The following is a 116362-nucleotide window of genomic DNA, read 5'->3' on the forward strand; positions in this document are numbered from 1 at the left end:
AAACTGATCTAGCGCCATTAAATGGTACATTAACATTATATCATGTTACAAAATTGGATTGAAAACAAACCAACAATCGAACCAATCAACCACATACGAACACATAATTTAACGTAAATAACCCAAATTGAGAAAAACCATGGACAAAAATAACCAAATATTAGTAATACAAAAGTAATATTGACCCACACACTGTGTTTAATTTCATGTGACATGGACACCTATTTATAGACCTAGAATCATTTATGGATGTACATAGAAAATCATATTCTGATCAGAAGATGATTCATGGAGATATTCTTCTAGATAAGATAAATCTTATATAAAATGAAATTTCACAACATTATAATCATAGTCAAATTGAAAATCGTAATCATTGTCAAATTAGGAAACCCAATCATAGATAAATAAAGATTTTGAGTCATAATTATCACAAATCTCTACATTGACTCTAAATCCACAAATAGAATTATCCAGAACTTTTTCTTCCAACAAAATTACAGAGAATCAATCTCCTTAATGAATACCAACTAAATTCACACAATGCTCGAACTTTGCAATAGGTAAGGACTTGATCGACATATCTGTAGGATTATCATGAGTGTCGATTTTTCTCACAATAACTTCACCATGAGCAATAATATCTCGAATAAAATGATATCACACATCAATGCGCTTCGTTTTTTATGTGCTAATATTTCCTACATATTTTCTATATCATTCTTAATTTTATGCTTAATTCTCATGATTTTATATGTTTTTTATATTAATTTTAAGTAATTTATCATGTTAACAGGATTTGAAGGAAAAGTGAGAAAGAAGAGTAAAAATTATGAATTTTCGCTACTTAAGGGTCTGATTAAAAATAAAAACTAGACCAATTGGAATTTTAAAAAAATTTGAAAAAAATATATGTGAAACCTCTATATGCCTACTTTTCTACACTTCAAACAGTGCATAAATCCAAATTTTCTATAAATTTATAGTTGTTAGAATGACATAAGATCAAAATTGTCAAAAAACCAACATTACCTATGACTTTTTTATTCCATTTTCTTCAAGTTGGGTTGAGTTGTAGATGGATTAAGGGGTCTTTTAAGGGTTAGTTAAGCTGCCTATTTCAAGAAGAATTAGGACCAAATAGACCAAAGAAACCTAGTCTAAAGTCTAATCACATTAAGCCCAAATATTACAAAAATCCCTAAATTGTAATTCTTGGTATTTTGAGAGATTATTTTGTATTTTTCCTGAAGTGTGAGACTTAAAATTTTGAGTAGGCATGGGTGGCTTCCTCTCTATGTAAAACATGGAGGAGGAAAATAGGGAGGTATGGTATGGTTTGATCTTTGTTTTGAGAAGAAAATTAAGAAAAAGAAGAAATTGATGAGTATAAGAAGATAAGGAAGGCTGGAAAATTGAAAGGTTGGAGGTGAGAGAGCTTGAAGGATTGGAGCATTCTTGGTGGAGGATTTCTTGTATTTTTTTCAAGGATTTGTGACAACACTTTTGAAGAAAGAAATTCTGCACATCAAAAGAGTTTTTATTCTCTTCTTCTATTTCATTTAAATTTTATATTTATATTTATTTATTTATTTTTGGATTTCATCATTTGTAATATGAACTAAACTCTATAACTAGGGTGTTTTGATGTAACTTAAATATGATAATTTGATTTTCATGCATTGATTTTCTTTATTCATGTAAGTGTTTATTATTGTGCTTAATGCTATCAAATACTTGGTCAATATTTGATCGATATATTAATATAGATTTAGACTAGAAGAAAAAATCTATAACTTGATATAGGTAACAAACACCACAAGAATATAATTAGAACGAAAGTACAAATTTGACTTGTGTGGTTAATTATCTTTGCATGAGAAATTAAATTTGGATTGTCAATCATTTAAATTAAATTAGATTATTTAGGTGAAATTGAAATACCTAGTGCTCTCCAAAACTTGAATTTCTTCATATTTATTTTCTATATTAATATTTCATTTTATTTTTTTAAATTAATTAATTCATCATTTAATCAATTGTTTAAATAACGTTTGAGTTAATATAATTTTGGTAATTATCAACCGATTCTTGTGGGAACGATATACTTACTCACTACTTTATTACTTATGCGATCCATACACTTACGAAAAATTGCTATCAGTTCTCTTGTGAAATATCTGATTTTTAGTGAGAAAAATAACACTTTGACTATTATAATAAATTGTACTGTCATGAAGATCTTCACTGATTTCACCCATCAACCTTTTTAGCCAAATAGCTTTTTTAATGGCCTCAGTAATTGCCATATATTCTCCTTCTATAGTAGACAAGGCAACGATGAACTGTAAGATAGCCTTCCAACTAATAACACAACCACTAATGATGAAAACATACTCAGTAAGCGATCTTTTCTTATTATGATTACCTACAAAATCAGAATTAACAAAACCAATAGCTATATCTCTAGTATTTTCGAACTGTAAACAGATATCAGCAGTACCATGCAAATATTAGAGAATCCATTGGACTGTCTTCCAATGTTCTTTATCAATGTTAGTTATGTATCTACTAACCACGCTCACTGCATGAGCCAAATCAGGGCATGTACAAACCATAGCATGCATAAGACAACCCACTGCAATAGAGTATGAAATTTTTGACATCTTGTCAATTTCATCATTTGACTAAAGAGATAAGCTCGATGAAAACTTAAAATGTGCAGCTAACAGAGTACTCACAGGTTTAGCCTTCTGCATATTGCATTTAGTCAAAACTTTCTCTACATATCCCTTTTGACTTAGATGCAATTTACCTGTTTCCCTGCCTCTTGAAATTTGCATTCCAAGTATCTTCTTCGCTGCTCCCAAATCTTTCATCCCAAGTTCGTTGTTGAGCTAAGCTTTCAATCTCCTTATCTCGTCCTTATCTTTTGATGCTACTAGTATATCATCAACATATAGAAGTAGATATATAAATGACTTGTTCCTGTTCCTTTTAAAATAGACACAACTGTCATAACTAAATCTATCAAAATTGTGCTTAATCATAAAAGAATCAAACCTTTTATACCACTGCTAAGGAGACAGTTTCAGGCCATATAAAGACTTCTTTAACGAGCACAAATGGTCTTTTTTACCTAGTTTTTCAAAATTCTTTGGTTGTTGCATATACATATCTTTATCAAGCTCCCCATGTACGAATGTTGTCTTAACATCCAACTATTTTAGTTCAAGATTTTGAATAGCCACAATACTAAGTAGTGCCCGGATGGAATTGTGTTTCACAACTAGGGAAAATATGACTGTGAAGTCTACACCTAGAACCTAATTATATCCTTTTGCTAGGATTCTAGCTTTGTATCTCGCTTTTCTGAAGATTTGGAGAACTATCAACATCATGGCCTTGTTCGCTTACAAACCATTATGAAGTTTTTATCTCCTTGACTTTTCAATCGAGTTCCCACAAATGACATCAATTGTTGTCGCTCAAACACAATAATGAATTTATTTTCAAGGAAATAACTATCTCCAAGATTCAAGTACTCTGCAAGGAAGAAAATCATTAGAGGGCATAAGACAATTCTTATGCAAACACAGGGTTGGCCTTGAGATTTTGGGGGCCCTAAGCAAGCCCATAAACCAAAATTTTATTGGGGCCTTAGACTTTCAAGAGTTTAGATCAAATCTAATATTAACGGTTTACACGATTGACTTTTAAGTTTAAATATAATTGAAAACTTTCAAAGGTTCAATGACTAAAGTATTAATTTTTCTTACAAAATTGATTGGGATTGGTATTTATTGTTTAAAAAACATTAAAATGTAAAAAAAAATCAAACGTGCTAGTAGAGTGAGTTGAACCAATGACCTAAAAACTAATGATTTACAACCCACCACTCTACGAGCTAAGCATAAATAGAATTGGTGTAAATTATCTATTTTAGCATTTATTTATTATATATTTAAAGTATATATTCAAAACCCAAACTTAATTTTTGGGGGTCTTTTATGATTGGGGGGCCCTAGGATATTGCCTTGGTCGTCTACCTTCAGGGTTGTTCCTATACAAATACTCCGATACTTAAATCAGATTTTAGAATATCACATAAGAAATTATAGAGCTCTCAAATGAGTAGAAGTAACTTACCTTTGAAAAATGAGGGCTCGCCTATTTATAGTTGAGCAATGAGATTATTGATAGTCATCCGTCATATTTCAGATTGATTTGGATTTGGATAATCTTTATCCATTATATAATTTTTAAAGAAGACTTCAAAGGTAGGTTTGCATGTCTTTGTCATAAGATTACCCTTTGAAGGAGTCCTCTAGGAGGCCTTATGGACTTTCTTGAAGCTTTTCCTTGTGGGGAGCATGCCGAAGGGGTCACCCGAAAACATTTTTATCCAAAATAGTCTCTTGGCCCCTTTTGTAGGCTTTCCCCTTTGCTTTGGCCTTTATGCTTTATTCTTAGCATTTGGGTTTGACCTTCGCAGGCTTCATAAATGGGCCTAAGTCCATATTTCTTTAGCAATAATATAAGCAAACACTCTATTAAACTTAGGTGCACAATAGAAAAGGTTCCACAAACTTAGCACTATATTGCACAATTTTCATCTCAATATCATCTCATTCACTTATTTTTTAACATGTTGTCCATTCATAACTATGGTAGGTTTTCCAATCACATTCAAAATAGACTTCCATATCTCCAAATCATTAGCTTGAATGTATTCTCACCATTTCCTTCCAATGTGTGTAATTAGTACCATTGAAAAGAGGTAGTCTTTTTTCAATTGTTCCATTTCTTGTAATGAAATGGCTACATGCATGGAGAAATAATCAATATAAATGAATATGAACAAGTAGTAAATGTAACTCTAGTGCCACTTATGGCCTAAGAGGCAACCTAAGAACAGGGTGAATTGGATTTCTTTGTGCAAGGTGTTAACTTCTAAATCTTTTAACACGATGTGCAAGATATGCATTTGTGTGATTATTTAGCTATATATCAATGAAAATGCAAAAGTAAAGCAATTGTAATGTAAAGAAAAGAGAAAAAGGGATGCAAACTGATTTATAGATGTTTGACACAACCAAACCTACATTCTCTCTTCTCAAACCTCAATTAGCTTATCGGGTGGCAGAAAAATTCTATCTCCTTGCTTCACTAGGTTCCCTAGCATAAAAAAGTGCTAGGTGACCTCTATTTCCATTGTAAGTCCCTATAGCTTATGGGTGCTATAGAACCTTCCTCCCTATAGCTCCTAAGTGTTATAAAACCTTAGAATCTTCCAACTTTAATAGGTGCTAGTAAACCTTTCCTAAGTTCAATAAGTACTAGTGGACCTCTCTTACAAAATCAAGTTCCAAGCTTGAAGGCTAGCACAATCCTTCACACAAGATGCCATTACAAGTTACATCACACACCTCTATGGAGATATGATTACAAGAAGAGATGCAAAAGAATATGAAAATGAAGTACCACTTTGATCGTCTCATTCTTACTTTGTAGAATCAAAGATCAAAAGTTAGAAAGAGGTAGGTTGAGCTTAAGATGAATGCTTACAAAAATCGAGATATGTCAATGAAAATGAATTTTCAAAAGTAAAACAATCTTGCAAAAGTTCTCTTGAAAAATGGATATGCTAATATAGCTCAAAGAAAGTGGAAGATTTCTCAAAAAGAATGTAATAAAGGTTTGCCCTTAAAAAGAACTTGTATACAAGGTGAAGATCTTGATTCCCTTAATGGAGAATGATCCAATTTGTAGAATTCAAAAATATCGCTATTATAAAATTTGAAACTAAAAAGGCAAGATCTATCTAGTAGGACTCAATGGCCTGAGATAAAACTCTTTCGATGAGGTTTTTACTTTCTAAATTTGTAGTTGCTTTTTATCAATACTCAATCGATTGTGTTACCAAATCATTTGGTTGAATGACCTTTTGTCTTTTGTGTTTATATAGAGGATTTGGTAGATGCTTAAGAAAATTCAAAACATTTTGTCTTGACATAGGCACTTGAGTCACAAGATTCATTCGACTAAAAGCCTTTCTTTTTTTGAATACTCGAGGCATTACTTATAACTAAATCGACTATGCGTCTCACATATGACAATTTGTCTCATTTTTATAAAAGATTATTTTTAGGCTTGAAAAAAAAGAATTCCTTTCTAAAAGAAAAGTTCACAATTTTGTAGGTTTCAATTGGAAACACATTTAAAGTTTTCCTTAAATAAAAAACTAAGTCCATCTCAAGAAAAATATGTATTAACTTAAACTCATGAAATGATGGCCTTTCGAAAAAGATTTTGAGATGAGAAATCTAAAAAATACGTAAATTTTGAGCTCAATAATTCACATATTTAAAACATTATAGATCTTATTTCTCGACTTGTCATTAAAGCTTAGTCCATGTATGATTCTTCTTCCACTTAGTTTGTGTTAATAAATTTGAGATATCACATTGAACTGCTCATAGCACTAAAATAGAATTATTAGGTAGTTTGAGTCACTTTGCAATCATCAAAACCTTTGGTTGCACTTTCGAGCTACCTTGAATTTAAATTTTTTAGATTTAATTAATTAGGGTCATTTTTTTTTTAAAGACACAAAGTTAATATAAAATAAAACTTTAATTTTAATTTAAATCAAAACTAGGCTAGCCTTTGACTAACCTAGCCTAGAAGACAAGGGCAAGGCCCACATGAGCTTTCCTATTTAAAAGGGCCTTAGATCATAGTCTATTAAGGCTCATGACCTAGGCTATAAGAATGGAAGGGAAACCTAGAGCTCCTTATTCTCCCTATTTGGCCCCTATCACCACGACCTCCTACCCTATTCTCTCTTCATCTCCAAATCTCTCCCTCTGCATCCCCAATTCAAACAACCCTCTGTTTCTCCCCACTTCTAGTTATGGCTACTTCCAATAACCTTAATCACCTTTATCACTTCCTATTTGTATCATGATTTCCTTTGGCACAAAGTTTTTTTCCACACAAAAATTCAATTAGGCACATCCTAATTTCCATTTTAATGGAATTGAATTGTATTTCTAAACTTTACCAAGGCAGTTGAGGCCCAATTTTGCGTAAAATTGAGGAATGAAAATGTTTCTATTTGTTACTTCAGTTTTTTTTTGGCTAGCATAGTACAAAAACAACCCACAAAAGGGTTAAAACATAAAGGCACAAGGACTAATGCACAACAATCCAACCTCTGGCCACATAAAAATAATAGAAAGTGCATAATAACTATCTTAAGCTAACATTGGGCCAAAATAAGACCAAACAACAGCCCAATAATAGCAATGAAAGAAGGCCCAACAAAAGATAATACGCAAACCCTAAAAGAAGCTAATATAAACATTAGGGTTACTAACAAAAGAAGGCCCAACAAAAGATAATACGCAAACCCTAAAAGAAGCTAATATAAATATTAGGGTTGCTTCCTAAGATTGCCCCCATTGAAAGCTAAATTCTGAATACCTAAATCGCCTTCGACATCGCCTTGACATCCACACTCCATACCAGATCAGGAGACCTCACTGCCATTCTAGATGACTACACTACATTTGCCTCCATCTTTAGCAAAAATTGCCTTCGATGGCAAGTGAGAAAGTAGATTGAAGATAGGAAAGCTAGTTGTCGAATGGGAAACCATCAAGGATGTCCGATCAAAGCTAAATCTTGTATAAGATAAGGGAATATGCTAGAGAAAACAAGCCAACTGCAACCAAGAAAGCAGATAAGACTCCACGGTGAATGTCAATCAAAGGACCGCCAACGACATGATGATCGAAGAGAGGCAGTAACGAAGGTCAAACGATCGACAACGCACCCAACCCTCTTCTCTGGGAAGATCTGGAGGAGAGAGGCTCTTGATAAGTTTTTTACTTCTATTTAACAAAGGTATGTATGTTACCTTATTACTAGATATGCCAAGGGTAGTGATGACCATGGGTGGATTCTTGAGAACAAGGACGTGATAGATTTGAATCTAGAAGACAATTGGTGATGATAATGGTTTTTGAAATGGAGGATGAGTTCATAGAGCTTCATGAGATGCTCATTAAAATGTCAAAATTGTTGTCACAATCATTTGAGTGCAATGGATGTGAAAATCTTCTTGTATTTGAGCTTTTTGTTAATAATAAGTTCTCAAATACAAGAAGATTTGCACATGCACTGGACTCAATTGAATGTGACTAACAATTTTGACATTTTAATGATTGTCTCATGGACCTCTCCGAACTCATCCTCAATTTCAAGAAACATCATCGTCACCAATGTCCACTAGATTCAAAATCTGTCACGTCTTTGTACTCAAAAATCCACCCATGGCATATCTTGTAATAAGAAAACAAATAGAAACCTTCTCATTCTTGAATTGTATTCAAATATGTCTCAACCTCTTGGTGAAGTTTGGAAATGCAATTTAATTCCTCCATAGTGGAAATTATGATATGATTAATTGAATTTTTGTGTGAAAATTTTGTTTGTGCCCAAATGTAATCATGACATAAAAAGTGAAAGTGTTAAAGATAATTAGGGTTACTAGAAGTAGTAAGTCAATGGCCTAATTATGTAGTCGGGAGAGATCTATGTTGGATGATCACATCGCAATAGCTGAAAATTGACTTCATAAAGCATTAGTTTGGTCGAGTATAGGCAAATTGAGATGGCCACTCCTCTATTGGCTAATGCTAATGACCCTAACCCACCACAGACCTATTACCTCGCCAATAATCAAGACCAGTAAATAATTTTGCAATAGATTTTCCCATGGAAGGTCCCCTGCATATAATATGAACAAAATAAAAGGAAAATAAATTCAAAGGTCATTTAGGGGTAAATTTTATCACATAAGTTGTCATAAAAAACATCAAGTTCAACATATTTTACAATTTAACAACAGGTTTGAGGTTATGTTTGTTATTATTTCAATGGATTTAGTGACAAATATTTCTAGCTATCACAAAACTTCCCACTGGGACGAACACACCCTTTCTGAAACTCTCCCATGCATTTACTATGGGACTTCATCGTATAAATGAACCAAACAAGTGCAACTAATTAAACATCAGGTTTTCACATCTTCTACTACACCATCTCCAATTCAGGATGTTTCAGAGTTACTTTTAGTACTTCTATTGGGATCATTATACAAAAACATAATGGTAAATGATGATATGGGGGTATAATTTTGAGAAATCGTTAGTAAGAATGACTAACAAGATTTATTTCCACTTAAAGAGCTCAACAGCAAGCAGGCAGCCATGTATTCAGCATTATAGTCCAGCTTTTGGATCACCTGATCCTGCAGCAACAACTCCTATGCCAACATGTGATGCAGAGTCAGAATTTTCCAGCTTCGTTGATTTTGTAAGATTGGGTTTTCCGCCATCAAAATCCTCAACAAGGTCATCGATCTTGCGAAATTGGTATGGCCATCTTGCATTGTACAGAAATTGGCGAAGATCAAACCGGTTGTCCTCAGGCGAATAACTCTACACGAAACAAGAGGGGTATGAGCTTCGGTATTAAATGGAGAGCATGAAAGTTCAATCTCAGAAATTTCCAGTTGGACATATCATGATACCTCGGCATGGTAGGAGGGTGTCAACACGGTCATTTTGTGTCTATTTATGGTGTAGTATTTGAAGAAGCGTTTCACTTTGTCAGCCACCTCTGATGGACTCAATCTTCCACCCCACTTATAGCAGAGATTCTGAAAGAAAAGATGATAACAGATAAAAGAAAATGAGTGCACGATAACATTAGAATGGTAAAATATCCTTGGAGAGACGTCAATGTCATGCACGGTAGCTTATATAAATCTGCATGCTTTCTTTGTCATAGTGTTACTTAGCATTTCACAAATAAACCTCCTAAGTTTGTCAACATGAAGCAAATCAGTAAAGAATCTAATTAACACTATGACGAAATGCTGCTAAGTATACCACATTGTCAGAAACATATTCAGTGTTGGCATACTTCTCATTATATCACGAAAAGGTTTATAGCCATGTTTTCTTTCTAAAACTATAAGGCAGTTAGACGATGTTCAGATAAATGGATTGATGAAGCGACTGTCATGACTCACTAACGTATCTCATATTTTATCGTTTGACTTTTCATGTGGTCCCAATGTGGTCTTGCATTATGCTCTTTGCTGCAAGTTGTCTGCTGGATTTAATTTCCATGGAAACATTAAGTTTGATTGTGAGTTTAGATATTGGAATACTGATTAAATCTTGGACAGATCCATCCATGTTGGTCATTTTCTTTTGTGCAATTAATCTATCCAGATCAATAGGCTATGCTTCTATGACAAAGTAGAATGATCAGTCTCCACTGTTAATGGATGGGGCTTGCTCTAGTGATAATAGGATATTCAACACAAACCTTGAACATGGATACAGGCCCACAGCGGAAAATCTTTCGCATTCTTCCATAAACTGAAAGTTCTTCATCTGTCATTCCCATATCCACTTCATCCAGCTATTCACAAAGAATGTGGCATCAGAATTAGATGAACACAGCTCTGGCTAGAACTTTTTTGGTTTGAAGATAACTAACAATGCTATGAACTTGACAGAAATTCTGGATGCTTCAACATGAAAAAATCAATCCAGATGAAGCTATTATAAATCAAATGCAGCACTATAATAAACTTGAAAGGACATGATTAATCAATTGTAAGAACATGGCTCATCTTTGGGAGGCAAAAAGTGGAAATTGAAGAAACATTCACCCCCCCCCAAAAAAAAAAAACACTAGTCTCCTAACTGCACTAAGTACAATATATACGTTCACTGCATATAACTGATGATCACTGGAACCCGGACCTTAAAAAAAAATGAGAGGAAAAAAAAAATGAAGAGAAACCTTAGCTGTTCATACACAGAAAAATAAATACCACAGGGACCTTGAAAATCAAACGTCAAAGAGGAGGTCCAAAGAAGCTCATAAAATGAGATATCTTAAAACATGGGAAGTTTATTTGCCAAAAGTTTGGGAACTCAAAGAAATCAAGCAAAACTAAATATATTAACTCCACTCAGGGAAAGAATAAGCAAAGAGAAATAATATCTACAAGGCATTACTTCACTCGGGAGTAGGGTTGGCAATGGTTCGGTTTGGTTTGGTTTCGGTTTTTGTCAAAATCATAACCAAACCAAACTTAAACTCCTAAAACCAAAACCAAACCATTACTTATTTGGTTTTAAAAAGTTAAAACCATAACCAAACCATTCGGTTTCGGTTTAACCATAGTTTTTTTAGTTTAATCCATACCAACAAACAAAGACAAATAACATTCATAAATTTTTTTGATAATTTCACAACAAACAAAGATAAATACTAATAAAGTTACCTTATTCTTGCATAAAGTTACAAAAATTCTTGGATATAAAATCATATCTCCAAACCTACAATTATTAAGATTAATAAATTAATATTTGTATAATTAAATTGTAATTTAAGCTAAAAAAATTTAGCTACGAAAGTTAATACCTTCATCAACAACATTAATATCTTCTTCGTAAATTAATGCATATCCATCTGAAATGAATGAGCCAACTCCATCTAACAAAATTATAAATATAAAAAATAAATTAATATGAAAATGTTAAAGTCTTAACAATAAAAAATAACTAGTAAATGAAATAAATTCACATTTTTTCACTTCATTTGACAACCAACTTTGGGCACACATCAATGCTTCTATTGTCTTTGGATGAAGTCGATTACGATGAGGACTCACCAGTCTCCCACTATAACTGAATGCCAACTCCGAAGCAAGAGTAGATACATGAATGGCTAATATATCTCTTGCAATAGTTTGTAAGGTAGGATACTTCACCCTATTCACTTTCCACCAAAGTAACATATCAAACTGACCATTATCAACTATAACATCTTCATCCAAATAAAGGTCAATTTCAGTTCTGAAACTAGTAACTTTAGTAGTTTTTCTCTTTTTAAGAAAAGATTGATATTCATCATCAAAAGAAATGAAATTCTCTCTTGGAACGGTGCTCCCATCCAATGTACATTCTTGGTTATTCATATCATTCACTTTGTTCTTTTTAATGTGATATTCCTCCATCAAATCATAACAAAGGTACTTGATGCTGCTAATTTGTTCATCATAGTTATAAGGATAGACCTTAGGAGAGTAAAAGTTAAGAAAAGTCATTTTATACCTAGGATCTAACACTGCAGCAACACCTATCAACTTATGAATCACATTCCAATATGCATTAAACTTATCTGACATGCTTTTTGCCATTGTACTAATCACTTCATTGGGAGACTTGACCCACTCATTCAATGCCAACTTGATCTTACAAATTATTGGAAAGTACATATTAGCAGTTGGATATTTTATCTTAGAAAACAACTCAGTTACATTATAAAACAACTCTAATCTGTCACAAACATCTTTTGTAGTTTCCCAATCCCTGTCACTTGGCACATTCTTATACTGTGATTCAAATAATTTAAGTCGAGGAAACACAGACTTATAAACCAAAGCAGTTTTAAGCATCAAATAAGTAGAGTTTCATCTAGTAGGACAATCCAAACCCAACCTTTTAGCATAAGACACTTTCATTTGTCGACAAACGTCCTCAAACTTTTCTATTCTTTTTGGAGATGCTGTCCAAAAAACTACACTTTCCCTCACATTATCAATGGCATGCTCAATCACATATAAACCAATCTTAACAATAAGATTCAATATATGGGCAGAACAACGCATATGCAATAAAGATCCACCATTTAAAAGACATCTAACATTCAATTTTTCTTTAATCTTACCAATCATACTATCATTGGTAGAGCAATTATCCACTGTAATTGTGGATAATCTTGAGTCCACATTCCACCCAAGCATAGCATCAATTAACACATCGATCAACACATCACTTGTATGAGGGAAAGGGACATAGATAAACCTAAATGACATACAATTATAAATTATTAGTAAACTTAAAGTTTAAAACTACAATTATCAAATTTAACAACAATAAAACAATATACTAGTTAAAAAATACTTGTCATACCTCAAAATTTTGCTATGCAATGTCCAAGACTTATCAATGAAATGTGTTGTACCAGCCATAATGTAATGACCCTAAATTGGGCCTAGGTGTTTATCATATTTAATTTTAACTCAAGGGCATTCTAAATGTGGGTCGAAGTATTTTAACAATTCATTTTGATAGCATGAAATGATTTTAGATTAATATGAAATTTTCTTGGTGCATGTGATCATGAATTTAAGTGTATGGGTCTAATTTCTAAGAATTTGAGAAATTAATGTTTTGGACTCCATTTAAATAATTAAATGTGTTCATGGGTTTATCAAATGGGTTAAATAAATTGTTGGGTTGGGCTTGGGCCCAATGATAAAAGAGATTTAAATTTTATTATGTAAAAAAAAAAAAAATTCAAATCAAATAAAGCAAAAATAGAAAGCAGCAGGCTGCCTACTTGTTGTAGCAGGCGCCTGCAGCTCTCTCTCCCTCTCCCTCTCCCTTTTGATTCTCTATTCTCTCTGTATACTGATTTTGTACCGTTTGGATGATTTGGTGCTTGATTCTGTCTCCTATTCCTTTGGCCATCACTTTCGTTCCTCAACCGCTTCATAATCTCCTTTTTCTCCGTGTGTTTCTTCGACTTTTATCTCCCTCTTCTTCTCCATCCATTTTGCTGTTGCAACCTGAGCTTAGTGGAAGAGTCTAGCTGCTTCTTTTCTGTTGGGACAGCTCCTAAGGCAAGTTTCCTTAGCCCCCCTCGGTATTGAGTTTATATATACATATGTGTATTTGTCTACTCTGTTCTATCGCATAAGGAAGCTTTATATATATATATATATAAATCTATACATACACACAGTCTTATTGAAGGCACAGCTTCACCCCATCCTTTTCCTGTGAATGGCATTTTCTTCCTATTACAGTGAAGTTTTATTTAATTTCACGGCTCTCTGTTCATGAGTTAGTATATATATATATATATATATACATGTGCAGCTACACTCATTAACTCATTTATGTATGCACTATTTTCGGTTGCCTTGCCTTGACCAGGGAGCAAACGTGACCCATTTATAAGTATATTCATATATATATTCACTTCATTTGCATGCCCCTGTTCTTCTTGACCCACCTATATATATATATATAACAGTCTCATTGTTGTTCCAGCTGACCCACTTCCATATACACATATATATACGTATATAAATGCTTAGCAAAGGGGTTGTGGAAGCTTTCTCTCTTCTATATGCAAACAGTCCTTAAAAATGTGTCAAACCCACTTGTATAGATATATATGCATACCAGTAGAGAGAGAAAGTGAATGCATTAAAACTCAAGGGAAAAATATGGTCTCAGCTTATTTTATGTTCAAAAAAAGAATAATTTCCTCTCATTGTAAAGGAAAATTTTTGATACAAAAGTCTCTTCTTATTTTTCTTTAATAATATTTACTTATATATCTGTCTATATATATATATATATACATACGCACACACCCAGTTCGCATGCCCAGCCCAGTTCATAGTTGGAAACCCACACACACATGTATATATATACATATATATTCAAAGCCCACTTAATAAACATTCAAGGCCCAATTATATATATATTCAAAGCCCTTTAGATATATTCAAAGTTCATTTGATTGCCCCTGCGTTACACCTTATCCTTACCACATGTTCATATATATTTATATATATATATATATATTTATAATAGAAAGTATATTATATGATAGGTGATGTCCTAAATTTTAATAGCTTAAGGCACATGTATAAACATATACACATATATATATATATATGAGTACTTGTTCCACACTCAACGAATTGTAAATTTTAGTAATTAATATAATAAGTTCTTGAATAAATTATTGTAACATGTACATAATTGATGTGAGTGAAAACAGGATTGTGGGATGGGCAGGAAACATTTGTATAAGCATAAAAAAAAAAAAATTTATTATGCGATGAAATTCCATAATATCTATATATATGAAAAAAAAAAAATGCATGATATGTTCCGTACACGTTCAGCATGTGCATGTTATGATACTTTGTATTAATTATCTTTGCGCACCTAATATTTTGCGCGGAGGGAAAGGGTACCCTAGAGCACCTGGCGCGGGACGAGGTGGCCATAGCCCGACAGGTTGGCTCCATATTATTTGTGAATTTTTATTTACATGAATGCTGTCGGCATATGTGAATTGATGGCTCGCGAGCCTACGAGATTTGATTCTGACACTTAATTTCATATGCACCATGCATAGTAATATATAGTGACATGATGCATTTAAATTGAAATTTATAAAGTTATAAATGTTGAATCTTGTATAAAGCTGTTGAGTTCTTGATTATTCTTTTTGGTGTCACCATATTCTTGATTCCTGTTCGCTATTCATTGCTTTTTCGAACTTGCTGAGTCTTGTGGCTCACTTGATCTTCCTTGCCATTCCAGGTAAAGGAAAGACCGTTTTTGGGGGCGAGTCCAGTGGGACTAAGGCCCAGGGATAGGGGTGTACGGAGAAGCGTCCTAACTTGAAGATCCTATTTAGCATTTTGGTGAGGCTTGATGAAATGATTTTTATTTTGTTAGTTAATATTAGAGCCTCTTAATTATTTTGTATGGCCTTCGAGCCCCAAACTCATGAGATATTAGGAATGTAACTGAACCTTAATTTAGTCTCCGCTGCTAGTAAAATGAGATGTTTATTTATTTATGTTTTGTTCTATATCATCTCTGTGATGACCTCCTTTCGAATATCCTATGCTAGCTGGAATATTCGAGAGTGGGCCCTTACAATTTTGGTATCAGAGCATAAGTTAGGAAGTGAGAGGAGTCTCTGTACACCTAGGTATGGGTAGAGTTAGAATTGTGTCTAATGGTCTGGTAAGCCTAAGTTAAGATGGAGTACTAAAAGGTCGTTTGGCATGCAGGAAATGAGTGGACGACGAGGAAGACCGCCGACCCGTGCCCGAGGCAACCGGGCCATCCCTACTCCAGTTCCTAGACCCATTCCTGAGCCTGCACCTATTCCTACCCCTACACCTCCACCTGCACCGGCCACTCCAGCGGAGTCAGTGGCAGACTTGCGCCAGGAGGTTGGTGAGCTGAGGGGCACCATGGCTGCCTTGTTGAGGCACTTTGAGAATTTTATGGCACACCAGGGAAGGCAAGAGCAAGTACCACCTGGAGCAAGGAATGAACCAGGCCTGAATGAGAACGTTAATGGTCAGACTTCAAATCCAGTGCCACAGGAGGTGGAGCCCCATGGAGTGGATGGCAATACCGGGAGCCAATTGGTACGAAATTTCATGGCACTAAGACCTTCAGAGTTCCGTGGAGGGACCGACGCCTTGGCAGCAGAGGAGTGGATGATGGCAATGGAGAAACACCTCAGGACGATAGGGTGCAGTGACACCCAGAAGGTACAGTTGGCTACATATCTATTTCAAGGAGGAGCCGAGAGGTGGTGGGAGACAGTTCGACAGAGGTTTGTGGGCAGGGAGCCATCATGGGCGGAGTTCAGAGAGCTTTTCAATGCCAACTACTTCCCAGCTTGGGTCCGAGATCAGAAGACATATGAGTTTATTGAGCTGACACAGGGCAATAGGACGGTGGCGCAGTATGAAGAGGAGTTCATCTCTCTGGCACGATTCGCTCCTGAGTTGGTATGTACCGAAGAAAAGAAAGCATCCAAGTTCCAAAGAGGTCTGCGAGTGGACATCAGATTTCACCTAGCTGGTGCACAGATCACGGATTATGCTACACTAGTGCAGAGGGCACATATCATAGAGAAGGAGAGGAGTGAGCTAAGGGCTGTTCAGGCAGCCGCTAGGGGGTCAGGTTCAGCTCGGGGGCAAGGCAATGACAGGAAAAGGAAGGGAGCACCAGGGTTTTCTGGTAATGTAGCTGACATTCCTCCCTGCACCACTTGTGGGAAGCGACATCGAGGTGTATGTAAGGCGTGCTACGGTTGCGGGCAGTTGGGGCACATGAAGAACGATTGTCCACAAGGGAAAGGTATTACGGGCAGTAGGGAGGTGACTTGCTACCGGTGTGGAAGAAAGGGGCATACGTCTAACGTTTGCAGACAACAACCACAACAAGGAGGACAGAGATATGGGAACCAAGGCAACAAGATGGGACAAAGGCAATCAGTGCCGAGACTTCAGGGGATAGCACCACCATTGGCACCGCCACCAGGACAGGGCACCACAGACATTGGTCGACCCCACACCCAGGGACGAGCATTCGCTTTGACGTCAGCAGAGGCAGAGAAGGGAAAGGACACTGTGCAAGGTATTCTCTCCCTATATGACATTGATGTGCGTGTTTTGTTTGACACAGGGTCTACACATTCATTTGTTGCACCTAGGATCGTGTGCCACATTCCATTCTCTAGTACATTGTTGCCTAATTATTTGATCGTGTCTACACCGGGAGGAGTCGAATTAGTGGGGAGTGAAGTCTATAGAGACTGTAAGATTATGGTGCATGATAAGGAGTTACCCGGGGATTTGATAATCCTAGACATACATGATTTTGATCTTATTTTGGGCATGGATTGGTTATCCCGACATTATGCCAAGGTGGATTGTAGATGTAAGGTTATCCACTTTGAGTCACCCCAGCAGCCAGTCATATCGTATCGAGGCATTAAACCGATGAGTTCCACACCTATGATATCAACGATGAAGGCTGAAAAATTGATGCGGCATGGATGTGAAGCATATTTGGCTTTTGTGACCACGGGTAAGGAGAACAATACAGAACTATCAGACATTCCAGTAGTCTGTGAGTTTCCTGATGTATTCCCTGATGAGTTGCCAGGGTTGCCGCCACTGAGGGAGGTAGAGTTTTCCATAGAGTTGATGCCAGGAACCCAGCCAGTTTCCAAGGCACCTTATAGAATGGCCCCGAATGAATTGAAAGAATTGAAAGTGCAACTTGAGGAGTTGATTGAGAAAGGATTCGTTCGCCCTAGCGCTTCACCTTGGGGCGCTCCGGTCTTGTTTGTGAGGAAGAAGGATGGATCCATGAGGTTATGCATAGACTATCGCCAGTTGAACCAGGTAACGTTGAAGAACAAGTACCCTCTTCCCCGAGTTGATGATTTGTTGGACCAGCTACGTGGAGCCTCAGTCTTTTCTAAGATTGATTTAAAGTCGGGGTATCACCAAGTAAGGGTTAAGGAAGGAGACATTCAGAAGACTGCATTTCGTACTAGGTACGGCCACTACGAATTTGTGGTCATGCCATTTGGGCTGACGAATGCTCCGGCTGTCTTTATGGATTTGATGAATAGGGTTTTCAGGGAGTACTTGGATCGTTTTATCATTGTGTTCATCGATGATATTCTCATTTACTCGCCGAGCTTGGAAGAGCATGAGAACCATCTCAGGTTAGCCTTGCAGAGACTTAGGGAAAAGCAATTATATGCCAAGTTTAGTAAGTGTGACTTTTGGCAACGACAGGTGGGATTCTTAGGGCATGTGGTATCCGGTGAGGGTATTTCAGTGGACCCTGAGAAAGTGAAGGCAGTATATCTAATAAGCACTCACACACTTAAAGTTAAATAGATTTTAGCTATAATACACACTTAAAGTTAAATGGATCTTAGCTAAAATACACACCTAATAAAGCACTCATAAAGTTAAATGGATTTTAGCTATAATACACACCTAATAAAGCACTCATAAAACAAATAAAATAAATTTCTACAATTAGGTTTTTGATCTTCATTATAGGATTAAAAATAATTCTTGGGCCTTCTCCAAATGATGTCTTCCATGGGTTACTCAAGTTGGGTCTTAATTCTTCATGGGCTTTAATTCTTCATGAACTTTAATCCTTCATGAGCTTTAATTCTTTATAGGCTTTTGATTAGTGGTTAATTTTATAAAATTTTGTTATAATTATAACCCCCATTTTGATTTTAAATTGGTTTAATTGAATTTAACTATGTGTAATATATATATATAATATATTATAATAAACATATAAATATAATATATATATTATAACATAATACATATACTCAATGGAGTGCATGCATGGAGCATTTATATAATATACCATATAATATATCATACAAATATATACATAATATATAATTTAATAACACTTAATTGTTTGCTTTTAGGCATGAAGAATGTGGGCTTGGAGACTCAAATTGGATTAAAGCTCATGAAGAATTAAAGTCCATGAAGAATTAAAAGCCCATGAAGAATTAAGGCCCAACTTGAGCAACTCATGGAAGATATCATTTGGAGAAGGCCCAACCCTTATTTTTAATCCTAATGAAGATCATAAACCTAATTGTAGAAATTTATTTTTAAATATTTATTTTGTGAGTGTTTTATTAGGTGTATTTTTTAACTAAAATCTATTTAACTATTAGGTGTGCATTATAACTAAAATCCATTTAACTTTATGAGTGCTTTATTAGGTATATATTTTAGCTAAAATCCATTTAATATTAGGTGTGTATTATAACTAAAATTCATTTAACTTTAAGTGTGTGAGTGCCCATTAAATATAATTATGTCTAGTTGAATAATTGAAATTGTATGGTTTGTATTGCATCTTGTGGGCTATAAATAGCTCACTTGATTGCATTTGTAAGAGTGATTATTACTCTTGAATCAAAATTTAGTTGTTTCCTTAGAATTCTCTCTTTGAGAATTGCTTTTGTTCTCTCTTATTTTCTTTATTGTTTTCTCTTGTGATCTTATTTCATTTCTTTCTTCTTTTAAATTCTCATGTCATTTATTGTTACTTTATTATTCACCTCCTAAATGGCCTGTTAATTTATGCCTTTAAATTTCTGCAATTTTAATTCTTGTCTTTTAATCATCCACCGCTTAAATGGCCAGTTAGTTTCTGCTATTTTAATTTCTGTCATTTAAATTCTGTTATTTAAATTACGTTATTTAAATTCCTGTCAATTAACTTTCAAATGGAAATGAGTAATTAAATCTAATCTTGGGTTAAAGCAAGGACAGTGTCCAACGCCAATGATTCCCAAAGAAAATTGCGCTTAAAATGAGTGACATTAATTTAAATTTCAATATGGGTGTATAGTAATTATTGAGAAATCACTATGTTTGGATTGGAGCGTAAGCCTAACTTAGAGCTTTCATGTTATGTATGGAAGTTACTAGAACTGGAAACGCTATCATACCCAAACCCGGATGATTGATTTAGTTGTTTTGTGTATTAATTGTAATTAAATTTATGATAGTTGCTTAAATTAGAATCCCGCATATCATGTATGGGGATTGCTTAAACTAAAACAATCATTATCTCTAATTGCATTTAATAACAAACTCTCATATTTGAAATTAAATTAATATTACTAGTCTTGTCTGCTAAAATTTGGGAATCAACGGGTTGGCGCTGAAATTGTTTTAACCCAAGTACTATCCAATTTCATATTCTCACGTTCAGTATTTATTTCAATTTCTGCCTTACTTTATTTCTTAGTATATGTTGTCTAAAAAAAATAAAAAAAAAACCTTGTTGTCAATTTGTCTAAATGCATGGGCGTATGTGTGACATTCTTTTTCTTTTGCCATAAATAAATCTCTCAGTGGACGACCTGGACTCATCCAAAAAATATAAATTTAAATTTGAACTACAACTGCATTCGTACACTAATGAGTATAAACCTCTCACCAAAATAAAGAAAATACATATATATATAATTTTTATTGTGTTTTGTTTTGTGTTTTAATTGCAGGGTGAGAGTGCAGTCAGCTTTAATCCAATTTGAGTCTCCAAGCTCACTTTCTTCGTGCCTACAAACAAGCAATTGAGTGTTATTAATAAATTATATATTATGTATATATTTATATGATATATTATATGGTATATTATATACTTATATATTATATAGATACTCCATGCATGCACTCCATTGAGTATATGTATTATGTTATAATATATATTATATTTACATATTTATTATAATATATTATATTATATATATATATATTACACATAACTATTCAATTAAACCAATTTTAAAATCAAAACAGGGGTTATAATTATAACAAAATTTTATAAAATTAACCACTAATCATACCCCCAACTTAAACATTGCTAGTCCCTTAGCAATCAGACTATACACCTGCCAAACTTTATTCGCAATAACTATATGAATGTAAAATTTCAAATTCGAAACCGAAATGCATAAAATCGAATAAATAATTTAGCATTCTAAATCAGATTTTTGGTTAAAGGTCATACAATCTCAGGAATGACAATTAGGATAACCAACACACAGACTTACTCCCTCAAAGTTTTGACTTCAAACCTTACTATGGATTTTTTCTCCAATAAAAAGGATTCATCAAGTGTACACACAAGGGAGTGCACCGTTATAAGAGTAAATGCAGAACAAGTTCAAAACTCGGTGTCATCCCAAATACAAGGAACGTATTTTCAGAAAAGAATAAGAAAATTGACATAGCTTCATGATTGGAATAATGCCCTAAATGAATAGTTTCTGAATTTAAACATAATTCTCTACTCCAAACTCGAATTTTGAGATCACATGATTTATGGCATCAAGAAGAACCAGACCGGATTGTAATGGGGTCATGAGGTTAATACGGGTTGTCAAAGAAAATGTAGAGTGTGCAAAGGGTGTGTCGGGAATTTTTTTTTCCAGCATTTATTTTGAAACAATTGTGCTTAATAGCTAAGAGAATTATCTTTTTTTTTATTTTTTTAAATATAAAAATAACTAAACAGACTAATTCCCCAAAATCACACCAGGTTGAACAAAATTCATATGGTTATGGGTTAAATGAGGGTAACAAAAGAACTTGTACTACAATTGACTCAAATGAGCTAGCAATGGAGGTTAATGTAAAAAAAGAAAAAGGTTAATAGGCCTAAAATGAAATAAATTGATCCCCCTATCATGCTTCTACAAAACGATATTACTCAGTCATCTAATTTAGAATTTGAAACCAGTCAAATTCATCTGCTATCATACTAGACATTCAAAGCAAATTGATGTTTTGAAACCATTGAAAAGATAAGATAAATAATAAAGTATATTTAGAGTAAGTGTTATTTCACTCAGAATTAACGATTATTAGGCTCAAACACTCACTTGGGTAATAATCTCCACTTCTGTTGAGAGATCATACAGTATACTAATCAGCTAATTACTATTACCTTTGACTTTATGACTGATAACCAATTTTTAAATTTTGAATACCCGATGAATGCAAATTACTTGTTCAAATGCATATAAGTTTTCAAATAAGAAATCAATGCATTCATGTTTCGTATTGCAAACTTAACCAGCCAGTGTTCAAAAACGCGCTAGGCGCTAGTCGGGCGCCAGGCTGGGCCTAGGAAAAATGATTTTTTTTTTCTAAAAACCTTTTGATGTAATTTGATATTATTTTCAAGTAAATTAAAGTTAAAAAGACAAGTGAAATAATGGAATTAAGACTCAAAAAATAAACTATTATATTAGTTATAAGTTCAAGAAGGTAGAAGTAGCAATAATACAACATAAACCATATCCGAAGAATCTAAGTCTAACTATCTAATTGGTCTTCTTCCTCTCCATATTCTTCCAATACACGATCTTCATCGGACGATGCTCCCGTACTTCCAGCCCTATTCGAATCATTCATTTCAGTTCCTGTTTTTCCCTGAGTATTGAATAATTTCAATAATATACATTAAAATTTAATTAAAACTCATCTAATGAAATGAAATCAATAGCTGTTGCTTGAAGCAGCAAGCTTGCGTATTGCTTGCTTGCTGCTTCAACAAGCAGCAAGCAAGCAATACGCAAGCGAGCCACGAGCAGATTTGCGTTGCTGCTTGCTGCTGAGTTGCTGCAGAAAGGCAAGCTTGCGTTGGCGGAGGAAGATGGATGGTTGGATACATACCGCAGCAAGACGCGAACGGTGACGAGAGAGAACAACCAATAGGCAACAGGTGAGGTCGGCAGCAAGGTTGGCAGCAACGAGAGAGCAAGACCAAAATAAGAGATCAATGGCGATGGCGAACAACCAAGAGGAGATCGAAGGCGAGAGAGAGATAGAGGAGCCGCGATGAACACAACCAGAGAGAGAAAGGGAGGGGGAAAAAAGGTCGGCCCAAGACGCGCACAACCTAGGTGGCCCAGGTCGTGCGCGACCCAGGCGGTTAGGCGCCGCCTGGTCCACCTAGGCGGCGCCGCAACCCGATTAGTCGGCCATGGCGCATAGGGCTACCGAGTAGCCCTAAATCGCTGCGGCCGGTTGTCGCTCAGGGCCTAGGCCGAATTTTCGAACACTGTAACCAGCTATCAGTGCATAACTCCAAAGGTTTAGGAATAACGTTATTTAAAACACATATTTTTTTTTAATAAGAGCAGATAAAGATAATTAATTCACACAAGACTACAAGCTAGCAATAGCAAAGTCACAGTTAAACATAAACCAGATAATTCATAACTAGACCTTACACCCCCCAACTTGAATTGCAGTAATAAAATAGAGTTGTTAGGAATACCTGTAACTCCACAAGTTCATAGATTTACTGTGAACTACTAAAACTCAAACAACAAATGAGCATACCATATATATATATATTTATATTTTCATACTAAAATAAAAATTACATGCAAGTTATAAGATAAACAAAATGCGTCTCAAGAGTACAAAAAGTATTCCTTACTCAGCCATCTTATCAAAGACTTTGCCTAACAACATTCCACAGTTTTGTTTTGTTTTTTTGTTTTTTTTTTTTTTAAGAACATAACCAAGAAAAATTCTGCAAGTTGTACAATAACTAGATGCGTCTCAAGAGTACAAAAAGTACTCCTTACTCAGCCATCTTAACAAAAAACACTTCTCACGGTGATAAATTTAAATTAATTGGACCCATTTGGCGTTTGTTATTGATTGCCTTAGACCAATCTATCCGAGACTCATGAGGATCGTGTTGTGGAACATAAGCGTGTAATTTCTCTAGCAGCTCCTCAATGGTGGATGATGAAATGAGAATCTTTTTTGTTGAAAGAGAAATGAACTTTTGGTCCACAGCTTGATCAAGAAAAGAGAGCAACCCATCGAAAAAAAGGTTAACATTTAAAAGTTCAATGGGTTTGGTATAGAGATTACTCTTAGCCCAGGAGATTATACAAAAGATTTCTTCAAATGTTCCAAAACCTCCTGGTAAAGCAATCAAAACGTCTAACTGATAAATCTTACAAGCCATGCGCTCAGACATAGAAGTCGTTTCTATAAGTTGACCGCGTGTAATCCCGGAAATATGTGGTTTAGTCAAAGGGATTGGCATTACACCTACCACATATGATTTTTCAAGATGTGCAGATTGTGAAACATAACCATTCAATTCACGACTTCCCCCTCCATATACCAAATTAATTTTTTTCTCTCCCTATTTTTGGCTTAGTTCGCTTGCTGCAAGTGCGTAACAAATATCGCTCCCAAGTTGAAAGCCACAAAGTACACATATGATATTGATTCGACGAACTAACTGGTATTCCATGTTTATTCCTTTTATATGCCCTGAAAAGAGGTTTGGCGATCAAAAGTAGCTATATAAAAATTCAACAAAAAATAAATATAAACAAAAATCATGCGTATGTACAAGTAGTTGTGATTGTGGCTCACATCTTCCTCTGGTTTTACGTCCAAAAATGGTTTAAACACTTTCTATGAAGTGAAGATAGGCTTCCCATCCAATTTTCTTATAGATTGGCAAACATGGTCGTTTTTAGTCAGATTCCCAAGACTATAGCGTTGGTGGTCACTTATGAACTGGGTCCATAAAGAAATAAGTTTTTTTTGTACTATTCCACATGGATGCGTCTCAAGAGTCAATTGGATATCATCCAAAGACTCCTTACTCAGTCCATCCTTTATGAAACTAATTTTATCTTCTTGATTTACGGACGTGAACCCCACAGATTTGCATCGTGTGTTATAGGTCCAACGAGCACACTTGTGACAACCATTCACTCTTTTCGCACTTCGTTTCTTCGCAAAACTACTCTTCCCTAAACCTAGGAAGTGCTTCAAACTAGGTGAAGTTTCGCCAGCTAATCGAACTTTTGCTTCGATCAGCCAACGAATATCTTCAGGGATGTTATTACGCATCAACAGCCTAAGTCTTTCACACCTAGCAGCATAAATTTGTTTCAAATTATTCTGCGGGAGAGATGGATAATACTTGCGAATTTTTGAGAGATAAAGATCCATTTTTTTTAAGAAAACTATAATAAGAAGAAAGTAAATAACTATAAACTTTACAAAAGGGATGAGAGTACTTGATCGGAGAATAACACAAAGCAGAGAAGACTGAGCTCCAAGAAGTGTGGCTTGTTTTATACAGATATGGAGTCTTTTATAAAGCAATGGGCATCGCTATTCTACACTCGACCCGAGACATGCCATAATTGCACCATCAGGATTGGCGTCGTCTAGCGTCTCATTTTTCAACATTTGGCAGTGTGCCTCTTTTTTCAACGCTCGACGCCTCCTTTTTAACATTTGACAGTGTGTCTCTTTCTTTATAGGGCAGTGTGATTGCACTGCTCGAGAAAAATGGCTACCACCAACATCAATTTTGTCTCTCTCTTTTCTCTATCTTTCTTTTTTTTTTTTTGTATATATATATATATTTTTATTTAAAAAAACAAAATTTTATTTTATTATATATTTTTATTTTATTTTTTTAATTTTTTTTTTCTTTTCTTCCGGTTAAGGATCAAAGAGTGGTTACCCACCTAATCGTATAATATCTCCCATTCACTACACCACGTTTAAAGTTATTTTCAAAATTATGTAAATTGATTTTTCTCATGAATGCACATACATATTTTGAAAATATATCATCCGGAGGTGTTGATTTTATTACATCAGAGTATGATACATTAATTCGCACAAACACCTCATATATGTCTGGTTTAATTTGATCCCCAATAATATGGACTAGCCTAAAAGATAGAAATTTAGACTTAAATATGGATAGACCTATGACATCTTCACATTTTGGCTCTTGAATTTTATCCTCTTCTTCCTCCCAAGTTTCTTTTTTTCTCACATCATTTTGGTCCAATTTTTCTTCTATGATTGCTTGTACCATCCTAGGTTCATCAGGTCTCTTAATTGGCCCATCATTCCTAGGGATGGATGTAAATTAGACCAATTCTTAACCTATGGGTGCATTGAATGACGATTTCCCCCCTTCGGAATTTTGATTGGGTTGGTTTGGAAACTCGCCAGACTCACTCACACTCAAGGTCTGTCTAAGCTCAATCAATTGTTCTAAAATGTCACCTATGGCCCTAGTGGGTTTGTTCTTGAAATTCGGCCACTTGTGCATTAAAACTCATTTGACCTTGTATAAACTCCTAAAGGGCGCCCTCTAAAAAATTTTCATCCTGAGGTTGATAAGTATCAGATCTAACCCCATGTTCTAACTCGAATTGGTGAGATACTAGAGAGAAAGGTTCATGAGATTAGAACAAAGAGTCATCATTCCAAGGATAATTCCAATGGTCATAGAAACTGGGGTAATCAGTGTAAAGATCCGGATCGTAACCCGATAGATAAGAATTCTCCCTCTGACTATTAAAAGAAAACCTCCCCTCACTAGGATCAAGATGGCCAAATGCATTAGAAGACTCATAAATGCTAAAATACTAAGACATAAAGAATATGAAAATGATAATTCAACGACAGATAATGATGCTAATGAATCAATTAATGTTTCAATAATCATATCTGACCGTAGTCTCTTGCACTGTTTAGTAACTAATAGTTATCTAAATATATATTTTTTATTTTTATTTAATTTTTTAATTAATTTTTTGTAATTTATATTTTTTTCTTTTATAATTTTTTTTCCTTTTGTTTTTGCCTCAATCTCCTCGGCAATGGCGCCAAAATTTGACTGCGCTTAACCTTGTGCCATTAATTCAAACAAACACATAAAAACAAATAAAAATAAAAATAAAAGAAAACAAACATGCAGGCACAAGGCGTTTATACTCGTCAGTGTACGAGTGTACGTTGCAGCACAAATTTATTTACTAGATGAGAATCTAGGTTGATTCACTGGGAGATCTTTATTAAGACGGAAATCAAAGCAGCGAAAATTTTTATGTGCTGAACAAGTTTGTCAAACCAATTCAGCTGATTTTAGGCAAAAGAAAATTGAATGTGCAACTAAAAACAAAATGTCTCGGGTCAAGACAATTTCGGTGCCAATTCAAATATTTCCCAAGACTTATAACAAATGGTATCATCGGGTTAAATTAATTTTAAGATCTTTGCTATTGATTACATTTCGGGATGATGATGGTTCTAATTTTAGTAACCGACATACATGGCATGACGACTCTAACTTAAGCAACCACCATAAACCAAATTGTATATATTGCACACTTAGATCTGGGGATGAGAGTATTTCCAAGTTAAGCAACCCACATACATGGCATAAGGGTTCTGAGTTAGGCATATACCCCAATCTAAATCCAAATGATTTTGCAAAAATATCTCAAAATTAAATCAACACCTCAACTACAACAAAGTTCGGCTGTCTTGGGAAATTTTGGCTTTGAACACTATCCTCGCCTTGGCCCGATAATTTATTAGCTACACATATTTATTTAAAAATTAAATGACATAATTAAAAGGGCAGAATTTAAATACACTCAATTGAAATGATAAAGCATCAATGTGAAGGCAAAATTAAAGTTAACTGAAGATTAAATGTTCCTGAAGTTAAACAAAAACAGTAATCCAAGACAGAAAATAATAACGGAACAAGAAATAACTTCAATTAAACAAGCATCAAATGGACAGAAAATGGAATAGCCGAAACTAAATGAATGAGAATGGAAGAGGAAACTGTGTTGTGTGCTGCTGTCCGAGAAATTCCTTCTTCTTCCTTGCGCTGTGGCCGAGAGCTCCTCCCCCTTATTCTGGTACAGAAAATGGCAAATGGGGGCTTAGGGCTCTCTGTGCGTCCGTTTGTATATATATGGATATCATGCCCTCCACATTGCCCTTGAAATTGAGTGAGAATTACAGTAGAGGACCGCGTGTTGCTGTCGTGCCTGCTGATTCACGCTGCTGGGCTTTAATTCACATCAGTGGGCCTCAATTTGGACTTCAATTGGCTGGACTTTAAATCAGGCTTCCAATTAAACATGCTGCTGGGCTTGGGGCTTCCAATTGCAATTTAATTGCTGTGAGCCTCCAAGATTTGGACTTCACGCCTGCAGGTAAGTTTATTAATATATTATATATTATAGCATGGGGTAAATATGTATTAGCTTATATTTTATATATATATATATGACATGAACGCATGTATATGTATTATATAGATATGTATTATAATATATAATATATTATAAAGATATATTATGTATATTTATATATATTGTAAATTCTTTTCTTTTTAATTTCTTTTATCAAAAATTAAAGAAGGATATTCTTTTTTTTTCCCTAAAATTTCTAACTCCTCTTTAAATTTTATTTTCTTCTAAACCTGCATATAACTACTAATTGCACATAAATATTCAATTCAACTGGTTTTAAAATCAAAACAGAGGTATAATTAGAATAAATTTTTACAAAATTAACTACTAATCACCAACCACCAATTTCCTTATCAGAAGCATTTACCTCTTGAGAACTCTCCATCAGTATTGATTGATGAGTTCGTTCACCGAACGATGATCCGCTCACAAAACATTGTTGTGTGCTGCCACTTTGTGAACATGCCATATTCTATAAAAACTTGCTAAAAACTTGCAGCAACTTCGACTGAAACAAGTAAAAACAAGTATGAAAGAAAAACTACCTAAAATCAAGCATAAACAAGTAAAATAAATATGGCCAAAAAATAGAAAAATTACCTAAATTTAGCTGTCAATTGAGAGAATGAAAGAACTAAAAAAGATAAACCATACCAAGTAAAAATACTTAAAATAGAGTCAGCGAGCAAGGGCAAGCGAGGCCGACTGGCCAAGCCCTCGAGCAAGCATGGGGGAGAGGGCGAGAGCGGAGAGGTAAAGGACGAGAACCGATAGGCAGAGGGCTAATGAGGGCGAGAACCGAGAGGCAACAAGGGACGGCGAGAGCGAGAGGTCGAGCAAGAGGCTGGAAGGCAAGCGACGGCGAGCGAGAGCAAGAAAGATAGAGAGTGAGAGCAAGAGGGGCCGAGAGTAAGAAAGGCAGAGAGCTAGGGCAAGCGAGAGCAAGAGACAGGTAGAGAGCGATGGCAAGGGAGGGCAAGAGGGGCCGAGAGCAAAAGAGGGCTAGCGATAGCGAGCGAGAGAAATAGAGAGGCAGAGAGCGAGGGCGAGCGCTAGCAAACGAGAAAAAGAAATGAGGCAGAGAGCAAGGGCGAGCGCACGCAAACGAGCAAGAGAAAAGAGGCAGGGAGGGTGAGAGAGATCGAGGGCGAGCGAAAGCAAGAGGGGTCGAGCCAAGCCCTAGCGAGAGCAAGAGAGATCCAGCAAGGGCGAGCGAGAGCAAAAGAGATGCAGAGAGCGAGGGAGCACGAACGAGCAAGAGAAATGAGGCAGAAAGTAAGAGGCAACGAGGGTGAGAGAGAACGAGAGCCAGATCGAGAGAGGAAGGAGAAGAGAAAGGGAAAAGGGTTTGCAAGGCAAATGGGCTCGGGTGGGTTGGGCTTGGGTGGGCTGGGATGGGTTGGGTTGTATTTGTATTTAATATATATATTATATATATATATATTAGACCTATTTTATTATATATATATAATATATTTGGTTTGGTTATCCACTATTCGGTTCGGTTTAAGTTCGGGTTTTGATTTGGTTTTAATGAAAACCATAACCAAACCATACCCATTGAAACAGTGTTCGATTTTTTCTCAAACCAAACCATTACCCAGTCAAACAATTTTTAACCGCGTTGACCGATTTGGTTTTGGTTCGGTTCCCCACGATTTTAGTTACAATTGCCATCCCTGCTCAGTAGTGAAAAAACATAGTTGGAAAAATTAGGAATTAAAGGTTTGTGAATTTTGTTATCTTTCAACCAAGAAGTTTTGACAAAAAATATACAATACAGAAATGTGCTAAATGATATACCTGGTTGTACTTGGACCGTATTGGCTCTAATTTAGCAGTGGGGGGAGCTGCTTCAATTTTTGCTAAAGATGAGTAACCAAGATGTAAAATCTCAAATTTTCTATAATGCTCCAGAGTAATTTTAACTTGGGTTATATGTGAAATTATCAAAAGATTAGGGGCTTAAATATAATTTCTTACAGTTATCAGTACTGAATCGATTGCAGGGAATACCCCGGAATGTAAATGTCTATGGAAAATGATATAATCTCAATGAGCATTCCGAAATATGATTTATGGTATTAAAAGAAATCGAAATTGATACGGTTTTCGGTACAACAAAAATGCAGTTATAATTTTGACTGAAAAATCAAATTATCGTAAGGGACTTTCGGGAAATCATCGGAACCTTAAAGGAGCTCTGATTTTTCGTAACGATTAACCCTGAGATTGTTTTGGGATGAATCAATAGGTCGGTGAGGACTCTGAGGCAAAATCGATATTTATCGAGTAAATGCCAGTTATTAATTTTGATAAATCAAGATATGTTGTGGCTTGAAGGTAATTGTTTTAAGGCCTTGGAGGGTCCAAGAGATATTATCAAAGTTTATAGTGTAATTACCAAAATTCTTAAGTGCAATTAAGGAGAATTAGTGAGGATAAATGTGTAATTCATACACATATATAGGGAAATTTTATTCTCAGCCTTATTATTACTCTTCACAGCCATTTCCCGTCAAAATTTTTCATCATTTTTTAAAAATCCTATTTTACCCTTCAATCACCCATACCATATCATCTTCATTCCCTTTTTACTCCGCACAGTCACTCCATCTCTCTTTCTCACATTACACTCATTTCTTTCTCTCTCACACCTATCTCTCTGTCTCTCTCTCCCAATGCGTACGCACACAAATATATATATATATATATATATACAAACACACATACCGAGATAATTTATTATAATAAAATAAAATTAAAAAATACAAATAAATAAATTATTTTTAAATATTTGTATTTTAAATAATTATAAATTAACTAATTATAATTTTTTTTAACTAATTTTAAATTATCGTGAGTTAAATTTTTTATACTTAAAAAATTTTTAAATTAGTTAATTTATCTTATTAAATTACTTAAAGATACATATACTTAAAATTAGTTATTCAATTAACTAATTTAATAATATATATATCTTTAAAAATTAGTTGAATTTATTTAAATATATATGTATCTTTTTAAAAATAATTTATTAAAAAAATTCAACTAATTTATTTTTAAAAAGAATTAACTAATTTAATTTATTTAAAGATAGATGTATCTTTTTAAAAGAATTAACTAATTTATTTATTAAATAAATTCAACTAATAAGATATATGTATCTTTTTAAAAAGAATTTATTTATTTGTATTTTTTTATTTTTTATTTTATTTTTTATAATAAAAAAATTAATTAAAATTAAAAAAAAACTTCCCCGACCTCTGGGCCTTCAGGGAACCCAACGTTCAGGGAACCAAGTGTTCCTCGACCCCTAAAGGTTGGGGAATGCTGGGTTCCCCGACCACTGGGGGTCGGGAAAGTGTTCCATGGCCGCGACCATGCGTGTGTGTATATATATATAGGTGTGTGTGAGTGTGTGTGTATATATATATCGTGTATGTGTATATATACATCGTGTGTGTGTGTTTGTATATCTGGGGTTCGAGGGCGACCTTCATGGCCTCTGACCCCCCTAGGGGGTTCCCCGGCGGCATCGCAGCAGCCGTTAGCCGCAAAAAATGGCCGCAGCCATGGTCGGCTGCAACTGTGTGAGTGTATGTATATATATATACATAGATGTGTTTGTGTGTGTATATTCATAGAGATGGGTATGAGAGAGATGTGTTTGTGTATGTATATATGTGTGTGTATATTCAGGGAGATGGGTGTGAGAGAGTGAGAGAGAGAGAATTAGTGAATTTTGGCGAGGGGCGGCTGTGGAAAGCAATTTTATGGCTATGAATAGAATTTCGCACATATATATGTGTATACCCATTAGGATAATGCTTGACGGATGAACGGATTGACGCACGAGTTGATAAACCCGATTTAAATTACAAGTTTAACCCTTAGTGAAAATTACAATTTAACCCCCAATTACTTTTCAATCCTCAACCACTATGCGTCGGCCAATGGTTAGGGTTTAGCAACATCCTCATAGCATCTCTTACACTCTCTCTCTTACCGACTGAAACAAGAAATCTCCCCTTCTCGCCTCACTCGATTTTTCACACTCTCCCCCTCTTGCCTTACTCGCTCTCTCTTACTCTCTCTGTCATCACCGTCACCGTCTGGAACCCCATTGCTGTCGATGACGAGCTCTCTCTCTCTGTGTGTGTATTTTTTAACCGATCTCATCTCCTCTTGTCACTAGCGACGAGGTTTGATATCCGGCGGAAGCAAGAACCCTAGGTCTCTGTATTTTTTACATTGGTATATTTTTATGTTTCTTTTATATTTTTATGTTTCAGCCTCTAATGCCTATTTTTCGAGATATTTTTATGTTTTTATGTATTTTTATGATGCAAGTGATATTATCTTTCTTTTGTATGTGCATTACTTGGCTAGTCACAGACATTCTCATATCATCTACTGGAAAGCTAGATGTTGGATATGCAGATTTAGTTGAATATTCATAAGTAGCATGGTACCTGTTCTTGAGTCATATCTGTTGTCTCGACTATACACACTATTTCCTATAAAAAATATTCTCTAATATTTTGTAGGTTTTTTGTCTGGGTTAGTTCCAACATTCGTATTGTTTCTCATGTTAATTATTGAAACAAAACAATGCCATGTCTTTGTTGCAATAATTGTGAAAACCTCTCTGCATAGCTACCTATTATAATCATTTTTTTTTTGGAAAAGGCTATCATTTCTATTAATTTTTGTGCTTAGTATTATTATTACGCAGACATATATAACTTGGTAAATTGTTTCTGAGGTATGGTTGAGATAGATTGCTTGGGCTTGGTTTGCTGTTAATACAAGTTGTAATGGTATGCTTAAAAAGACTTAGGAGTGTTAAGGATTTTTTATATTTATGCAGTCATTAAAATTGTGCAGTGCATTTGCATATTTTAGAAGACAATCAATTTTATTTTAAAAGACGAAGGAAACCAACAATGAGTGAGATAGGTATGTTTGATTTTTTCATTATATTCTAATATGAAGGAAACCAACAATAATATATGTAACATTATATTCTGATATAATTTTTTTTTTTTTGAAGAAGGAAATCCTATTGTGCTTGCAGAATCATTCGAAGATAATGAGGAAACTTTCGTTAATAATGAGGAAATTACCAAAAATAATGAGTGTAATGCGTTAGAAAAAGAAAGTGATCTTGTCCCTAAGGTTAGAATGAAGTTCAATGAGGAGAAAGATGTTTTTGAATTTTACAAAAGATATGCTTAGGATATGGGTTTTCCTGTTAAAAGAAGGAGTTCGAGGAAGGGTGATGACAGTGTTCTAAGGTATGTGGGATATGCATGTAGCCGAGAAGGAAAAAGAAATATTAAAGCTAGCACCTCTCTAAATCCTCAACCAGCTGTTCAATTAGGGTGTAAAGTTAGGATAGCAGCATGTTCAGACATTTTAGGAACATGGCAAATAACCATTGTCCATCTTGAGCATAACCATAGCAAGTCCAACCAAATCTAGGTTATATTGATGCAACAGACAATTAAGTGAACATGTCAAGCGGCAGCTTGAAGTTAATGATATAACTGGAATTCCATTATATAAAAGTTATAACTCAACTGTTGTTGAAGCTGGTGGATATGAGAACCTGACGTTTATGGAAAATGATTCTAGAAATTATATTGATCAGGTAAGGAGGTTAAGACTTTGTGAAGGAGATGCTACTGTTATTCAAGTTTATTTTTCAAAGATGCAAGCCTTTTGCCTGGGTTTTTACTTTAGTGTGGATTTGGATGAAGATGGCAAATTGAAGAATGTCTTTTAGGCTAATAATAGGTGTAGACAAGCATTTAAGGAATTCGGTGATGTTGTCACATTTGACACCACATACTTGACCAATAGGTACGACATGTCGTTTGCTCCATTCGTTGGCGTAAATCACCACGAACAATCGACACTGTTTGGATGTGGTATTATTTCCAACGAGGACACTAGAACTTTTGTGTGGTTGTTTAGGACATGGCTTGAGTGTATGGAGGATCAGGCACCTATAGGAGTAATCACTGATCAAGATATGGCTATGCAAAATGCTATTGAGATAGTCTTTCCTAACACAAAGCATAGATGGTGTCTGTGGCATATACTAAAGAAGTTACCTGAAAAATTTGGTAACCATAACTGTAAGCCATATATTCTTTCAGGCGTACATGAGGTGGTGTATGAATCACAGAGTTTTGAAGAATTCGAGCAGGCTTGGAATATCTTTATTGAGAAATATGCACTGCATGACAATGATTGGTTGTCTGGACTTTACAAAGTAAAATGTCGATGGGTCCCATGTTTTGTGAAAACCAGTTTTTGGGTAGGGATGTCAACAACACAGCGGAGTAAGGGTATGAACGCATTCTTTGATGGATATGTACACTCGAAAACCTCATTGAAGCAATTCGTTGAACAATATGAGTGGGCAATGAGGTGTAAAGTTGAAAAAGAGTTTTAGGCCGACATAAGGTCTTTTTCTCAGATGGTCCCATGTGTATCGAGGTTGGCCATTGAGAAACAATTTCAAGAAGTGTACATAATCGCAAAATTCAAAGAGTTTCAAGAAGAGTTAACTGGGAAGATTTATTGCTCGATTGTGTCTACCGAAGAGGGATCGCTTGGTACGAGGTATGAGGTGCGAGAAGATATCATAATTGATGAAAGAGTGAAGGAAAAAAAATTGATTTTTTTTTTAGAAAGACAGCTGTGATATTGTTTGCAGCTGTCACATGTTCGAGTTTAAGGGAATAATTTGTAGACATGCTGGCACAATATTGATCCAAAATGGTGTCAGATCAATTCCTGAGAGATATATATTACAGCGATGGAGGCAAGATGTTAGTAGATCCTACATGAGGGTGAAGATCAATTACAATGGTTGGATTAGTATGCCTAGCCAATTAAGATACGATCAATTGTGCAATGTATTTGCCAAGGTAGCAGACGACAAAGAACAAACCCGGGCAACTATGGAGTGGATTCAATCTCAATTGAATGCATTGAGCATATCCAATGCAAATCCAAGCTATGGTGGTAATATATATACTCAACAGAGTGTGCAAGAACAAGTTCGTAGTTGTGGATAGATAGCCATTGCTTCAAGCAAGCAAATAATGGATCCGATATGCTCCCAGAGAAAGGGAGCCCTTAGGAAGCTTTGCAAGAAGAGGCCCTTGGAAACACATACAAAGAAAGCTAAGGTATGGGTTTTATATATTTTTTCTTGCTTTAAGGCAAGATGTTGTGATTTAATAACATTTTAATGACAATTATTTTCGTTTGATGTCTAGGTGGAATCCTCAAAATCAAACAAAGCCAATGCCTCGAGTCAAAACATTGTCGAAGATGCTTAAGCTTTCAATCAAACTTTTTCACAAGATGCACAGTATCAAGCAGTTCCCCCAATCTCCCACTCACAACAATTGGTGGTAAGTACTTAGATAAAATTTGGGTCAAAATGTTTCTGCATTATCTTTTAGGTTGATATGCATGTATCTTTTTATAGCTAGTCTCTTGGAATGCTGCTCACAGAGTGTCTATGGTGCCTACCTCTCGCACGGGTCATTCTTGTATGCCAATATACCCGCCCAATCTATAGCCCGATGACAACCCACCAGAATTTTGAGGTAGGTTACCCTGTTTTTGGTAGTTGCAAATAATGAACTTGTTAATTTTTAAGCTTTGATACTGGTAAGTTTCATATTAGTTTCATATTAGTTTTTGGTAAGCTTTGATATTGTTAATTTGTTGCAAAATCCTCGGTTACAAACAAGTTATCAACTTATTTGAATTGGTAAGTTTCATATTAGTTTTTGTTTGAAATGGTTGTTAAGCTTTGATATTGCTTCTTGGGTAAATTTGATACAACTGAATGCATAATAAAACAAGTATGAAAATAAATTTTGCAATGCCCACAAAGGATCAAAATCACAGAGACACAAAAGCTTAGTTGTTCATGAATGTGACCGCTGGGGAGAAATTTGAGGTCTAAGAGTTTAACCGTTCACAGAAGTAGATCTAAGAGCTCAACTCATCACAACCGAAACTAACACATATGTAGGAGTTTGGAGTTGGCTTAAGGACTGAGTTGATGTTTGAGGAACAGGCATGGCTAGATCATCCAGCAAGAATCCTTCACAAGTGAATTACAAATTGCTCCCTTTACCTTTTTTTTCCCCCTTTTTCCTTTTTTGAAGTCACCAAAATAAGACTCTCCTATGATCTCGCTGATTCTACTTCAAAACACAAATACCCAATGTTTATTTCACATTCAAATATGGCCTTGCATCATTTTTTTAGTCCTTTAGAGAATACCTGAATTTGGATTGCATTTTGGCAGAATGATCTTTGAAGACTTGCAAAGCTGGGTATGGCCTATAAGTAAATTGAAAAAATATGGAATGTCATATTGAAGAAATAAGTGAACTACTTAAACTGTGAAATTGTAACCTTTATAAAGGATAAGAGCTGCATCCCTGGTCCCTGTGTTGCTGATAATCTTTGGTTGTCAATTCTTAAGTTGCTTATGATCTTTGAGATCCATTTAAATTAATTTTTTAATTTTTATTCTGATTGAACCTTTCCACATACCAGTATTTTTACATGAAAACTTCCATCATTACCCATTTGATTTCTGGCTTCTTTCATTAACTTACTCCTGTAGTCTTCGTCTACAGGTTGTGCCTTTTCTGCTCTTGGAAGGAAAGAGAATGCTCTTCTAGTCTGGGAGCAAGGTTATGAGTATGCTCTTTGTTAGTATGCTCTTCAGAACAAGCTGCTTTAGCTTCAAAGGAACAGCTTTGAGAATCAGTTCTAGCCTCTTGGTTTACTTAAATATGCAGGTCTAGTCCTTTTGTCAAAGTACAAAACAGTCCAATAGGTGAGCCATTGGCCACCAATGGAAATTAGGTAACAGATTGATTATGTTTGGTTGTGATCGGTCTGCTATTCCAGGCCACGGGGCTCATCTCATCTCCCTACATTGTCTTTGTTCCCCCAAACCCCAGAACTACAAGTATTAGAGCAGGGAACCCAATCCTGATTGTCTTGAGAAGGTGAAGCCCTTGTTTGTATTCTTGTTATTGACTTCATCTAAAAAGGACTATGCCAGTTGTGTTTCATGGGAGACCAAGTGCCTGTTTGTGTTTGGTTATAGTTTTTGTATTTTGCTTTTGGTTTTTCATTTTTTAATTGAAAGATGCCCTTTTATATTTTATATTTTAATTAATTTTTGCGTAGATAAAAGTTATTCTTTTATAATTAAAAAAATTATAAATTAAAATTGTAAAATTAATCTCTTTATAAAGCACTAAACTAAACTATTCTTGTGTCGTGTTATATTTTATCTTGTTATATTGTAAATTGAGCATGACAATTGAATTTATTAATAATATAAAAGTAAATAATATATATTTGACACTAAGGGACAGATGTCACTTCGGCCACATAAGAAACAAGTAAAATGCCAATGTTGTCATTTATCCCGTTTCATCTCTTGCTAATCCACATAGCAAGTGTATATGTGTGACGGCCCGCCCCCTGGAGCCTCGGCTAGCATAGAGGATCCGTGAGGAGGTCATCAATAGAATGATACAAAAACAACTCAATTAAAAACGTTCAACCCAACCACCACAAGAGAGGGATAACATCAAAACATCCATAAACACTCCTTGTATTAACCCATATGCACATCCATTCATGACATAATTACACAAGTTCTAAGCTTTCATTAGATACAAAACCCCAAGCCATGACCTCAACAATATATACATAGGCCTTCAAAATATAAGAGAATGACAAGTTCTCTGTAACACAACAAAAGACTTCTAATAACCTTGTCTTTAAGTAATCTCTATACATAGCTAAGTCCCTGGAGATCCACCTTTGCTAGACTCGCCTTCAGCCTTACCTTTGCCTTTTCCTGGAATGGTGTAAGAAGCAAGAGAATGAGCCACAAGGCCCAGCAAGTATAACAAGAATGATAACGAAAATCAGATTACAACATGAGTAATTTGCTATAAAGAAAAAGGAACAAGCCTGATAAGTCATGTACCCCGCCCCCATAAACCATGTTAGAATGAGAGATGCTATGGCACACACCAAGAGGGGGGTGAATTGGTTATTTTAAAAAGAACTTGATAGAACTTTGAAATCCTTTTGATTGAAAATAAAAACTCAATGCAAGTGAGGATAATGAAATGCTAGCAGTGATAAACAAATTAAAAAACATAAGCAAGAGAGAATATAAAGATTTAGAGTGGTTCGGCTTAACCTAAGCCTAATCCACTACCTTAGCTCCTTACTAAGAATTTTTCAAACCATCCACTAAAACCCTCTACTTAAACCAAGTAGGTCCTTTAGTCCAAGACTAGGAAAATACAAAACCTCCCACTCAAATGGGCCCTCTAGCTACACAAGCTAGGAAGAATAAGAAATATAGAACATGAGAGAATCTAAGAGATGAATCTCTTAGTTACAATATCTCTCAAGATTAAACAAGGCTTAAATGAATGTATCAACAATAATAGAACAAAGCCTTAGAAAGAAAAGTATAACAATGAAAGCACAGAACACTGTAAGCTTCGAATAAAATGATTTGTAATATTTAGATCATCTCATTTCCATCAATTAGCCATCTCTTGATCTTGCTTGAGTTGTATATAAAGGCTTCCCAAACGATTGAAGAGAAATGTAGCCATTTGTGACCGTTGGGATTTGAAAAACTAGCTGTTGGAAGCTTTCTGCGAAAAGAGATAGTTGACAGAAGAAAATGCATAGTTGACGGATTTATAAATTAAACTAAGTATAGTCGATAGACAAAAAAGCATAGTCGACTATTGTTCAACAAAAAACTACTAATAGTCGACTATCATATTCACATAGTCGACAGATGCAAAAATATGAAGAAGATTTTGAAAATCATATATAAACATAGTTGACAGAAGAAAAACCATAGTCGACTATCTTTACATGATAGTTGACAGAATGAAAAATAGTCGATAGAAACCAAATGTAGTTGACAGATCATTCAAGCATAGTCGACTATCCTAGGGCATAGTAGATAGCACAGAATCACATAGTCAACTATCCATAAATATAGTCAACAGAACACAAACACATAGTCGACTATTCTTTTTATAAAAACTGAATCAATAAATGATAACATGAAAAAGAATATTTGAATCATAAAATTCTTTAACATTTAACTCTCTTAACTTTATTTCATCATCAAAATATAATTTTTTTTCATCATCAAAATTATATCAAAGGCAAAACATCAATCTGTCGACTATGTTTGTATATGATTTTCAAAATCTTCTTCATATTTTTACATCTGTCGACTATGTGAATATGATAGTCGACTATGAGTAGTTTTTTGTTGAACAATAGTCGACTATGCTTTTTATAAAAATTGAGTCAATAAATGATAACATGAAAAAGAATATTTGAATCATAAAATTCTTTAACATTAAACTCTCTTAACTTTATTTCATCATCAAAATACAATTATTTTTCATTATCAAAATTATATCAAAGGCAAAACATCAATCTCCCCCTTTTTGATGATGACAAAAAATTTTATGAAATACCCAAAAAACCAAAGAAAATATATATACACGCATATGACTCCCATTAGCTTGTACAATTAGCAATGGACGCTTGGGGACAGACAGCTCCACTCCCAGGGCTATGCTCGTGAGCACAAATAACCCTCGAGGACAGTCAGCTTCCACCCAAGGTCACAACCCCTTCAAATGCTAGTAGGTCGTTGGGTCCGGATAGCTCCACTCCAAGGGCGGTGCTCGCGACCACACGCGACCCTTGAGGCCAATCAACTCCACCCAATACCTAGGCTAATCCACACACTTATATATACCATAACATGATAATGCATGAAACACACCCCCAAATATGCATCCCAACCACCTCTCATAATATTCATTCATGAGACCCTAAAACTCAACCTAAGAAATGCCACGGATTGTGGATTGGCTCCCAATCCTAGTTGGTATGACTTTAAACCCTAGGGAGACCCTTCAAATATTGTCCAAATAATATCCATAATATATCCAATCGAATCCTATCGAGTCTAATTTATGAAACTTCAAACAGTTTGTCAATCGGATATCTACACAAAAAGTTATGACTAAAATAGTATAGGGTGCGCAGTGTAGTCTACCGTGGGAGTCGACTTTCGACACCAGGCAGTCGACTTTCGATGCACAGTTGACTCTAACATCGCCTCAGGCGACCTAACCAAGAGCAAACCTTGGGGAATTGACTCCCAGACCCCATTAGTCGACTCTTAAACCCCCAGAACCCAAAAATGACGAGCAACACACCCCTAAACTCCTCCAACTCTCCCAAAACTCAAATCTAAAGCCAAAATACACCATTCCCAAACAAATATAACGTGGAACAAACCCTATTGAAGTCTCAAAATAATTCCAACCATCACATTCAATAATTTAGGGAGATTTACAAAGATCTTTACATAGATCTCAACCAAAAGCATGAAACACAAATAACCCTCACAACATCAAGACTTAAAGATTTAGAAGAGGAGTAGAACTTGCCTTTATCAAGTTGTCTCTTTGATTAGATCTTGAAGGACCACCAAGAGAAAAGGGTTCACAACCTACCTTCAATAACAAGAACAAGCTAAGAGAGGAAGGAGAAGATGAAAATCAACTAAAATCTTGCACCTATCTCTCTTAACACTTTGATCATCCAAGAAGAAGAAGAAGAAGAAGAGTTGGAGCCCTAGCTTTCCCCTTTCTCAATCTCACGGCCCCCTCTCTCAATTTCCTTCTATTTCCTTCTCCCTCCCAATTCCCTTTTATACTTATAACATAATATCATATATATATATATATATGCACTAACAACCCTCTCCTTTATTTTAATAAATTATTTCCCTTACATATATTTATGCACACTTAAGCTAAAGTTCATTTTACAATATTTCTAATACCCCATATTCCATAAAATGCTTATTACATACCTTGCAAAGTCGTGGGCCTCATTTCTGTTAGAATCAATCCTTTGATATTTTCCACATTCTCTTTACTTTGGTCGCATTACCTACAAATAACACATATAATGCCTCAAAGTCATTACTCAATTAATTAAATATTATTTTTCCAAATTAATATAATCCGATCGAGTAATGGGTCATTACAATATGTTCACATATAGATAGTTTCAACCTCAATTGGCACTACCCTCCGCAAACATGAATTTTTTGAAATATTTTGCACAACATTCCCAACAGCATAACTTTTTAACTTGAGAAATTGAGACGTCCATTGTTTTTAGGTGAGGTATTTCAAATTTTCAATCATTTTATCATTTCAGGAACCAAAAAATAAATGTAATTGACGTATTATTTTTTCTCAATAGAATGGATATATTTTATGTAAACACATATGAAGGCACAAATATGTAATCACTAGCAAGCAAAATTTCATCATGATTTTAAGTCCTTGATACACAAACAACAACTTCTCCTTGATACACAAACAAACAACTTGCATGTAACAAGCACATTTTTACTAACATGGACTATCTTTTATATTAAAGCCAAATACCTAAATCTACTGCCATCGTTTTTCAACAGCCATACAATTAATATAAAATAACTCAATCCTAACACTATTAGAACCCTAACAAACTTCATTTCTTTATCATGAAGCTTTATTTTCAACTAAAAGTTCGCTTCTTGAAGCGTCAATATTTTTTTTTTTTCTCCTTAAAGCTTTTTCTTCTAAAGCCCTCACTTGTTCTTGAAGTAATCTCTCTTTTTCATCGTTATCCTTTTCGTTACGTTTTAACTCATCCAACAAAACTCCGCATAATTTTTTCTACGACTGGTTCGTTCATCATCGATCCATTGAAACCATTTGCAATCATCATTCTATCCACCAAACCATCCAACAATCAATTTTAAGAAAATCATTAACAATTATTTCATTTATAAGATAAAAATTACCTTCCAAAATCGACATCGCAAGAATCTCCTTCCAAGATTAGATTTAGTCCATGAAGTCAAACACCAAACAGGCACACCATGGGCACAGATGATTCCTTAATGCGAGGTTGAAGAGTTGATTGAAACTTCTCCCATTTCTAAATTGGACGTCATTTTAACTAAAATATTTAAATTTACATCTAATTGTTAGCTTGGACATTAGTTGCAAGTCTGTAACCCAGAAACAATCAAATAAAATAACAACACAACTATCCCAGACCAAACTGAGAAAATTAATTGCTAGAATGCCAGCTAAAATAGTTAGAATACTACAAATCAATCCTCTCTAGAAAGAACTACGTAAATAAATACCATCCAAGAATAGTAGGGCCTAATAACAACATAATAGATAAATTTATCCTTTTAAAAGACAGGTGTAGCAAACACACTCATGCATACAAACACGCACAGAGAGAAGGAAAAAAGCAAAGACAAGTTATAAATGTAAATTACAGGCATTCAACAATCATAGCATTCAAAGACAAAGAGCACAAGATTTATAGTAGCTCAATGCCACTCTCACCTGCAAGATTGATCTTGATCTTATGTTCCACTATCCAATATCGAGTTTTTTCTCACCCAATCACACTTAAAAAACTTGTCATCCCTAGATTCACAAGCTTTAAGCAACCACTCCAACACAATGGTGAGCAACCACTTGCCTTCAAGCCAATAAATTTTTTTTTTTTTTTTTTTTGCTGAAAAATCAATAAGTTTTTAAGAGTAATAGGATCATTCACACTTTAGACAAGATAAAGCACAAAAATGAACAAGAATGGTAAAACGTTGCCACCTAATAATGAAGGTTCAAGAGCTTTATCTTATTTTTCAAATATGGAATATCAACACAATAGCAAGCCTTGTTTTCTCTTAGCATGAATGTTCTTTCAACACTAGTAAACATAGAGCAGTATGGTTGAATGTGTTTGATACTGTGTGTTGTGTCTTCAAAAACATTTGGAATGAAGTTATATATCAAGTTGGGCCGACTCATGAATTAAAATGGTGCAGCATGAAAAATGAATACAAGAGAGATCGACTTTTCCTTTCAACAACCGACTTTTGGGTTGACTTGTCATGCCTTGGTCTTAATGAGTGCAAGGGACCTTTCCCTAAAGGTCAACTACTTAGTACAACAGTTAATTGATGGTCGATTATCTTTATTCGATGACCTAAGTACCTTTACTGTTGATATTAACAGTTGACAGATGGTCCTTAAGTTTACAAGGTATTTTTTGGAGCAGAAAAATAGGGAGCATAACTGATCATTTGTTTGTCCAGATTATTGGTTGCCTTTTGAAAACAGTGACCAAAATACCTCAACTATTTTGGTATCAAAGAGAAAGAGAGAGAGAAAGAAAGAAAGAGAGATTACCATCGGCAATGGGGGAACAGCCCGTGAAATCAGACAAAGAGATATTATCGTCGGCAATGTCTTTACAGCTCGTGATAGTGAGGACGAAGAGTGAGCGATAGCCCTAAATCAGAGAGAGAGAGAGCCCTAAATCAGAGAGAGAGAGAGAGAGATTAACGTCCCCCATGTCCTCACAGCTCGTGACGGTGAGGTCGGAGAGCGAGCGAGAGCCCTAAATTAGAGAGAGAGAGAGAGAGAGAGATTACCATCGGCAAAGGGGGAACAACTCCTGAAATCAGAGAGAAAGAGAGATTACCGTCGGCAATATCCTCACAGCTTGAGACAGTGAGGACGGAGAGCGAGCGAGAGAGAGAAAGAGAGTCGTCGGCAATGGGGGGTGAGGACGGAAAGAGTAAGAGAGAGAGAGAGAGCAGGCGACCTAAACCCTAACTTTTCAATTTGGGCGATAGTTTGGGCGAGGAACTCAAAATTGAACCCCAGGTTATCGCGAGATTTTGACACCAAAATCTCACGATAAATTGGGTTTGTCAACCCGTGCGTCAATCCATTCGTCCGTCAAGCATTATCCTACCCATCACTGTTTGCCTTAGCGTTTCTTCTAAAATCTGGATCTGGCCAACAACAATAGAGAGAGAGAATGGCCGAGAGAGCTTGAGGGCAAGGCCGAGAGTAAATCGAGAGAGAGAGTGAGAGATCAGAAAAAGGATAAAGAGGGAGATGAGGCTCGGCTGAAGGAGGCAGCAGTGGAGGCTGCCATGGCCGCAAGCTTCCAGTAAGCCGCAGCCATGGCAGCTTGAGCGGAACAGGAGCCAGCGAAGCAGCAGCACGGGAGCTACAGTCATGGTGGTGAGCAAAGCTAGAGGCCGTCTTAGCTGGCAGAGGTGGCCAGAGGCAGCCTAGAGCAAAGGCGAGAAGCGGTGCAGCCTCATGAAGGGGTGGCTGCTCGCGGCGATGGCGCAAGCCGATGGTGGAGAGGCCGTCGAGGTCGGCCGACGGTGGCAAGCTGAAGCACGGGGACAGCCGCAATGGCTAGCGACTAGTAGAGCAGTAACGGAGGTGGCTGGGCATAGGGGAGGAGTTATGCGCTCGCAGAGGCACGCGGTGAAGAAGAAGATGAATAGTAAGAAAAAAAAGAAAAAAGAAAGAAAAAAAAAAGGGGGAAGAAAATAGAAGAAAAATAGAGAAAAATCCTAAAAAAATTTTAGGAAATTCTCGAAATTAATTTGGGAGTTGAAGAGCATGTTCGGAGCCAGGAAATTGATTGGGCAAGCATTTCAAGTTCAAGACGCGCATACCGAGGAAGTCTGAGAGGCCAAGTCAAGGTGAGTAAAAATTTCCTAAAAAATTTCATAAATTTAAAAATATTATTTTGTGAATTGTTATAGATAAATATTTGAGAAAATATTCGCAGAATATTTAGTTTGGATTTATTGAGGAAAAATAAGAAGAAATAGAGAGAAAAATAAATAAAATGCAAGAAATTAGGGAAAAAAATAGGTTTTTATGCTTATTTAGATAAATGTGATGATTAGGGTGTTTTAAGGTTTAAATTGAAGTGACTTGTGGGAATTTTAAGATTGACATACAAATCCAGATGATGCACGTATCTCAAGGCAATGCGTGAATGTCGAGGTAGCCGATAAGCTTGAGAAGGTTTGGATTCTTAGGATTTCGCTCGATCTTTTCCCCAGGCTTGGACTTGTGTCATTCTTTCGCAGGCAAGTAGACATGATATGTTATGTTTACCTTATTTTGTGCACGTATATACTGTTCCATGCATAACTTGTACATGATTTTTATATACAGATCATAGAAAACAAAAAAATAAAAATACTTTTAAATGTTCCAAATTGCATGAAATATTTTCATCTTACTGGGAGAGACAAAAGTAGAAAGATACCCTAACTGATTTCTTGTCTTGAGAATGTGAAATATTGAATGATATGGTGTATTTTAGGCACCACATGAAATGATAAATGATTATGACTTATGCATAAAGTATGGTATCATTTGCATTATTATTAGAGGACTAACTAGTAGATTCCATGGTGACTTACAACAGGAAAAGATCATGGTACTGTGAGGCTTGGCATGCCAAGGCCATGAGTGACACAGATAGTATGTTTCAGCACTACTATCACGTGGGCTATTATGATGATATAGGGTGATGATGATGTATGTGCCAGTATATGTACTTGTGTGAATGTGTGTATAGGCGTTATACCAGTTTCTACTAATGGGTCCTCAGAATCAGTGCATACATCGCATCTAAAAGTATAGGAGACTTAGGTAATTAGGTGAGCAACTTATGAGGGTTGTCCCTAGGCACCTACTTTTTTTACACTATGTTTCTCTTTAAACCTCAAATTATGTAAACTTATGGTATATATACTCGTTGTTCATCTTAACAAATTATGTAAACTTATGGTACATATACTCGTTATTCATCTTACTATTATGTTATTGTACCCATGATGTTCATCTTAGCATTTTTATTGCGTACTCTCATAGTGGGCATAACATACCTTATACTCGCGAGTTCACAAGACTCACCCATTTTTCCTAAAAAAAAATATTTTCAGGAGATTCTTCTTTTGAATACTAGACTAACAGATCTTCTGGTATGATGTCAAACTTCTTTTGATTCCTGATTTGATATAGGATGCTTTATGGAGACGCACTCGTACTGTTGACTCTATTATTTTATACTTTATTTTTATGGTACTCATTTGTGCCAAAAGCCCGCAATATGGGACTATATATGTATTTATGACAGCAGAATAATTTTTTTGTAACTGTTGTACATGAGATATTGAGATTTTGTGGGAAGTTGATATATTAATTTAATTCTTGTCTCTATATTTTGTCAATATTATTAATGCTTATAGCAAATCAAACTGGAGAACAGGCTTACTAAACCACGGTGGGGCCGCTGGGCCTAAGGATTAGTGCTGGTCAGGACCTATTAGAAATCGGGTCGTGACACGAGATAATTAGCAGCCCAACGCAGAAATCTGAGAAGATCCTGCTTACTAATACTTCCAATTGGATTTATATTTGTTGCGCTGCAATCATACTGAAATGGGATATTCATTGGGAAAAATTCAGAACTAAGGAGGCGGCATTAATCTCATCAACAAACAAGGGCTAGGAAATAACTCAAAACTAAATTTCTTGTCCACACTTTTCATATGTTTATCAAACTAAACCATGGAAGGATTTCATAAAGAATCACTAAATTATGCATGCTTGTGAACCAACTAGCATGGTTGTTAAAATCAGGATCCTAAATAGAGTGGGTGAATGGGTCTTGACATGGGACTTTTGGATGAAATTGTAGGATCAGATCAAGAATTGTAAGATCCGACCGCAGCCATGGCCATCAAATGGATTAGATTTTAATCTAAATATGATCAGTTTCTAATCCATTTTATTGGATATTGATTGTGATTCAGATCCATTCACCTGATTATGATCCAAACCCAATAATCCATACTGCCAAAGAAAATATGACTACATTTTTATACTTTTTTTAGAGGACAATGTATTTGTATACTTGATATAATCATAAATTGAACAAATATACTCTTACATAGAGAACACTGCTCAATGTTTTCAGATTCAATCTTCTATTCGAACGATAAGGCAAGGTACTAATTTTGTTACTGAATATTACAATACTCTAATAGAGTTGCGGCAGGAGATGGACCTATTCTATGAAGTCACTTGGGAGATTTCTGAAGATGGAATAAAGTATGACAAGATGATAGAAAATGAGAGAGTGTTTGACTTCCTACACGGCCTCAATTATGATCTAGATGAAGTTAAAGGCAGATTACTTGGAACTAAGCCTTTCTCATCTATAAGGGAAGCTTTTGCAAAAGTTAGCCGAGAAGAGAGCAAAAAGAAGGTGATGTTAACTTCATCAAGGCCTTTCAAAAATGATGTATGCTCCCAAACATCAACCCCGGTTACTTCTAGGACGAAAACACCTAACAGTGGTGTGACCACTATAATAAACCATACCCTACAAGGGATACTTAATAGAAAATCCATGGAAAACTAGTAAATTGGAAGCGAAAAACCAAAGGAAGGTGAATCAATCCACCTATGTGGTAGAGGCAGAAGCTGGAAAACCAACTAATCTAACCTTATCACCAAATCAGTTGGAAGTATTACAATAGTTGTTAAACTAGACCAAGGTGATCAAATTTAAGGCCAAAGATAATCCTAATCCGATAGTATCTCTGGCCAAACAAGGTATATTTAGATTCTCCCTAATCTCTCATAAATTCTGTTTGGATAATAGATACAAGTATTTCGGATCACATGATCAGTTCACTTAAGGTGTTGTCAGCCTATGAACCCTATGACCAAGGTATAACCATCTCCATGGTTGATGGTACAACATCTATGGCTTAAGGAAAAGGGATAGCTTTTATGGTAGGATTAATTCTAAAATCAGTATTATATGTGCTTAATTTGAAATGTAACCGATTATCAGTAAGCAAGCTAATTAGAGACAGGAGGTATTTGGCAACATTTTTTCTGTCCTATTGTGAATTTTAGAATCTATTTTCTGGGAAGATGATTGGCAATGCTAAGGAAAAAGGGGGTCTCTATCATATCTCAGGACTTGGTCATTCTTTTGGATCTAGATCACATATTCAATCCTCCTTGTCTACTATTTTAGATTTTGAAGTCATGTTATGGCACCAACATTTAGGGCATCCTAGCTTTAATTATCTTAAATTTTTGTATCCTTCTCTTTTCATTAATAAAAGGAGCAATTCTTTTCATTGTGAACAATGTGTCCTTGCTAAACAAACCAAAAGTTCACATCCAACTCATATATATAAGGCTTCAAAGCCATTCTATTTGGTCTATAGTGACATTTGGGGACTAGCAAGGACTCCCAACTTAACTAATACTCGTTGGTTCATCACGTTCATAAATGACAATACAAGAGTTCATTGGGTGTTCTTAATAAAAGACAAATCTAAAGCCTCTATTATCTTCAAAAGGTTTCATCAAATGGTATGAAATATTTTTCAATCCTCCATCCATGTTTTACGTTCAAATAATGGTTGGAAATATTTTCCAATGAATTCAATCATTATCTAACTAAGCATGGTATATTCACCAAATCTCATGCCTTTACAACCTCAACAAAATGGGGTGGTAGAAAGAAAAAACTGCCTTTGCCTTGAGACTACTAGGGCTATCATGTTCACTAATTCAGTGCCTAATTCCTACTGGGGAAAAGCAATTCTCACAATCTCATATCTCATTAATCAACTTCCATCCAAGGTTTTTGCATCCATAACTCCCTTAAGTATTTTCTTGACTTCTATCCTCATCATACCCGAGTCCTGAATTCCCTTTCCTCGATGGTTTTTGGATGCACTATCTTTGTGCACAAATACCATCCTTCTCAATCCAAACTTGAACCTAAAGCTCTCAAATGCATATTTGTTAGTTATTCTCCTACTCAGCAAAGATATAAGTACTATAGCCCTTGTACCCGACGATTTATTATGTCTTGTGATGTCTCCTTTCTCAAGCATCAACCATTGTTTTCCTATATATTGGCACATACATCATCATCATACTATAATACCATCATAAGCCATGTGATAATAGTGTTGAAACATACTATCCGTGTCTCTCATGGCCTTGGCATGCCAAGCCTCACAATATCGTGATCTTTTTCTACTATGAGTCACCAGGGAATCTACTAGATAGTCCTCTAATAATAATGCAAATGATACCCTACTTAATGCACAGATCATAACCATTTATCATTTCATGTGGTGCCGAAAATGCACCATATCATTCAATATTTCACATACTCAAAAACAAAAATCAATTAGGGTATCTTTTTGTTTATGTCTCTCCCAGTAAGATGAAAATATTTCATGCATTTTAGAAACATTTAAACATGTTTTTCTATGATTCGCATATAAAATCATATACAAGTTATGCATGGAACAGTATATACATGCATAAAATAAGGTAAACATAACATATCTTGTCTACTCGCCTGAGAAATGATAACTCAAGTCTGAGTCTGGGAAGAAGATTGAGCAAAATCCAGGGAATCCAAGCCTACAATAAATAGAATGGGGTGGTCACATTTGGGTAATAAAAGTAACGACGTAATAAGAATTATCGAAAATCCTAACCATTGTCTAACACCATGAATCGGTTATTTTATACCTTGCCCCACACAATATTCGAATTTGGCGCCATGAAATTCGTCGAGCTTAGCCATCGACTACATCATCATGCCTTGCCTTGCATGCTACGTGTAAGTGTATAGTGAAACTACACACCTACTTATAGGCTGCAATAAAATAATATATATATATATATATTTCTATATTCACTCATAAACTAGTTTTCTTTTAATATAGATAATATATTTTTATTTAAATTTCTCTTTTTTCAAAAATACATATATATTTATATTTATAACTCAATTAGTAAATTTTTAAAAACATAATAAATAATTAATTAGTGATTTAATAAATAGCTTAAAAGAAATGATTTGCAGTGTACTAGCCTCAGAATAAAATGAATCCATTAGAAATCAAGATTCAGGATAAACCCAAGTCGTCATCATAGGTTAGCCTAAAATGCACTCGGGGTCAATCTTGCTAGGCCTCGAGTCATCTAAAAGGGTTTCGTCCTTAGAACTCCGATCAACAAAGTGACTCGCCAGTCACATCGCTAATTCCAAGAGACCTAAGGAGAACCCAAATTAGACTGACATCGATATCCTGAGTAGGACCAACCCAATCAAGTCATTCTAGGTCCACGGACAAGCGACAGAAAGGGAAAACAAGTCAAGTGGGTCAGCCCAAGGGCTGCCACAACTTGGTCAAACCATGCCCAAGACATAGGTCATTCTATAACCTAATCAGGCCCCACCATCTTAGGCCAAAACCTTACTCGACCTACCTAACCCCAAAAGCCCTCTTTTTTCTTTTTCTTTTTTTTTCTTTTATTACCTTTTCTTTTTTTTAGAATTAAATTATTAATAATATTATTTTTTTTTTCCAGATCTTTACAATAAACTCCCCAATCAATCTTGATCCCAGATAGATAGCATTGAACATCATGAACTATATTTTTCAAGAGAGATCCCCTTAAATTATGATAAGATGGTCATTTGAAACTAGGATCAACTATTGCTAAAGCATCCACCATTGGTTGGTAATAAACTGATCTAGCGCCATTAAATGGTACATTGACATTATATTATGTTACAAAATTGGATCAAAAACAAACCAACAATCAAACCAATCAACCACACATAAACACATAATTTAACGAAAAAAAACCCAAATTAGGAAAAATCACGGGTAGAAAGAACAAAATATCACTAACCAAATATTAGTAATACAAAAGTGATATTGGCCCACATACTGTGTTTAATTTCATGTGACATGGGCACCTATTTATTGACCAAAAATCATCTATGGATATACACAAGAAATTATATCCTGATCAGAAGATAAGACTGAGGATATTCCTTCAAATAAAATAAATATTATATAAAATCAAATTTGACAACATCATAACCATAGTCAAATTCAAAATCATATTAATGGTCAAATTAAGAAACCCAATCACAGATAAATAAGAATTTTGAGTCATAATTATCACAAATCTCCACTATGACTCTAAATCCACAAATAGAATTATCCATAATTTTTTCTTCCAACAAAATAAAAATAAAAAATCAATCTCCCTGACGAATACCAACCAAATTCACGCAATACTCGAACTTTGCAATAGGTAAAGACTTAGTCAACATATTTGCAGGATTATCATGAGTTTGATTTTTCTTACAGTAACTCCGCCATAAGTAATAATATCCCGAATAATATACTATCACACATCAATGTGCTTCGTTCTTGATATGCTAATATTTCCTACATATTTTCTATATCATTCTTACTCAATTTTATGCTTAATTCTCATGATTTTATATGTTTTTATATTAATTTTAGGTAATTTATCATGTTGACAGGATTTGAAAGATAAGTGAGAAAGAAGAGCAAAAATTATAGATTTTCGCTGCTTAAGGATTCAATTAAAAATAAAAACTGGACCAATTGGAATTTCAAAAAGTTCTAAAAAAAAAAAAAAATACGTGAAACCTCTATATGCCTACTTTCCTACACTTCAAACGGTGCATAAATCTGAATTTTCTAGAAAATTATGGTTGTTGGAATGACAGAAGGTCAAAACTGTCAAAAAATCAGCATTACTTATGAATTTTTTATTCCATTTTCTCCAAGTTGGGTTGAGTTGTAAATGGATTAAGGGGCCTTTTAAGGGTTAGCTGAGCTGCCTATTTCAAGAAAAATTAATCAAAGAAGCCTAGCCTAAAAATCTAATCAAATTAAGCCCATATATTACAAAAATCTCTAAATTGTAATTCTTAATATTTTGAGGGAATATTTTGTATTTTTCCTTGAGTGGGAATGGACGGCATGAAACATGGAGAGAAAAACATATAAAAGAGGAAATTAGGAAGTAAAACATGGAGGAGGAAATTAAAGAGGTAGGGTGTGGTTTGATCCATGTTTTAAGGAGGAAATTAAGAAAAAGAAAAAAAATGATGAGTATTAAAAGAGAATGAATGATGGAAAATGGGAGGGTTGGAGGTGAGAGAGCTTGAAAGATTGAAGAATTTGAGCATTCTTGGTGGAAGCTTTCTTGCATTTTCTTTAAGGATTGGTGACAACATATTTGGAGAAAGAAATATTGCACATCAAAAGAGTTTGTATTCTCTTCTTCCATTTCATTTAAATTTTATATTTATATTTATATTTATTTGTTTTTTTATGGATTTCATCATTTGTAATATGAACTAAACTCTATAACTATGGTGTTTTGATGTAACTTAAATATGATAATTTGATTTTCATGAATTGATTTTCTTTATTCATGCAAGTGTTTATTATTGTGCTTAATGTTATCAAATACTTGGCCAATATTTGATTGATATGTTAATATAGATTTAGACCGAGAGGAAAAATCTATAATTTAATCTAGGTAATAAACACCACAAGAATATAATTGAAACGGAAGTAAAAATTTGACTTGTGTGATTAATTATCTTTGCATGAGTAATTAAATTTGGATTATCAACCATTAAAATTAAATTAGATTATTGCTCTCCAAAACTTGAACTTCTTCATTTTTTTTTTGTGTTATTATTTTATTTTTTTTAAATTAATTAATTCATCATTTAATCAATTGTTTAAATAACATTTGAGTTAATATAATTTTGGTAATTATCAACCGATTCATGTCGGAACGATACTCTTACTCACTACTTTATTACTTGTGCGATCCGTAAATTTGCATAAAATTGCTATCAAGTTTTTGGCATCATTGTCGGAGATTGGAAAATGGTAATTATCAATCGATCCTTGTGAGAATGATACTCTTACTCACTACTCTATTACCTGTGCGATCCGTACACTTACGAAAAATCGCTATCAGTTTTCTCGCGAAATATCTAATCTTTAGTGAGGAAAATAACACTTTGACTGTCACAATAGATTATACTGTCATAAAGATCTTCACTAATTTCACTCATCAACCCTTTTAGCCAAATAGCTTCCTTAATGGCCTCAGTAATTGCCATATATTCTTCTTCTATAGTAGACAAGGAAACGGTAACACAACCACCAATGATGAAAACATACTCAGTAAGCGATCTTCTCTTGTTAGGATCACCTATAAAATCAGAATCAACAAAACCAATAACTCCATCTCTAGTATTTTCGAATTGTAAATAGACATTAACGATACTGCGTAAATATCGGAGAATTCATTGGACTGTCTTCCAATGTTCTTTATCAAGGTTAGCCATGTATCTACTACCCACGCTCACTGCATGAGCCAAATCAGAGCGTGTACAAACTATAGCATATATAAGACAACCCATTACACTAGAGTATAGAATTTTCGATATCTTGTCAATTTCACCATTTGATTGAAGAGATAAGCTCGATGAAAACCTAAAATGTGTAACCAACAGAATACTCACAGGTTTAGCCTTCTGCATGTTGAATTTAGTCAAGACTTTCTCAACGTATCCCTTTTGACTTAGATACAATTTACCTGTCTCCCTATCTCTTGAAATTTGCATTCCAAGTATCTTTTTCTCTAATCCCGAATCTTTCATCTCAAGTTCTTTATTGAGCTGATCTTTCAATCTCCTTATCTCGTCCTTATTTTTTGATACTATTAGCATATTATCAATATATAGAAGCAGATATATAAATGACTTATTCTTGTTTCTTTTAAAATAGACACAACTGTCATAACTGCATCTATCAAAATTATGCTTAATCATAAAAGAATCAAACCTTTTATACCACTATTGAGGAGACTGTTTCAGGCTATATAAAGACTTCTTCAACAAGCACAAATGGTCTTTTTTACCTGGTTCTTCAAAATCCTCTAGTTGCTGCATATAGATATCTTCATCAAGCTCCCCATGTAAGAACGTTGTCTTAACATCCAACTGTTCCAATTCAAGATTTTGAATAACCACAATACCAAATAGTGCCCGGATGGAACTGTGTTTCACAACTAGGGAAAATATGTCTGTGAAGTCTATAGTTGGAATCTGATTATATCCCTTTGCTACGATTCTAGCTTTGTATCTCACTTTTCTAAAGATTTGGAGGACTATCAACATCATGGCCTTGTTTGCTTGCAAACCATTATGAAGTTTTTATCTCCTTGACTTTTCAATCGAGTTCCCACAAATGACGCCAATTGTTGTCGCTCAAACACAATAATGAATTTATTTTTCAAGAAATAACTATCTCCAAGTTTCAAGTACTCTGCAAGGAAGAAAATCATCAGAAAGCATAAGACAATTCTTATGCAAACACAGGGTTGGCCTTGAGATTTTGGTGGTTCTAAGTAAGCCCATAAACCAAAATTTTATTGGGGCCTTAGACTTTCAAGACTTTAAATCGAATATAATATTAATGGTTTACACGATTAACTTTCAAGTTTAAATATAATTGAAAATTTTCAAAGGTCCAATGACTAAAGTATTAATTGTTTTTACAAAATTTCAATACAGGAATGATATTTATTGTTTAAAAAATATTAAAATGTAGAAAAATTAACTAAGGCTTTAATTTTTCTTACAAAATTTATGGAATTGGTATTTATTGTTTAAAAAACATTAAAATATAAAAATATTCAAATGTGCTGGTAGAGTGACTTGAACCAATGACCTAAAAACTAATGACTTACAACCCACCACTCTACCAACTAAGCTTAAATAGAATTTGTGTAAATTATGTATTTTAGCATGTACTTATTATATATTTAAAACCCGAACTTAATTTTTGGGGGTCTTCTATGATTGGGGGGGCCTAGGCAACTGCCTTGGTCGCCTACTCTAAGGGCTTTCTCTGTGCAAATACTCCGATACTTAAATTAGATTTCAAAAGATCACATAAGAAATTATAGAGCTCTTGAATAAGTAGAAGTAACTTACTTTTGAAAAATGGGGGCTCGCCTATTTATAGTTGAGTAGTGAGATTATTGATAATCATCCTTCATATTTCGAGATTGATTTGGATTTGGATAATCTTTATCCATTACATAATTTTTAAAGAAGACTTCAAAGGTAGGTTTGCATGGCTTTGTCATAAGATTACCTTGCGAAGGAGTCCTCCAAGAGACCTTATGGAATTTCTTGAAATTTCTTAACTTTTCCTTGTGGAGAGCATGTCGAGGGGTCACTCGAAAGCATTTTCATCCAAAATAGTCTCTTGGGCCCCTTTTGTGAGGCTTTCCCCTTTCCTTTGGCCCTTATGCTTTATTCTTAGCTTTTGGGCTTGACCTTGTTAGTCTTCATAAATGGGCCTAAGTCTTTGTGTACATCAAATAGTTTATAACTATAAACAAGTATATCATCAATTTTTTACTATTATACTTGATTCATGACTCTATGCGTGAAAAGGTTCCACAAACTTGGCACCGTATTGCACAATTTTTATATCAAGATCATCTCATTCACTTACTTTTTAACCTATTGTCCATTCATAACTTTGGTAGGTTTTTCAATCCCATTCGAAATAGACTTCCATATCTCCAAATCGTTAGCTTCGATGTATTCTCACCATTGCCTTCCAATGTGTGTAATTAGTACCATTGAAAAGAGGTAGTGTTTTTTCAATAGTTCCATTTCTTGCAAATAAATGGCTACATCCATGGAGAAATAATCAATATAAATGAATATGAACAAGCAATAAATGCAACTCTAGTGCCACTTATGGCCCAAGTGGCAACCTAAGAAAGGGGTGAATTGGATTTCTTTGTGCAAGGTGTTAACTTCGAAATCTTTTAACACGATGTGCAAGCTATGCATTTGTGTGATTATTTAGCTATATATCAATAAAAATGCAAAAGTAAAGCAATTGTAATGTAAAAAAAAAAAAGAGAAGAAGGGATGCAAATTGATTTATAGATGTTTAACACAACCAAACCTACATTTCCTCTTCTCAAACCTCAAATTGGGGGGGGGGGGGGGGATCACTTTAAAAAAGTGTTGGTTGACCTGTATTGCCATTGTAAGTCCCTATAGCTTATGGGTGTTATAGAACCTTTCTCCCTATAGCTCCTAAGTGTTATAGAACCTTAGAATCTTCCAACTTTAATAGGTGCTAGTAAACCTCTCCTAAGTTTAATAAGTACTAGTGGACCTCTCTTATGAAAAAAAGTTTCTAGCTTGAAGGCTAGCACAATCCTTCACGCAAGATGCCATTACAAGTTACTTCACACACCTCTATAGAGATATGATTAGAATGAGAGATGCAAAAGAATATGCCAATGAAGTACCACTTGGATTGTCTCATTCTTACTTTGTAGAATCAAATATCCAAAGTTAGAAAGAGGTAGGTTGATCTTAAGATGAATGCTTACAAAAATCGAGATATGTCAAAGAAAAGGAATTTTCAAAAGTAAAACAAACTTGCAAAAGTTCTCTTGAAAAATGGATATGCTAATATAGCTCAAAGAAAGTGAAAGATTTCTCAAAAAGAATGTAATAAAGGTTTACCCTTAAAAGAGAACTTGTATACAAGGTGAAGATCTTGATTCCCTAAATGGAGAATGATCCAATTTGTAGAATTCCAAAATATTGCCGTTATAAAATTTGAAACTGAAAAGGCAAGACCTATCTAGTAGGACTCAATGGCCTGAGATGAAACTCTATCGACTAGGTTTTTACTTTCTAAATTTGTAATTGATTTTTATCAATACTCAATCAATTGTGTTACAAAATCATTTGATTGAATGACCTTCTGCCTTCTGTGTTTATATAGAGGACTGGGTAAATGCTTAAGAAAATTCTAAACATTTTGTCTTGACATAGGCACTTGAGTCACAAGATTCATTCGACTAAAAGCCTTTCTTTTTTGAATACTCGAGGCATGACTCATAACTAAATCGACTATGCGTCTCACATATGACAATTTGTCTCATTTTTATAAACAGATTATTTTTAGGCTTGAAAAACAAGAATTCCTTTCTAAGAGAAAAGTTCACAATTTTGTAGGTTTCAATTCGAAACACATTTAAACTTTTCCTTAAATAAAAAACTAAGTCCATTTAAAGAAAAATATGTATTTAACTTAAGCTCATGAAATGATGGCTTTTCGAAAAAGATTTTGAGATGAGAAATCTAAAAAATATGTCAATTTTGAGCTCAATAATTCTCATATTTAAAACATTATAAATCTTATTTCTCGACGTGTCATTAAAGCCTAGTCCATGTATGATTCTTCTTCCACTTAGTTTGTGTTAATAAATTTGAGATATCACATTAAGCTGCTCATAGCACTAAAATAGAATCATTAGGTAGTTTGAGTCACTTTGCTATCATCAAAACCTTTGGTTGCACTTTCGGGCTAAGAAGCCTGAATTTAAATTTTTGGCATTTAATTAATTAGGGTCAATTTTGTTTTTAAAAAAAAAAGACACAAAGTTTGTACAAAATAAAACTTTAATTTTAATTTTAAGTCAAAACTAGGCTAGCCTTTGATTGACCTAGCCTAGAAGACAAGGGCAAGGCCCACATGAGCTTTCCTATTTAAAAGGGCCTTAGATCATAGTCTGTTAAGGCTCATGACCTAGGCTATAAGAATGGAAGGGAACCTAGGACTCCTTATTCTCCCTATTGGCCCCTATCACCACCATCTCCTACCCTTTTCTCTCTCCATCTCCAAATCTCTCCCTCTGCATCCCCAATTCAAGCAACCCTCTGTTTCTCCCCACTTCTAATTATGGCTACTTTCAATAACCTTAATCACCTTTATCACTTCCTATTTGTATCATGATTTCCTTTGGCACAAAGTTTTTTTCCACACAAAAGTTCAATTAGGCACATCTTAATTTCCATTTTAATGGAATTGAATTGTATTTCTAAACTTTATCGAGGCACTTGAGGCCCAATTTTGCGTAAAATTGAGAATGAAAATGTTTCTATTTGTTACTTTAGTTTTTTTTTTTTTTTTTGCTAGCACGGTACAAAAACAAGTAACAAAAGGGTTAAAACATAAAGGCACAAGGGCTAATGCACAACAATCCAACCTCTCGCCACATAAAAATAATAGAAAGGGCATAATAACTATCTTAAGCTAACATTGGGCCAAAATAAGAGCAAACAATAGCCCAATAATAGCGATAAAAGAAGGCCCAACAAAAGATAATACGCAAACCCTAAAAAAAGCTAATATAAATTAGGGTTGCTTCCTAAGATTGCCCCAATTGAAAGCTAAATTCCGAATGCCTAAATCGCCTTCGACATCGCCTTGACATCCACACTCCATACCAGATCAGGGGACCTCGCTCCCATTCTAGATGACTACACTACATCTGCCCCTATCTTTAGCAAAAATTACCTTCGATGGTAGGTGAGAGAGTAGATTGAGGATAGGAAAGCTAGTTGTCGAATGGGAAACCATCAAGGATAGGAAAGCTAGTTGTCGAATGGGAAACCATCAAGGATGTCCGATCAAAGCCAAATCTTGTATAAGAGAAGGGAATATGTTAGAGAAAACAAGCCAACTGCATCCAGGAAAACAAATAAGCCTCCGTGGTGAATGTCAATCAGAGGACCGCCAACAACATGATGATCGAAGAGAGGCAGTAATGAAGGTCAAACGATCGACAACACACCCAACCCTCTTCTCTAGGAAGATCTGAAGGAGAGAGGCTCTCGATAAGTTTTTTACTTCTATTTAACAAAGGTATGTATGTTACCTTATTACTAGATATGCCAAGGGTAGTGATGACCGTGGGTGGATTCTTGAGAACAAAGACGTGATAGATTTGAATCTAGAAGACAATTGGTGATGATGATGCTTTTTGAAATGGAGGATGAGTTCATAGAGCTTCATGAGATGCTCATTAAAATGTCAAAATGGTTGCTACAATCATTTGAGTGCAATGGATGTGAAAATCTTCTTGTATTTGAGCTTTTTCTTAACAATAAGTTCTCAAATACAAGAAGATTTGCACATGCACTGGACTCAATTGATCGTGACTAACAATTTTGACATTTTAATGAGTATCTCATGGACCTCTCCGAACTCATCCTCCATTTCAAGAAACATCATCGTCACCAATGTCCACTAGATTCAAAATCTGTCACATCTTTGTACTCAAAAATCCACCCATGGCATATCTAGTAATAAGAAAACAAACAGAAACCTTCTCATTCCTTTTTTTTTTTCAAATATGTCTCAAACTCTTGGTGAAGTTTGGAAATGCAATTTAATTCCTCCATAGTGGAAATTATGATATATGATTAATTGAATTTTTGTGCGAAAATTTTGTTTGTGCCCAAACGTAATCATGACATAAAGTGAAAGTGTTAAAGATAATTAAGGTTACTAGAAGTAGTAAGTCAATGGCCTAATTATGTAGTCAAGAGAGATCTATGTTGGATGATCACATCGCAATAGCTGAAAATTGACTTCATAAAGCATTAGTTTGGCCACTCCTGTATTGGCTAATGCTAATGACCCTAACCCACCACAGACCTACTACCTTGCCAATAATCAAGACCAGTAAATAATTTTGCAATAGATTTTCCCATGGAAGGTCCCCTGCATATGATATGAACAAAATAAAAGGAAAACAAATTCAAAGGTCATATTTAGGGGCAAATTTTATCACATAAGTTGTCATCAAAAACATCAAGTTCAACATATTTTACAATTTAACAACAGGTTTGAGGTTATGTTTGTTATTATTTCAATGGATTTAGTGACATATTTCTAGCTATCACAAAACTTCCCACTGGGACGAACACACCCTTCCTGAAACTCTCCCATGCATTCACTATGGGACTTCATCGTATAAATGAACCAAACAAGTGTAACTATTTAAACATCAGGTTTTCATCTCTTCTACTACACCATCTCCAATTCAGGATGTTTCAGAGTTACTTTTCGTACTTCTATTGGGATCATTATACAAAGCCATAATTGTAAATGACAAGATATGGGGGTATAATTTTGAGAAATCGTTAGTAAGAATGACTAACAAGATTTATTTCCACTTAAAGAGCTCAACATCAAGCAGGCAGCCATGTATTCAGCATTATAGTCCAGCTTTTGGATCACCTGAGCCTGCAGCAACAACTCCTATGCCAACATGTGCTGCAGAGTCAGAATTTTCCAGGTTCTTTGATTTTGTAAGATCGGGTTTTCCACCATCAAAATCACAAACAAGGTCATCGATCTTGCGAAATTGGTATGGCCATCTTGCATTGTACAGAAATTGGCGAAGATCAAACCGGTTGTCATCAGGCGAATAACTCTACATGAAACAAGAGGGGTATGAGCTTCGGTATTAAATGGACATATGAAAGTTCAATCCCAGAAATTTCCAGTTGGACATATCATGATACCTCGGCATGGTAGGAGGGTGTCAACACAGTCATTTTGTGTCTATTTATGGCATAGTATTTGAAGAAGTGTTTCACTTTGTCAGCCACCTCTGATGGACTCAATCTTCCACCCCACTTATAGCAGAGATTCTGAAAGAAAAGATGATAACAGATAAAAGAAAATGAGTGCACGATAACATTAGAATGGTAAAATATCCTTGGAGTGATGTCAATGTCATGCAAGGTAGCTTATATAAATCTGCATGCTTTCTTTGTCATAGTGTTACTTAGCATTTCACAAATAAACCTCCTAAGTTTGTCAACATGAAGCAAATCAGAAAAGAATCTAATTAACACTATGACGAAATGCTAAGTATACCACATTGTCAGAAACATATTCAGTGTTGGCATACTTCTCATTATATCACAAAAAGGTTTATAGCCATGTTTTCTTTCTAAAACTATAAGGCAGTTAGACGATGTTCAGATAAATGGATTGATGAAGCGACTGTCATGACTCACTAACGTATCTCATATTTTATTGTTTGACTTTTCATGCAGGTCCCAATGTGGTCTTGCATTATGCTCTTTGCTGCAAGTTGTCTGCTGGATTTAATATCCATGGAAACCTTAAGTTTGATTGTAAGTTTAGATACTGGAATACTGATTAAATCTTGGACAGATCCATCCATGTTGGTCATTTTCTTTTGTGCAATTAATCTATCCAGATCAATAGGCTATGCTTCTATGACAAAGTAGAATGATCAGTCTCCACTGTTAATGGATGGGGCTTGCTCTAGTGATAATAGGATATTCAACACAAACCTTGAACATGGATACAGGCCCGCAGCGGAAAATCTTTCGCATTCTTCCATAAACTGAAAGTTCTTCATATGTCATTCCCATATCCACTTCATCCAGCTATTCACAAAGAATGTGGCATCAGAATTAGATGAACACAGCTCTAGCTAGAACTTTTTTGGTTTGAAGATGATAACTAACAATGCTATGAACTTGAGAGAAATTCTGGATGCTTCAACATGAAAAAATCAATCCAGATGAAGCTATTATAAATCAAATGCAGCACTATAATAAACTTGAAAGGACATGATTAATCAATTGTAAGAACATGGCTCATCTTCAACTTTTGGGAGGCAAAAAGTGGAAATTGAATAAACATTCACCTCCCCCCCCCCCCCCCCCCCAAAAAAAAAAAAAAAACACTAGTCTCCTAACTGCACTAAGTACAATATATACGTTCACTGCATCTAACTGATGATCCTTGGAACCCCGACCTTAAAAAAAATGAGAGGAAAAAAAAAATGAAGAGAAACCTTGGCTGTTCATACACAGAAAAATAAATACCACAGGGACCTTGAAAATCAAACGTTAGAGAGGAGGTCCAAAGAAGCTCATAAAGTAATGAGATATCTTAAAACAAGGGAAGTTTATTTGCCAAAAGTTTGGGAACTGAAAGAAATCAAGCAAAACTAAATTTATTAACTCAACTCAGGGAAAGAATAAGCAAAGAGAAATAATATCTACAAGGCATTACTTCACTTGGGAGCGAAAAAACATAGTTGGAAAAATTAGGAATTAAAGGTTTGCGAATTTTGTTATCTTTCAACCAAGAAGTTTTGACAGAAAATATACAATACAGAAATGTGCTAGATGATATACCTGGCTGTAGTTGGACCGTATTGGCTCCAATTCAGCAGTGGGGGGAGCTGCTTCAATTTCTGCTAAAGATGTGTAACCAAGATGACTAGCAGCCCAACGCAGAAATCTGCGAAGATCCTGCTTACTAATACTTCCAATTGGATTTATATCTGCTGCGCTGCAATCATACTGAAATGGGATATTCATTAGGAAAAATTCAGAACCAAGGAGGCGGCATTAATCTCATCAACAAACAAGGGCTAGGAAATAACTCAAAACTAAGTTTCTTGTCCACACTTTTCATATGTTTATCAAACTAAACCATGGAAGGATTTCATAAATTATGCATGATTGTGAACCAACTAGCATGGTTGTTAAAATCAGGATCCTAAATAGAGTGGGTGAAGGGGTCTTGAGACTTCTGGATGAAATTGTAGGATCAGATCAAGAATTGTAAGATCCTACCGCAGCCATGGCCATCAAATGGATTAGATTTTAATCTGAATATGATCAGTTTCTAATCCATTTTATTGGATATTGATTGTGATTCAGATCCATTCACCTGATTATGATCCAAACCCAATAATCCATAACTGCCAAAGCAAATATGACTACATTTTTATACTTTTTTTAGAGGACAATGTATTTGTATACTTGATATAATCATAAATTGAACAAATATTAATTATCTATATAGAATATTAACATAATCATATTTATTTATAATAAACAAATATGTACATAATTAACAATAAAAATAGCAACTATCTGATTATCGAATATGGATTAAAAGAATAAGATCAGGCTTTAACTAGTCTATGAAAGGAAATTTTCAAAGAAAAACAACTTGAATATAGAATCTTTCTTTGATCGGAAGTTCAAGTTCTACAATGATTTAAATAGTAAAAAATAACAACTACTTCCTCCTAATCAGCAGAAAAATAGGAAGATAAAAAAGCAACCAATCTGATCCCTAATATATCTCTAACTATGTAACAACCATAGCTAGACTTATTCAACAAGAGATAAAAACAAACTTTCTTAACAACTAGCCTTAATAATCTAACAGTCTAAACACATACACTTTTCCTTCTCGGTGGTAAAATTAGGCACAACCTATGGAAAGGTAAAGCACCCTCCCTCCCTCTAATTAGATCTAGGATAATTTTTCTACATCACTATTCAAATTGTGTTATGAATGAGTGAGCCAAATTATTTATTTCTCGAGTACCTACCTAGAAAACCCTTTGTTTGCTTCTCAAAATAGTTTTTAATAGTTTCTTTATTACTATTTCAATATTATTCTTTTCAGGCTTTCGATATACTTCATCATTGGAAAGATGCTTGCACCAAATGGAGAAAAAGAGAAAGAGGCTGCAAATTAAGTGAATGATTCTCCATCGTCAACAGCTAAGAAGGGAAGATTGACATCAGAAGTATGTCAAATTTAAAGGACCAAAAGAATAAGTTGTAAACACTATAAAATATGTGAGACAGAGTCATGAAGAAATTAGCAACTTGCACAATCATATGAGTAGATGCCCAATGAAGTCTCTTAAATACTAAGTCCAACAAACGCTAATGTTAAAGGTCACCAAGAGTCTCATAGAGACTAGGGCATTGTTCAAACTTTTAAGTTTGATCAACACGGAAGTTAGGTTGATTTTGCTGGTATAGTTATTAAACATACTTATTGTTTACCTCAAAGGTACAATTAGTATTTTGATGATCACAAAAATAATTATGTTTCTTAAATTAATAAATGTTTAAGTGGTTTTTGGGAAAATCAAATATTCATTTCATTTTATCAAAGTATTTTCAAAAGTTAAATTTAAAGTATGCTTTTCTGATAAAAACAACCTTTTTAAAGGAGTCTGGCCAACCAAATTGGTGAAGTGGTCAACCAAAGCTAGGCAGTAAATACATCCTCACAAATGACAAGTTTGGTCAAACACATGTAGTCCTTTGATTGATCAAAGTTCAACAAAAAGCTTTGCTCATTTCTTTACAATGTGTTCGACCAAAGTGGTCCTTATGGTCAACCAAAGTGAGCTAGTGTGTTCACATCATTTTATCGCTTCAAGTTTAGTCGACCAAAGTATCACTTTGGTCGACCAATGTTTTCCTAGAATGAATTATGACTATCCTCAAAGCTAGTTTAGTCAAACAAACTTTGTCAGATCCTTATAAATAGTCTATGAAGTAGATATTTTCTACAATGTTTTTGGTCCCAAAAATCAGTCAAAGCTCACTTTTCACTATTTTATCTATATTTGTCTTTCATATACTCTGATCTTATTTCTCTTTGTTGGAGAATAAAAAAAAGAAAAAAAATGGTTCCAAGTTGTGAATGAATAGATAAGGAGATGAGGTTGTTATGAGAAAAGATTGGAGAAGTTCAAACTAAGAGGATAAAGGAAAGAAAGGATGAAGCAGTTTTCAAAATGGATGAGGGAATCCAAGTTCAAATTCATTCTAATATGTAATATATTGCTATTTAAATTTGTTGTAATTTGTTCCTGTATTTTAGTAGAGTTTTTAGGATATTTTGTGTATATACATGTTAACCTACGAATCAATGAAGGAAGAGGAAGAACATTCATTTTTCATGGTATCAGAGCCACGTTCTTGTGGCAGATGTTTCCTCCTTTCCTACGAATTGCAGAATCCTTTAGGTACACATAATGACTGGAACTAAATCAGCTAGTGAGATGTCTACCACCATCCCTCTTCCAACTAGAAATACACAAGTTCCATTTGTTTCAATGGCTCTTGACAATCATTCCCTCCAGATTACTCAACATAAACTGAATGGAACCAACTTTAGAGAATGGTCCCAATAAGTTTTACTGGTTGTTAGGGGAAAAGGAAAAGTTGGTTATTTGACAGGAGCAGTTCCAAAGCCTAACACAGAACCACCAACCTATGGCATTTGGGAGACAGAGAATTCTATTGTCATGGCCTGGTTAGTTAATTCCATGGAACCAAAGATTGGAAGAACTTACCCGTTCTACAAGATAACCAAGGAGATTTGGGAAGCTGTACAAAAAATATACTCTTACATAGAGAACACTGCTCAATGTTTTCATATTCAATCTACTATTCGAACGACAAGGCAAGGTACTAATTTTGTTACTGAATATTACAATACTCTAATAGAGTTGTGGCAGGAGATGGACCTAATCTATGAAATCACTTAGGAGTGTTCTGAAGATGAAAGAAAGTATAACAAGATGATAAAAAATGAGAGAGTGTTTGACTTCCTACACGGCCTCAATTATGATCTAGATGAAGTTAGAGGCAGATTATTTGGAACTAAGCCTTTCCCATCTATAAGGGAAGCTTTTGCATAAGTTAGCTGAGAAGAGAGTAGGAAGAAGGTGATGTTAACTTCATCAAGGTCTTCCAATAATGATGTATGCTCACAAGCATCAGCCCTGGTTACTTCTAGGATGAAAACACCTAACACATCTAGAGGAGAGTCCCAGAAAGATCAACAGTGGTGTGACCATTATAATAAACCATACCATACAAGGGGTACTTACTGGAAAATCAATGGAAAACTAGCAAATTGGAAGCCAAAAAACCAAAGGAAGGTGAATCAATCTGCTTATGTGGTAGAGGTTGAAGTTGGAAAACCAACTAATCTGACCTTCTTGGTAAATCAGTTGGAAGTATTACAGTAGTTGTTAAGCCAGACCAAGGTGATCAAATCTAAGGCCATAGATAATCCTAATCCGGTAGTATCTTTGGCCAAACGAAGGTATATCTAGATACTCCCTAATATCTCATAAATTCTGTTTGGATAATAGATATAGGTGTTTCGGATCACATGACCGGTTCACTTAAGGTGTTGTCAGCCTATGAACCCTATGATCAGGGTATAACCATCTCCATGGTTGATGGTACAACATCTATGTCTCAAGGAAAAGGGACAACTTTTATGGTAGGATTAATTCTAAAATCAGTATTATATGTGCCAAATTTGAAATGTAACCTGTTATCAGTAAGCAAGCTAACTAGAGACAGGAGGTGTTTGGTAACATTTTTTCCGTCTTATTGTGAATTTCAGGACTTATTTTCGAGGAAGATGATTAGTAGTGCTAAGGAAAAAGGGGGTCTCTATCATATCTCAAGGCTTAGGTCATTCTCTTGGATCTAGATCACACATTCAATCCTCCTTGTCTACTATTTTAGATTTTGAAGTCATGTTATGGCACCAACATTTAGGGCATCTTAGCTTTAATTATCTTAAATTTTTGTATCCTTATCTTTTCATTAATAAAAGGGAGCAATTCTTTTCATTGTGAACAATGTATCCTTGCTAAACAAACCAATAGTTCACATCCAACTCATATCTATAAGGCTTCAAAGCCATTCTATTTGGTCCATAGTGACATTTGGGGACTAGCAAGGACTCCTAACTTAACTAATACTCGTTGGTTCATCACATTCATAGATGACCATACAAGAGTTAGTTGGGTGTTCTAAATGTAAAACAAATCTAAAGCCTATATTATCTTCAAAAGGTTTCATCAAATGGTAAGAAATATTTTTCAATCCTCCATCCATGTTTTTCGTTCAAATAATGGCCGGGAATATTTTCCAATGAATTCAATCATTATCTAACTAAGCATGGCATCATTCACCAAAGCTCATGCCCTTACAATCCTCAAAAAAATGGGGTGGTAGAAAGAAAAAAAGGCCTTCTCCTTGAGATTGCTAGGGCTATCATGTTCACTAATTCAGTGCCTAATTCCTACTAGGGAGAAGCAATTCTCACAGCCTCATATCTCATTAATCAACTTCCCTCTAAGGTTTTTGCATCCAGAACTCCCTTAAGTGTTTTTCTTGACTTCTATCCTCATCATACTCGAGTCCTGAATTCCCTTTCCTCGAAGGTTTTTGGATGCACAGCCTTTATGCACAAATACCAACCTTCTCAATCCAAACTTGAACCTAAAGCTCTCAAATGCATATTTGTTGACTATTCTCCTACTCAGCAAGGATATAAGTGTTATGGCCCTTCTACCTGGCGATTTATTGTGTCTTGTGATGTCTCCTTTCTCAAGCATCAACCATTGTTTTTCCATATTCCCAGCTATTATTTGAGAAAAACAATTTTTCTTGACTTCTTCCTTGTTGCTTCCTACGTCCATTGTTGATGCTTGAGAAAGAAAAACAATGGTTGTGTCTTGTGAAAACATTTTTCAGCATGTTTTAATCTTACGTTGCTGCTATCCTTCTTCTTACACGGCTGCTTCTTATGTTGTTGCTATCCTCCTGCTCCTCCTTCTTCTTCTTCTGCTATCCTCCTCCTTCTTCTTCTTCTTCTTCTTCTTCTTCTTTTTCTTCTTCCGCTGCTGCTAAACTTCTTCTTCTTCTTCTTCTTCTTCTTCTTCTTCTTACGCTGCTGCTACTGCTAGCCTGCTTCTTCTTCTTCTTCTTCTTCTCTTCCTCTGCTTCTTCTTCTTCTTTCTTATGCTGTCATGAAGTATGTTTATGTTGTGATTTATTTAATATATGTTGAATTCTTGAATTTTTTGATAACATAAATGTTGATATGTGATTAGGATCTATTTTATGACTTATTATTCAATTAAGAAGTATATTTTTCTTTCTTCTTAGTCAGCATGAGCCTTGCACCTACCAGGCGCGCGCCTCACCTTGCGCCTCAAGCTCCAAGACCCTTTGCGCCTTAGTGCGCCTTGGGCCTTTAACAACATTGATGCTAGTGTTGTGCATAGGTTGGAATCTACAGAATTTGATGACGTAGATATCCCAATAGCACTAAGGAAATGGGTGAGATCATGTACCAAACACCCTATTTCTAATTATTTGGGGTATTCAAACCTATCACCTCAGTTCAAGGCTTTTACTGTTAGCATTGATGATATTGAGATTCCTAGAGATATATATCATGCGCTACAGGATGAAAAATGGAAGGCAGCAGTTATAGATGAGATGCAGGCCTTAGAAACCAATGGCACTTGGGAAATTGTGAGACTACTTAATGACAAAAAAATTGTAGGCAGCAAGAGTATTTATAGTAAAGTACAAGTCAAATGGGAGCATTGACAGGTATAAGGCTAGACTTTGTCACGAACCTAGGGTTCGTGATGGGTTAGAAGAGGAATTGGGGAAGAACAAAGAAGAATTGGAGGGGGAGATTGAAGAGAATTAGGGAAAAATTAAGAGGGATATTTGGACAGAAATGGGAGAAAGATGTAGAGAGAAATGAGGAAGAGAAGTAGATAGAAAATGAGAGAGAATTAGATATTCATTTAATCAATTTCAGCATATCAATCTTCTCTTACAATGGCCTTTTTATAGGCATAGGTAGCCCCTTAACTAATTTCTAACAGCACCCATGTGCTCCTAACAAACAACCAAATATCTCCTAACAAACTAATATGAGCCTATTACAATATTACCCCTTTTATTATATCTCTATCCAATATTATCCTTCCAATCCTCCTAGGGACATGACAATTTCCCCGCCTTGAAACATGTCTTGTCCCCAAGACATGCCAATCCTTCACAGCTTCCAATATGCTCCCTTTTTCCTTTTCTTCCACAGCTTTGCTGGAGAAATTTTGAAGATATCTTTCACTGCCAATGGAAGGATCTCAGGTGACTTTTGCTCTCCATGAATGGTATGAGTCTTCCCACTGCTAGTAACACCATAAGCAAACATTGTACCATTAATTCCTTGCATGGCACCACTTACAACCTGCTGGGCTGCAACATCAATTCCGGTCTTCAATCCTCCCTTCAACAAGGGTGACAAAAATTCTAATCGGCCAGCTGTAGTAACAACGAACATAATGGAATGAGACTTGTTCTTTCCAGCCAAACTCTCGACATTTTTCTCCTCCCAATCAGCAACATCTTTTCCCTTTTGTTGGCTGCAATTCCCCTCTATTTGGACTTCTTTTTCAGCAATATCAAATGATCCCTCTGCATTGGCTACCCTATCAATTTGTTCATTACAAGTTCCCTTCAAAGGATGTAATCCATCATCAATATCATCTCTGATGCTGCCAACATCCTTCTTGATATTGCTGCCTAATTCAAAGTAGCCAAGCGCATACTCGGAAGTCGATGATAAATCAGTTTCCCACCTTCTTGTCTTCTCCTTCGGCTTCTCCATTTTAAGGAACTCCTCCTTATTAAAACTTCCATGATAGTCATCAAAGTATTCGGCGGGAAAACTGTAATAATACTCCTTAGATAGTATCATTGCAAACTCTTGCAACTTCTCGCGAAACATTCGACCCAATTCCTTGCATTCTTCATCAAACCCACTGCTGGTTCCTTTGTCCCTTCGGCTAGCCTCATTCTCAAACTCCTTTCCCCATGTTTGATGCTGCTGGTCAACTGAAAATGCAGCCTTCTTTGGCTGCCATTGATGCTTCATTCCTACTGAAAAGGAAGAATTCTCCTACTGCAACTGAGACTCCAATGGTCTCAGATATGCACTGCTACCCATGGCCGATTTTTCAGCAACAACATACTTCAACAGCCAAGGAATGGGAGTTATATACATGCTTCTGTTTTGCATGTTGTAGCAGTTCCTAGTCTCACCTCAATTGCAACTCAAGAGTCGGGCACCCACTCCTCTTTGCCTTTCCACTTTGACCCAAAAATTTACAGCCAAAATCTACCTTAATGGAGTCGGATCGTAATTACCGCAAAGGAGAGCCGCAAGTCACAGCCCAGATTCTAGAGTCACCCATCCAAATTCGCCTTCAAAAATCCACTCCCAGCAACTCCGAACTTTGCTTAGCTTCTCCACTTGCAACTGATTCTTAATCAACAGCCTTCCTTGCTCACCGAAGGCACTGTCGGAAAAAATTAGCCTAGTCGCCCCTATAGAAATTAATGGCAGTTCTTCTCAACCCAATCACCCTCCAAGGCTCCCAGCCCAATTGCGATCGCCTCTTAGAGTCTCCTAAAGCATCTGACTCTCAGCAGAAAATCACAATAAGAATCACAGCAATTGAGGATCGCCAGATCTGTTGGGTAATCAACTGCCTCAAGGCCAATTAGCCAAGAATTCCTCCGTCGAAATCAAGGAGGTTTAATGCGCCTGCAAGTTCTGATCAACTGGAACTGCTCTAGGGTCTTCGAAAGCACCGTCGAACACCACCATCTCTGACTCTTTGCTGCCACTGCTCGCAATTGCTGCAGATTCAACAATCGCTTGGTCTCGAATCCGCTTCAGCTTATGGCCAGTGATGGATCCAGCTTACTTCCCTTGGTTATGTTCTGAGCTGGCTTTCCAGAATGGTTGGAATCTCCTTCCGATCAAGGAGGAAAGCACGGTTCACCAACACGATTCAGAAGGCAACCCCAAATCGAGCACACACAGTGCCTTCCGATCAAAGAGGCAACACCCGGAAAACTCCAGTCGGAATTCCAATTAAAACTGCAACACCCAGCCGCGCCTACAGGAAGCTTATCGGTCTGGTCGGACTAGACTTTCGGTTTGGTCGCAACTCTCTGGGCCGTCCGCTTCACCTGTGACGGACTCCGCTCGCTTTGGACAGTCGCAACCCTCACCGACCACAAGCTCCAATCGCGAATCCTCCTGGCTTGCTCGCCTTCAATTCTGGACAAGATTGGAGTCTTAGCCGCGAGCCGTCGCCTCTTGCAGTGATCGCTCTCCACACAAGATTACAGTGGATTCAAGATTACCCAAGCTCTGTGTGCGTTTGCTGAGATTCAACGACTACCCCCACTCGCTTCCACTTCACGCCTTCCTTTCTCGCTAGAATCAGCGCCTTTGTCTCACCCAACCGTCTTCGACGAACTTTCTCACCAACAGCGAGCGTTGTCTGTTCACGACGCCTAAAGTATGCTCGCTTATCAACCCACTCCAATCGCGAACGCTCCTCTGTTCTGATCGATGATGGGCTCTGCTATGAATCGACGACGGAAATTACAGCCGACCAAATCGACCAACTCTCTTACAAGAACGATTGAATTTACAACCGAAGAACGATTGGCTCTGGTGGGAATCACCTTCCGATCCAAATGAGCAGCACACTCCCGAGCCCCAATTGGATTCGCCTTCAAATCAGGGCTGCAACAGAATCACAGCCGAGGATGGTAAGGCTCTGCTCGTCTGGGCGTTTCAATCAACTGGAATCAAATTCACAGCCAAGGATTGACTGCTCTGATACCATTTGTCACGAACCTAGGGTTCGTGATGGGTTAGAAGAGGAATTGGGGAAGAACAAAGAAGAATTGGAGGGGGAGATTGAAGAGAATTAGGGAGAAAATTAAGAGGGATATTTGGACAGAAATGGGAGAAAGATGTAGAGAGAAATGAGGGAGAGAAGTAGAGAGAAAATGAGAGAGAATCAGATATTCATTTAATCAATTTCAGCATATCAATCTTCTCTTACAATGGCCTTTTTATAGGCATAGGTAGCCCCTTAACTAATTTCTAACAGCACCCATGTGCTCCTAACAAACAACCAAATATCTCCTAATAAACTAATATGAGCCTATTACAATATTACCCATTTTATTATATCTCTATCCAATATTATCCTTCTAATCCTCCTAGGGACATGACAGACTAGTAGCCCAAGAGTTCACACAAACTCAAGAACTTGACTATGAATAGACTTTTGCCCCGGTAGCCAAGCTAAATTCTATCCGAGTGTTAATTTCATTAACTGTCAATTTGGATTTGAAATTACACTAGCTGAATATCAAGAATGCTTTCTTGAATGGTGAACTAGAAGAAGAGATTTATATGAGGATACCACCTGGCTTTAAGACGAAGGATACAAAGGGAAAGGTATGTAAACTAAAGAAGTCAATTATATGGCCTTAAGCAGTCCCCTAGGGCATGGTTCAAACGGTTTAGTAATACTCTAAACAACCTTAGATACAAGCAAGGGCATGCAAACCATACCCTATTCACAAAACTTAAAGCAAATGGAAGAAGAACAATCCTCATTGTGTATGTGGATGATATTATTATCACAAGGGATAACAGCCAAGAAATTGTGAATCTCAAGAAGCAACTAAGGAGTGTATTTGAAGTAAAAGAGTTAGGTAAATTGAGATATTTTCTTGGAATGGGAGTGGCTAAAAGCAAAGAAGGAATTTTCATATCCCAAAGGAAGTACACGTTAGATTTGCTAAAGGAAACAGGTAAACATGGGTGTAAACCTACTAGAACTCCGCTAGAACCCAATTGAAAGAATAAAGAAGACAACAAAGTGAATACCAAGTGGATAAGGGAAGAAACCAACGCCTAGTGGGAAAACTAATCTACTTATCTTCACTCATCCTAACATTGCATATGCAAGTATAATTAGTTAATTCATGCAATTGCCTATAAAAAGACAGCTTGAGGCAGCACACCACATCTTTGGGTATCTCAAGGGAACACCCGGGAAAGGACTGTTATCAGTGTTCTAAAACATGGCCTAGGCGACCCCTGATCGCTGTGATTAAGTGCAAATCGACACCCCTAAGCGTCGGGCCCGATTAATCGGGCCCAATTGGCTCCTAAGCGACCTAGGCGGTGACTAGTCGCCTCGCCGGCTAGGTTGCGCACCGCCTAGGCCGCCTAGTCGCCTGGATCGGTATTCCCCCTTTCCATTTCCTTTTCTCTTTCCCTTTCAATATTTCCCCTTTACTTTTCTCTCTCTCATTGCTTTCCCGTTCTCTCTCTTGTCAAGTGTCGCCTGGGGCGTCTCTGGTGGACTTGTTATCGTCGCCGATCTCATCGTGTCTCTCTCTCTCTCTCTCGCCGCCACCGCCATTCATCTCTTCATTGTTCTCTCCCTGTCAGTTCTCGCTCTTCTTCCTCCAGTACGTATGGCCATCATCTAGGTTTGCATTTCTTCTTCTTCCGGTACAAAAAAATTTCTACTTGGCTGTTGCAGCAACAAAAAGCAACTGACAATGCTGGATTTCTTGTTTGATTCTATTGTTTGTAACGCCTATAAGCTGTGTTTCACAAAGTCTAAACCCTAAACTTAATAATTTATGTTAATGTTTCATAAAGTTGTTAGCTAGTTGTCTATTTTAATTCAATGTAAATTACTCAGGAAAAAAAAAAAGAAGAAGAAAAAAGAAAGTCAAATGATGTCGGATGGGACTAGGAGTACTAGAGCATCGTCCAAGGCCTCCTCATTTCTTAAAAGGAAGTCAAATGATGTTGGATGAGAGTATGGAATATTAATTGATCCAAAGAATATGGATAAAGTTAAATGCAAGTTGTATGGTAAAATTATGTCAGGAGGTTTTACAGAGTAAAAGAACACTTCAGCCACATTTCTAGAAATGTTTCTGCATGTCCAAAATCTTCTCCAGATGATCAAGCCAAATGCAAGAATGTTATTGCCGAGGCAAAGAGTAAGAAGAAGAACAAGGAGGAGGAAGATTTGATGAGATCCTCTGTTAATATCTCTGAAAAGGGGGAAAGGGATGATGAAGATGAATTCCAAGAGTTAGGGAGCAGAAAAACGCTCCATACTCTTTAGCCCTGGGTTAAGTTTGCAAGCTCCATCAACCCTGAAACTTGTTTAAGTCCAGGAATGATGCAAAAGAAGCAAAATATCAGCAAAGCACTCTTTAAAGAGAGAACACAGTCTGTTCATGAATATTGTGCTAGATGGGTGTACAAAGCCAGTATACCTTTCAATGCTATTGATTATAATAGCTTCAAATTGTTTGTTGAGGCAGTTGGTCAATTTGGGTCGGGCTTCAAACCTCCTAGTCAATACTAGTTGAGGGAACCATTATTAAAGGGAGAAGTTGATAGAAAAAAAGAGATATTGAAGAAGCATGAAGAAGAGTGGACACGAAATGGGTGCTCCATTATGACAGATGTTTGGACAGACAGAAAAAGGAGGAGCATCATGAACCTGTGTGTTAATTCTAACGTGAGTGCTGCTTTTCTTTGTTCCAAAGAGTCTTCAGATGAAGCATATACAAGTGAACTCATCTTTGAGTATGTGGACAAGTGCAGTGAGCAAATTGGGCCACCAAATGTCATCCAAGTAGTAACCGACAATCCTGCCAACAATATGGGAGTGGAAAAATTGTTGAAGGTGAAGAGGCCAAATATCTTTTGGACCTCATGTGCTACTCACACCATCAATTTGATGCTTGAAAGTATTGGAAAACTGGTGAGGTATAAGAAAGTCATTGATTAGGCCAAGAGTGTGATGATCTTCATTTATGCACACCATAAGACCTTGTCCTTAATGAAGTCATTTACGAAGAAGGGATATAGTGAGACCAAGTCACTAGATTCACTTATCTTTTTTTACTTTGCAGAGTTTGATGGAGAAAAAGCCCAAATAAGGACAATGTTTACCAGCTCTAAATGAGAGAAGTGCAAATGGCCGAAGAGTGTTAAAGGGAAAGCAACCTATGCTACTGTGATGAGCATTGCTTTTTGGAATGGTGTGACTGTATGCCTTAAAGTTTTTGCACCTTTGGTGAAGGTGTTTCGAATTGTTGATGCAAATAGAAAGCCATTTATGGGCTTTTATGTGGAGAGATTAAGCAAGCAAAGGAATATATTAAGGAGGCCCTAAATAATCTTGAGAAGAACTATTAGCCTGTTATGGAGATTATTGAAGTAAGGGTGAAAGATAGGCTAGATAGTCCACTACATTTTGCAGCTTACCTTTTGAATCCCTACTACTTTTTCAAGGATATGGATATACAACTTGATCATGAAGTGATGGATGAGTTTTTTAACTGTGTGGCGATGTTTTATGATGGTGAATTGCAAATCTATGTTATAAATGCTGAGTTGCCAAAGTATACTTGTAAAGAGGGAGCTTTTGGAAAATTGTGGGCAACTCAAGGATGTGCAAAAAATGATGACAATTATAATCCAGGTATAAAATTCCTTTAATCCTTTCTATTGTGTATCAGTGTATAAATTTGTTTACTTTATACTTGTTTGACCTATGTAGTTAAATGGTGGATAACTTACGGAAATCAAACTCCAAACTTGCAACGAATGGTGAGAAGGATTCTCTCGTTAACCACTAGTTCATCTGGTTGTGAAAGAAATTGAGCACTTTTGAAGGGATTAGTGTATATTTTAAAACGTTTTTAATATTTTAATTTCATTATCTCTATGAATTATATTTATTTAGTATCAATTAGTTATCCTTATCCACTTATCATTTATATTGATATTGTTTTTTTTTTATTTATGTAGATACATACAAAGAAAAGAAGTAGACTGGATGTGAATCGATTGAACAATCTAGTCTATATCCAATTTAATGCGAAATTGATGAACAAGCAAAAAAGGGAGAAGGAAATGAATGCTGATGTGCTACTTGCTAGTGATGCTAGTAATGCACAAGGATGGATCGTTGATGGAGGAGATGATGAAGAAGTTGAGCTTGGTACGAGGCTTACTTGGGAAGTGGTTGGTGAAGCATCTAGTGCAGACGAGATGCTTCAACCTCAAAAAAGTTCTAGGGTGAGAAAGCTTCGTGAAGATGATTTTCAATCAGAAGAAGAAGATGAGCAAGAAATCAATGAATTTGATTTTGAGTCCGATGAAGATCGTGTGTTGGAAGAATATGGAGATGAAGAAGTTCAATTAGATAGTTAGATTCTTCGAATATGGTTTATGTTGCATTATTGTTACTTCTGCCTTCTTGAACCTAGAACTAATTTAACAGTTTGTTTTCTCATACTTAATTTCATTATTTTATTTTCCTTTCCAACTTTGATTTATCTAAAAATACAAACAAAAAAAGCATTTTTCCTAGGCGTCGCCTAGGCGTTGGGCCCCAGTCTGGTGCCTGATTAGAGCCTAGCGCATTTTAGAACACAAACTGTTATTTAAAAAGAGCCAAGACAGGCGAATTGGTGGATATGTAGATGCAGATTGGGCTGGATCCATTGAGGATAGCAAATCTACATTAGGATATTGTATTAAACTATGGGGTAACTTGGTCACATGGAGAAGTAAGAAGCAACTTGTAGTGGCTCGTTGCAGCGCAAAAGCAGAATATAGAACCATTGCTCAAGGCATGTGTGAGGTTATTTGGTTGGAAAAAATGATGAAGGATCTAAACATACCTATATCCTCTCCAAAAATGCTCTATAGTGATAGCAAGTTGGCAATAAGTATTGTAAATAATGCGGTACAACATGACCAGATAACACATGTGAGAATTGACCAACATTTTGTCAAACAAGAGATCGAGAGTGGAGATATAAGTCTTTCTAATGTTACTGATGTTCCTACCGAGTTTCAAGAGACTGACATTCTTACTAAGGCAATGCAGAAAAAAGGATTTGAAATAATTAGAGGCAAGCTGGAAATGATGGATATCTATTCACTAACTTAAGGGGAAGTGCTGGAGAAGATAAAGAAGAAAAAAATGATTCCAAGCTAGAACGAGTAGATAAGGAGATGAGGTTGTTATGAGAAAAGATTGGAGAAGTTCAAACTAAGAGGATAAAGGAAAGAAAGGATGAAGTAGTTTTCAAAACGGATGAGGGAATCCAAGTTCAAATTCATTCTAATCTGTAACATATTGCTATTAAATTTGTTGTAATCTGTTAATGTATTTTAGGAGAGTTTTTAGGATATTTTGTGTATATATATGTCAACCTACAGATCAATGAAGGAAGACGAAGAACATTCATTTTTCACTCTTGATATTCTTGTATGATTTATTATAGTCAAAACAAAAGTTTCCTGATTTGGTTTGGCAGACAAACCTGAAAGTCCTTCTGATTCACTGGGTCTTTTCACTGAAATAAATTTTAGCAGACTGTACCACTGAATTGTCTTCAGGCCTGTTCATTTCCCTTTGTTGATTAGATTAATTAGTTTTGGTCTGTTTTTAACCCCTCTGTTGACCTAAAACACTAATCAGATTGTCTGAATATCTATGAGCTATGTTCCTGCAAAGTTGAAGATTTCTCTCAAGTTGAAAAAGGACCACTTCAGCAGAGTTTGAATTTTGAATTTCATGAGAAATGATCCCTCCAACAATTAGAAGGCCTGAGTGTCTTTAAAGGGGTCAAGTAGATCCAGCATTCAAAGCACTTACAGGCATTCAATTCTCACAAGTAAAGGAGTGATTGCCTCAACTGCTGGTGTGCTGAAGCATTGATTGAGCATAAGATCACTTTCTTTTTTGTACTTAAGATTGATCAAGCTCCATAAGTCGGTTGTATTGGTTGCATTTACTCACCATTAATGTGAGGGCTTATTGCCTAGTTTTGAATTAGTGTTCTTGCATTTGCAAGGGATTGTAAAGGTTCTAGCTCCTACCAAAAGCTAGGGTTCTCAAACACCTTAGTGAAACCTTCAAGCATGGTCTTGAAGAGAGAGGACATAGGCTTTTAAATCCAAACCTCTATAAATATTGTGTGTTTCTAATGCTTGTCTTGTGCTTAATTGCATTATCCTATCTAACTTGCAAGCAGATTGAAAGATAACATAAATCATTAAGTATTTTCTAGAAAAATTTAAAGAATTCAAAAATCCAATTCAACACCCCGCCCGCCCTTTTGGGTTATGTTCTGGGCAACACTTATCCATTTAACATGGTTGAAAGTGAACTTTTCAGGACATGTTTGAATATTCTTCGACTAGAGTTCAAACTTGTATCAAAAAATACAATAAGAGTTTATGCGTTAAAGCATTGAGTAGAGACAGAAAAGTTGCACATAGTTATCTTTATCAACTTACTTCTAAGTTGACTATTACAATTGACTGTGGACCTCAAAAATATTAAAATTTTGGTTATATTTACTTAAACGGACAATTTAATGATGATGATTAGCAATTACAGAAAGAATTCTTTCCTACAAGTACATGGAGTACCATATGATGGAGAAACTCTTCCAAGTTTATTAAAGAATTATTTTTGTAGTAGAATACTGATAACTTGTTTAGTCATTTTCATTGATAATACATCAAATAGTGATCCAATTGCTAGAAAGTTGAAAGAGTGAATTTTAAGCAATCATTGTAGCATTTGGGAGAGGATATATTTCATGTTTGTCATACAGAGCATATTCTTGACTTAATTGTGCAGGAGGGCCTAAAAACAACGGCAGACTCTATTTCAAAGATTCAATAGTGTCTAGTATTTGAAGAATCTCCTTATAATCATCACAAGCTTAATCCCATTAGGTGGGTTCAACTACATGAACTCTAGCTCTCCAATTATCTCTATCCATGGTTATATCTTCTACAAGGCCATTATATCCATGTCACGTCAAAAGGAGAGCTACAAAGAAGATTTGAACAATAAGAGGAGAACTACAAAATAGGCAAAAAGAACAAGAATGGAATAATAAGGATATGGCTTAGAAAAAGAGGATTAACTATAGAGAAGATTCAAATCAAAAGAAGACAAAAAGAAGAGGAGAACTAGAGAGTAGAGGAGAAAAAGAAGAGAAGAAAGAGATATATCTGGTGGAAAGAGAACCAGAACAAATTGCCTTAGAATCAAAATGGGAAAACTCCCATATTTCATCTGCAATTCTCTATCTAGGGTATGGGACCCTGAGCAAAAAGGCACAGACCCAACAAAATTAAATTAAAAGGTCTAAAAAGGCCAGATTCAGCCCCAAAATGTGTATTAAAGTAGGATTGGTTGGATTGTAATCCTACCATGATCCTGCAAGGGAACAATTTTTTGAATGATTAAGATCAATTCATCAAAATTGAACAACATTCAATCCAGATATCAATTTTAACAACCATGCTAACAATATTAAGTTTATTTTCAGTAAGTTATGTTACTATATTAACAGTATAGCCAAGGTCAGTAACATGCAAAGTAGTTTCCTCAAAAACCAAGAATCTGCTCCATCAAAACATTTTCAATATATAACTATGAAAAGATCTAAATGTCAAGATATACCTTTGTTAGATAGCCACGCAATCCTTCATCCACGTTGGAGCTACCTAAAACCAAATAAAAACCTGGTTTGCTGTGAACCCAAGGCATGAGTGATGCTAACATAAATGCTAGCACCATTCTAATTCGAGCTTGAATGTTTTGCAAGCCCAAGTTCTCAATGTTTGATCCACCATCTACCTGTGATTAAACAGGATCGAGTCAAAATGTTTCTCCAAAGGAAATCTCACTTATGCTGATTGTAATGACACAGGTCAATCCAGTTGGCCATTTGCAATCCATAGGTCCTCATTAACATGATGGCAGCGGAACCAAGATAAATAAATAAATGCATGAACAAGCTGTGCACTAGTCACATTAAAGAAAACATGACAATTATCATTGCGATTCTTGTGCTGATCATTCTGATACTGGCCAACTTGGTTGGTCAGTGAATTCCAATGCATTTGATCCTCATTCACACAATGGTGTGGGCATAAATGAAATGCATGAGCAAAATGACAACTAGTGAAATTAAGTAAACATGACAAAGAGGACAGCACATCCATGAAGCTCCCTCCACTGCCAGGTGAGGATGGTCAACTGTGTACAGCCTAATGAAAAAAGTCTTTACATTTGTTTGGAAAGATAAATACATGAGAAAGGTGAGATTTTAGTCACAAGATAAATTATTGCATAAGAAATTTTGGCTAATTTGAAAATACTAATATGGACTATTTTTACTTTTTTTTACCTTATAGCGGGGTCGCTTTCCTGTAAGGGTTTGAAACAAAGACAGCAAAGCAGAAACAACACCATCTATCTTAACATCAAGATGCCATGCACCAATTTCATCTGCAAGCACTTTTGCCCGCATGCTAGTGGCTTCAGAACTGGAATGACCAAACAGAATTACCAGTCAATGAAATATAAAAAGCTGTAGTATTAAATTAGCAAAGAGTACTTGATTATCAGATGGTACCCAAACTATCAATTCATCTCTCTCAAATCCATTTATTTGAGATATCCTTCTACAAGAACCAAATTTCATGACTTCCTTGAATCCCACAAGGAGGTTGTAAAGTCTGGTTTAGATGGGCAACTAAAATATTTTGATGATTTGGATTAATTATTAAAAGTGTTTAAAATTTCTAGAGTCCACACAAAATAAAGTCCATATTTGGAGCATCTAGATATTACCAAATTACAGCAAATACATACAGTACCTCATTCACCAGGGATACCCGGTAAACTTGAATGCCAGTTCAAGAAAATTTAGAATTAGACCAACCGCATAGAAAAGTTATATGAAGTAAAAACATATCATATTCTTACATAAACCCACCTATTTTCAGATCCCATGAATACTGTGTAAAATATTCGTTTAGCAAATTCCTTGCTATCGGTAGGGAACTGGCCTTCTGTATAATTGCCAATGCGTATAGCATCTGCTTTGACTTGCTCATCCCCATTTGCTATTTCTGCATACATGTAAGTATCAATCAATAGCACTCAAAAACTAGGATAAAAAATATATCCAAGTTTGGAAGACAATAAAGAACTGTTAAGCTAGTTTTTTCTGGCTGTGTATTGTGTAGCATAGTACTTCTATGATTTATGCAAGTTTGCAGAGAGCATGGCTTGTGAACCAACACCGACACATAGCTCTATGAGACCATGGATATCCAGGATAATTGTTTAAAAACTCATTATTATTTACTGGAAAAAAAAAAAACATATGTTTATCCCCACTACTTTGTGTAATCTACTCTGCCTCACTGGCTCCATCCAGGACCTTACCTTTGGTATTCATACTTTTATTTGTTTCCAAAACTTTCTTTTATTACAATCACTTTGATCCATAAATTACTGGACTTCATCAAAAAAATTTGGTTAAAACTTAATTTGAAGAAAGCAGAAGGTTAATCTGGCTCAACCCAACTCTGAGAAGTTTTAAGTTTAAACAAATAGGCAATAGAGGAATGTTCAGTATTATCAATTAGGAACAATGACATGGTGTAGCCCACTTCTATTCTATAGTGATCTTTTAGTTCAACTTCCTTATTTGAATTGCCACAATAATTTTAGTGACAATAAAAGACTATTTCCCTGAGATCTGTCGTCTAATATTACCAAATCTTTTTAGGTGTATTGGGTGGTATATTATATTATATTACCACAGTACAAATAAAGAAAATGTTCTGTTAGCTTTATAGTGTTGCACAAGCTTAGCCTTGTACATAATTATTAGCTTTCCTAAGTTGTACCTTGTAGAGTTGTATATATACCTAACACATGAATAAAATATTTAACACTTTTTGTCTCTTCTTCAAAACATGTTATGCACCATCCAGGTAATGTCCAAAGCATAAGAAGCACAGGACACTTTCCTAACAGGAGAATTCCTATTTGGACACAAATAGTTATCGACTAAAATAAAAACTTGGGATTTCCAGTTTGACAGTCTTACAAGTATTATGATAACCCTGACTAGGGATGTGAATGGGTTCAGTTCCCCCACCCCATTTACATACTTGTTTTAACAAATATTCAAATAAGCCTTGTGAATGTATCCCCAATTATGAATTTTCATACTTGCTTTAATTGGGGGGACTAGGGATGTAAATGGGCCCCCAATTAACCCCGTTTACATTGTTGTTTTAAAAAAATTTCAAGTAAACCTTGTTGTTTTAATCTTAAATCATGTTAATTGGCACCATTGGGAACCCAATTACATCCCTAGGGGGACTTAAATGGGGTTAATTGGGGACCCATTGAGGACCATTTACATCCCTCACCCTGACCAAAAGAATGTGCTCAAAGTTATTAATAGCTTAGGTTCAACTGCTACTAGATAATACCAGTTCAATCCAAATCAAATTGGCCCTTATGAATAGAACAGCATCCATTCCCTTCCAGAAATAGTTTAAACTAAGAGAGAAGTGGAGATGAGAAAGAACCTAAACTCATCCTGTAAAAACAGTTACTCACAAAGAGATATAATTATAGTACCTACATTAGTTTATAAGTTGATTAAAAAATGATAAGGTATGGTACTACTAAGATAGAATAGAACTGACCTTTCACTACAAGCTGGCACATGCAGCCAACTATAGCCGCAACAGACGAGCTATCAGCACCACCAGAGAGAGGAAGCAGGAAACCAGATGCTCCACTTCTTCTTAAATAATCCCACAGCCAGCAACCAGGTCCAAATGCTATTTCCTCTTCAGGCAAGTGATATCTAATCTACAAATGATGAATGATGTCTATAAATGCAATCTTAACTGAATTGAGCCACAATTCAATAGATGTACTTAACAATGTGAAACACCAAGGAAAATCACTAGTATTGTCAAATGAAAGCAAATTAAACAGATTTCTGGACAATCCATTGGTGAGATGGTGACCATTTTCCAGATCACATCACAATGCTAATGTTAAAAGGCATGGGCATTCATCAGAACTTATAAGCCCTTATAAATGATGTCCTGCTGTAGCTAAATATTCTTCCAAGTCACATATAACACATGAACTAAACAATCAACACAACTCTAGAGTACTAAGGCTATGTTTGCTATGCTGGAACATTATGTCCAGGAAGGGAAGGGAATGGAATAAAATGTCCTAATACCTTATTTTGTTGCCAAATATTCTTCCAAGTCACATATTCCCATGTTTGTTTGACAAATCAATTTCAAAATGGACAGATAAATTTTAGAGAGAGAAGCTCATTTTGAAGACTTAAAGAGAGAAACCTCTCTCTCTTAGATATCATAGGCAAATTAAATTACAGAAATGGGCTCCTCATTCTAAAATGTCTGCAAGTTTCGCAAAAGAAATGCATTTTTTCACTAGAGATACTATCAAACTCTCAACGCTTGTGAATGCTGCAGCAGAATGAATGCTGTTGTTCATAGAAATTTCATAGTTTGGAGAAATTTATCACTCACCAGATATAATCCATTTTTTATTTATTGTACACACAAACTTGGAACAGTTGAGAAATAACTTTCACTTAAATTCGGTTAGAAATAAAAGGATCAAAAGTCATTGAAACTCGCAATTTCTCGAAATAAGGATTTCCATGAAAGAAGCAACAAAAAGGAATGAGAAGAAACATGTCCAAATTACACAAAACCTACAAAATTTGAAACTGAAGACATCAAAACACGCTCCTTAGAAAGGTGAGGGCCAGCCCAACACGCAATCAATTGGAGAGGAAGCCCCGCACATTTTCGTGATGTAAACCTAATCCCCTTGAGGCAACATGATTGGGACAACAGAAACTAGCCAAACCTTGATAAAGCATATTTAGAAAAGCTATTAATCATTCCTATCTAATATCACATAATGAAGAAGCTCTGACTGATGTTGGCATATTTAGGTGAAAGATCACATTGAAGCCCATGCAAATTCTGATGTTTTAAACATGACAATTAGTGACAAGCACAAAAGAGTTTTTAAAATGGCATCTGCTATCTAGATCTACACTTTCTCGCATTTACTAGAAAGGAAAGGATGGAAGATATCTGGCTTTTCCATGGGGTAGTATGTCTTGATGTTTTAAATAAGTCAAAAGAAGCAAAATGTTCATACAATTAAATATAAAACATGGGTTAACCAGAAGCTAGGAAGTACAAACTGCCAACAATATTTTAATTTTGGGCGATACTTTCCAGACCAAGAACTGACCTTAAATGGACTTGAAAGAGACATTTGAAGGTTAAAACCCTGACAAAGCTTGTAAGGTGATGCCACTGACGGAGCTTTGGATTTGCAACTTGCCTGCTCTTGAAAACTACTTATAGATCCTCTAAGACTAGCAACCTGCCAGTGAATAATAGAAGCACTTAGAGCCAAGGTCTAATATTCAAATGATTGTAAAAAGCAGCCTAGGGTCTATAATAGTGTAAGTAATTGGATAATCATATGGTAAGATGCACTATTGAACAGAGTCCTGCCTCTTGCAGCATTATAAAAATGCCAACAACATTAAAAGGTTCAAGCATATGACAAAAAATTATAAAATATGAATATGCAACTGTATAAAAGGATCTTCCATGTTAAACAGATAATGCATTAAACAATTACTACTCTCTGGGCTAGAATCTAAGAGGAAGAAAATTTTATGTTTCTAGCTCAGTCTATTGCAAAAAAGGACTTGGTGAATAAAATGAAGTTAAGTTGGAGAAAATTATTTCAATGACTAATTACAGATCTGAATATCAAAGAATTAAAGCTGAAAACAGATGTAAGATGATTGGGGTCTTTGACTAGAATAAAGGAAAAAAATCGAATCCACCAACAGGATGGGCCAGGGTATGAGCAGATGATGTATCAGCAAAACAATTTAATGCTAAATTTTCTAAAAGTTTCTGCTATCACATGCACAGGAGAATGGAGACAAAATCTGAAAGACCCAACAGAAACAAAGAAATGTATATAGCAGGATTCAGAGGATAAAAAAAAGCCCATAAGGCAGTGCATAAGGGTAAAATTGTCACATCGTTATCACATGTTTTAATTTGAAAGTATACGGAAGGTTTTGCAGATGAATGTTCTTGGATATTTGTTTATCTCAGATCGACAAGTGGACTTTGAGCTTCCCTTTTGCATTGGTCTGCATCTAAATTCTGGGTATTTTATAGTTTATTCAATAATAGAAGCTCATCCTTGGTAATCTTATTGGTAGTTGGCGTCCCTTAATGGACACCCAGCAGCTTAGGCAGAGTCATATTTGCCTGTTAACAAAGAAAAAATAAACCAAAACATTTTTCAGATCGTGGTATAATGCCATGACAAGACATATGCATGGTCTATAAGATATATATGTATATATATTTATGCATGTATGATCAGACAGATTCATGGTCTACAAGAAATATATATACACACACATATGACATATCTATAAAGTATTTATAGTAGTTATATTCTCAAACTTGTAACATGCTTAAGACAGATTATAAATACATCTATAAAGTATTTATAGCAGTTATATAAGACAGATTCATGGTCTCTTCAAATGTCTCCCTCATGGGAAAAGCTATTTTGTGCCTAAGTTGCAGCACCCTGGATGTCATTGCACCTCTTAGAAATCTCCAACAATGAGAACAAAACCCTGAAGATCATAGTAAATGGTCGAGCAGAAGCTTGAAGAACACAGCAACATATATAGTAGCACAAATAAAGAAGACAAGTAACCCCCAGAATTTAAGGGACAACAGGAACAGGAACAGCTTAGAACATACTGCATCCAGGTCTATTTGAGCAACCACCACCTCAACATCCTTCAAAGAAAATTGTGAGCCTTGAGCAACCACATCACCATTCACAACAACACAGGAACATCCATCTGCCAATTATTAGCAGAAAACTCTTATGGATGTCAATTACGTGTAAACAGTAAATGCAAATTTAACAAATCAAATCACATGCTTAAAAATCCCTTTGTTTACCATAGTAAAGGCGTCCACCATCACATCCTTGATGATTACTGTACATGTAAACTCCTCCACGAGTATGTGTAGCACCTATGAAAGCACGAAGGCGAAGGTCAAGCTTTCGTAATTGGTGGTGACTTCCACTAGCATTCATAAACACTTCAACACCATTCAACGCAAGCTCGGCATGAGGAGGAATGGGAGTAAACAGTTCTTCACAAATTTCAGCTGCAACAGCTCTGACAGATAACAAGGCTCAAGAATTAGACTTCAGGCAACAGCTGGTTAAAAATATGGCAACAACAACAATCACAAGCCTTAATCCCACTAGGTTGGGGTCAGCCACATGAGTTTTAGGTCTCCAACCATCTCTATCTATAGTCAAATCTTTTGCAAGGCCATAATATCCTATGTCATGTCTAAGGGTTTTCCACCAAGTTTTATTTGGTCTTCGTCTACCCTTTCTGCTACGAACTTCTTCTATTCCATCTACTCGTCTCACAGGTGCACCTATCTGGCCAAAAACATGAAAGAATAAAAGGCAAAACCTGCTAGTCTGCTAGTGCAAGTGTTCTATGTCTTCTAGCCACATATGTCAGCATAAGGAGCTGATTCTAGTTAATCTTTTTTCTAGGCTCTTTATTAACTGTTTAACTTAGCCTGATGGCCCTGATGTGCTCTATTTCTAATACTCTTAAGCAAGTGAATAGATGTTCCGTGTAATATGTTACTCTAAATATGGGATAGGAGAAGCCATGTACTCAACTTTATTTCAAGATCAGTAAGTTCAGTTTAGTTTATGGGCAATAGAGATTCACAAAACCCACACACACACACGCATAGTAGAATAAAAGAGATAGCATTAAAGACATCTTAACATACGTGTCCAGAAACTGAATGTATCCATATCCAAAAGGCACCGTTTGCTGTGACAAAGCCTCAGATATGTCAGTTGGGAGTTGAAAGTCTACAAGCTCTTTTTGCTTCCATGCTGTAAACCATCGGAGCTCCCTATAGTTCCCATCATTTGCAAGCCACATCTTTGGGCGTATCATGATAATTTTTCTGTTAAGGCATAATACTTGACAGTTGTAACGCTCTGACCCTTTGATAATAGGCATACCAAAGCTACATAGGATGCCATCTGTCCAGTCACCAAGTAAAATATCTCTTAAGCATTCCCATCTGTAAGAAGAAATACTCCAAAGTCATGATAGCAAAATGAACCATAACCAATAGCAGGCACTTGATTCCTTAAAAAACAGTATTCAAATGCATCAATCTAGTAATTTGGCAAGGACTAACATCAGTACATATTGTATTAGTGTCAATACTTGATAAAATCAACTAGTGCCATCAGAAAAAGGCTATATGAAATCAATCTATTAGTGCCATCAGAAAAAAGGCCATATCCTATCAATCTATAAATTGATTAACACATCCCCTTCATTTCAAATGGTTAAACTATACAAAAGTTTCCATACTGATCTCCTTCAAGGTGATTTCACCAGAAAGCAGTGAATTTTAGTTATCATACACATTCTAGAACCTCTGTGGCATAACCAGGTTCCACTTCATTTCAAACACTGGAACTATCAGTGTTGTAGGTAACCCATGAGATAGGATAATCTGTAACATCAGTACAGCCATCAGATAAATATATATATATATATATTAGGGTAAAACAGGACAACTGTGCCAACATAACAAACTAAGCAATTGCTACTAGAGGAGTATTAGTGGAGGTGTGATAGAGCATTACTGCATGAAGGAAAAAAGAAGTTGCAAGATGATAAACCAGCTGAGCTGGAACAAGAGGAACAAGGAATTGTTCAAGACATCACAAGGAGAAGAAGCAACAGAGAGGTCAGACATCCCTGAAGGTATTTAGACTAGGAAGGAAACAATTGACGAAAGCAGGAATAGTTGACAACAGAGAGAAGCCAAATAATCTATTTATGGAGTGTCATTACAGTTAACTATATAATTTCCCAGTTGACTATAGAAGGGTTCACTTCAAGAATTAAGGAACAAGCCTTACAAAGCTATAACTACAATAACAAGGTGCTTTAGGAGGCTTGTACTTGGTCAGATTTCTGTTCAAAAATCGGTTAGGAGGCATTAGTTGGTTTGGCCTGAAACTTACAACTTGTACAAGGAGTTTTCATGTTTTGAATTGGGGAAATAATGAAAATTCAGTTTCTTCTTCTTCTTCTCTTTGCTTTCCAATCTCTTACTTTCTCCCTTAATTCTCCCTGGCCTTCGAGACCTTCTCCCCAGGCCATTGGAGTTGGTCACTGACTCAAAACAGGGAGCACAGTTAACAAGGTGCTTTGTTAAAACCCAAAAATATATATATATATACCAACTTTATTTATCGGTCAAAGTGGGAGGGTGTTCTAATGGGAAACTTGTGTCATTCTTGGTTGATGTGGGAGGGTGTTCTAATGGAGAATTTTTCTTTCGGTGATGCAGCCATCTTAACTCTTACGTACACATTTATATGTGATATTTACATATATGAACCCTCTAACGAAATAACTCACAAAAAGAACAGAAAAATAGAAGCCAAATTGACAAAAATATATTCCATAACAACAAAACAAAAGCAAGATCCAGGCGCTAAAATTTTCCAATCAAATAGAGGATAAACCCATTCTTTACGTAATAGCTGCCACCGTAACAATGTCCACACATCATTTTGTCCAAAATCAACTGAATTATCCACAGATACGTGCGCGAAAAGCTTGCTTACGCATGAGAGACGGTGTCGAGTTCTAAGAAATGGTCCTCGCAGCCATAGCCAGTGATTTCTAGCTCGGGGCCAAGCCTGATGACAGCCCCCGCTTCTCTAGCCCTGACAATCGACTCCTTGATGTTCTTCACGTTGCAGTCGAAATCCATAGCCCATTGGTTCAGGTTACAAGTCGCCACCTTCAATAACCTCATAGTTCAATTCCTTCAACCTGCTCTTTACCTGCAATCAACACCACTCGTGAGCTATACCTCCAACACCGCATTAACACTACCGCATATTCGTACGCAGAATTACAGATATATGCATCTATATTGGGATTTACCTTGGGAATTAGGGCCGTGGGATCGGAATCTTTTGGAATCAGATACTGTGTGTTGAGGATTGGGAATTCCGACGAGTTGGAGAACAAGATTTCAGATTCAATGAGTGATTTTCATCGCATGCATTGAGAGAGAGGGTTGAAGTAGAAGGAATCAACTGCAAAGAAGTGGAGCGAGTCCAAGTCAGTTGCCCCGTTGGACGGTTTGGGCAGCCATGCGAGCCAGGCGTCTAGTTTGGGGCATGACATGTGATGTGGCTTGATTTCTTTCCATGCATTTGCGGAGTTTTTGACAATTTTATCACTTCCTCCAGAGACGGCGGCCGCCACACGGGGAAGAAGAGAGAGAGAGAGAGAGAGTCCAAGGACGGAAAAGACATATACTCGCTTCGTTATTAGGCGAGTGTATATATTGAATAATGTTATATTAGGTGAGTGTATATATTGAATAATGTTATTGATATATCTTTATATATATCTTAAATTATATAAAGATGTATCAATGATAAAAAGGTTTCTCATGAAGCGCATAAAGGTGCATAAAAATGAAGGGTATTTTGATCATAATACCCCTTTATGTAGCTCAAGATATACAAAAGTAATGTACATGTAACATGATTCTATATTATTACACGACGTATATGGGAGAGTATAGTTTTTTGACATTACGATCATGTTAAATTTTAGTTAGTTTGTATAATTTGTCTAATTTATAGATTATTATATGTAATGAGAGTTTGTCAAATGCAATGATATTGTAGGTTTTTTTTAGTGGAAATGGTAAAAAGTAACCACTATTTAAATATAAAATTCCTTTTTAACCCCTTTTTAAAAGAAAAACATTTTTAAACTTTCAAACAAACCAATTACATGAAATAGCCACTTTGCCAAATTTGACCATTATTTATTTAAAAAATTAAAAAGAAATAAAAAATAAACACAATAATAGTCAAATACTAAAATACCCCTCACCCCCATTACCCATTTCACCCACCTACTTCATCTCTCTCACACAGTAACCGTCGTCGCCGTCGTGACTGCCACTCGCCGCCGCCGCTGTGATAGCCACTTGACCGCCGACGTCAATCTCATCTTGGATGAACAAGGTTAGAGTTTTCTGTTGATTTTAATAAACAAAGATGCTGGAAATGGTCACCGACGAAGCTTCGTGGTCGGCAACCATGGAGATCGATTGGGCTTCGTCGCGAACGAAGCCCCACGGTCGGGCTTCGTTTGCGACGAAACCCGCTGGGGTAGAATCTCGATGGGCTTCGTCTCTGCAACGAAGCCCCCTTTGTCGCTCGCTCGATCGAGCTTCGTTTGCAGACGAAAATGCTTCGTCTTCGTCTAGAAAAAGCCCGATTGGGTTTCCTGAAGCGTTTTCGTCTAGACGAAGCCCGATTGGGCTTCGTGATAGGAAGCCCGATCGGGCTTCGTCTGCAAACAAAGCTCGATCGAGCTTCGTTTGCACACGAAGCTCGATCGAGCTTCGTGTGACGAAGAAAGCCCGATTGGGCTTCGTTGTAGGGAGACGAAGCTCGACTGGGCTTTCTGGAACGAAGCCCAATCGGGCTTTGTCTCCTTGCAACGAAGCCCAATCACAACGAAGCCCGATCGGCCGCAACCAAGCCCATGCCCAATTGGGCTCCCCCGACCGTTGGGCTGTGACGCAGCCCGATTATCGCTGCCCAACGAAGCCCGATCAGGTTTGGGTTGCGATGATCGAGCTGCGACAATTGGGCTTTTTCTTCTTTTACTTGTGCTTTTACATGTGCTAAGATAATTATTGTTTTTGTATTTTTTTTCTTACAGATGGCTGAACAAAAAACTATAAAATTTACTTATCTTCATGCTCACTGGATATTACTGCCCGGAATGCGAGTTACTACTCATTGTGGGATCAAACACCTTGAGGCGATGCGTCGTGCTCTAGACCGATACAAGTTATTGGATAGATTCCTATAGGGCCCATTAGGACATTTCTTGAAGATGCCTTTGTCCCTCCATTTGACTGCACCACAGTTGATATATCATGTTCTACTAGGGAGGTGACATTTTCGAGTGCCCACCACGATGAGATGTGGTTCGAGATTGGCGGCACACCATACAGGTGCGGGAGGCAAGAGTTCATACTTATTAGTGGACTCCGATTTGGGGCTATTGATAGGGAAAGCCTTGAACTGAAACCTGTTGAGCCAGAGAGTTTACGTGCTCGACTATTTCCACAACATAAGAAGGGGGTGACTAGAGACGACCTTGAATTACTTATTAGTACCAGAAAGGACATGGTTTTAGAGGATGCCCTGAAACTGATTTACATTGCTGTGGTCGACATATTTTTGTTGGGCCAAGATGAGCGTGGGCATGTGGATGATTTCTTGTGGACTATGGTCGAGGATTTACAAGCATTTGAGATGTTCCCTTGGGGTACATATGTCTACAGTAAGAGTCAACATTACATCCGGTTGACCACGAAAGAAAGAAAATTGACTGGTGACGGTGGGAAGAAAATCAACCTTTATGGTTTTGTATGGGCGTTTCAGGTACTCTCTCCTTATTGTATATGATTTGTCGTACTCACTCCTTATTGTACATGATTTGTCTATAGTAACTAAATGTTTGTTTTGTTTTTTAATATTTTTTTTCATTTTTTTTTTTGCTCTCTACAGTGGTGGTTGATCGAAACATTCCCATGGATTCAGAATAAATGAGCTGTCAGACTGTCCGACGCAGACATTCCAAGATGCAGAAAATGACTATCCAAAAAAAGGTCACAGATAAAAAATTACGATGACTGTCTTAGGAAGGAAGCAAGTGTGCAACTTACCTCTAAATTTAGTTTATTTTTAAATCATATCTATCTAAATAATACAATTTTGCAGGCACAAGGATCGAGTCCGACTCTTGAGCCCACTGATGATGAGCGGGAAACAAATTTTTAGAGATCTTTTAACCCTCAACACTCAGTTGGGGTCGACGTCTATAAATTTGGGGGCGGAGGGGGTGAAGAGGAGGAAGAGAATGACAGGGATGAGGATGAGGCGAGTATGATACATTTAGATGAGGAGAGAAAGGAAAAGAATAGGGAGGAGAAGGATAAGGAGGAGGCAAGATTCTTTGATAGTTCGCACTACGGACAATACGAGATAGGGATATGATTTTTATTATAATAATGGTTTTGATTTATATTTTTTGTAATTGTTTATATATTTTTTATAGGAGGGAAAGGGGGAGAAGAATAAGGAGGAGGCAAGATTCCCTTACAGTTCACACCACGGACAATACGAGGTAGGGGTATGATTTTTATTATAATAATAGTCTTAATTTATATTTTTTGTAATTGTTTATATATTTTTTATAGGAGGGAAAGGGGGAGAAGGATAAGGAGGAGGCAAGATTCCCTGACAGTTCACACCATGGACAATACGAGGTAGGAGTATGATTTTTATTATAATAATAGTTTTAATTTATATTTTTTGTAATTATTTATATATTTTTTGTTTGCCCTTTTGTAGATCACCGAGATGCTAAAACAAACTCTAGATACGTTGCGGAGAATAGATGGGGAAATGAATCAGGTGAGGACATAATTGTTGAGACTAGAGAGGGCGCAGGAATCACTAGAGAGGGGGCAGGCAGCACTATGTGCTCATCTACGCATCCCGCATATTTCCCCAGATCATAGAGATAATGCTCATGAGCAGTCCCAGGGTGGTGATCAGGTAGATCTTGATCATCACGATGAGGAGCAGGCATCTACATCTAGAGTAAGTTCCAAATTTACTTTTATACGTTTTACTTCATTCTAAAATATTGTAACAGTTAGGTTTTGTTCAGGAGGAAATGGTTAAGGTCGACAGGTGACCTATGCGAGATAGATTGCCATCGCAGTTTCGTCGGCCACCCTTCACCGATCCAACAAAATATAAAAGGAGAAAGAAGGATACTGCTTTGGAGGGGTCGGACGTGGACCCGATGCCGCCGGTACTAGACCCAATGCTGCCGGACATAGAGACAGTGCCCCCTGAGGGTTATTTTTTATTTGCATCAACAATATATTCTTACTCTTATTTTTCTTGGTTGTTATAGTCTTCACACCGGTTTCATTCTTAACCTAACATCGGATGACCTCTGAAACATAGAGAATGAGGCCAACTAGTTGGAGGGTTATCATATCGATAGTTACATGTGTTGCCTGAGACGTATACAGTCTCGGTGTCAATATGACACAAACTACGCTATCATGTCAACCTCGCTTTTTGTGAGTTTGCACTACTTTTTTTTTTTTTTTTTTTGCATCTTAATTTAGTCTATGACCAATATTTTTATTTTATTTTATTTTATTTTTCAGGCATCCATGGTAAGATTTTCGGAACAGGAGTATGGGGGCAACATGAGGGTTTTTGTGCCTTCCATCGCATTTGTTCCGGAAGAGTGGACCGGTTTCATTGACGGGCGTACTGACATGAGTCTCCCTTGGTGGATGGTCGATTATGTAAGTCTTAATTCATTCCATTTAATGATTTATTTATTTATATCCGTATGACTGACGTATTAAAATAAAATACAGGTGTTGCTCCCTTGTAATGTAGCGAATTCTCATTGGTTTCTCTTAAAGATTTGCTTGAAAGATAGGAGAATTGTCATATATGACTCCAATGCCATGAATGAAGACAGTCGTAGGAGCAGGGTCGAAGCTATACAACCACTTGTGAGAATTCACTAAAGAAAGCTACATATTATGAACATGTAACTACAACTGCGACGCTAAACAGAGATTGGGAAGTGGAGAATACTGATACTCAGAAGTTGCCTCGACAACCGAATGGGTAAATTAATTTAAATTATATTACAGAGTCAATTTTCATGAAAATATGGTTATGCTGCCAATGTGTGTTATGTCTAATATAGGGCCAGCTATGGGTGCTACGTTATCAAATACGTCGAGGACATACTGAGGCATAATGAGGATCACTGGCAGATGCACCCAACTGTGGATGTCCGTACCCTCCGGAGACGGATTGGAATATTTTTGTATAGACATAGCACGGTAGTATACTTGTAGATCAATAGATTAGAAGATTCTTCGTTTTGTGTTTTTATTTTTATCTAGTTCAAATGTTGTATATTTTTGTATAGGTATAGCAAATTGTATATTGCTCACTTGATGAAATGTGGTTTGCGGTGTTGTTGAGGGTAAGGGATAAGTGGTTGTGGTGGCAGTATGTTGTTGGGAAGAGAGACTGAGTCTCTAATGTTGTGATGGTAAATATTTTCATGTTATTATGTTGTTGAACATAGAGATTGAGTCTCTAATGCAGGTTCAATGTCCAAGAAACAAGGGAGACTTTGTCGAAATTTTTAAATTACACTTGTGGGGTAATTTAAAGATCATTACATCATGTTGATCCAATGTTAGTAGTTAGAACAATTCATCATGTATTTGTTGTGCATTCTACCTTCAACTAACTCGAACAACGTAACAAGAGATCATTTTAGTGTTAGTGGAACCCATAGATTGAGAGGAAAAAATGAAAAACTTGGAAATGACAAATGAATTTTTTGTAGTTGTTCCTCACACAAAGAGAAAAATAATACATTTTTGTGATATATACATTCGAGTTTTCCCAAATAACGTTAAAAGACATCATTTTAGTACTAATGGAACATATTAATTTGAAGAAAAATAAAGAAAAATTAAAAAAAAATCATTTTTGGGCTTCGTGGGCCACAAAGCCCGATGGCCGGGTTTCGTGGCCCACAAAACCCGATGGCCGGGTTTTTGTGGCCCACAAAGCCCGATTTTTTTTTTTTTTTTGCAATTGAATTTGTTTTTAAGTTTCCCACTAATATAGTCTGAAATAATAGTGATTGTTAAGAAATTACACTCTAATTTTTGAGCAAGTTTATTATTATAGCGTTATTATCTTGATTTGTCCAATATTATTAGTAGCAATTGATCATGTGTTGGTTGTGTTGATGATGGTGGATGGACATCCTCACACAAAGTGAAAAATAATGACGTTGTTGTGATATATACATTCGGGTTTACCCAAATAACGTTAAAAAACATCATTTTAGTGCTAATGGAACATATTAATTTGAAGAAAAATAAAGAAAAATTAAAAAAAATTATTTTCGGGCTTCGTTTTCGTGGCTCACGAAAAAGTTTTGGTGCAAAGCCTGATTTTTTTTTTTTTTTCGCAATTGAATTTTTTTTTAAGTTTCCCACTAGTATAGTCTCAAATAATAGTGATTGTTAAGAAATTACACTCTAATTTTTGAGCAAGTTTATTATCATAGCATTATTATCTTGATTTGTCCAATATTATTAGTAGTAATTGATCATGTGTTGGTTGTGTTGATGATGGTGGATGGACATCCTCACACAAAGTGAAAAATAATGACGTTGTTGTGAATATACATTCGGGTTTACCCAAATAACGTTAAAAGACATCATTTTAGTGCTAATGGAACATATTAATTTGAAAAAAATAAAAAAAAAATCATTTTCGAGCTTCGTGGGCCACAAAGCCCGATTTTTTTTTTTTTTGCAACTGATTTTTTTTTTGAAGTTTCCCACTAGTATAGTCTCAAATAATAGTGATTGTTAAGAAATTACACTCTAATTTTTGAGCAAACTTATTATCATAGCGTTATTATCTTGATTTGTCCAATATTATTAGTAGCAATTGATCATGTGTTGGTTGTGTTGATGATGGTGGATGGACATCCTCACACAAAGTGAAAAATAATGACGTTGTTGTGATATATATATTCGGGTTTACCCAAATAACGTTAAAAGACATCATTTTAGTGCTAATAGAACATATTAATTTGAAGAGAAATAAAAAAAAAAATTAAGAAAATTATTTTCGGGCTTCGTGGGCCACAAAGCCTGATGGCCGGGTTTCGTGGCCCACAAAACCCGATGGCTGGGTTTTGGTGGCCCACAAAGCCCGATTGTTTTTTTTTTTTTTGAAGTTTCCCACTATTATAGTTTCAAATAATAGTGATTGTTAAGAAATTACACTCTAATTTTTGACCAAGTTTATCATTGCATCATCTTGGTGCCATTGAAACTGCATTATACACAAGTTGTCAATCATTAATTATGAGTTTAGATGAAGGAAATTGAAAGATTACAAATATAAATAAATCCAATTTCAAAGATTAATGTAAAAAATAATATTCATTTCTGAGCCCCCGACAAAAAGATATTTGATTGATGTTATCATCCTTTTTGTATCGTGCTAGTGATTTTTGAGCATTGCTGAAACACAAAGGATATATATGGTCAGTAAAAATTCCATTAACACTTTGCGAGTAAAAAACATGTTTTTTTTTTTTTTTTTCACAAACGATCTAACTACTATTGATAACATATGTGATAACATTATATCATACCTGAATGAGTTAATGTCTATTGATTGTTTTCATCATTGACAATATTATCATCACCTGGAATTAACAACTGTATAGGGCACCGACGACGAGTGTGTCCAGTTTCTTTGCAAATGCTGCATTTCCGGCTTGCCCTTGCAGAGGCCTTAGCAACATCCCTGGATTCCAGAGTAGTGGCTGTGCTCGACTCTCCAATGGAGGAAGTCCATTCATTAGGGCAACCAAGAGTGTTGTGTCCTAATTCACCGCATTTTCCACATTTTTTTCTTCGACGAGCTTCCCCCATGGAAGGAATCCGACCATTTCTCGGTCTACCCGGTTGTCTTCTTTGCACAGGTGGGAGTATAACTATTTGTTTGACGTACGCTGGAAGAACCCAAACGACCTTGTTACGGAGAGGATTGATGGGAAGTGCATATGCGCGTTTGACCCAATCTGTAGTGTAATATGAATGGCAACGCATATGGTAGTGCACCCTCATGAAACTGTCGCATAAGGAAAAGAAACACATAGTGTTAACATATCACACTAAATTACGAACATAATATGCAAATAAAAGTCAAACCATGATACCTGCTAGCAGCAATTGCATGAAGACATGGCATTTGATCAATGTCCCACTTGCGACAACTGCATGTACTCGCAACAATCTCAACTATCCCATCGCCTTCCTTTGCATGTTGCACGAGGTATTTGTTCCCTTGTATTATAGGAACTACAGGACATCCTCGGTCTAATGTTTTGGCATGCGCCAAGTTGACATGTGCCACTACAGCAGAGGCCACAATGGTTTCAAGTCTGGCAGCTGCAGCACGCCTATCACTAAACCATTTCTGAAGCATATCTCTCAAAAATTCATGTACACTTGTTATAGGCAGCCGGTGTGCTTTCATCATGCATTTATTGAGAGACTCGGCAATGTTGGTGGTCATCATGGAATATCTTCTTCTTGGACAATATGCACGTGACCACTTTTTCGGTCTTGCTTCCATCAATGTCAGATGAGTCTGAGGATGCATCGACTATATTTCTGCCAAGTATGTATCACGTTCTATTGTGGTGTAGCTGTATGCTGCAAGGTAGAATGCAGTCATCACATCTTTTCGCTGTCTACAATGTTTCTTCAAGTTTTGCTTAAGGTGGAAGAAACAAAAGACATGTGGGACAGAAGGGAAGACATGACTTATCACATTCGCAATGCTTTGGTGACGATCAGAAACAATAACTAAATCTTCTCGCACTCCGATAGCCTCTCTCAATTTCGTCAAAAGCCATATCCATGATCTGTCAGACTCACCATCTCCAAATCCAAAAGCAATGGGATAAATCATTTCCTCCCCATCTTTGCAAGTGGCAACGAATATCACCCATTTGCGTTCACCTTTCAAATGTGTGGCATCAACGGCAACAACCGGTCTTATGTAAGATCGGAAACCATGAAGACAAGCTCTGAGTGCAAAAAATGAATATAAAAAATAATTATTTTCATCTGTCTCTATTGCCGTGATACTGCCAGGATTTGTTTCTTTTAACATGTGAAAATATGGGGGTAGTTGCTGATATGATTCATCCGCATTACCATAAGTAAGTCTCTTTGCATGTTGTAAAGACCTCCAAGCTTTAGTGTACATGATCTACACACCATGTTGTTCCAGCAACTCCCCCATTAGCATTCTAGGTGTATATTCACTACTCGCCACTCTTTCAGAGAACAAACTTCCGATGACAATAGCCTTCACACTTCGAAAATGTGAATCATAGACGTTCAGAGTACACGTGTGACTCGGCATAAATTTCACCACATGCCAAAACGAACAACCAGGTCTGCATCTTACACGAAGCATAAATTTACAGTTCACATCCTTGCAACCAACCTCAAATCGAATTGTGCACGAACGTCTGACTCGATAGTCCATCTTCACATCAACACAATATTGTCCAAATGCTAAAATTAGTTCCTGTTTACTTTTAAAGAGTGCACCCATGTGTAAAAGATCACCCTGGTATGGAATAGACACTTCGGGTCTTGTTTCCGCAATTGCATAATTTTCTACACCAGGAACGATCCAGTTTCTTTGTAAATGGTTGTTCTCAAATTGTGACCTGAAAATCTTACTTCTGGGTACTCCGGACTCACTCCTCTTTCATCACCACCACCATCACTATTATCACCATCGCTATCGTCACTATTATCATCAGTTTCATTATCACAATCATCATCCGTATGTGGAGCGTCATCTGACAAACCACCCATACCATATGTACCAAAATCATCATTTTGCAGTGGACTACGTGCGGATGTAAATGGAACGGTACCTGAATCTTGATTACCACCACTACGTAGGTTACAAACTCCAATATCTTTACAAATCATATCAACATACATCACTTTATATTTTCTATCATCGCACATAATAAACCTGATACCGTAGTCGTCCTTGATAAGGAACTTGGTAGCTGGAAGTTCGCTTGAGTGTTCCGTTACAAAATGAATGGTGATGTCGTACCTTATTTTATCAATTTCCGTCACCGTGTACACAATCTCAACCAATTGAGTAAAATTCGTATTTTTGTAGATTCCCGCACACATCCTATTACTCCCAATATACTTATTATCATTCATTCCCCGTTCCACGCGATGACCAATTGCACTAAATCCATTGCTGCAAGATTGAAAGGAGGAAAAAATTAGTCTCACCATTACCATGGATGCAACGTACCCACACACACCCAAATCGGGTTCATTTTCTCATTAAATCAAGTCATAACTATAAGTAAGTAAGTTTATTTGCTTTTTGAGATTTATATTTTAGTAAAATAATTTTTCTAAAGAGATGATTTGTACAATTAAACATGATTTTTGACTTATAAACTAACAACCAAGTCATGATAATTTTTCATATGTAGTTTAAGAAAAATATTTAAAAATTTTATGAAAAACATTGGAGGATTTTAACATAACACATTTAGGCACAAATGCTTAAGAAGTCAAATTTTGTTAAATAATATGATAAAATTAAATATATTATATTAAATTATATTATTTTACTCATATATAATATTAAATTATTTAACAAAATACTCATATTATTTTAAAAAATAATATATATAAAAACCATATCAGGTTTGTAGGCAACAAAAATCATAATCGGGCTTAGTGGGTGAACAAAGCCCGATCGAGTTTTGTTCCCAAACAAGCCCGATCAACTGTTATTGCCCACAAAACTCGTAAACGATGTGCAGTTTTGAAATTTTTTTTTCCATCCAAATTAGAGCAGATTTGGAATGATATCTATAAAAATATGTTCTTCTCACAACTACAATCATTCTACACAACCTTAATAAGCAATGTGAACACAAATAATTTCTAAAAAAATAAAACAAATACAAATCGAATAGATACCTTGAGATTGGGTGAAATTATTTGTTGGAGAGAAAGAAACTTGTTGAATGGGACTTCAGTGAGGTCGCTGCAATTGATAAAGAAGATTGAATGACACAACAAGCAAAATATTGAATGTATGAAGAATGACTGAGTTTGGATAGTTTGACAACTGAGAGAAAAAGAGTAACGTGAATCAGGTGAGAGAAAAAAGGTTATATGAAAGAATAAGGGTATTTTGGTAAATGAGACTAAAGATAGTAGGGTTTTTTATTTTAAAATCTCATTAAGGGTATTTTTGGTATCTTACATAAAAGTGGCTATAGAGTGTAATTAATTTGTTTGAATAGTTAAAAACGTTTTTTTTCTGTGAAAAGTACACAAAGGATTTTATACATTTGACTTTGGTCAAATATGAATTCATCCATTTTTTTTATCATAAAAAGAAAGGAAAAAAGAAAAAATAAAGACATTTTAGATATTTTAAAAAAAAGTTAATAATTTGATTATCTTGTACTTTTTATTCATTTTTAATTTATTGTTATGAGAATTGTTCTAATTTATACTTAATATTTTAATATTAATTGTAACTATATTTTAATTTGCTCTAACATGTATATGTATTCTATTAACATAATGAGATGAAGTAGTATATTAATATGTCAAATTATTGACTCATCAATGAAACAATATCGTTTTAAACTCACAATTCACTAAACTATTATTTTTGTTTTATATCTAATTAAAATGAAATAGACATTCAAGGTATAAAAAGTAGGGGTGAGCATTCACCTTAACCAAACTAAACGGTCCGATTTTTAGCTAATCGAATCGAACCGTTTTTGCAAGGATAACCGATCCAAACATCTATACTAATCGATTTAACCGAAATCGAAGTAATCGACAGTGAGTTTGGTGTAACCAAACTGATTATACACAAAACCGACCTAATCGAATTCCTACAAACAAAACCGAAATTGGTTCGTTTTCTCATGACTTGGTCTCATCCTTGCCATTTTCTTCAATCAATATGTTATGACATTACTGAAATTTTCAACTACTTAGATTGTCTTACCCAAGTAATGGAAACAAATCTGATGTCCATGGACTAGACATAACCTAAACAAATGGAAAGGCAATTGTGGAAACAGGAAACAAATATGATTTCAATGTTATGACAATTTATGATGGATGGTTAAAAGATCTCCACTACATAGCAATAAAGGGTCACCGAGAGATTTACAGAAAATGGGTAAAGAGTCAAAATTGTCCCTACCCACTTTACAAATTTGCAAAGTGGGCTACTATCCTCGCCCCTACTTCTCTCATCTTCCCTCCCATGGCCGCTGCCCTAGTCTTGTCATCGCCCTCGCCTCGTCTCGCCACTACGCCTCCATCGCCTCGCTGCCCTCGTCGATCGTCACTGAAGATACAACGACGATCGGGCGAGGCAAGGCGAGGGCGGCGGCGAGGCTAGGGCAACGACCATGGGAGGGGAGAGGAGAGAAGCAGGGTGGTTGCAATCTATGGGAGAGGGAGGGAGAACGCAGGGCGTGGGGGCAAAATTGTCTTTTTGCCCCCCTTCGGTAAGCCCGTCGGGCCCGTCGAGCTTTCTAGCATTTTCCTGGTTAAAAATAATATTTTCTCTAAATTTGAATCATCAAAAAGAATCTTAGGACAATAGTCATCATGATTAAGTAGATAAAAACATTCTCCTAATACATTAAACTCTGTTTTGCAAAGAAAATAGAATGCACTAATCTAGTTTTCATTTCCAAGAAGAAAATAAAGGAAACAAAAAAGTCAAACCAACACAAATTCTCATTTGTATTCACAATGTAAACAAAAATACAAATACTCTTTGGCTGTAGCTGTGTAGGGGGAAGAAAAAACCAAATGATTTATAATGAAGCTAACCATTTGGTTCCATTATAAATCATGCTCTAAGACACTGCATTTGGTTTAATGAAAATAGAAAAGATACAATTTCGATTACCCTTTGGCTGTAACCGAAATTGGTTCCATTTTGATAGAATTGTATCTTCTTTTTCACATTGAAAAATGAAGTTTGTGCTAAGCACATCACATATTTCTAATGCAAATTCAATAGTGGTGGACTAAAGGTTCATCTTGGATGTTAATTAACCATCCAAATAGAAGGCAACTGCCAGCTGCAAACTTTCATTAAACCGAAAACACAAACAAATGAATGAAAAGAGCCAAAGGTTCTATTGAAATCAATACCTAAATCTACAAGTCATTTCTCTTCATATAAAATGCAAACATCCATAAGAGGCTTGTTGTAATGACGAAAAGGTTGCTCTCTGTTATAACTAGAATGAAGTTTGACTTCTACAAATAGAAAATGAATGACAGAAAATGTATTTCAGTTCACATACAAAAAAAATTCTGTTGTTGCTATCTTTAGAGTTTGACAACATATCAAAACCAACTAAACATGAAAAACACAAAATACATACATTCATTGACATATCAAAGCCAACTAAACATATCCAACAAAATACATACACTTACATATATTGTTTCCTGATTCCGCAATTGTTTAGTGAGGCATACCTTGGAAGGTGAGACGATTAGTGATTTCACAAACTGCTTATTCAAATTAATTTAAAATAATTTCACACCTGAAAATGGTTAAAGAGCAATGTTATTAGCTAAATGCACATTTACTGATTTACAAAATATAAAATCTATACAACTAGAAAGTAGAAAACATATATACTTACAAATGTATCAGATCTTCAAAATCAAAAATCTAATTTTCATATTGGACATTGAGCTGCTGATGTTTATGATAATCTTTGACAATTATAAAATTAATATGTAAAATGAATTAGTTAATATCAAAGTAACATGTATTGAACTAACTCTTGCGTAAATTTAAAAAAGAGTAAAATTGAGTTTTACTTTCTTCAAGTTGTTCAACACGTTCCAAATCTTCTTCAACACTTATTGGGGTGGTAAATGACTGAAGCCAATCTTGCGTACAAATCAAGCTTTCAACCACTTTAGAAGATAGAGAGCTCCTAAATGGATCAAGTACTCGACTCCCAATGTTGAATGCAGACTCAGACGCAACAGTAGAAACTGAAATTGCCAATACATCTCGAGCCATCCAAAACTAAATAGGAAACCTATGACAATTTGCTTTCCATCATTTCAAAATGTTGAATTCTTTAGCTGGAGGTTCACACACTTCAATAAAATACTTATCCAATTTTGAAGGCACAATTGTAGGTCCACTACTACTGCCACACTTATGTTTTTTGAAACGAGAAAAAAATGGGTTTTCAAAGTCGTCCTCGTCATCTGCCATAATAGTTGGAGTAGACACTTCAAATGGCTCTCCAACATTACCTTGAGGTCTCAACTTTTTCTTATATTCTTCATATAAAGCATATAGGAAATTTTTTAATAACAAAACTACACCAACTCATCTCTCACCCAGATACATCTCTTTCAGTACATATTCCATATATTCTAACTTATACCTCGGATCAAGCACCACAGCAATATAAATTAAGTGATTTGTTTTGTGCGGATCCCCCAATATTTATCAAACTTTTCTTTCATTTTTATCGCCATTTCCACTATTTCAAAATCGTCACTCTCCAACCACCCCTGTAAGAGACAATGCATCTTACCAAGCTCATGAAAAAATGTATTTGAGGTGACATATGATGAACCCGATACTCGCAAAGTTAGCTTATAAAAATGTTTCAACACTTTGACAAAAAGTCTGACCTTATTCCAATCCTCTGGCTTCGGTCTCTCATCTATAGTAATAACTTGGTTCAAATTAGTATCCCAACTACTTGTACTAATATCAAGTTTTGCATACAGAACCTTTGACATATACTCATGTTCCGCAACAGTTTTCAGAGATAAAGATGCACTGAGTTTGAAATAAGGAGCTAATGGGGCACTCACAGGCTTTGACTTTTCATTCGTGCCGAAACGTTGTAGCACTTTCTTCAGATATGCTCTCTGAGTCAAACAAAGCCTTCCTCTTTTCCTATCTCTGATTATCTTCATGCCGAGAATCTTCTTGACTTCACCTAAATCTTTAATTTCGAACTTCTTGTTCAACTGAGCCTTCAGTTTTTCAATTTATCCACTATTTTTGGAAGCTATATATGGAACAACGTCATTTCGTATATTTTAAAACGATGTCATTTTGCGTTTATACCCTAGCCTTAGTCGGTTCTATTTGCGCGCGCCATTCATTCGAGAGACTTCCTTCCCAGGTTCAGAGAAAGAGAGTGAAACCCTAACCCTAACCCAGTAGCCCCCTTTTTTAAACCCTGATCATTGCTATTGCCGCCATTCGTCGCCCTTGGTTCCTTCGTCGCCTTAGTCGTCCGTCGCCTTTCCCTTTGCTGTTACTATTAGACATCGAGTCATCGTGTCTCTCTCTCTCTCTCTATCCCTGGTATTTAACTTTATATTTGGTTATGCAAATATCAGTGCCGAGTCACCGACCGTTCGCTCTCCATCTATCGTTTATTCACCTTCCGACCATCGTTAGTCCACTCCTAGGTATTTTTTGATTTATTTTGATTTTTTCATTTTGGTTTTGATATGCAACTTTGTGTACACTATTGGCATCAATCCTTTAATTAAATGATTTCTTCTTGGCATCAATCTATTTTTTTCTACTGCCAGTTAACTTATGGTCTGTTTCAAGACCCTAAAATAAAGGATTTGGACATGGGGAGTTTTTTTTTAATTTTGTATTTTACTTTATTATTTTATATTTTTAATTCATGTCTATTCTATTTCTGATTTTAATAGTTTTCTTTTGAACATAGTCAAATGGATCTTTAAGACTTGAGTTGTGAATTGTGATAGGACCCGTGAACAGGTTCATTTTGTTCAAAGTCATACTTAAAAAATGCATGACAAATAACATATATTTTTCACTCATAAAATAAAAAACATATATTTTTCAAAATCATGTGCAAAACCAAAACATATCTTCTCATATACGAGAAATTGCTTTTAACATAAGTATATTAGCAACATTACAAAAGGGAAGAAAACGTTTGACTTGGATCTATAGATACTGTAAATACTGCATTCCTTATTTGTTCTCTCACTCTGCTTCCAAACTAGGGTTTAGCTTCCGACTTCATTTATAATCAACCGTTATGCTTGCACAGTTGCACAAAATAGTGCTTATGAACATAGGTTTCTATGGATACGAGTGGTGGTATTATTTAAACCCCACTAAGATTATCCTTCCAAGCCCATTCAAATAATAGTAATGACAACATTACTATTATTTGAAATAAACTAATTTTGATAATATTATTGTAATGTAACAAGGAGTATAAGTGTTATTACATTAGTACTTCATTTGAACTGGTAGCCTCAACGTCCTCCTCTTGCAATGTACGTAAAGTCATACTGCTATTGCTATATGGTATTTTTGTAATTGATAATTGTTTTCATGTGTTGGGTTTCTTAATTTATGTATATAGATGCCCTTTCCAACTATAGTTTTTAGTCTTTAAAAATATTTAAATTAAATTAAAATTACTCTTTAGCCTTTAAATACATTTAAATTAAAATTACAATTGTCAATTGTATTAATAATATAATTTTAGATGGCAAGAGAAGAAGACATGACTCACACCACAAATATCCCTAGTATGGATGATAGTTCAAGGCATGCACCAATAGCACCAACCCAAGATAGCCAACTAGGAAAGAGAAAACCAATAAGAACTAGGTTAGAGGTTTGGGATCATTTTACCAAGTTTACAAATTCATATGGTGACATTAAAGATACAACTATTGTTCTAAAGAGTTTCACTGTGATCCCAAAAAAAAATGGGACTAGAACTTTAAGAAATCATATGGGAACTTGTAAGAAACACCCTCATGCTGTAAAATCTCGTCAAATGGAATTACATTTTCAATCAACTGCAATAGGGGGTGAGAGAAATGGTGGTGATAATGTTGCTTCAGTGGTTAATTGGAAATTTGATCAAGTGCTCGCAAGAAAGGCTTTAAGTCATATGCTGATGGTAGATGAACTACCTTTCAAGTTTGTTGAGCATGAGGGGTTTAGACACTTCGTGAATGTTATTTGTCCAAAATTTTGGTTTCTTTCACGTTGGACTATGGCGTGTGATTGTTTTGAGTTATTCAATAAAGAGAGGTTGAACATGATGAATAAGTTAAAAAATTCTTGTCAAAGAGTTTGCTTAACCACTGACTCTTGAACTTCAATTCAAATGATGAATTATATGTGTTTGATAGCGCACTATATTGACAATACTTGGATTTTGAAGAAAACAATCTTAAACTTTTGTCCAATATCTAGTCATAAGGGTGATGCCATTGCTATGGAAATTGAAAAATGTCTCATGGGATGGGAACTTGATAGAGTTTTTACTTTGGCAATGGATAATGCTAGTTCAAATGATGTTGTTGTGGCTAATTTCAAGAAAAAAATGATAAAATGGGATACTAGCATTATGAATGACAATATTTGCATATGAGGTGTGTGGCTCACATTATAAATCTAGTTGTACAAAATGGGTTGAAAGACCTAAATGAATCGATAACAAGAGTTAGGGATGCAATGAGATATGTTAGACAATCCCCAGCATGATTGAGAAAATTCAAACCATGTGCTAAAATGAAAAAACTGAATGTAAGGGCTTGTTATTGTTGAACGTTGCAACTAGATGGAACTCCACCTACTTAATGTTAGAGATCGCTCAAAAGTTTGAGAGGGTTTTTGAGAGATTTGATGAAAAAGATCATTGTTTTGAGAAAAATCAAGTTCTGAAATGGTTTGATGATAATTATTTAGCCTTAGAGGGGCCAAGTACCATTAATAAATTCCTTAAGTGGGATAAAGGATATTTTAAAGTGAAATTTATGAGAAATTAGAGGGTTAATGTGATATATATGTGTGTGAGTGTGCGCACGCGAAAATGGGGAGGAAGCTTCCTCCCCCTAATATTTTGAACCAGAGAAGCAGAGCAGTTGAGAGAGAGAGCATGCCGAGAGCAATGCGCTCGCGAGAGAGTGACAGAAGCTAGCAGAGGTAGATGGTGGTGGCTGGCCAGCGTCAACGGCGGGGCCTGAAGCGGCCAGCGGCCATGGCCGACGCAGAGCGAAGCAGCGGGCTGCGATGGCTCACGTGGAGGCACATAATGGTGCTGACTAGAGCTGTAGCAACAAGTGTGGTGGTCGGCGGTGGCTCGGGTGAAGCGGCTAAGGGCATCGACAGCCAAAGGTGCTGGAGCAGCTTGTGGCAACGGGCATGGCGGACCCACAAGGGTGCGCTCAATGGCGGCTCGCGGTGGAAGAGGCTTGCGGCGGCGGAGGTGTAGTAGCAAGCGGAGTAGGCTGGCAATGATGGCGGAACCAACAGCGATGGTTGGTCGAGTTGGGAGGCGGCGGATTGGTGTGCGGGTGCAGGTGATCACAAGAGAAGAAGAAGAAGAGAGGTAGAAGATGAAGGAAAATAAAATAAAAAAAAGAAAAAAGAAAAAAAAAAGAATAAAGGAAAAGAAAATAAGAAAATATGGAAAATAGAGAAAAAAAATGGGAAAATGCTGAAAAATTCCATAAAAAATTTAAAAATTAATTTGGGGCTCGAGGAGCGTGCCAGAGGCTCGAAAATGGAAGTTTGAGTGCAAGATGGCAGTTTAAAAGGTAAGGCCAGTGTGGGCATTTGGCCAGTTTACTCCCCAAATTAGTTGAGGAAAATTTATATTTTCTTTTCAAGTTATTTGTATATTGTTGGGATGTTCTGGAGATGATGTAATGTGACTTGTTCGTTGGATTAAATCCTGAGTCGAGATTGTTTAGAAATTTGTTGATACATGGTTTGACGGCGTATGACAAAGTTGAAGGCATTGGTTTAATGTCAGATGTTAATGGGGTTGGGTTTTGTGTTTTTGCATCTAGGTTTGACCGGAAAAGCGGTGATCCTAGAAGAGTTCGAGATTTAGGCTGGAGTTCGTGCCGAGGAAGGAGAGGCTTCGAGCTAGGTAAAGGATGACCCAAAAGGTGGTGGTATTGCATGCATTTATAAATGGTTGTCTTTGTGAGTTGCAGGTAATGGTAACATTTGCATGGTATGAGTTCTAGTGCACCTATGGCCATATGGATGACTAGGGTTGTGGAAAGGGTTGGTCGGTGCCTTAACCTATAGAGGTTATGAGGGCATGGAATATTACTCATGTTGCATTACATTTTTGCATTACATTGTCTCTCATGCTTCATTTACTAATGCATTGCACCCTTACTGAGTCTTTATGACTCATGAGGTTTTACCTCATGTTATAGATGAAGCATGTCCAGATGGAAGCAAAGATGGTATCGAGAGGCTGATATGGTGACTAGCATTATTTCCCGAGTCTGCGAATTATATTATCTTTATATGTATTCATGTGATGGTATGTGTATATTCTCATGTGATTGAATGTAAGTGTTGTTAAGCGCTAGATGTCTTTAGCTATTGTAATTCATCATAGTGTGGTAGGCGATTGCGAGAAGGCTAGATGTATATGACCCTAGTTGGTGGAGCCAAGTTCGAATCGGGTAAATATTAGCAAGGTACGTGTAATGCCCCACTCCCACCTACAGGTGTTACTCACGAATAATCAACTTATTATTCACATGCTAGGGCAAAGATGAAGAGATGGCTACGTTTCGAAGAGAAACGACCTAGGTGGGAAACTAGACTTTGCCCTCTCTTCACTCCACTCAAGGTTTCGGGAAGATAACTAAATGACCCCGCGAAGAATAAACCCAAAACCTCGAGAAGTGCCACCTTCTTAAGCTTTTAATAAAGAGCTAATGATGGCTACCCAGGATCGAAAGAAATAAACTCGCTCACTAAATTCATACAAATTATGGCATAAGCCTTAATTATAAGAAAATAATAATTTCTTTGCCCCAACTATTAACCCATTTATCTCACCTTCATTTTCTTTAGAAAATTATTGGGTTAATATTTCTTTGGAAAAATTTTATAAAATTTTCCTTATCAAATCTCCATTGCTTTTTTTTTTTCCTTTAATTATTTCAAAATACCAAATTTTCCAAACACTTAGGAAATAAATTTTGAAATACAACATCAAGGCATCCTCATCCATTTTCTAAAATTTAAGGAAAATACTCCATTATTGGTATTCACAAATTATATAAATTTTTCCCACAATTGCCTCAAGTTCATATTAATTTAATAATTAATTTAGAGGCTAAAATACTCCTTTATTTATTTATTTATTTAAAATACATTTTATTTCATAATTACTCAAAATGTCAGAAATAATTAATTAAACAGAAAATAGAATTTAAAATAACATAAAAAGCATCACAGCAGCAAGGAGGGGCAGCAGCAGCCTGCCGGCCCCCCAACGCGCGGGCCGCTCGCGCTGGCCGCCTGCCATGCGCGCGGCCGCGCCCAAGCGCATGCCCCTGGCACCAGCACACTACCTTTTAATTTTTTTTTGAATAAAAACCCCACATTTTCCAGAATTGAAATAAATAAAAAAAAATACCTTTGGGCCACCCCCTTTCAAATAAATAAAAAAAAATTATTTATTTTTTTTTCATGACCCAAAATCATTTTAAAATAATCAAACACCCTTCCATTTCATGCCAACCAAACCTCCAACTAAATCACATGATGTATCCACCATCAAAGACATTAATACCTTCAAAGACTAGCAAAATAGATTACATGCCAACATTCAACAACATAATCCAAAGATCTAAATGGTTTCAACTTTTCATACTCAAACCTTACTAATGATCACTCAAAATAGATAATAGGCATGCTCATACTTTCCAAACTTCAAGAATCCATCTTCTCCTTCCCTTTTGATGATGCCCCAACTACAAGGAGGTAAAAATACCTCATGAGCTTTAAGCTCAATAAGGGTGCAAATGATAAAATATGCGCAATAACAAGTAAAGTGTGACAAAATAAATGTATGCAATATGCTTGGGACTTCACATCCTCACAACCCACTTGGTTTGAGGCTTCCATATATCCCAACCCACATAACCTCATGGCCATAGGTCTTTACCACAACAAACATGCAAGATGCACACACATAGTTAAAGCATATATATAACATTTGCAAAGCCACCTCCCATGGGGCCATTCCTTACCTCTTAAGCTTCAAGACTTCCTCCTTGCTTAACAACAACTTGCTCTCACTTCCAACCCTTAAGAAAAAATAAAACTTGCTTAAAAAAAAAATATTCAAGACTAGGGTTTTAAGGAAACAAGCTTTCTTGAAGAGCTTACCTCTTCAATCTTCCAAGCTCTCTCTCTCTTCTATGCTTTTCTTCTACTTGCCCAAAAGAAGACAAGTCTTCTTCTTCTTCTCTTATATAAGCAAATATTCCTTAATTCATTTTGATTTAATTCTATGACAAGAATAAATCCTAGCCTTTGGATTTAATTTTAGTTGGAAGAACCCATCCTAGCCATCCAAATAAAGCACAATCCATGTGCTCTTGCAAGAAGCAATCTCATCCATCCATCCTGGGAGAATTAATCTCCACCCTTGAAAGAAAGCACAATCTTGGTCTTCTTTCAAGACTACATCTTAACCATCCATAATTCTTAGCCCATGATCTCCACCATCTATAATTCCTTTTAAATTAAATTTTTAAATGTCTTGGCAACTCATGCCATCTTCCAAAACCCAATTCTAGCCATTGGATTAATTCTTCTTTCAAGACTTAATCACCACCATTAGATCACTTGGAATTTCTATTTTAATTCTCATTTAACTTAATTTGACTAATTTCAAGACATGTCTTGAAAGACATAATTCTTTTTCTTTTCTAATTTATATATCATCTCTATTTTCACCCATTAATGGGTGACTAATTTCATTTTATTTTGTAATTTCTTTTTAGAGACATCATCATGGCTTCATTTAATGCTTGAAAGACCAAATTCTTTTCCTTTTGAATTTCTTTTTATTCTCCTATCTTCCTTCACAAGATCATGCCAAGTGTCCCCTTAATATCTAAATTGGCTAAATTTCTTAATTTCACATTTTAACTAAATTCCTTTCATAAGAATTTGCCAAGTGTTATAATTCTACACAACTTGGCTTGCAATTTTTAATTCTTAATTTTTCCATAAATTTTTCCCCATGCTTGAAAATAAGAATTAAATTCCTTAAAATTCTAATTACACAATATATATAAATTTCTCCACCAAATAATTACCTTTATGGGGAAAAACACCAAATTACCAAATTTGCCCTTCCCAAGGCATCTTATATTTTTATGACTTCTCCATGATTCAAGGGCAATTATGGAAACCCCCATATACTATCATACTCTTTATTATCTAATTTATCATAACTCACCAAGGGTATTACAGTACGTTCCCATAAATCTCCAATACTCAGCGAAGTGTGTGTTATGCTAGCTTTGTGCCTGGGTCACATTTGGCTTGCTATGAGGCAAGTTGAAGAAAGGTGAAACTCACTCGGGTTTCGGGTCCCAGTCTGCTGTGTTTTCTTGTCTGTGTTTGGGATCGATTCCTCAAGTGGAGCGAAGGGAATGATGAAGCCTAGTCCCCACCTAGGGCTTTTCCTGTTGAAATATAGTCTAACCCTTCAGTTGTGGTTTGTCGGGTGAGTAATCTGGGTGATTATCCATCGGTGGTGCCCGAAAGTGGGAGCGGGTCGTTACAGTAGGCGCACATGGGGATGGCTAGGCTCGCTACCATGCTAGAGGGCGTAGGGCCTGTGGGGTCTTCAGGGGCTGCATGGTGAGTCTTTAGGACTCACAGTCTTTATGCCGCGTAGTGAGTCTTCGAAGGTCATGGGGTATTTGGGGACGCGAGAGTCTTTGGATCCCTGCGGGCCCCCTGGGTGCTTCCATGCGTGTAGTTACTTCAGTGCGTGTATGTTAGTGTTGTTTGCCCTAATGTTATATTTGGATGACATTTAATAGGGTTTGTAATAAATACATTCATTGTATCTTTGTATATATCAATAAAAGGCAAGTTTATGTTTATTCACGAACTCTCTAATTATCATATGAATGAATCCTTAGATCTCGTATTTGAGAATCTTATTCTCATGTGTTGAGACTGTGTGACAAGATTCTCTAGTAACAAGACTTCTTAAAAGATTTCTAGTCTTTAGATTCTTCATATGGGGTGTAACGACCCGTTAGAGGGCATAGTATTTATTCAGAATTAGTTAATTAATTATTGAAGTAATTTATTAAGAGAACTTGCCGTTTAATTTTCAATGTGGCAATTTAGAATATTTTTAATTGAGAGATCAGCATTTAATTAGCATTTAATTCTTTATTTAGTGTTGAAATTAAATGCAAGGACTTGAGGGTCATTTAAGAAGTTGTTATTTATTTAATTAGTTAATAAGAGTTATTATGAGATTAGGAGTCCAAGTGCGAGAAGGCTTGGGCTTAGAAGTCTCCAAGTTATAATGGGAATGTGAGATGGACTTAGGGCTATTTATATATATATATTTGACCGTAGCCATATGTTCTTCACGCCACAAGAACAGAGAGCAGGAGCCAACAGTGGGTTCAAGTCTTTGCTTAGGAAGATTTTCGTTGCAATCGTTGATCCGATCAGAGTTAGCATAAGGCAAGTATTTTATCTGTAATTCCTTTCATTACAGATTCATAACAGTTTGTCCTCAGTTGATTCCAGCGTTCCATTGAGTTCTCAGATTTATATCAGTTGCAGTATATATATATATATGTATACGTAGAACAGTGAGTGCATGAGGAAGTTATGTGGGATTCTTTCTAGTGAATCTTTTAAATATGATCTTCAAATCATATTAGCAGTGATCTCAGAATACCAAGACTAATTGATTTGGGTTCCTAGTTTAATCAGATGGTATGTTCAAGAATATGTATATAGATTCATGCGATATATCCATGTCTAGTGAGATATGATAAGCCATGCACAATTCTTTTCAGCGTTTTCTTTCATAAGCGGTTGATTTAATACATCTTGATATTATTTTATATCAATTGGGATTGTTCTTCCAAGATTTCTTTTGGAATGGTGTAGTGATGCTAAGTTTTGATTCAAGATATGGTCTTTGTTATCGTAAGCTTCGTTTTGTATAAGTTTTCAGTCATTCAAATGAGCCTCTTTGTCATTCGAATGAGTTCAGTGGTATCCGAATGAGTTTTCAGTGCTATCGTAAGTTTTTCCCTTATAATGTATCAGTCATTCGAATGAGTCATGTGTTATCATATCATTCGTATGTGTTTTTGGTTTGTCATTCGAATGAGTCCTTGAAGATGCGAGTAAGCTATTGCTTTGTATAATCTAGCATTCGAATGAGCCTTCTTGTCATTCGAATGATCCATAAATTGATTCGAACAAGGTTACTGTTACATTCGAATGAGTCGTTTTTTGCCAGTTCAAAAGTTGAAAATTTTCAAAATTCATTCGACTGAATTTGTAAGTCATTCGAATGAGCCTTCTGTCATTCGAACGAGTCTCTGTCATTCGATTGAGTTTTCTGCCATTCGAATGAGCTTGCTGAAATCCGTTTTTTTCATTCGAATGGGCTGCTTTTTTATTCAAATTGCTTCCTTTTGCTTCCTCAATCATCTAAATAGTATCAAATGGCATCTGAATAGCTTCCAATAAATTCTTGATTCAAGTCTTAAATTTAATATAAATATTCAATTATTCAAATATTGAATTTTTATGCCAAGATATGATAAAATTCAATATGCCATGCCTATACTCAGAAATTTCAGAATATTTGAATCTCAATATAGTTGATAAAAATCATATACCATGTTTAGCAGTTAATTATGACATAATCAGCATTATTTTGTGAGATTATGTGCATACATATTTGTATGAGCATTGAGCATGACTTTATGTGAGCACTACATATCGTGTGTCAGCATTTATATGAGCATTGCATTATGCGCGCCAGGCGGCTTGTCCACGGGAATCCCACTAGTATCAGTTCAATTATATCTCAGTTATGAGTTACTCGCCTGATGTCGACCAGGGAGCTAGGGGTATATTGCCCAAAGTATGTGCTTACAGTTTTTATGTTTGCAGGACTCAGATCAGTCAGGTATGTATTACAGTTATGTGGGCCTACGTGCCAAAGTTGCATACCTGCATTTAGTTATAGTTATGTGCTTTACATCTTATAAATGCCATCCAGTGATTATTATATCTCTTAGTACAAGTTCAGTAAGTATTTTTATCAGTATTGATATTCTTCTATTCAGCTTCAGTTATTCTTTCCAGTTTATTACTTGTTGAGCTTTGTAGCTCACCTTGTACTCTTCACCATTCCAGGTCCTAGTGGGGGAGTATCAGGTGTGGGGCCTAGCAGCAGTGTCCAGTAGTGTGTGTACGTGGAGCCGCTCAAGACCAAAGATGTTTGGGAGTTGTTAGTTTATTAGTTAGTGCTTGATCAGTTTAGATTTATTTTATATTCCAGTTTAGGGATTTTCCCTTAGATGTAATTTATGGTTTTCAGTTAATGACTCAGAGTTTTATTTCAGTTGATTGAGATGTTCATTTTGGTATCAAATTTTAGTTTATCAGTCAGTTTATTTTATTATCTCCAGTAGCACCTCTTCTCGGGCAGTTCTAGGAGAGGGGGTGTTACATGGGGACTCCGATTAGTCGAGTATAGACTAGCACATAGTTTACTACCTTTGATCAATATGAGTTACTGATGGTAAGAGATAGTGTATCACATACCATATGACATGAGGATGTCTTTAGTAAACTCATGGGTGGTTGTTGGAGAACAATGCATCAAATGTGATGATGATGATTGACCACATGGCATAGTGAATAATGGTGATGTTGTCAAGTTGTGATAGTGTAGCTGATCCTTAAACTAAATTGACACAGTTATCTTGTGTATTAGTATGCGGGATTTGTTAATAGACTTAACCATCCAATTGCGAGTTGGAGAGGTTCATTTACATGGTTCTGTTTCCTGGTGCATAGAGACAGGTGCTCAGGGAGAGGATTTGTCACCCTCATCGTCATTAATGGGGTGAATGTCCTATATGGTCTACTGTTAGTGTGACGGAATAGTCCTTGACTAAGACAAATTGATTATCAGGAAAGATGTTTCCTAAGGTGTCATTTAATCACTCTAATACGATTAGACACATAGTTATTGAGTTTGTGAGTTTATCATTCCATGGCTCTCGCTCAGTCGGGACGTTAGGTGATTGAAGGATTATAACATACGGTAATCGTCAACTGTAATAGGTTCACTTGAAGTGAGACTTCACTATCACCTATAATGTCCTGAATCACTGTTAAACGTTATTCAGGAACACTCAGATTGTTATCGGGATATTGAGAGATTCTGGTAATGGGTCAAGGTGTTGACTAGTTCCAAAATGAGTTTTGGTGCTATCTGATTGCTAGTGGACAATGAACCTAAAAAGTCACACACCATATAGTGTTGCATTTGATTTTGACATCATGTGACCAATGCTTCAAGGGAAACAGCGGGTCAAATGTTGACTTGTTGGGTTGGGAAGTCGATACTCAATTGCTGCGAAAGTCGACTCCCAGTGGTTGGAAAGTAGACTTCTCGTCACCACTTCAACTTCCAGGTGCACTATATGTGGCGTGAAATTATGAGGCTGAGGGGTGAGGTGGTGGGAGCAATTAACAGGGATATATAAGAGGAATTACAGAGGCTTCTTACTGCAAGCTTTCCTCTGTAATGTCTTCTTCCTCTACTTCTATTAAAAATCACAAGTACGTGATTGTCACGCAGGAGAAATTGAGATACGGGTGCTAGTGATACGGGTAACCTCTAGTCTAGCATGGGAAGAGGTGATTGGAACATTATCAGACAGCATACTAGGTGTAGACAATCTATGACCACCACAACGTGAGGTGGAATCTGGTCTTAGTACATAAAGCATTTTTGTATCCCAACCTGACATCGAACTTCAGGTATCCATTTATTGTATTCATGTGATGAATATACATATTGATTAAATATCTAAGTTGTGTATAACATATATGTTTTACTTCCGATGTGTGTATCTGATGCATGTAAATTTTACTTATACCGCCATACGTGTTATCTGTTAGTGCACGGGAACATGTGTAGCCAAAAGAGCACCTTGGCCTTCAGGGCCTATGGAGGCTTTGGGGTCCATGGGGGCTTCGACCCCTGCAGGGTTTTCAGGGCTCGCGTGTGTGGCCTGGGCGCCTTGCGCAGCCAAAAAAGGCTGTAGTAAAGCCATCCATCGTTATTTATAAAGGCAGGCACTGCCTTGTTGCGCCTTGCCTTATTTTTTCTTTTTATTTTATTTTATTTTATTTTATTTATTATATATTTATTATTATTATTTTTTATTCATAATTATAGTTATTAATTTTGGGCTTTGGCTTTTAATTTGTCTTTTTAAATTAGCTGTCCCAACAAACACTTGTTCTGTTATGAGCACGTTTCACGAGAATCATTTTGAGGACTTTTTCGAGGGGAATTGTCTCAATGGCTATGTTACAACACATGTAAAAGTGGGTTTTTTGGGAAGGGAAAGAGTAGACAAAAGTATATTTTTTGGGGAGATAGACCCATCAAGTTTAATAAATGATATAATTATAATATGTATGTATATGTATATATGTTAAATAATATATTTATAAAATATATATCTAATATATTATATAATCATAAAATAATATATTTATAAAACTATGAATAAACTTATTAATGCATTTATAAACGAACATGTTTTTATGAG

At 35.9% G+C, this 116362-nt stretch overlaps 3 protein-coding genes across 5 annotated transcripts; 1 reads left to right on the plus strand and 2 right to left on the minus strand.

Moving 5' to 3' along the window:
• Positions 1-9006: 9006 nt before the first annotated feature.
• Positions 9007-89164, minus strand: LOC127813053 (glutamine-dependent NAD(+) synthetase). 3 transcript variants are annotated; one of them, XM_052353763.1, is made up of 15 exons: positions 88795-89162; positions 88470-88691; positions 86597-86899; positions 85730-85953; positions 85523-85626; positions 83964-84098; positions 82349-82517; positions 80614-80749; positions 80023-80161; positions 79293-79469; positions 62413-62580; positions 61558-61653; positions 60754-60882; positions 60467-60662; positions 9007-9313 (listed from the first exon to the last, which is right to left on the minus strand). In XM_052353763.1, exons 2-15 carry the CDS (start codon positions 88661-88663, stop codon positions 9291-9293), a joined length of 2193 nt encoding a protein of 730 aa, XP_052209723.1. In that variant the 5' UTR covers positions 88664-88691; positions 88795-89162; the 3' UTR covers positions 9007-9290. The 3 variants fall into 3 exon arrangements, with proteins under 3 accessions (XP_052209723.1, XP_052209726.1, XP_052209725.1); XM_052353766.1 differs by lacking the exons at positions 60467-60662; positions 60754-60882; positions 61558-61653 and adding exons at positions 9602-9730; positions 10408-10503 and having other exon boundaries at positions 9007-9509; positions 88795-89164; XM_052353765.1 differs by lacking the exons at positions 60467-60662; positions 60754-60882 and adding an exon at positions 9602-9730 and having other exon boundaries at positions 9007-9509; positions 88795-89164.
• Positions 13676-18685, plus strand: LOC127813052 (uncharacterized). The gene is made up of 2 exons (XM_052353762.1): positions 13676-15200; positions 15510-18685. The coding sequence occupies exon 2, from the start codon at positions 15983-15985 to the stop codon at positions 18632-18634; it is 2652 nt and encodes an 883-aa protein (XP_052209722.1). The 5' UTR covers positions 13676-15200; positions 15510-15982; the 3' UTR covers positions 18635-18685.
• An 8053-nt stretch (positions 89165-97217) lies between the features above and the next one.
• On the minus strand, positions 97218-97826 carry LOC127813497 (protein FAR1-RELATED SEQUENCE 5-like). Its single transcript, XM_052354496.1, has one exon. The coding sequence runs from the start codon at positions 97824-97826 to the stop codon at positions 97218-97220; it is 609 nt and encodes a 202-aa protein (XP_052210456.1).
• Positions 97827-116362: the final 18536 nt, after the last annotated feature.

This window comes from Diospyros lotus, chromosome 11 (assembly GCF_014633365.1).
Source record: "Diospyros lotus cultivar Yz01 chromosome 11, ASM1463336v1, whole genome shotgun sequence".
Classification (NCBI taxonomy): domain Eukaryota; kingdom Viridiplantae; phylum Streptophyta; class Magnoliopsida; order Ericales; family Ebenaceae; genus Diospyros; species Diospyros lotus.

Coding starts and splice junctions, on each gene's coding strand:
- LOC127813052 (XM_052353762.1), top strand. CDS start 15,983: ATGCAGGAAATGAGTGGACGACGAGGAAGACCGCCGACCCGTGCCCGA.
- LOC127813053 (XM_052353766.1), bottom strand. CDS start 88,663: ATGAGGTTATTGAAGGTGGCGACTTGTAACCTGAACCAATGGGCTATG. Junction 80,162..80,613: donor TTCATGGGATCTGAAAATAG/GTGGGTTTATGT, acceptor TGGTCATTCCAG/TTCTGAAGCCACTAGCATGC. Junction 9,510..9,601: donor CACCCTCCTACCATGCCGAG/GTATCATGATAT, acceptor TGTTTCGTGTAG/AGTTATTCGCCTGAGGACAA.
- LOC127813497 (XM_052354496.1), bottom strand. CDS start 97,826: ATGTACACTAAAGCTTGGAGGTCTTTACAACATGCAAAGAGACTTACT.